Source organism: Lucilia sericata, unplaced genomic scaffold (assembly GCF_015586225.1).
Source record: "Lucilia sericata isolate MDLA Ls3-8-SP2 unplaced genomic scaffold, ASM1558622v1 Contig001442F_arrow, whole genome shotgun sequence".
Classification (NCBI taxonomy): Eukaryota; Metazoa; Arthropoda; class Insecta; order Diptera; family Calliphoridae; genus Lucilia; species Lucilia sericata.
The window spans coordinates 1-102,500 of record NW_023995374.1 but is presented as its reverse complement, the minus strand read 5'-3'; the positions used below and the strand labels follow the sequence as shown (position 1 = coordinate 102,500).

General features: G+C 31.2%; 10 protein-coding genes and 2 pseudogenes across 12 annotated transcripts; 9 read left to right on the top strand and 3 right to left on the bottom strand.

The window, feature by feature from the left end:
* Nucleotides 1-39,556: 39,556 nt before the first annotated feature.
* On the bottom strand, nt 39,557-40,383 carry LOC119611398 (succinate dehydrogenase cytochrome b560 subunit, mitochondrial). Its single transcript, XM_037966963.1, has 2 exons — nt 40,249-40,383; nt 39,557-40,186 (listed from the first exon to the last, which is right to left on the bottom strand). Coding segments are annotated over exons 1-2 (516 nt in total). The 5' UTR covers nt 40,251-40,383; the 3' UTR covers nt 39,557-39,672.
* A 3,487-nt stretch (nt 40,384-43,870) lies between these two features.
* LOC119611391 (translationally-controlled tumor protein homolog) lies at nt 43,871-45,031 on the top strand. Its single transcript, XM_037966956.1, has one exon. It carries the CDS (start codon nt 44,033-44,035, stop codon nt 44,549-44,551), a length of 519 nt encoding a protein of 172 aa, XP_037822884.1. The 5' UTR covers nt 43,871-44,032; the 3' UTR covers nt 44,552-45,031.
* A 1,830-nt stretch (nt 45,032-46,861) lies between these two features.
* On the bottom strand, nt 46,862-50,080 carry LOC119611390 (zinc transporter 7). Of its 2 annotated transcripts, none has more exons than XM_037966954.1 (4): nt 49,779-50,080; nt 49,515-49,708; nt 48,937-49,386; nt 46,862-47,949 (listed from the first exon to the last, which is right to left on the bottom strand). In XM_037966954.1, the coding sequence occupies exons 2-4, from the start codon at nt 49,693-49,695 to the stop codon at nt 47,459-47,461; spliced, it is 1,122 nt and encodes a 373-aa protein (XP_037822882.1). In that variant the 5' UTR covers nt 49,696-49,708; nt 49,779-50,080; the 3' UTR covers nt 46,862-47,458. The 2 variants fall into 2 exon arrangements, with proteins under 2 accessions (XP_037822882.1, XP_037822883.1); XM_037966955.1 differs by having other exon boundaries at nt 49,783-50,055.
* A 717-nt stretch (nt 50,081-50,797) lies between these two features.
* LOC119611392 (protein unc-45 homolog B) lies at nt 50,798-56,783 on the top strand. Of its 2 annotated transcripts, none has more exons than XM_037966957.1 (3): nt 50,798-51,061; nt 51,187-52,481; nt 54,952-56,783. In XM_037966957.1, exons 2-3 carry the CDS (start codon nt 51,194-51,196, stop codon nt 56,502-56,504), a joined length of 2,841 nt encoding a protein of 946 aa, XP_037822885.1. In that variant the 5' UTR covers nt 50,798-51,061; nt 51,187-51,193; the 3' UTR covers nt 56,505-56,783. The 2 variants fall into 2 exon arrangements, with proteins under 2 accessions (XP_037822885.1, XP_037822887.1); XM_037966959.1 differs by having other exon boundaries at nt 51,167-52,481.
* A 3,725-nt stretch (nt 56,784-60,508) lies between these two features.
* Nucleotides 60,509-62,157, bottom strand: LOC119611396. Its single transcript, XM_037966962.1, has 4 exons — nt 62,056-62,157; nt 61,723-61,997; nt 60,862-61,553; nt 60,509-60,801 (listed from the first exon to the last, which is right to left on the bottom strand). Exons 1-4 carry the CDS (start codon nt 62,155-62,157, stop codon nt 60,605-60,607), a joined length of 1,266 nt encoding a protein of 421 aa, XP_037822890.1. The 3' UTR covers nt 60,509-60,604.
* Nucleotides 62,158-62,838: 681 nt separating this feature from the next.
* On the top strand, nt 62,839-65,365 carry LOC119611395. Its single transcript, XM_037966961.1, has 4 exons — nt 62,839-62,940; nt 62,998-63,272; nt 64,356-65,071; nt 65,138-65,365. The coding sequence occupies exons 1-4, from the start codon at nt 62,839-62,841 to the stop codon at nt 65,332-65,334; spliced, it is 1,290 nt and encodes a 429-aa protein (XP_037822889.1). The 3' UTR covers nt 65,335-65,365.
* A 1,355-nt stretch (nt 65,366-66,720) lies between these two features.
* LOC119611400 lies at nt 66,721-68,253 on the top strand. Its single transcript, XM_037966964.1, has 4 exons — nt 66,721-66,877; nt 66,933-67,204; nt 67,262-67,953; nt 68,015-68,253. Exons 1-4 carry the CDS (start codon nt 66,776-66,778, stop codon nt 68,209-68,211), a joined length of 1,263 nt encoding a protein of 420 aa, XP_037822892.1. The 5' UTR covers nt 66,721-66,775; the 3' UTR covers nt 68,212-68,253.
* Nucleotides 68,254-69,082: 829 nt separating this feature from the next.
* On the top strand, nt 69,083-70,943 carry LOC119611393. Its single transcript, XM_037966960.1, is given in 5 exon segments — nt 69,083-69,338; nt 69,397-69,624; nt 69,627-69,688; nt 69,748-70,439; nt 70,513-70,943. Coding segments are annotated over 5 exon segments (1,281 nt in total). The 5' UTR covers nt 69,083-69,236; the 3' UTR covers nt 70,710-70,943.
* Nucleotides 70,944-73,044: 2,101 nt separating this feature from the next.
* LOC119611401 lies at nt 73,045-74,928 on the top strand. The gene is made up of 4 exons (XM_037966965.1): nt 73,045-73,228; nt 73,287-73,564; nt 73,623-74,314; nt 74,379-74,928. Exons 1-4 carry the CDS (start codon nt 73,127-73,129, stop codon nt 74,573-74,575), a joined length of 1,269 nt encoding a protein of 422 aa, XP_037822893.1. The 5' UTR covers nt 73,045-73,126; the 3' UTR covers nt 74,576-74,928.
* A 1,678-nt stretch (nt 74,929-76,606) lies between these two features.
* LOC119611397 lies at nt 76,607-78,291 on the top strand (annotated as a pseudogene).
* Nucleotides 78,292-79,926: 1,635 nt separating this feature from the next.
* Nucleotides 79,927-83,319, top strand: LOC119611402. Its single transcript, XM_037966966.1, has 4 exons — nt 79,927-80,331; nt 80,451-80,719; nt 82,306-83,000; nt 83,060-83,319. Exons 1-4 carry the CDS (start codon nt 80,230-80,232, stop codon nt 83,254-83,256), a joined length of 1,263 nt encoding a protein of 420 aa, XP_037822894.1. The 5' UTR covers nt 79,927-80,229; the 3' UTR covers nt 83,257-83,319.
* Nucleotides 83,320-88,440: 5,121 nt separating this feature from the next.
* LOC119611394 lies at nt 88,441-93,274 on the top strand (annotated as a pseudogene).
* The last annotated feature ends 9,226 nt before the right edge of the window (nt 93,275-102,500 follow it).

The following is a 102,500-nucleotide window of genomic DNA, read 5'->3' as shown; positions in this document are numbered from 1 at the left end:
TTCGGCTTCCTTTAATATTGTATTACACTGGCTTACAGTATAAAGCTTAACATTTTAAGTGTTATTAACGTATTTAATATATGGATTTTTTATTAGTTTTAATAAAAGCAAATTAAAGACTTAGGAAATATTTTAAAATAGCTTTTAGCTGAAATAAATTTTTTGTTTATTAGGGCTTTTAACTGACCTGCAGATTTTATAGTAAATAACTTAATAAAGTACAAAAAGAAATTTATTAAAATATTAATAATGGAGCAGAAAAAGTAATTGAAAAATTTAAATGTTAATTTATTAAAAACTGTTTAAGGAGTAGAGTTTTTATTAAAATAAATTTATTTTATTTTAAAATTAAACTAATTTAAGTGACATTTATAAAACTCTTCAAATATAAAGATTATACTAAATTGTTGCTAGTAAATCTTCTCTTTTAAATCTAATTTTACTATTTTATTTTGTTTCTTTAGTTTTTAATTGTTGAGACTTTTTTTCATTTCTCTTACAATCCATTTTTCTGACACTTTATAAAATATTGAAATTTCAAGTGCTTCATTTTGCCCTGTAGAAGCAGATTTGACGTAGTAGAAGAGGAATGTTGAAAAAAAGCGAAGCTTTTACAATCTATAATAACTCAAAGTGAAAATTAAATCACACAGAAATGCTTTATTATGAAACGAATACCAAGAACAAGATAAATTTCAAAAATACAAAGAAATGAAGTAGAAAAACAAAAAAATTATCACAAAAAAAGGAAACGGAAATAAAAGAGGCAACATATAAATTAAATTTTCATTTACGTTTTGGATAACGAACGAATGAAAGGGCAAATGAACGAATGAATGAATGGATGGATGGACGGAACAGAACAGAAAAAGACTGTGAAATCATACAGATGTCACAGTGACTCTGATGAGTGGTGCAAAGTAAGACTCCTTGTTATCCTAATGCAATCACTGAAAAACAGCAACAAGAAACAAACAGACGAATGACGAGTGAGTGAAGCAAGAAATAAAGCGACATAACGCAATCCAACTGAACTAAAACTCACATTTAGTAGCAGCATCAATATACTATATATATGTATGTATGGAAAAAAACAAGGACTCAATACATAACAACTCCCTGCCCTTTTACAATCTCACCACTTCCTGTGCCAGTTTTCCAACTACTACCACTACTAAATATGAAGACATACTCATTGAAGTGTATACATTTGATTAAGACACCAACAAACAACAGCTAGTATAACTGCAGGGATAATATTAAAAGGGATGCTAGCAAAAGGAACAAAAAAAAAACGACTCACACACAAAAACAACAACTACACCAGTTACCATATTTGTTTACTCCTTGAAAGCAGCTGTAACAGATCTACTACAACTGCATAAATATGGATTGAAATTTTTTTTCTTCTTTGGTTCATTGGTCTGCACAGATATTTAAAAGGTATCCCATGGTCGTCATTTTAATAAAATAAAAATAAGTGAAACATACTAATGAACTAAAAACAAAGTAAAATTTAAAAAAACAATTGCAAAAACCCAAACAACAACAAAAATATAAATATAATTCGCGAGGGTAGTCAAAACGTAAATTTCTGTAATGATAAAGAAATTTGTGGGTAATAGAGCACCGTGGGTATTTATTAGAATCTGAGTAAGTTTCAGCAGGGAAAATTATTCAGAAACTGAGAAATTTTCTATAGAAAAACTATCCCAGAATCTGAGAAATTTTCTACAGAAAATTTGTCCCAGAATCTGAGTAATTTTCTATAGAAAACTTGTCCCAGAATCTGAGAAATTTTCTATAGAAAGCTTGTCCCAGAATCTGAGAAACTCTCTACAGAAAATTTGTCCCAGAATCTGAGTAATTTTCTATAGAAAACTTGTCCCAGAATCTGAGAAATTTTCTATAGAAAGCTTGTCCCAGAATCTGAGAAACTCTCTACAGAAAATTTGTCCCAGAATCTGAGAAAATTTTCTATAGAAAAATTGTCCCAGAATCTGAGCAATTTTCTTTAGAAAAATTATCCCAGAATTTGAGAAATTTTCTATAGAAAAATTGTCCCAGAATCTGAGAAATTTTCTATAGAAAAATTGTCCCAGAATCTGAGAAATATTCTATAGAAAAATTGTCCCAGAATCTGAGAAATTTTCTATAGAAAAATTGTCCCAGAATCTGAGAAATTTTCTATAGAAAAATTGTCCCAGAATCTGAGAAATTTTCTATAGAAAAATTGTCCCAGAATCTGAGAAATTTTCTATAGAAAAATTGTCCTTGAATCTGAGAAATTTTCTATAGAAAAATTGTCCCAGAATCTGAGAAATTTTTTATGGAAAAAATTTTCTAGAATTTGAGAATTTTCTATAGAAAAATTACTCCAGAATTTAAGAAATTTTCTATAGAATAATTCTGCCAAAATCTGAGCAATTTTCGTAGAAAAATATTGACAAAATCTGAGAAATTTTTTGTAGAAAAATTGTTTGAAAATCTGAGAAATTTTCTATATAAAAATTGTGCCAAAATCTGATAAATTTTCTGTAGAAAATTTGTTCCAAAATTAAACTACTTAATAAATATCTGATTATCTTAATTTTCGTACAAATTTGTATCATCATTCACTACTGTCTACCCTTACAAGCAACAAACAATCAAATGATGATATTAAAATTGCTGACAACACGTGCCAATGTCAGTCACTCACTCGCTCACTTACTCACTCATTTTAGCATTTTCATTTTAGGTTTATTTTTTTCTTTTGTTGCTCCTCCCTACCATTTGTTCGAGCTTTATATCTCAAACGAAAAAAGTATAAAATCTGCATAGTTTGGTGCATAAAAATGAACCAAGACCAGGAGCATCATCAACCCATATACATAGATACAAACATAAATACATACGAGTACAAACTCAATGGCATCATCGTTAACATCACTTTCAACATGATGCGAAACTTTTACAGTAAAATTGTTATTATTTCACTTTTTTTTCCAGTTCAGTACAGTTTTTTGCTGTTTGACAAGGAAAACAACAAAAGAATCGCGACAAGTTCATAATTTTAAGTTGTACGAGTACAACAACAACAACAGCTGGAGCATGGTGTAGCATCAGCAGCAAAAGTATCGAGAAAATTTCCATTACAGCTCGAAAAAAAGAAAACAAACGAGAAAAAATTGTGTCTCGTCGTCGAAAACATTTTAAGCCATAATTTTATATGTTTCATGCTTTTTATAGATTTTAACAAAACTTAGGAGGTATTTTCAATTTGATATAGCGTTTGTATCTCAAAATGTTATGGTTCAGAAATATCTATAGAATTTGAGAAATTTCATTACAATCGGCAATTCTCCAAAGTAATTTCTTTAAAATGTGATCAACTATCCTCAAAATGTGACAAATTTGCTTTAGAGAAATTTCTTCAAAATCTAAGAAATTTTCTATAGAAGAACTATCTCAGACTTTCAGAAACTTTCTATAGAGAAATTGTTCCAGAATCTAAGAAAATTTCTATAGGAAATTTGTCCCAGAATCTGAGAAATTTTTTATAGGAAATTTGTCCCAGAATCTGAGAAATTTTCTATAGAAAAATTGTCCCAGAATCTGAGAAATTGTCTATAGAAAAATTGTCCCAGAATCTGAGAAATTTTCTATAGAAAAATTGTTCCAGAATCTGAGAAATTTTCTATAGAAAAATTGTCCCAGGATCTGAGAAATTTTCTATAGAAAAATTGTCCCAAAATCTGAGAAATTTTCTACAGAAAAATTGTCTTAGATTCTGAGAAATTTTCTATGGAAAAATTGTCTTATATTCTGAGAAATTTTCTGTAGAAAAATTATCCCAGAATCTGAGAAATTTTCTATAGAAAAATTATCCGAGAATCTGAAAAATTTTCTATAGAAAAATTATCCGACAATCTGAGAAATTTTCTATAGAAAAATTATCCGACAATCTGAGAAATTTTCTATAGAAAAATTGTCCCAGAATCTGAGAAATTTTCTATAGAAAAATTGTCCCAGAATATGAGAAATTTTCTATAGAAAAATTGTCCCAGAATATGAGAAATTTTCTATAGAAAATTTATCCCAGAATCTGAGAAATTTTTTATAGGAAATTTGTCCCAGAATCTGAGAAATTTTCTATAGAAAAATTGTCCCAGAATCTGAGAAATTGTCTATAGAAAAATTGTCCCAGAATCTGAGAAATTTTCTATAGAAAAATTGTTCCAGAATCTGAGAAACTTTCTATAGAAAAATTGTCCCAGGATCTGAGAAATTTTCTATAGAAAAATTGTCCCAAAATCTGAGAAACTTTCTATAGAAAAATTGTCCCAGAATCTGAGAAATTTTCTATAGGAAGATTGTCCCAGAATCTGAGAAATTTTCTATAGAAAAATTGTCCCAGAATCTGAGAAATTTTCTATAGGAAGATTGTCCCAGAATCTGAGAAATTTTCTATAGAAAAATTGTCCCAGAATCTGAGAAATTTTCTATAGAAAAATTGTCCCAGAATCTGATAAATTTTCTATAGAAAAATTGTCCCAGAATCTGATAAATTTTCTATAAAAAATTGTTCTAATTTTCTATAGAAATTTTGTCCTAGAATCTGAGAAATTTTCTATAGAACAATTGTCCCAAAATCTGAGAAATTTTCTATAGAAAAATTGACCCAGAATCTGAGAAATTTTCTATAGAAAAATTGTCCCAGAATCTGAGAAATTTTCTATAGGAAAATTGTCCCAGAATCTGAGAAATTTTCTATAGAAAAATTGTCCCAGAATCTGATAAATTTTCTATAGAAAAATTGTCCCAGAATCTGATAAATTTTCTATAAAAAATTGTTCTAATTTTCTATAGAAATTTTGTCCTAGAATCTGAGAAATTTTCTATAGAAAAATTGTCCCAGAATCTGATAAAATTTCTATAAAAAATTGTTCCAGAATCTGAGAAATTTTCTATAGAAAAATTGTCCCAGAATCTGAGAAATTTTCTATAGAAAAATTGTCCCAGAATCTGAAAAATTTTCTATAGAAAAATTGTCCCAGAATCTAAGAAATTTTCTATAGAAAAATTGTCCCAGAATCTAAGAAATTTTCTATAGAAAAATTGTCCCAGAATCTAAGAAATTTTCTATAGAAAAATTGTCCCAGAATCTGATCAATTTTCTATAAAAAAATTGTCACAGAATCTAAGAAATTTTCTATAGAAAAATTGTCCCAGAATCTAAGAAATTTTCTATAGAAAAATTGTCCCAGAATCTGATAAATTTTCTATAAAAAAATTGTCCCAGAATCTAAGAAATTTTCTATGGAGAAATAGTCTCAGAATCTGAGAAATTTTCTATAGAATAATTGTCCCGGAATTCGAAAAAATTTCTATGGAGAAATAGTCCCAGAATCTGAGAAATTTTCTATAGAAAAATTGTTTCAGAATCTGAGAAATTTTCTATAGAATAATTGTCCCAGAATTTGAAAAATTTTCTATAGAGAATTTTCTATAAAGAATAATTTCAAAAAATAAATTTTCTCGATTCTGAGACAATTTCTGAGAATTTTTTCTATAAGAAGAAAAACTAAAAAGTGTCTTTACAGAACTTTCTAGACTTTCATAAATTTATAGGTTAAAACTATTCGTTTTAAACCTTTTATTTGACACTTTTGAAAACTTTTTGCATAATTTTTTCTCTTCGATTTCTTTTTCAGCCATTCCCCTTTGTTCTTTATAAAAGTTATGATTTATGAATTCGATTTTCAATCATGGTAACGAGTATGACAACGACACCAGATCACATAAATACACATTTACATACAACTCATACACATGCACACAACATACACTTACATATAGCAAAAATAAACATTCATGTACCCGAAATACAAACACTTTTTATCACTTTGCAGCCTCATAAGTTTAAATGTTTCATGCCATGCAGCAGCATGTACCCATTCCAACAGCAGCAGTCAGCCATTGAAGCAACACAGTATGAGGTGATGAAAGCGACAATGTTGACATGTACTTCGCTTTTATGAAGGAAAAAAAATAGTAAGAAAAAACACAAAAAAAAACATTACTGAAAAAGTCGTCGTAACATCATAGACATTTGCCGTGTCAGCAGCATAAGAATTATGCGCGTATACATATACACATATATAATTTTATATTTGCTACTATATAAAGTGCAAAAGAATAGATCATATTGGATGATATGAGGTATGTGAGGTGATAGATGGTGCTGCAATAATGTTACCTTTCCGTAAAACTGTGTTTACACTTAAAAAACTTTTTACAAAAATATCGATTTTGTGATTTTCATGATATGAATTTATTTTTCATTTATTTATTGGAACGCAAGTTCAAAATAAATATTTCCTAAAAAAATTGGTTAAGAATTTTGTTAGTGTGAACACACTTTAATTAAGTACATTCCTATTTAAACAAGTATATTCATACTTATAGGCAAAATAATCATAACACTTTATAGGATTCCCGTAGTACATAATGATATATCCTACAACACAAGATTATGCTGATGTTTGCAAATTGCAGACAACCAGTCATTATACCCTACACCACTTTAGTGGGGTGGGTATATTGGGTTTGTGATGATGTTTGTAAAGCACAATAATATTGGTCCGATACATTTAAGTATACCAATGGGCTTAGAATCATGTTCTGAGTCGATTTAGCGATATCGATCCGTCTGTCCAACCTTCCGTCTGTCTGTATGTCTGTCTGTCTGTCTGTCTGTCCGTCTGTCCGTCCGTCTGTCCGTCTGTCCGTCCGTCTGTCCATCTGTCCGTCTGTCCGTCTGTCTGTCTGTCTGTCTGTCTGTCTGTCTGTCTGTCTGTCTGTCTGTCTGTCTGTCCGTCCATGTAAACCTTGTAATCAAACTACAGGTTGCAATTTTGGAGATGATTTAATGAAATCATGATCTTCTATTGCGCCAGGGACGAATCCTATTCAAAATGGTTAACATCAGACCTTTATTTCACCTATCCCCCATACAACTTAACCCGCCGAATAGGGCTTTTGAATATTTAATATACTCGTATCTCGTTCTATACTATTTTTTTCAAAATCAGAGAAAATTTCTATAGAAAATTTTACTCAGAAAAAATTGAAAAAAAATCTTCTCAAAAAGCTTAATTTATTATTTTTTCCAACACATTTATTTTTCCCAAAAAAACAGGTTTGGTTTCTCTACCACACAATTCTGTGAAAAAAACTAAATATATGTAATTTTAGAAATTATATTAACAATAAATATTAACATGGAAAATTTATTCTAGGAAATTTAATTAAATGTCTGTTGGAGACCAATATACATTCACATTTGAATTGAATATTTTCGCTTTGTAAATTATTGCCAAAAAAAGAAGAAGGGAATAAAAAAATGCACATGTTTTACCAAATAAATATTAATTCCAACTAAATTTAATATTATTGAATAAAGTTTTTTTTCACCTACAGACCATAAAATAATATAATGGTTTTTTCATTACGATAATAACATATGAGAGTTTAAGCTGTAAAGCCACAAGAGGTTAATTAACTAAGCACTTCCATCTATAGATCTGATTTAGATTTTATACATCTAAGGAAGAGACACTCAAAATTTTAAATTTTCCTCAAATACCCTGTGTGAATTTGAAAAATTTTAAAATTAAATTGGATTCAACCAGAAAAAAAAGTATAATGTTTTTAAATAGAAATCATGACAATTCTTTATATAAGGATTTATGCTCCACAACTGTCAACTGGTAAAAACGTATACAGAACTGTATAAATTTCAGTTTTATTTTAAAATTGCATTTTTTTTTTTTGTAACAAATTATCTATGGTAATTGTAAAATACAACAAAGAGAAATTAAAAAAAAAGAAACTAATTTAACTTTAACTGTTGTTTTGCATGTTAAACTGTTGGTTAAATTAATGACGGTTGTGCAGCTCCTTCCTCCCACTTATACAGCTCCTGCCTGGATTCTTGTTGTTTTTTTATGTTAAAGCTGTTGATAATGACAACAAGGATACCGTCAATGATGCTGATGATGTTGCAAGTGAATGTGAAACTGTGAATGTGAGTGAATGACGATGACGTTGTGTTACTTTCACTATTACGACTGTGTTGCAACATGCTAATTAAAATCATAATAAAATCACAATTATAGTTAAAGTATAAACGCCTCAAGTTACGAGTATAAAAAGAAAATAGTAAAATATTACCATGGCATAAAACAAGTAGAAAGAGCGCACATGAACATGCACACAAATACGCTGAAGGAAGAAAAAATAAGTTGAATGTTTATAAAGGAAACTGTTTTGTAAACTTGTATACTTAAAATATATTTTGGTGGAAAATTGCATAAAAATGTATGTGTGTGGGAAAAATAAATAAACAACAGAATAATGTATAATAGGGCAGTTTTGCTGGAGTTGAGAAATTTTTGGAGGACAATTGGACCAACCAAAAACCAACCACGAGGCCAATCAAGTAACTAACGAACTAACTAACGACTAACTAACTAACTAACTAACAACTAAAACGAACTAACTAACAACGAACGAATACGAACAAAACTAACGAACTAACGAACAACGAACGAAAACTAAAACGAACGAACGAATAGAACGAATACCGAACGAACAGAACTAACGAACTAACGAACGAACGAACTAACAACTAAGAACGAAATAACGAAAACTAAACTAAGAAACGAACTAACGAACAAACTAATAACGAACTAACTAACTAATAACACGAACAACTGACAACGAACTAACGAACTACTAACAAACTAACAACGAAAGAACGAACACAGAACGAATAACGAACGAACGAACGAACGAACCGAAAAAACGACGAACGTAACGAAAACGAACGAAACGAACGAACGAACGAACGAACGAACGAACGAACGAACGAACGAACGAACGAACGAACGAACGAACGAACGAACGAACGAAAACGAACGAAACTAACGAACGAACGAACGAACGAACGAACGAACGAACGAACGAACGAACGAACGAACGAACGAACGAAGAACGAACGAAAAACGAACGAACGAACGAACGAACGAACGAACGAACGAACGAACGAACGAACGAACGAACAACGAACGAACGAAAACGAACGAACGAAGAACGAACGAACGAACGAACGAACGAACGAACGAACGAACGAACGAACGAACGAACGAAAAACGAACGAACGAACGAACGACGAACAACGAACGAAACGAACGAACGAACGAACGAACGACGAACGAACGAACGAACGAACGAAACGAACGAACGAACGAACGAACGAACGAACGAACGAACGAAGAACGAACGAAAACGAACAACGAACGAACGAACGAAAAAACGAACGAACGAACTAACGAACTAACTAACGAACGAACTAACTAACTAACTAACTACTAACTAACTAACTACTAACTAACTAACTAACGAACTAACTAACTAACTAACTAACGAACTAACTAACTAACTAACTAAACTAACTAACTAACTAACTAACTAACTAACTAACTAACTAACTAACTAACTAACTAACTAACTAACTAACTAACTAACTACCTAACTATGGTACGTGGTCAACATTAAAATACACCCTAATACATACATACACACGCATATGCATGTCTTAAGTCTAAAGTGTAGAACAAAACTTAAAGCTATTTAAAAACCTTTAACATTAGTACCATTATAATACACTGTTTTTAAAAAATTTTATAAAATCGCTTTTTAAAAATATCACAAAAAACAACAATTTTTATATCAGGATTCACGACGACAGCAGCCTGCCGTTTCTATACTGTTAACACTTTTGCTTCCATTGTTTTCTGCACATGTTCACTGGTACGTATACGAATTTTTAATTTAGCAACATAATTTGCTATAAATGAGTGTACATACATACATACAAACATTTACACACACACACACACATTTATGCATAGAAGGAGGTATAAAAACCATAAAAAAAACTCCATACTCACTCATACGAATATTTCTATTTATACTGAAAACACATCAACTACCAAGAAACAGTAGTGCAGCATAAATGAAATAAGTAAAAAGAAAACAACAGCAGAAATTTAATGAAATCACAACAACACCAACAGTAAGAACAAAAAAATATTATAAAAGAAGCGAGCAATATAATGTTGTTGGTTGGTAAGTTATTGTTGTTGAAATTGTTGTGGTTGTTTTTGTCATTGTAACAGTAGTTTAATGATGTTGGTATTTTTACTATTTTGTATTTTATTTCTTTAATTAATACATTTTTTTGTAGTTTGTGTAGTGTTGTTACATACATACACATACTCCACTATACCTACTTGACAGTGCCTAAAGATATGCTTCAAAATATGTTCACACATACAGGCATTGCTATAAAGAAACATTTTGCATGTTGTTATTTGTATTCTGTCAATTGGCACTAAAACACAAAATACATATTACAAAACGAAATTGTAAAGAAAATTATTGTCTTGTCTATGTTCGTCAACATATTATAACATATGTATGTATGTACAAGAACACAGTGATAGCAAGAGGCAATAAATGAAAATGAACTTATCTCATTTATATAATAGAAAATGTGACCAAATGTTAAACAAATTTTTTTTATCTGATTCACCCATAAAAACGTGTCCCATAAATATCTCGGAAATTTGGATTAAAAACAGAGTATTATTGTCTAAGAGAAAAAGTGATCCAGTAAAAAAAAAAGAACTGAACTAGAACTGAACTAGAACTGAACTAGAACTGAACTAGAACTGAACTAGAACTGAACTAGAACTGAACTAGAAACTGAAACTAGAAACTGAACTAGAACTGAACTAGAACTGAACTAGAACTGAACTAGAACTGAACTAGAACTGAACTAGAACTGAACTAGAACTGAACTAGAACTGAACTAGAACTGAACTAGAACTGAACTAGAACTGAACTAGAACTGAACTAGAACTGAACTAGAACTGAACTAGAACTGAACTAGAACTGAACTAGAACTGAACTAGAACTGAACTAGAACTGAACTAGAACTGAACTAGAACTGAACTAGAACTGAACTAGAACTGAACTAGAACTGAACTAGAACTGAACTAGAACTGAACTAGAACTGAACTAGAACTGAACTAGAACTGAACTAGAACTGAACTAGAACTGAACTAGAACTGAACTAGAACTGAACTAGAACTGAACTAGAACTGAACTAGAACTGAACTAGAACTGAACTAGAACTGAACTAGAACTGAACTAGAACTGAACTAGAACTGAACTAGAACTGAACTAGAACTGAACTAGAACTGAACTAGAACTGAACTAGAACTGAACTAGAACTGAACTAGAACTGAACTAGAACTGAACTAGAACTGAACTAAACTAGAACTAGAACTGAACTAGAACTGAACTAGAACTGAACTAGAACTGAACTAGAACTGAACTAGAACTGAACTAGAACTGAACTGAACTGAACTAGAACTGAACTAGAACTGAACTAGAACTGAACTAGAACTGAACTAGAACGGAACTAGAACTGAACTAGAACTGAACTAGAACTGAACTAGAACTGAACTTGAACTGAACTAGAACTGAACTAGAACTGAACTAGAACTGAACTAGAACTGAACTAGAACTGAACTAGAACTGAACTAGAACTGAACTAGAACTGAACTAGAACTGAACTAGAACTGAACTAGAACTGAACTAGAACTGAACTAGAACTGAACTAGAACTACTGAACTAGAACGGAACTAGAACTGAACTAGAACTGAACTGAACTAGAACTGAACTAGAACTGAACTAGAACTGAACTTGAACTGAACTAGAACTGAACTAGAACTGAACTAGAACTGAACTAGAACTGAACTAGAACTGAACTAGAACTGAACTAGAACTGAACTAGAACTGAACTAGAACTGAACTAGAACTGAACTAGAACTGAACTAGAACTGAACTAGAACTGAACTAGAACTGAACTAGAACTGAACTAGAACTGAACTAGAACTGAACTAGAACTGAACTAGAACTGAACTAGAACTGAACTAGAACTGAACTAGAACTGAACTAGAACTGAACTAGAACTGAACTAGAACTGAACTAGAACTGAACTAGAACTGAACTAGAACTGAACTGAACGAACTGAACTAGAACTGAACTAGAACTGAACTAGAACTGAACTAGAACTGAACTAGAACTGAACTAGAACTGAACTAGAACTGAACTAGAACTGAACTAGAACTGAACTAGAACTAGAACTGAACTAGAACTGAACTAGAATGAACTAGAACTGAACTAGAACTGAACTAGAACTGAACTAGAACTGAACTAGAACTGAACTAGAACTGAACTAGAACTGAACTAGAACTGAACTAGAACTGAACTAGAACTGAACTAGAACTGAACTAGAACTGAACTAGAACTGAACTAGAACTGAACTAGAACTGAACTAGAACTGAACTAGAACTGAACTAGAACTGAACTAGAACTGAACTAGAACTGAACTAGAACTGAACTAGAACTGAACTAGAACTGAACTAGAACTGAACTAGAACTGAACTAGAACTGAACTAGAACTGAACTAGAACTGAACTAGAACTGAACTAGAACTGAACTAGAACTGAACTAGACTGAACTAGAACTGAACTAGAACTGAACTGGAACTGAACTAGAACTGAACTAGAACTGAACTAGAACTGAACTAGAACTGAACTAGAACTGAACTAGAACTGAACTAGAACTGAACTAGAACTGAACTAGAACTGAACTAGAACTGAACTAGAACTGAACTAGAACTGAACTTGAACTGAACTTGAACTGAACTTGAACTGAACTAGAACTGAACTAGAACTGAACTAGAACTGAACTAGAGCTGAACTAGAACTGAACTAGAACTGAACTAGAACTGAACTAGAACTGAACTAGAACTGAACTAGAACTGAACTAGAACTGAACTAGAACTGAACTAGAACTGAACTAGAACTGAACTAGAACTGAACTAGAACTGAACTAGAACTGAACTAGAACTGAAGGAGCAGAGCTAGAATAGAACTGAACTAGAACTGAACTAGAACTGAAGTACAACTGAACTACAACTGAACTAGAACTGAACTAGAACTGAACTAGAACTGAACTAGAACTGAACTAGAACTGAACTAGAACTGAACTAGAACTGAACTAGAACTGAACTAGAACTGAACTAGAACTGAACTAGAACTGAACTAGAACTGAACTAGAACTGAACTAGAACTGAACTAGAACTGAACTAGAACTGAACTAGAACTGAACTAGAACTGAACTAGAACTGAACTAGAACTGAACTAGAACTGAACTAGAACTGAACTAGAACTGAACTAGAACTGAACTAGAACTGAACTAGAACTGAACTAGAACTGAACTAGAACTGAACTAGAACTGAACTAGAACTGAACTAGAACTGAACTAGAACTGAACTAGAACTGAACTAGAACTGAACTAGAACTGAACTAGAACTGAACTAGAACTGAACTAGAACTGAACTAGAACTGAACTAGAACTGAACTAGAACTGAACTAGAACTGAACTAGAACTGAATTAAAACTAATCTACCACTTAAGTGAAACTGAACTAAAACTAAGCTAGCTAGAACTTACCTTGAAAAAATTTGTTGGTTGAATTGGCGACATTTCCACAACTTTAACGCCAAACATTACTTACTGTGTCTCTACTTCAATTCTTTTAATGAAACTAGTTAAAGAAATGAAATGAGAAAAAACCAAACTAGTAATTCTCTTTCTCATTGCCTTAAACTATATTCTTCCTGCCATAATTTCCTTAACTGCAGTGTTTCGTAAAAATAAAATATGAAAAAAGCAAACAACAAAAGAGTAGAAATAGTCATACTGAAAAACATATACTGTAGTAAATTGTAGTAAACATTCAGGATGATGTTATTTGTAGTGTTAGAGTTGCATACTTTCACGATGATGTGTGTTTTTACCAAGTTTTAACTGCTTCAATTAGCTCTATGTAAAATAACATAAAAAACAGCATTTGTAATAACTTTGTTTAAATTGTTTAATTTCATATTTTGTTTTCTTATTTCAAATGTCTAAAATATATTTTCATTTCATCAAAAAGAAAAAATACTAAAGTTAATACTCATGTACATTTCGGGTTTTTATAAAATGCACTTACATAGTGTACATACATACATATGTATATACCCGACATTTCATGGTTGTTGATATTGTAATTTTAACATTTAGGGTTGGTCTCCTAATGATAAGTAAAATACTACCTTCCCATGTACATATACCAACGAAAAAGTTTTAAAATATATTTTTTGTAGATTACATAAGATACAAAAAAACGTACCTTGGATCCCTTAATGACTTCTTGTTAGATTACTTAGATGCACTATAATAACAATTACTTTCCTCTCCTTATTATTACAAAAAGTACCTATTTGTCAAATGATCCCAAAATATATACAAATCCAAGTTAATGAAACAAACCGATATTTCTAAGTATGTCTGACTAAATTTACATGTTTATTACATCTAAAACTGCAAGGTTTTTGTATAAATGTGATGAGTAAATTCAGTACATCCTTTTGTTCATCATAATTTTTTGATTGTATGTGCTTGTCTGTCTGGAAATTTTAGTTGTTGTAATTACCCGAAACTGGTAAAGCAAAAAAAAAATAAAACAAAATGGAAAAAATTTTTACTCTTGCACACATTGGAAGCACCGCAAGCGTTAATATTAATTTCGTTTTTATTTAAGTTGCATTTTTTTTGGGAATTTTCCTACTTGTTTACAAGTTATAGCGCTTTATAATATTATAAGTTAAATAAAGGGTGTAATTTTCCTAGTTGCAGTTCTAGTTTCTCATTTCTCTTTCAGTTCTAGCTCAATTCTAGTTCCAGTTCTTTTTCAGTTCTAGTTCAGTTCTAGTTCAGTTCTAGTTCAGTTCTAGTTCAGTTCTAGTTCAGTTCTAGTTCAGTTCTAGTTCAGTTCTAGTTCAGTTCTAGTTCAGTTCTAGTTCAGTTCTAGTTCAGTTCTAGTTCAGTTCTAGTTCAGTTCTAGTTCAGTTCTAGTTCAGTTCTAGTTCAGTTCTAGTTCATTCTAGTTCAGTTCTAGTTCAGTTCTAGTTCAGTTCTAGTCAGTTCTAGTTCAGTTCTAGTTCAGTTCTAGTTCAGTTCTAGTTCAGTTCTAGTTCAGTTCTAGTTCAGTTCTAGTTCAGTTCTAGTTCAGTTCTAGTTCAGTTCTAGTTCAGTTCTAGTTCAGTTCTAGTTCAGTTCTAGTTCAGTTCTAGTTCAGTTCTAGTTCAGTTCTAGTTCAGTTCTAGTTCAGTTCTAGTTCAGTTCTAGTTCAGTTCTAGTTCAGTTCTAGTTCAGTTCTAGTTCAGTTCTAGTTCAGTTCTAGTTCAGTTCTAGTTCAGTTCTAGTTCAGTTCTAGTTCAGTTCTAGTTCAGTTCTAGTTCAGTTCTAGTTCAGTTCTAGTTCAGTTCTAGTTCAGTTCTAGTTCAGTTCTAGTTCAGTTCTAGTTCAGTTCTAGTTCAGTTCTAGTTCAGTTCTAGTTCAGTTCTAGTTCAGTTCTAGTTCAGTTCTAGTTCAGTTCTAGTTCAGTTCTAGTTCAGTTCTAGTTCAGTTCTAGTTCAGTTCTAGTTCAGTTCTAGTTCAGTTCTAGTTCAGTTCTAGTTCAGTTCTAGTTCAGTTCTAGTTCAGTTCTAGTTCAGTTCTAGTTCAGTTCTAGTTCAGTTCTAGTTCAGTTCTAGTTCAGTTCTAGTTCAGTTCTAGTTCAGTTCTAGTTCAGTTCTAGTTCAGTTCTAGTTCAGTTCTAGTTCAGTTCTAGTTCAGTTCTAGTTCAGTTCTAGTTCAGTTCTAGTTCAGTTCTAGTTCAGTTCTAGTTCATTTCTAGTTCAGTTCTAGTTCAGTTCTAGTTCAGTTCTAGTTCAGTTCTAGTTCAGTTCTAGTTCAGTTCTAGTTCAGTTCTTGTTCAGTTCTAGTTCAGTTCTAGTTCAGTTCTAGTTCAGTTCTAGTTCAGTTCTAGTTCAGTAGTTCAGTTCTAGTTCAGTTCTAGTTCAGTTCTAGTTCAGTTCTAGTTCAGTTCTAGTTCAGTTCTAGTTCAGTTCTAGTTCAGTTCTAGTTCAGTTCTAGTTCAGTTCTAGTTCAGTTCTAGTTCAGTTCTAGTTCAGTTCTAGTTCAGTTCTAGTTCAGTTCTAGTTCAGTTCTAGTTCAGTTCTAGTTCAGTTCTAGTTCAGTTCTAGTTCAGTTCTAGTTCAGTTCTAGTTCAGTTCTAGTTCAGTTCTAGTTCAGTTCTAGTTCAGTTCTAGTTCAGTTCTAGTTCAGTTCTAGTTCAGTTCTAGTTCAGTTCTAGTTCAGTTCTAGTTCAGTTCTAGTTCAGTTTTAGTTCAGTTCTAGTTCAGTTCTAGTTCAGTTCTATTCTAGCTCTGCTCCTTCAGTTCTAGTTCAGTTCTAGTCCAAATCCCTTTTTTTCCTCACCCTTTAACCACTAGTTAGTGTAGGAAAGAATAAATAAGCACTTAAGTTTCATCTCTTCTTTAATCTAACTTTTTTGCTGCAAATGTGTACGTATGCGTAAAATATGCTTTTGTTTAAATAAATTTTCAAATTTAACATGTTCCTTTTTTGGCTACTTAATTTTTGGGTTCTGCATTTTTCACTAAACTAATTTAATTATTAATCAGTAAAGGAATAAAAGTCAATCAAGCCTAACTTTACAATAACCAGCAGACAGGTCTAGATTTTCCTTTTTAAATGTTAAATGAGGCATTTTTTAAGAGGATAAGATTTAACAAATTAATTCTTTTTATGAAACAAACTTTAAGAGTTATAAAAGGGGCACAGTTTGTATAAAAAAGAAATTTTCTGTTTAAAACTAAATTATTAAAAGTAATTAATTTTGATTCAAAATTAAAAAAAATAAGTAAATTTGTTTCTTAATTTTAATTATGTTGCCAAAAGTTTAGCTTTATAAAATGCGAAACTAAATCCAAGCGATAAAAAGAGAAACAAATGTAGTCGGCTATCTACGACGAAGCATTGGACTATAAATCAATCCATTACGATTAGGATTACAGTATATATTAATGTAGCTAAATAAACACAAATACCATTTTGAATAGAAATTTGTAACCGATTATGGGCAACAGGCTAAGTTTATTTTGGAAATAAAAAAATGTTTAAAAAATAAACGCGTAGGCTTCCCGTCCTTGAAGCCTCCATTCTATTTAGGTTTTTTAAATGTAAACAATTTTATATTTATTATCACTTATTTCACATTTCATTTATTTTAAATCAAACAACATAACATCATGTCATGTATCAGAAAAATTACTTCAAAAATATAACAATATAATTTTTAATTTTTCCCCTTTTGATAAATCAGACATTTTAGACATTTTCACTTTAAATTTAACAAATTATTTTCACCCTTTTGATTGAGCCACTTTTTTAGTGAGACTAAATTTAGTTTGTAAGTACAAGTATGTATGTGTATAATATGCTCTGTAAAACAAGTTAAGTTTATAACCTTTAAACATTAATATATACAAGCATAAGTTAGTATATAAAAATATGTATGTATGTATATTCTGATGTGTATATCTACATATGTATTATGCAAGCATCTGTGTATATTAAAAAGGCAACATTTACTAATATACAAAGTATTAAGAAGTTTAATATGTACTTTCATCAGTTATGAAGTCAAAATAATAACAACAACTCCAACAAGAACAACTATTATAACTACACAGCTAGTAAAATAACAACAAATAACCTTTTGTTGTATGGTCTTACATACAAACTTACTTTAGTTCTTTCTATATTAGGGTGCCTTACTTCTAGTTTAATTCAATTCTAGTTCGTTCTAGTTCTGTTATAGTTCTGTTCTAGTTTGTTCTAGTTCTGTTCTAGTTCTGTTCTAGTTCAGTTCTAGTTCTTTTCTAGTTCTGTTCTAGTTCTGTTCTAGTTCTGTTCTAGTTCTTGTTCTAGTTCTGTTCTAGTTCTGTTCTAGTTCTGTTCTAGTTTCTGTTCTAGTTCTGTTCTAGTTCTGTTCTAGTTCTGGTTCTAGTTCTGTTCTAGTTCTGTTCTAGTTGGTTCTAGTTCTGTTCTAGTTCTGTTCTAGTTCTGTTCTAGTTCTGTTCTAGTTCTGTTCTAGTTCTGTTCTAGTTCTGTTCTAGTTCTGTTCTAGTTCTGTTCTAGTTCTGTTTCTAGTTCTGTTCTAGTTCTGTTCTAGTTCCTGTTCTGTTCTAGTCTGTTCTAGTTCTGTTAGGTGGCTGTAGTTCCATAACAGAAATAACCACCCTAATGTACATTCCTATATGCATACATTTATTTCTGTTTATATATTATGAAGTTTGGTTTTTGTTTGTGAAAATGCCTGACCCACATATAAACACTTACATTATATAATGAACATAAAATATATTTATGTATGTATGTAGTACAACAATAACCACCAACTGACTGACACACTCACTTAGACAGTGAGAGTTATGAGAATGTAAGAAAGAAAAACATCAGAAAAAGAAAATGTTGCATATTTAAACTCAATTCCAGGGAGGAGAATTAATTTTACAAATAGGGGCAACAAAGCAAAATACTATAAACTAACGAAAAAGAAAAATTGCTGCATACTTATTTGTTTTACAGAACAGAAGACCCATGTGATTCCTACTGTACGTATAATTATTTTTGGCTAATAGATATTACTCATACCCACTGTGGTTCTATTATTAGATTTTAATTTTTTGATTGAAAAATAATTTTAGCTAGATAAGTTAGTGAATTTCTCTTAAGATCTAATATTACAACTAGATTTTGTGAAATATTAGTGATAATATATAAAACTTGAGTTGTAGAATCTTGCTGATAAAAGATACTTTTCAATATGTATAAAAAAAAAAATACAAGCTTTTCTCTTCTCTGATGAACATATGATTGTATGTATAATGAAGTCAAATCGTAAATGTCAAATAAGATGTATGTATATGGGTGATTATTTGTATAAATGTTGTATGTCTTTTTTACACGTTATGTGGCATACTTTACTCTTTCTGGACGCAAACGTTCCTCTTATACTTTCTGTCTCTGTGCAAACATTATGCATAAAACGAAGAAAACACCAAACTTTCATGTGAAGAAAGTATTTAATTTATAAGCAAAACGCATAATTGACAGTAAATAGGCAAAAACAAAAGCAAAAAAAGAAAGAAGAATAACAGAAAAAGTAACAAGACTAACACTAGCAAAAAACACTAAGGGAATAAACGAGTATTAAGTCAAAGAAGAGAAATATGTAAAGTAATTGTTAGTGGTGGTAGAAGTAGTAGTTGTGGCTGTGGTAGCAGTTGTTGCTGCTGTTGTCTTGTTTGGGAAATGTGAAAAATAGCTTAGAAAGATTGCGAATATGTAAAGGAGAGTGTGAGATAAAAATAGAAAACAAAAACAATACCTAAAGAAAAATCAAGTATTCTTAGCACGTTCACATCTTTAACGCCATATGTTGGATTTTTAATACATTTTCTACACACTCTAAGAATTCGTTTATGTTTTCTATTTTTTGTGGCAAGTGTCTCTGGTTGATGAGACCATCTGAATGCAAATTTAAAGGAGGATTAAAACTCAAGAAACAACTTTTAAAATTTAAACAGAATTTAGGAAAATTTATATAGTGAAGCCAGCTTGGAATACGAGAGATTTTTTTTTATAGAGAAACTTACCTAAAATCTGAGAAATTTTCTGTTGAGAAGCTTGCTTAAAGAATAGATTTTTTTTTAGAGAAATTTACTTAAAATCTTAAATTACTCTATAGGGAAATTTACTCGGAATCTCAGTAAAGTGGTTACATTTATGAATGCATTATAATGGAACAAGTGGCTTGAGTATTTGCCCATAAGATATTCAGCATTAGAATAAATTTATATATATTTTTATAAAGATGTGCATGTAAAAATGAATGTGTTTAAATATATACATGTGTGAGTTTGTATTTTATGCCTTAAAACTTAATATATGCCGTTTATCCTTTTACCATGGCGTATGTGTCTGTTAAAACAAGTAGTGCACCCATAAACTGGTAAAATGTTTTACTAAAATTTTTTATATTTTTTCGTTTATTGTATTTTGCAGAAAAAAAAACATAATATTTTACTTTATATTCTATGCCTTCCAAATTATATTTGGCATTAGAAAATATTGATGTGTGTGTGTTTTTTTCAAGAATTTTTATTGAGTATCAGTAAGTAACAACAACAACAACAGCAATAACGCCTACAAATAAAAATATGTAGGCTGCACATGTTGTTAAATGTTTAGTAACGAAAAAAAGAGAAAACTGAATGAAAAAGAATTATTATGAAAATGAAAACAGCAAAAATCATGTTTTATTTTTTCTCCTGCATTTATTGGGAGCAGGGATGTGTGTCTTGGCACATGACTACAAGAAATTCATCATCATGATTTCATTACAAAAATTTCAAATAAAGTGTTAAATGTTATTCACATATTAAAATATATGAATGTTATTTATTTATATGATGATAGTATTATTAAATAGAAAACGTTATTTATGAAATGTTAATTTTGAAAACTTTTTTAAATATAAAATAAATTCTGAGCCTGAGAGTGATTGTCTATAGTATGGTGTTTAGTCTAGTCTATAGTCAAGTCTAGTCTATAGTCTAGTCTATAGTTTAGTCTATAGTCTAGTCTATAGTCTAGTCTATAGTCTAGTCTATAGTCTAGTCTATAGTCTAGTCTATAGTCTAGTCTATAGTCTAGTCTATAGTCTAGTCTATAGTCTAGTCTATAGTCTAGTCTATAGTCTAGTCTATAGTCTAAGTCTATAGTCTAGACTATAGTCTAGTCTATAGTCTAGACTATAGTCTAGTGTCTAGTATAGTCTAGTCTATAGTCTAGTCTATAGTCTAGTCTATAGTCTAGTCTAGTCTAGTCTATAGTCTAGTCTATAGTCTAGTCTATAGTCTAGTCTATAGTCTAGTCTATAGTCTAGTCTATAGTCTAGTCTATAGTCTAGTCTATAGTCTAGTCTATAGTCTAGTCTATAGTCTAGTCTATAGTCTAGTCTATAGTCTAGTCTATAGTCTAGTCTATAGTCTAGTCTATAGTCTAGTCTATAGTCTAGTCTATAGTCTAGTCTATAGTCTAGTCTATAGTCTAGTCTATAGTCTAGTCTATAGTCTAGTCTATAGTCTAGTCTATAGTCTAGTCTATAGTCTAGTCTATAGTCTAGTCTATAGTCTAGTCTATAGTCTAGTCTATAGTCTAGTCTATAGTCTAGTCTATAGTCTAGTCTATAGTCTAGTCTATAGTCTAGTCTATAGTCTAGTCTATAGTCTAGTCTATAGTCTAGTCTATAGTCTAGTCTAGTCTATAGTCTAGTCTAGTCTATAGTCTAGTCTAGTCTATAGTCTAGTCTATAGTCTAGTCTATAGTCTAGTCTATAGTCTAGTCTATAGTCTAGTCTATAGTCTAGTCTATAGTCTAGTCTATAGTCTAGTCTATAGTCTAGTCTATAGTCTAGTCTATAGTCTAGTCTATAGTCTAGTCTATAGTCTAGTCTATAGTCTAGTCTATAGTCTAGTCTATAGTCTAGTCTATAGTCTAGTCTATAGTCTAGTCTATAGTCTAGTCTATAGTCTAGTCTATAGTCTAGTCTATAGTCTAGTCTATAGTCTAGTCTATAGTCTAGTCTATAGTCTAGTCTATAGTCTAGTCTATAGTCTAGTCTATAGTCTAGTCTATAGTCTAGTCTATAGTCTAGTCTATAGTCTAGTCTATAGTCTAGTCTATAGTCTAGTCTATAGTCTAGTCTATAGTCTAGTCTATAGTCTAGTCTATAGTCTAGTCTATAGTCTAGTCTATAGTCTAGTCTATAGTCTAGTCTATAGTCTAGTCTATAGTCTAGTCTATAGTCTAGTCTATAGTCTAGTCTATAGTCTAGTCTATAGTCTAGTCTATAGTCTAGTCTATAGTCTAGTCTATAGTCTAGTCTATAGTCTAGTCTATAGTCTAGTCTATAGTCTAGTCTATAGTCTAGTCTATAGTCTAGTCTATAGTCTAGTCTATAGTCTAGTCTATAGTCTAGTCTATAGTCTAGTCTATAGTCTTGTCTATAGTCTAGTCTATAGTCTAGACTATAGTCTAGTCTATAGTTCTAGACTATAGTCTAGTCTATAGTCTAGTCTATAGTCTAGTCTATAGTCTAGTCTATAGTCTAGTCTATAGTCTAGTCTATAGTCTAGTCTATAGTCTAGTCTATAGTCTAGTCTATAGTCTAGTCTATAGTCTAGTCTATAGTCTAGTCTATAGTCTAGTCTATAGTCTAGTCTATAGTCTAGTCTATAGTCTAGTCTATAGTCTAGCCTATAATCTAGTCTATAGTCTAGTCTATAGTTTAGTCTATAGTCTAGTATATAGTCTAGTCTATAGTCTAGTCTATAGTCTAGTCTATAGTCTAGTCTATAGTCTAGTCTATAGTCTAGTCTATAGTCTAGTCTATAGTCTAATCTATAGTCTAGTCTATAGTCTAGTCTTTAGTCTAGTCTATAGTCTAGTCTATAGTCTAGTCTATAGTCTAGTCTATAGTCTAGTCTATAGTCTAGTCTATAGTCTAGTCTATAGTCTAGTCTATAGTCTAGTCTATAGTCTAGTCTATAGTCTAGTCTATAGTCTAGTCTATAGTCTAGTCTATAGTCTAGTCTATAGTCTAGTCTATAGTCTAGTCTATAGTCTTCTCTACAGTCTAGTCTACAGCCTAGTCTATTATCTAGTCTATAGTCTAGTCCATAGACTAGACTATGTCTATGGTCTAGTGTATAGTCTAGTCTATAGTCTGGTCTGAGTAAATTTCTCTATAGAAAATATTCATAAATCTAAGCAAATTTCTGTCGCAACTTATACAGAGTTTGAGAAAATTTCTTTACAGAAAATTTATCAGATTCCGACAATATTTCTCTGCAAAAATTTCTCAGATTTTAAGTAAATCCCTCTATAGAAAATTGCTCAGATTCTGCGTAAATTTCCTATGAGTAAGTTTAAAAATAAATTTCTGTCTGGAGATTTTCTCCAATTAAGTTTTGACTGTCGAACCATGTAATTTTAATTTGTAAATTTCTTATATCATCTATGTATGTATGTGTATTACTCTTAATAAATAAACATTTACTTAATTTGTAGCTAAATGTAAAGTAAATTTTACCACTTCCCATTCTATTAGAGCTTTTAATTATCTATTGTTTAGTAAAACTTCTTAAAACCGAAAATTTGCGATTGGGTATGTATAAGTGTTTGTATTTGCAATTGTTTAATCAACAAAACTTTCAAAATTTTCCCTCTTTCAGACTGACCCTTCTGCTTTACTTCACCAAAAACAACAAAATATTTACACAATATGCTGTTCGTTAAAGGGCAAGAAATTGAGTAAAAGTTAAAAGTATGGGTAGAGAATAAATTTAAGTAACATAAACATGGTAACAACAATAGCAACAACTTAACAACGTTTAAGTTGATTTTAAGAGCACTTGTTAAAATTTCTGAGACAATAGAGAAAATGTATGAAATGAACTCAATGAACACAAGTAATCGTCACAATGTATATGAAAGCAATCCTTTTTAAAATCATATTTCAATTTTGAGTGAATGTATAGCAGGAAAAGGATAGTGAATAATAATAAAAATAAAATACAACTCTTAAAGTTCGACAGGCTTTTATTGTTGTTTTTATTTCATTAAGTTGTTGTTGTAGTTGTAGCTGCCGCTAGAGCTGCTCTGCTAAATTCTATTTGGTTCTACTCTGCTGCAACAATAGTTTTGTTCTAATTTAGTTATATTGTTCTTATCCTCTCTTGTTGTTGTTGCTTTATGTTATTGTCCACAAGACTTTAAGAGTCAGATTCTTCTTGTTTACCTACAATAAGTTTTGTATTTAGAAAAAATGGTTTATTGGTCTTTTATTTATTTTAAAGAAGTAGTAGAGAAGCAAATAATAATCTGGGAAAAAAATTAAAAAATAATCCTTTAAAAAATGTAGAGATTAAAATACAAGTACGAAGGGACCCAAGATATGAGCATATTATCTGACGATCCTCAAGTCTATAGTCAATCTATAGACAAATCTGTAGTCAAGACCAGAGGATTTCTATAGTCTTGTCTATAGTCTTGACTATAGAATGGTATATAGTTTTGACTATAAACTTGTATATAGTCTTGACTATAGACTTGTCTATAGTCTTATCTTGTCAATAGACTTGACTGTAGAGATGTCTTAAGTATTGACAATAGACTAGACTATTGTCTTAACTATAGACTTGTCTATAGTGTTGACTATAGACCTTTCTATAGTAAAGAATATAGACCTATCAATAGTCTTGTCTAAAGACTTATCTATGGTCTTGCCTATAGACCTGTCAATAGTCTTGTCTAAAGACTTGCCTATAGACTTGTCAATAGTCTTGACTATAGACTTGTCAATTGTCTTGGCAATAGACTTGACAATAGTCTTGACTATAGACTTCAATTGTCTTGTCAATTGTCAATTGTCTTGACTATAGACTTGTAAATAGTCTTGACTATAGAATTGTCAATAGCCTTGACTATAGAATTGTCAATAGTCTGGACAATAGACTTGTATATAGTCTTGACTATATAATTGTCTATAGTTTTCACTTTACTATATCCTTGTCTATAGTCTTGACTATAGACTTGTCTATAATCTTGACTATAGACTTATCTATAGACTTAACTATATTAGACTGATCTATAGTCAAGACTATAGCCTAGTCTATAGTCAAGACTATAGATCAATCTATAGTCAAGACTATAGATCAATCTATAGTCAAGACTATAGATCAATCTATAGTCAAGACTATAGATCAATCTATAGTCAAGACTATAGATCAATCTATAGTCAAGACTATAGATCAATCTATAGTCAAGACTATAGATCAATCTATAGTCAAAACTATAGATCAATCTATAGTCAAGACTATAGATCAATCTATAGCCAAGACTATAGACCAGTCTATAGTCCTTGACAATAGTCCAGTCTATAGTCAAGACTATAGATCAATAGACTGGTCTATAGTCAACACTATAGCCCAGTCTATAGTCAACACTATAGCCCAGTCTATAGTCAACACTATAGCCCAGTCTTTACTATAGACCAGTCTATAGTCAAGTCTATAGACCTGTATATAGTCATAACTTAAGACCTTTCTATAATTTAGACTATAGTCTTGAATATAGAACCGTCTATTTGATCTTTTATGGAAATTTACAACAAACATTTCGTTTAAACTTAACCACTTGTAATATGATATTACAAATGTGTATGTCAAGTTTTTTTTTACCACACTAAACTAAAAATATCAAAAAATAAAATTAAATAGTTTAAACTTTATTTCAAACAACAAAAATTGAAAACAAGAAAAGGTAGTAGTTACACCAAAAAAATACTTTCTTATTAGAAACTTTTAATTTTCAAACAGAAAAGTCGAAATAACGAAAACAACAACAACAAGAAATTGTGGCTAAAAACTTTGAAAAGAAAACGAAGATGAAAGGTAAAAACAACTTTTATAAAAGTAGTTAGAAATCCTTAAGGATTTTTGATTGATTTTGGGAAAATATTTTTTAAAGTATACACACATAGAAGGTGACATATTAAAGCAGACATACTCGTTGAATGAGAACCCAGAAGTTTTAATAAGTATCCCTTTTATATAGAATTTTTTCAAATGGATCTTAAATGTAATTAGTCTCTTCAAACCCTTTTTTATACATAATACAAATACTTAAGTCATCCCCTTCAAAGATTCAATTAGTATTCGAAGTTAAACAAGATAACTTTATGATGGGAACAACCACTTACAACTGCAGGGTTATATACTGCAAAAGGTGTGGTATTATTTTTCTATACTTTTAGGTTGCACAAGGAGTTGTTATTTTTTTCTTGGCTTTTCTCTGCAGTATACATAATAAATAAAAGAAACTTGTCGGTTAACCAAATTTGAAAAGTTAGTAAAAATTTGATGAAAATTTATTTGAAAACATGTTAAACGAAAGTAAAATGTAAAGAAAATATTATCGAGAAATCATTTTTAATGAGCAATGCACATACGTTTACTACAGGTTTAATAATATCTTTGGGGTTTTTAACCTAAAACTAAAGCCAACATTTAACAGCTTGAGGTTTTATCTTGTATTAAACTTTTTAAACTTTATGGAATTTATTTTAGGAGTATAGGGGTTAAATGGCTATTAAGGGATAGAAACAAGTTTTAAATAGTGTATAAATAAATGATTTTAATACAATCTTAGATTTAAGAATACAAAGTTGGTTATATTTTTTTTCAAAATTTCTTTTTTTTAAACGATATATTCTTAATACCACGTTCTTAAAGGGAATTTCTTTAGAATTTCGTTTTCGTAAGAAATTTTTTCAAAATCTCGTTTTTGTAGAAAATTTTTTGTAAATTTCCTATTTACAGTAAATGTTCTCTTTATGGGAAATTTTCTAATATTTTTTTTTTTTTGTAAATTTTTAAAAAGTGTTCTTTTTTCTAGAGAAACTTTGTAAAAGGTTTCTAGTTAGTTAGTTAGTTAGTTAGTTAGTTAGTTAGTCAGTTAGTTAGTTAGTTAGTTAGTTAGTTAGTTAGTTAGTTAGTTAGTTAGTCAGTTAGTTAGTTAGTTAGTTAGTTAGTTAGTTAGTTAGTTAGTTAGTTAGTTAGTTAGTTAGTTAGTTAGTTAGTTAGTTAGTTAGTTAGTTAGTTAGTTAGTAGTAGTTAGTTAGTTAGTTAGTTAGTTAGTTAGTTAGTTAGTTAGTTAGTTAGTTAGTTAGTTAGTTAGTTAGTTAGTTAGTTAGTTAGTTAGTTAGTTAGTTAGTTAGTTAGTTAGTTAGTTAGTTAGTTAGTTAGTTAGTTAGTTAGTTAGTTAGTTAGTTAGTAGTTAGTTAGTTAGTTAGTTAGTTAGTTAGTAGTTAGTTAGTTAGTTAGTTAGTTAGTTAGTTAGTTAGTTAGTTAGTTAGTAGTTAGTTAGTTAGTTAGTTAGTTAGTAGTTAGTTAGTTAGTTAGTTAGTTAGTTAGTTAGTTAGTTAGTTAGTTAGTTAGTTAGTTAGTTAGTTAGTTAGTTAGTTAGTTAGTTAGTTAGTAGTTAGTTAGTTAGTAGTTAGTTAGTTAGTTAGTAGTTAGTTAGTTAGTTAGTTAGTTAGTAGTTAGTTAGTTAGTTAGTTAGTTAGTTAGTTAGTTAGTTAGTTAGTTAGTTAGTTAGTTAGTTAGTTAGTAGTTAGTTAGTTAGTAGTAGTTAGTTAGTTAGTAGTTAGTTAGTTAGTAGTTAGTTAGTTAGTTAGTTAGTTAGTTAGTTAGTTAGTTAGTTAGTAGTTAGTTAGTTAGTTAGTTAGTTAGTTAGTTAGTTAGTTAGTTAGTTAGTTAGTAGTTAGTTAGTTAGTTAGTTAGTTAGTTAGTTAGTTAGTTAGTTAGTTAGTTAGTTAGTTAGTTAGTTAGTTAGTTAGTTAGTTAGTTAGTTAGTTAGTTAGTTAGTTAGTTAGTTAGTTAGTTAGTTAGTTAGTTAGTTAGTTAGTTAGTTAGTTAGTTAGTTAGTTAGTTAGTTAGTAGTTAGTTAGTTAGTTAGTTAGTAGTTCTTACTTTCTTTACGTAACTAAAACACAGAATCAGTTCAATTCACTTTCTTCAATCACAGCTCCTTTTTCAAATCTTTTTGAAATATTCTACTAATTCTCTTTAAAGGGTCAAACAATTTTTCATCTATTGTGTTGTAATTGTACTTAGCTCATTGGAATTTTTACTTGTAACTTACTTACAATACAACACATATAAATTACAAGACAAACTGTTGCATTGTTTCTTCATATCCTTTTATGTTTCTTATTACCCTTACTACGTACTTTGTATATTAAATATATAGAACAGCTACCACACAAGTTTTGTATTTTTTTATATTTTAATTTTCATTACATTTTCTTCGTTTTTTTCTCGCCCATTCATTTGTTCTTTCTTCCTAGAGACCATTTTGTTTGGTATTTTATAGTCGCACTCAGTTCAAGAGCAAAAACCCATCATATCTTTAAGTACATTAAGAACAAAACAAAAGGCTTAATATCAGCAAGCAATAACACAACAACAGCAATAGCAACAACATCATCATCATCGACAACAGCATTTCCTAGTAGCAGCAACAGTGAAAACAACATAACAATAACAACAGTAGCAACAACAGCAACAATAATAATGTGCCACATCCGCCCTCTACTCATTTAGACTACTAATTAAAATTGTTCTTATTGTCTGATAGTACAACAACATTATGGACAGTAGGAAAAATGGAAAACAAAACAAAAATTAAAAAAAAAATGAAATGAAGGAAGAAATAAAGGAAAAAATGAATATAATGTAGTAAGGACAGAATACGTAGCACACAATTTAGGGTGATTTTTCCAGTACTCGAAATTTTAACAAATCTAAATTTGCGATAGATTTTCTAAATGTATGAATGTAATTTTTTTCATTTAAGAGTCAAATGTTATAAAAAATTTGCTTTGTAATGAAAAATAATTATTAATCATACGTCCTGTGGTTTTATTAAATTTTTCATATTCATCATACGTTGTGTTGTACCAATGGAATTTTTTATATTCCACTTAATTTAAGAATAATTCTTATAAAAACTAGCAAAAAAACTGTGTGCTACTTAGGTGATCAATGCTGTATAAACATATTCTATAAACGGAAGTCGAATATAGCATATTCTTTGTTTCTTTTTTCACTAACCGACAGTATAAGAAAATGAAATATATAAATTTTACTTCCTCGCTTGTAACACATTGCGTATAAATTACTGAAAAAATGCTTAGAAATCAATTAAAATAATTAACGCCTTTTTTCAATTAGCTTTGGAAGATGTTTGTAATTTGTTGATTGTTTCAATTATTTAATGTATCACAACTACAACCTGTCGTTGGAATAGTCCTATGTCAATTTCTTTTTCAACAGAGAATGTTCTTTTCAGTTATGTTTTAGACAGCACACATTCATTTCAACATAAATAATTTCTATTTGTAAAGATGCAGTTAAATAGAATTTCAATCGATAATTGAACCTACAACCTGAAAACTTTCTAGAAAACTACTGTGTAATTCTTAGCTTTATTGTCCTACTATACATATAATTAAAGTCGTCTAAGCCTGTAGTGTAATTTAACAATTTTTTATTTATCTTCCGGTATTTTTACTGTTTATTACATTATTTTTTTAAAAATTTCAAAAAAAATGTGTATATTTTTAATACGTATCACTCGTTTGCTTTAAAATGTTATAACTTAAAATGTAAGATTTTCAAACGGTGTTAAATATTTATCTGAAAAAACTTAATAGAAATTTTAAACATTTTGATAAAATTTATTTAATTTTAATGCAGTTTTTCGCTAAAACCAAGTTATAACGTTTTGATTATCAATCACATGTTATGTATTTTTGTGTGTTGAGTTAAGTTGAGCTCAGTTTACCTAACTAAAGTTTCCTTTATCTTAGAAGAAATAGATACAACAATTCTAAAAGAAAGAGTTGATATTTATGTACAACAATGGCAATGTTGACAATGACAATAACAAAAGAACTCAAGCTCTTCATATTGAAGAGAGTACGAAACAAAAGAATTAGTAAAGTTAAAATGTATTGAATATCAAGGGTTAAAAATTTAAAGTGCAACCGACAATATTAATATCCTGCAGAAAAGTGTTATTTACGAACCAAAGTATAACTACCGTTTCTTGTAATTAATAAACATAAGAGCTACTGCATATAATCGGACTAAAAATTTAAACACATATCGGAGGGTGAACTAGAACTGAACTAGAATTGAACTAGAACTGAACTAGAACTAGAACTGAACTAGAACTGAACTAGAACTGAACTAGAACTGAACTAGAACTGAACTAGAACTGAACTAGAACTGAACTAGAACTGAACTAGAACTGAACTAGAACTGAACTAGAACTGAACTAGAACTGAACTAGAACTGAACTAGAACTGAACTAGAACTGAACTAGAACTGAACTAGAACTGAACTAGAACTGAACTAGAACTGACCTAGAACTGACCTAGAACTGAACTAGAACTGAACTAGAACTGAACTAGAACTGAACTAGAACTGAACTAGAACGAACTAGAACTGAACTAGAACTGAACTAGAACTGAACTAGAACTGAACCTAGAACTGAACTAGAACTGAACTAGAACTGAACTAGAACTGAACTAGAACTGAACTAGAACTGAACTAGAACTGAACTGAACTAGAACTGAACTAGAACTGAACTAGAACTGAACTAGAACTGAACTAGAACTGAACTAGAACTGAACTAGAACTGAACTAGAACTGAACTAGAACTGAACTAGAACTGAACTAGAACTGAACTAGAACTGAACTAGAACTGAACTAGAACTGAACTAGAACTGAACTAGAACTGAACTAGAACTGAACTAGAACTGAACTAGAACTGAACTAGAACTGAACTAGAACTGAACTAGAACTGAACTAGAACTGAACTAGAACTGAACTAGAACTGAACTAGAACTGAACTAGAACTGAACTAGAACTGAACTAGAACTGAACTAGAACTGAACTAGAACTACTGAACTAGAACTGAACTAGAACTGAACTAGAACTGAACTAGAACTGAACTAGAACTGAACTAGAACTGAACTAGAACTGAACTAGAACTGAACTAGAACTGAACTAGACTGAACTAGAACTGAACTAGAACTGAACTAGAACTGAACTAGAACTGAACTAGAACTGAACTGAACTAGAACTGAACTAGAACTGAACTAGAACTGAACTAGAACTGAACTAGAACTGAACTAGAACTGAACTAGAACTGAACTAGAACTGAACTAGAACTGAACTAGAACTGAACTAGAACTGAACTAGAACTGAACTAGAACTGAACTAGAACTGAACTAGAACTGAACTAGAACTGAACTAGAACTGAACTAGAACTGAACTAGAACTGAACTAGAACTGAACTAGAACTGAACTAGAACTGAACTAGAACTGAACTACTAGAACTGAACTAGAACTGAACTAGAACTGAACTAGAACTGAACTAGAACTGAACTAGAACTGAACTAGAACTGAACTAGAACTGAACTAGAACTGAACTAGAACTGAACTAGAACTGAACTAGAACTGAACTAGAACTGAACTAGAACTGAACTAGAACTGAACTAGAACTGAACTAGAACAGAACTGAACTAGAACTGAACTAGAACTGAACTAGAACTGAACTAGAACTGAACTAGAACTGAACTAGAACTGAACTAGAACTGAACTAGAACTGAACTAGAACTGAACTAGAACTGAACTAGAACTGAACTAGAACTGAACTAGAACTGAACTAGAACTGAACTAGAACTGAACTAGAACTGAACTAGAACTGAACTAGAACTGAACTAGAACTGAACTAGAACTGAACTAGAACTGAACTAGAACTGAACTAAACTGAACTAGAACTGAACTAGAACTGAACTAGAACTGAACTAGAACTGAACTAGAACTGAACTAGAACTGAACTAGAACTGAACTAGAACTGAACTAGAAACTGAACTAGAACTGAACTAGAAACTGAACTAGAACTGAACTAGAACTGAACTAGAACTGAACTAGAACTGAACTAGAACTGAACTAGAACTGAACTAGAACTGAACTAGAACTGAACTAGAACTGAACTAGAACTGAACTAGAACTGAACTAGAACTGAACTAGAACTGAACTGACTGAACTAGAACTGAACTAGAACTGAACTAGAAACTGAACTAGAACTGAACTAGAACTGAACTAGAACTGAACTAGAACTGAACTAGAACTGAACTCTAATTATACTAGAACGTTAATCGGGTGATTACTTTTGATAATAAAATGTTTATTTTATCAAATGATAAATTAAATTTAATTAACAACTTTTTGTTCAACTTAGTCTGGAATTTTGGCCTTATTGAGATCAAATTTTATGCGTGTTGCACACATCAGCACATACACATATTACCCATTATATAGAAGTAGTGCAAGGTATAATAACAAAGCGTAAGCAGGAAGTTAAAATGTTGCAAAAAACATTACAATAAAGTGGTATTCGACTATACCGAATCTATAACACCTCTTAGCTAAAGAAATATATGATATTTTCACAAAATTTATCCTATTTTAATATTTCAAGAGATATTTGAAAACAAATAAATAATAATAAATATATATACATATGTATATTTTTTTGTAAAAAAAAACGTTGCCGTTTAAAATCCTCGAAAGTTCAAAGATCAATATTACTCACTGTTTTTGTTATAGCTATAGATTTATAGCATGATATAGTTCCATTTTGTTCAATTTATTATGTCAGTCAGGTGCAATGGTTTCATTCTTTTCATCATACTTTATGGTCAGACTTCAGCTCAAACAATATACTACATACATACACAACATGCAAACAAAAAAAACAAAGTTTATTTTTTAAAACCAATCAATATTGTGGTTTATTTAAAGTTTCACTTTAAAGAACTTTAATTGAAATAATAACATCTCAAAGTAATTTTGTTCGGAACCAGTGTAACTAGTTGTAAATGCAAGTTTATGACAACTATTCAATTTACAAGATTTTTTCCTGTATTATTACTACAAAAATTTGTTTTACTATATTTGCCAATAAACATTCTATTAAAATAAAAATTCAATAAACAATTGAATAAAAATCCATAAAATTATAAATGCAAATCTATATAGTCTTTGACATCAAACCAAAGTCTGTATATGTATGTATGAATATATGTACATATTAAGATACGATTTACATGAAAACAAATATGAACAAATATAAATTGCACTTCATACTCAATTATGAACAAAATGTTTATGTATAAAAGGAATATCTTTGAATCAATGGTAGGCATAGAGAGTGCTAGTATAAGATGATTGAATCATGCATCCCTACTAACAAATTGGTCCAGATATTAAAATAGTATAGTCCATAGAACAGTCAAAAGACCTATCCTTGAACTAGTACATAGACATGTCAATAAATAAGTCCATAGACTAACCAATATACTTCTTCAAAAGACTAGTCAACACTCCATAGACTTGTCAACAGTTTAGTCTATAGACAAGTTTATTGACTAGTCTTAGAGCCAGTCAATAAATTAGTCAATAGACTAGTACATAATGTAGTTTATAAACTAGTCAATAGACCAGTCCATAAATTCACCAACATACTAGTCTATGAACTAATAACAGACTAGTCCAGTAAATAGTTAGTAGACTAGTCCATAAGTAAGTCAATAGACTAGTCCAAAAGCTAATCAATAGGCTAGCCTATAAGCCAGTTAATAGACTAGCTTATGGGCCAAACTATTCGATAGACTAGTCCATAAGCTAGTCAATAGACTAGTCTATAAGCTAGTCAAGAAACTAGTTCATAAGCTAGTCAAGAGACTGGCCCATAATCTAGTCAATAGACTAGATCATAAGCTAGTCAGCAAACTAGTCAATAAGTTAGTCAATAAGCTCGTCAATAGACTAGTCCACTAAGTAGTCAATGGAGTAGTGAACAGACTAATCTATCGAGTAATCCATAGACTAGTCTATAAAGAAGTTCATTTCAGTTTGTTGTATATGTATGTATGTGTAAGTAAATTGCTTTCGTTACCTGGCGACGATAAAGGCCGTTCAATAATCTAAGTTTTAAATTGTATAGTATGTCTATTTGAAAACCTATACATACATATACATACATACATATATTGTTAGTTTTTCTACAAAACAAATCTGTATTTTTTCTATGTTCTTTTAAATACACATGATATTGACAATTACCTACCACAATTGAATTGACAGTTGTATCTACAGACAAATATTTTGGAAAAAAATTTAAATTTTTACAAAATTTATACGATTTCTTTTCATTATATACGAAACTGTAAACCAATCATCCATTCATTCAATATTTCGTTTATTCATATTAAAATTACATCAAAATCTTTTATTAGTTAGACAAAACAAAAAAGTAATAAACATTTAAAAGAAATATTAAAATTCTTAAGGATATTTTAAGGTTTTTATGCATAACTATACAAATGTATGAAATATATTAGGGTGGTTGAAAATAAATGGTTCTGGTCAAATGAGAAATAAAAGTTTATTTGTTTGTTGTTATAAAATAACAACAAAAACAATAAATAATTCAATAATTTCTAAAAATTTAAAAAAAGCATATTTTATATATATGCTATATACATATTTTATATACATACATATGTATGTATACCTAAAGTTTTGAGTGTAAAATACAATTAATTTTTTTTTTTGTTCCCTTAAAAATTGCAGCATCCTAGTACATCCTATTTAGAAGCTACTAACATCTGCACATAGGCACGTTTACATATACATATTTAAGTTTTACAATATTTTATTAATATGGTATGGAAATTCTTTTACTATTTATTTGTATTCTTTGCCATGATTTATATACAAATTTGGTATTTAAAGTGAAAGAACAAAAGACCAGACTATAGACAATAATTTGCAATCAACTACAACATATTTACTTTTATATACGTACATACATATGTACATATGTATGTATACATAAATATTGTAATAAATTTAAATTGTTTTTCTGAAATGTAAATAAACAAATGACCAAAGTTGAATTAATGAAAATTGAATAAATGAAAATTACAAAACAAAAATGTAATAGAATAGCTTTTCTGCTTTAACTTCTTTATAAATGTTATGTTAAAAAATGCCATTTTAATATCGAGACTTATAATATAGCCTAGTCTATAGTCTTGCATAAAGTCTAGTCTAGTGTACTGTCTAGTCTATAGTCTAGTCTAGTGTACTGTCTAGTCTATAGTCTAGTCTAAAATCTAGTCTAAAGTCTAGTCTAAACTCTATTCTAAAGTCTAGTCTATAGTCTAGTTTGCAGTTTATAGTCTAGTCTATAGTCTAGTCTATAGTCTAGTCTATAGTCCAGTCTATAGTCAAGTCTATAGTCTAGTCTATATTCTAGTCTATAGTCTAGTCTATAGTCAAGTCTATAGTCTAGTCTATAATCTAGTCTATAGTCTAGTCTAGTCTATAGTCTAGTCTAGTCTATAGTCTAGTCTATAGTCTAGTCTATAGTCTAGTCTATAGTCTAGTCTATAGTCTAGTCTATAGTCTAGTCTATAGTCTAGTCTATAGTCTAGTCTATAGTCTAGTCTATAGTCTAGTCTATAGTCTAGTCTATAGTCTAGTCTATAGTCTAGTCTATAGTCTAGTCTATAGTCTCTCTATAGTCTACTCTATAGTCTAGTCTATAGTCTAGTCTATAGTCTAGTCTATAGTCTAGTCTATAGTCTAGTCTATAGTCTAGTCTATAGTCTAGTTATAGTCTAGTCTATAGTCTAGTCTATAGTCTAGTCTATAGTCTAGTCTATAGTCTAGTCTATAGTCTAGTCTAGTCTATAGTCTAGTCTATAGTCTAGTCTATAGTCTAGTTCTATAGTCTAGTCTATAGTCTAGTCTATAGTCTAGTCTATAGTTAGTCTATAGTCTAGTCTATAGTCTAGTCTATAGTCTAGTCTATAGTCTAGTCTATAGTCTAGTCTATAGTCTAGTCTATAGTCTATTTATAGTCTAGTCTATAGTCCTAGTCTATAGTCTAGTCTATAGTCTAGTCTATAGTCTAGTCTATAGTCTAGTCTATAGTCTAGTCTATAGTCTAGTCTATAGTCTAGTCTATTAGTCTAGTCGTATAGTCTAGTCTATAGTCTAGTCTATAGTCTCAGTCTAGTTAGTCTAGTCTATATCGTTTAGGTCTATAGTCTAGCTATAGTCTAGTCTATAGTCTAAGTCTATAGTCTAGTCTATAGTCTAGTCTATAGTCCTAGTCTATAGTCTAGTCTATAGTCTCGTTATAGTCTCAGTCTAATGTCTAGTCCTATAGTCTAGTCTATAGTCTCAGTCTATAGTCTAGTCTATAGTCTAGTCTATAGTCTAGTCTATAGTCTAGTCTATAGTCTAGTCTATAGTCTAGTCTATAGTCTAGTCTATAGTCTAGTCTATAGTCTAGTCTATAGTCTAGTCTATAGTCTAGTCTATAGTCTAGTCTATAGTCTAGTCTATAGTCTAGTCTATAGTCTAGTCTATAGTCTAGTCTATAGTCTAGTCTATAGTCTAGTCTATAGTCTAGTCTATAGTCTAGTCTATAGTCTAGTCTATAGTCTAGTCTATAGTCTAGTCTATAGTCTAGTCTATAGTCTAGTCTATAGTCTAGTCTATAGTCTAGTCTATAGTCTAGTCTATAGTCTATAGTCTAGTCTATAGTCTAGTCTATAGTCTAGTCTATAGTCTAGTCTATAGTCTATAGTCTAGTCTATAGTCTAGTCTATAGTCTAGTCTATAGTCTAGTCTATAGTCTAGTCTATAGTCTAGTCTATAGTCTAGTCTAGTCTAGTCTATAGTCTAGTCTATAGTCTAGTCTATAGTCTAGTCTATAGTCTAGTCTATAGTCTAGTCTATAGTCTAGTCTATAGTCTAGTCTATAGTCTAGTCTATAGTCTAGTCTATAGTCTAGTCTATAGTCTAGTCTATAGTCTAGTCTATAGTCTACTCTATAGTCTAGTCTATAGTCTAGTCTATAGTCTAGTCTATAGTCTAGTCTATAGTCTAGTCTATAGTCTAGTCTATAGTCTAGTCTATAGTCTAGTCTATAGTCTAGTCTATAGTCTAGTCTATAGTCTAGTCTATAGTCTAGTCTATAGTCTAGTCTATAGACTAGTCTATAGTCTAGTACATAAAAATTCTAGTCTATGGACTAGTCTATAGTCTAGTCAATAGTCTAGTCTATAGTCTAGTCTATAGTCTAGTCTATAGTCTAGTCTATACTCTAGTCTATAGTCTAGTCTATAGTCCAGTCTATAGTCTAGTCTATAGTCTAGTCTATAGTCCAGTCTATAGTCTAGTCTATAGTCTAGGCTATAGTCTAGTCTATAGTCTAGTCTATAGTCTAGGCTATAGTCTAGTCTATAGTCTAGTCTATAGTCTAGTCTATAGTCTAGTCTATAGTCTAGTCTATAGTCTAGTCTATAGTCTAGTCTATAGTCTAGTCTACAGTCTAGTCTATAGTCTAGTCTATAGTCTAGTCTATAGTCTAGTCTATAGTCTAGTATATATTCTAGTCTATAGTCTAGTCTATAGTCTAGTATATAGTCTAGTCTATAGTCTAGTCTATAGTCTAGTCTATAGTCTAGTCTACAGTCTAGTCTATAGTCTAGTCTATAGTCTAGTCTATAGTCTAGTCTATAGTCTAGTCTATAGTCTAGTCTATAGTCTAGTCTATAGTCTAGTCTATAGTCTAGTCTATAGTCTAGTCTATAGTCTAGTCTATAGTCTAGTCTATAGTCTAGTCTATAGTCTAGTCTATAGTCTAGTCTATAGTCTAGTCTATAGTCTAGTCTATAGTCTAGTCTATAGTTATAGTGTAGTCTATATTCTAGTCTATAGTCCAGTCTATAGTCAAGTCTATAGTCTAGTCTATATTCTAGTCTATAGTCTAGTCTATAGTCAAGTCTATAGTCTAGTCTATAATCTAGTCTATAGTCTAGTCTATAGTCTAGTCTATAGTCTAGTCTATAGTCTACTCTATAGTCTAGTCTATAGTCTAGTCTATAGTCTAGTCTATAGTCTAGTCTATAGTCTAGTCTATAGTCTAGTCTATAGTCTAGTCTATAGTCTACTCAATAGTCTAGTCTATAGTCTACTCTATAGTCTACTCTATAGTCTAGTCTATAGTCTAGTCTATAGTCTAGTCTATAGTCTAGTCTATAGTCTACTCTATAGTCTAGTCTAGTCTAGTCTACGTGCAGCGCATAAAAAAACGAATTTTGTGTGCACAACAGAAAGAATTTAATTTTTAACAATATTATGTTATATTGCGCTATCTATATGTCGTTAAAAACATCACCATTGAATATTGCTGAGACATGACATGTCATGTCAGTGAAAAATAAAACCAATAAAAGTGTTATTGCTTTGTTAGATAGAATTTACTTACCCACGAATTAATTATTCATAATTTCCAAACGGATTGCAATAAATACAATTCTTTTAATTTAAAATATACAAATCCTACAATATGTAATAAAATGTTTGTCTTGGCTAATCTTATTTATGTAATTTTGAGATGTTGGGCAATTTTTAGTAATTTGAATTTCACACACAGATGGCAGACTTTTGTTAAATACGGTGGATATATCCTAGATGGCACTTTATGCATTAAATTTTGATTGGTGTGTGTCTTGACTAACATAAAAAATATAGATGTCACTGCAGTGGTAGTAAACTAGTTAACTCTATATTTTATTGCACAAAAAATTTAGTTAAGGATATTAGAGACAAACCCGGTTATAACGAACTCCGAGGTTTTATTTTTATATGTTCGTTATTACCGAAGTTCGTAATAAAATGGGTGAAGTTTTTTAGATCAAAAAATAAATTGTAATTTTACGCAACTGAACGAAAAAGAATTAAAATTTTTTTTAATATTCGTAACAAAAAGCCACCATTGATTTTATTATTTGTTCATATATTTTGTTAACAAATTTATGTTTTTCAAACAAAACTGAATATTTTCTTATGATTTCAACACATGGATTTTGAAGTTCGTTATAAGAAAGGAAAATTGTATAAAATTGTAGTGGACTTATTTAATTTTTTCGACTTTCCGAGCTTTTCGATTTTTATCTACGACATTCGTATGGACAAAATAGTCTACTTCAACTTTTCAAGTTTTTCCGATAAAAAATCAATTGTGTGAAAGTCGATTGTTTCTTTTCGTTCGTATTATTTCCCAATTTTTTTAATTTCCTTTAAAAATACGGTATATTCGGTTCAAAATTATAAAATTTCATAAGAAAACAGTGTAAAGACTTAAATATGGTGCAGTATGATAAGGTACAACAAAGTCGATCGCAAAAATAACTCATTTATCAATATTTCTTATTGCAAGCAAGTAATGATTCTAGAAAACTTCCTATGATTCTCTGCAAAATTCTATAGAAAACTAAAACTGAATCTCAGCAACTTATCTATAGGCAGCTAGTGCTAATTCTAAACTTTATATAGAAAACTTACACTTAGAAATATTCTATAGAAAATATATACTGATTTTCAGCAAATTTTCCATTGAAAATATTTATTGATTGTCGACAAGTTTTGAACCATTTTCCTTAAAAGGAATTATTTAAGAAGTATGAAAAGGAAATGGTGTAGTTTAGTAAAAAAAAAAAAATAAATAAATGTTGCAATCTAAAAACATGTAAAAAAAGTGGTATACTTGTATTATACGAAACATAAACCTTAAATTACCCACTTTATCTAGAACTCACAGAAACGCAGTTTTATTATCCCCCCAAATGATTGCATAATCACGCAACGCATTGTTAAAAAGAAAACATAAACAATAAACACAAATCATAGGATGGAAAAAAGAAAACTTTACAACTTATTTATTTCGTAAATGAGAGCCCAATGAATACATACACAGCACTTGGACACGGTAATTTTCTAAAATTTAACACAGATTTTTAGTTTTACAAAGCAGCCAAAATGCCAGCCAAAACAAATGAAACGCCAAGCATTGCATAACCAGTTGAATAAACTTCCTTGATTTTCAAGAAACGACCAGTATCCCACAACAAATGACGAATACCGTTGGCGGTGTGATAAGCCAAGGGATAAGCAATCAAAAATTTCATTACAGACAATGTGCCTGCGCTCAAGTGCAAACCCTCAATTACGGCAGCGTAGTTGGCAATATCTTGGGGAGAGCTGAGAGCAGCTAAACCAAGACCCCAAACGGCAGTACCCAAAACAATGCCAGTTGCACGGTGAGTCAACGACAACAAAGAGGTCAATTGGGGCTTGTAAATGGTCAAGTGAGGGGACATTTCGCGACCCAAGCGGATATTTTTGTCCGAGAATGATTCCTCTTTGACGGTGCTGGCAGCAGGTACAACTTTCATTGTTACTTGCCTTTGGGCTTGGGCCATTTGCAAGCCTTGGCGCAAAGCAGGTGAACGGATAAGGGAACGTGTTACGGCATACCTGTTGAAATTAATTATAGCAATTAAATTATTAATTTCTTTAAAAATTATATAAAAACTTACATTTTTAAACCAGGAAAAAACTTAAGTTGGTCGAAGAAAATACCACTGACAATGCTTGTTCTTTTTTACTTACAGATGTCAAAAGTATTTATAGAACTTGGCAGCACTATTTTGATGGGAAAATAAATGTTGTTGTCAATGTGTAGTACTGTTAATCTATTACCATATTAATGTTTTATTTTGAACAAAAATAAGTTAGTGTGCTATATTCGGCTGAGTCGAATCTTAAATACCCTCCACCAGCTACTTTTATATTAATACTTTTTTGATTGATCTAATATTTGTAGAAATAAGTTTTCTCATGTCTTAAATAGAAAAATCCCAAGATTTAAACAACTTAAATATATTACAATTCCAAGATTTATTTAACATTACACACGCCATTTTCTTTTATATTTTTATAGCGCTTAGCAATATTTAGTAATTTGCATGTATGCACGTGTGTGAAAGATTTGAGGATTTTCAAAATACATACATATATATAATTTTGTTCTACACAAAATGATAATGCAACTAGTTAAATACGGTTATGCTTTTGAGGCCCTATGTTCCTAATAGGAATAACAGGAATTTATATATATATATATATATATATATATATATATATATATATATATATATATATATATATATATGCTTTTAGGGGCAGGACCTAGTATGGGAGATATGACCAAATATAGACCGATCGTAAAAAAATCTTTAAGCAAAATTTCTGTACATAAAAGCTATATTTCAGTCAAATTTTGTATCTATATCGTAATTTAGTAATAAGTAATGTGTGTTTTAGTGATTTTCTGAAGGGACCCTTGTATGGGACCGACCGCACCCATGTTATGAACCGATCGTGAAAAAATCATGAAATAGAATTTTTGTATACAAAACTAATATTTGTGCCAAATTTTGTATCAATAGCTTTATTTGGTAATGAGTAATGTGCGTTTAAGAGATTTTCATAAAAGGACCTTGTATGGGAGCTATGACTAATTATGTATATAAAGACAAAATTTCAAAATTCTGTATCTATATCATTATTTGGTAATAAATATTGTGCATTTAAGTGATTTTCTGAAGGGGACCTAGTATGAGAGCTATGACCAAATATGGACCGATCGTAAAATGAGTTTTGTGCCTTTAAGTGTTTTTCTGAAAGGGACCTTGTAAAGCAGCTATGACCAATTATGGACCGATAGGAAAACAATTTCACAGTAATATTTCTCTGTATATGAGCAATACTCCTGCCAAAATTTATATGGATATCTTAATTTAGTAATAAGTTATATGCGTTTAAGTGATTTTCGGAAGGAGACCTTGTATGGGAGCTATGACCAGTTATGGAACGATCGGAATTTCTCAGTAATATTTCTGTGCATATAAGCAATACTAGTACCAAATTTTATATGGATATCTTAATTTAGTAATGAGTTATGTGCGTTTAAGTGATTTTCGGGAGGGGACCTTGTATGGGAGCTATGACCAATTATCGACCGATCGGAAAAAACTTTCACAGTAATATTTCTCTGCATATGAGTACCAAATTTTATATGGATATCTTAATTTAGTAATGAGTTATGTGCGTTTAAGTGATTTTCGGGAGGGGACCTTGTATGGGAGCTATGACCAAATATGGACCGATCGTAAAATGAGTTTTGTGCCTTTAAGTGTTTTTCTGAAAGGGACCTTGTAAAGCAGCTATGACCAATTATGGACCGATAGGAAAACAATTTCACAGTAATATTTCTCTGTATATGAGCAATACTTCTGCCAAAATTTATATGGATATCTTAATTTAGTAATAAGTTATATGCGTTTAAGTGATTTTCGGAAGGAGACCTTGTATGGGAGCTATGACCAGTTATGGAACGATCGGAATTTCTCAGTAATATTTCTGTGCATATAAGCAATACTTGTACCAAATTGTATATGGATATCTTAATTTAGTAATGAGTTATGCACGTTTAAGTGATTTTCGGGAGGGGACCTTGTATGGGAGCTATGACCAATTATGGATCGGTCGGAAAAAACTTTCACAGTAATATTTCAATGCATATGGGCAATACTTGTACCAACTTTTATATAGATATCTTAATTTAGTAATGAGTTATGCGGGTTTATGTGATTTTCGGGAAGGGACCTTGTATGGGAGCTATGTCCAATTATGGACCGATCCAGAAAATTTTTTCTCTGAATGAATTCTATTGACATAAGATTTTAATTTGTTTAATTTTGTGAAGATATCGACATTGTGACAGAAGTTATTAACAAAAAACTCATTTTCCCGCAACTTCTGTATGGGAGGTATATGAAATTGTGGACCGATTCTGGCAATTTTCAGCAGGGGTTAAGCCCTTATGTGGAAACGAATGTGTGGTGATTTTCATGGAATTATCTTGCATAGTTTTCGAGAAAATTACATCAGAATGTGTAAAAAATGCTTATTTTTTTCGAGGTTGTTTTAAATTTTGATTCATAACTTTTCCCGGTGTTAACCGATTTTGCCCATTTTCAATACCAAACAACTTAGGAAAATGAAGAACGTTTTGGGTGAAATTGGTTGAACTCTATTGCTTCGTTTTAACGTGAGCGTGTTTTACACAGACAGACGGACATAGCTAAATCGACTCAGAATTTGATAAGGACCCAGAATATATATGTATATACTTTGTTGGGTCTCAGATGAATATTTCTTGGTGTTACACACATAAATACATAAACAATTTTATCATAGAAAACTAATGCTAAGTATCAGCAAGTTTTCTATAGAAATCTTATGCTAACTCTCAACAAATGTTCTATAGAAAACTATTGTAGATTCTCAACAATATAAAAAACTAATACTAATTGTCAGCATATTAGAAAATTATGATTCTCAGCTAATTTTTTTGTGTCCTCTGTGAAATTTGTATCGAAAACTAATGCTGATGCTCAACAAATTCTCTAAAGAAAACTTTTTTCTAAGCAAATTTTCTATGCAAAACTAAAAATTTTCTGTAGTAAACTTTTGACTGTGACAGCAAGTTTTCTATGGAAAACTAATTCTGATTTTTTAGCAAATTTTCTATAAAATACTAATATCGATTTTCTGTGATGCTGATTCTCTGCATATTTTCAATAGAAAACTAATGATAATTCTCAGCAAGATTCTTTTCAGAATTGTTATTTTCTGTAGAAATAGTGTACTAATTCTCAAAAATTTTCTTCACAAAGCTATATCTTAACAAATTGTGGGGATAACCTTAAAAAAAATAAATAAAAAATAATATATCCCAATTTATACAAACCTTTCTCCACGACTATATGGATTTTTAAATATGCAACACTGTGTATTTACTTCAAAATGCAACGGTGTAAATCTATTACAAAAAATGCCGTTTGACAGCCGCCAACGAATAGCATCACTCACAGTTGCAAATAACTAGTACTGATGCAAATATTTTTGCAAATAACAACAAAAAATCATATAATAATTAATGAAAAATCTCTAAAACTTGAAGCTAATATTATTTTATATATTAAACTTTCAAATTCCACAATGTTAATGTTTATTTGTCATCATATAGATTACATATTATCTACTACTTTTTCAAAAAACTTAGACGGCAACACTGTTTAGACGTCGCCATTAAATTTTCTTTGACGTTGTCGAATTCTTTCTTTTCGCTGTTGAATTGAGCGCGTGGCAAACGTCGTGTGTCCGGATTCCCGCAATTTGTATCCTCTCGGTGTGTGACTGTGTGAATTTATTTTTTAATTTTTTTACCAACAAATAAAAACCAACCTCGACATCATGAAAATCTACAAGGATATCATTACTGGTGATGAAATGTTCGCCGATACCTACAAAATAAAATTGGTCGATGATGTAATTTACGAGGTTTATGGCAAAGTAGTCAGCCGCAGCGAAGGCGATATCAAAATTGAAGGTTTCAATCCCTCAGCCGAAGAAGCCGATGAAGGTACCGAATCCACTGTCGAGACCGGTGTCGATGTTGTCCTCAATCACCGTTTGCAAGAATGCTTCGCTTTCGGTGACAAGAAGGGCTTCACCTTGTACTTGAAGGATTACATGAAGAAGGTGTTGGCTGAATTGGAAAAGAGAGCCCCCGATCAAATCGATGTTTTCAAGAACAACATGAACAAGGTAATGAAGGAAATCTTGGGTCGTTTCAAGGATTTGCAATTCTTCACTGGTGAATCCATGGACTGCGACGGTATGGTTGCTATGTGTGAGTACCGTGATATCGATGGTCAAAGTGTGCCCGTCCTTATGTTCTTCAAACACGGCTTGGAAGAAGAAAAGTGCTAATTCAACCTGAACAACAACTGAAAGCTCTTTTTATACACTTACTCACAAACGCATTAAATATTTAGTTTCAATTTTTAATTTTTATAATAATTTAAGTTAATACATAAACACGGACTATGTTTTGGACGAAATTCTTAGAGATGTTTCTGTTTCTTAACGTAAAAATTTAACATTAATTTATAATTGGTTCCAAGATTTTATATTGTCGTAATGAAAAAAAAAACATAGAATACAACTTCATAATTAAAAAATATGTAAAACTTATATTAAATAAAAAACAATAGAAATTATGTATTTAAGAAAGTAACAGTCTTGTAAATGCCTTAATGAAATTGTAACTACAGAAAGAGAATTTAAGTCTGCCGAGAAAACTGGTAACAGAACATTTAAAAACTCCTTCCAACAGCAGCTTGCAAAACAAAGAATTTATTAAATTAATAAAAAAAAATACGATTCTCTTTCTATTGCTAAAAACATAAAGCAAAGCATTTTTTCTTCTATTTCCATATGTTGTGTTTAGGCAGTCTAAAAATTATTGTTTTAAAATATTACCAACTTAAAAATACATATTTAAAAAGAAAACGTGGAAAAATTATATATCATACAAAAATATTGCGAACAAAAAATAAATAAAACAAAACTATAAAAATGTCTTGAATTTCTGGGGAAATGGCGAAAGAAATCACAGCAATATTGATGAGTCATTTGCATTTTTCGCTAAACCACAGCAATATGGTGGTGGTGCAATTATTTATCATCTTGTAATACAGTTACAGTTCTTTGAACTGTAATTTTCCCACATTCTCATACCCCAGTTTCTGTTTTTTCTTTTACTATGCACTTTTTCATACTTGTCTTTCTGTCTTGCTTAAAATAGGTTAAGGCTGGGTAGTCTTTAACCTATTTTCTTCTTTTTTACCTTTTCATGCATTTTCTTTGTTGTATGTATTTGCAAATTCTAGAAACAAAAACCTAACCTCAATATAGAATAGTCTGGCTAAAATATACTTAAGAAAAGCCAAATGTTTACAGTTATCAATTTGACTGTAGTTAATTGTTTATATTTATTGTTTACATTATGTAAACAGTTTGTTGTTAAATTAAATAGTGTTGTTTTTTTAAATAATTTCACATCCATATTCATACAAACTTGTTGCAAATTTTCATATTTTGCAAAAAAAAAAAACAACAACCGCATGGAAGGCAGAGTCCTGCGCTGACAACATTAACGGCGACGGCGAATAAAAATCGGCTGCAAGCCGCATAAGTTTTCCGCCTTGTTTTTAAATTTTTCAACGATTTTAAATAAAAATGGATTTCGAGTGATTAAAAGTATTAAATTATCATTTATAAAATCGGTACTTAATGCAAATTAATATAAAAATGGAAACAAATCTAGTTTACCTAAGTTTAAGAAAATACCAACAAATGTGTTTAAGTGGTAGAAGATAAAAAAATTGACGGCGAACTATATTTTATGATTTACGGGTTCATAAATATTTTTATATGGAATTTATATGAGAGCTTTCCTTTGAACGGTCGCAAGGATTTCATTGTTTGAGGTATATTCAACACCGTCTTCGCAAAAAATATATTTTGGCATTCCCTAATTATTTGGGTTACCATTATGTATTAGATAAAAAGTTGTTTTCGTAAAATCGGCCTTTGGCCTTGCGCAAGGATTATATCTTCTGGTGTATTCCCAACATTTTTATAGCATATTTTATTTTTTGAGCTTTATTTCCGTTTCACAATTTCTTCTTTGGAATTTGTTAGGAACCAAATGTGGCGATTATTCATGTTATTTATTGGTTATCTGAACGCTAAATGGAATCTTACTAAACTTTAAAAAATCAATTTCTAAAATTAACATTTAGACTCAATATTTATTTAAAAATTACCTTCTTCAAACGATGAGACATTATATTGTTTATTTCAGATCATAATTTGCAGTCCTTTTGAACTTTTCAATGTTAATAAATCTTTAAAACGTTTATATTTAGAGTATATTTTATACATTTTAAGAGCATATTTTTCGTTTTTTACTGCATATTTTATTCGCTTAAAACACTTTTTAGAACATATTTTTGGTTTCCCTGATCATAACTTTTAAAGCCATTAAAATTAACATGATATTTGAAATTTCTAAAATATATTAATAAAACAACAATATCAATTTAAATAAAAAACTTATTTATTTACAATTCAAATTAGTTTTTCGTTTCATTTTTTTCAACTATTTTCTTAGTAAATACATATTTATACAACTGAATGCTGCACTTGGGGTATTTGTTTAAATTCTATACTATCTTTTGTTTGTTAATTTTTCTTTATTAGTAAAATGACAGTCCTTTTGTAGTGATATTTCTATTTAGATCGTTTAATTTTGTTCTTAATAAATATATAGAATTTAAATTTTCTAAACATCTTTTTGTTTATAATTTGGTGTTGATGGAATGATTTAATAATTTTACAAATAATAAAAGAACAATTAATAAATGGACTTAAAATGTTAACTGTTCGTTTATTTTACTGTTTTGTTTTTCTTGTTAAATACTACTTTGTGTATGTGTAATAAGAATGAACAGTTTTATAATAATTAATATAATTTTAAAATCAACACTAAAAGAATATAATAAAGAACTTAGTTCTCAATTGTACAGTTTGTTTTCTAAATAATAAAATTAAAAACTTGGGCAAAGAAATTATCCTTAAAATTTATAAGTAGTAGATTTAAACAAATTGCTAATGTTTTTAAAGTAGTAGTAGCGGTATGGGTACAAAAAAATTCCAGTCAAAACTGTTATTATTAATGTTGAGAGAAATCATTTGCAAAACAGGCTTTCTTGTTTTAAATATTCTATTTTAAATATTGTACATACATATAAATAAAAATAAAAAAGTTTATCACACATAATCCAATTGTATATAGATTTGTTTAACGCCTATCGATTCGAAAATCATACGTGTATGTGAAACAACATATTTAGGGTCAATATTACGTGATACTTCTAGTTTAATAGCACCCACAAAGACATCCGAACACAGAGTCCAAAAGTGAGGCTCTTGTACTGCATACACACCGGCCAAACCGGTGACTTTTTGATAGCACTGAGGTAGTAAACGATCTAAACTGACCGGTTGTCTTTGCATTAATACATAAATTGATTCTTTGATGAGACTCAAGACGGACAGAACAATTAGGACAGAGATGAAAATGGAACAGATTGGATCGGCTATCATCCAGCCGAATAAATGCATGAGAACAGCAGAAATAATAACGCCAACAGAGCCGAGTGTATCGGCTAAAATGTGCAGGAAGACTCCGCGCATAATTTGTGAATTGCTACCGCCAACGTCATCATTGTGCGAGTGACCGCCGTGTGAGTGACCGTGTCCTGTAATGAATAAGGGGGATAGGGAAATTGATAAAGTTTATTTATAATAAATAAAATGAAATAAAATTTAGTTTTTAGAGCCGTTTATTTATAACTGAACAAGAAATGATTTAGAACTGAATTAAGAATTAATTAGAACTGAACTAGAACTGAACTAGAACTGTACTAGAACTGAACTAGAACTGAAATAGAACTGAACTAGAACTGAACTAGAACTGAGCTAGAACTGAACTAGAACTGAACTAGAACTGAACTAGAACTGAACTAGAACTGAACTAGAACTGAACTAGAACTGAACTAGAACTGAACTAGAACTGAACTAGAACTGAACTAGAACTGAACTAGAACTGAACTAGAACTGAACTAGAACTGAACTAGAACTGAACTAGAACTGAACTAGAACTGAACTAGAACTGAGCTAGAACTGAACTAGAACTGAACTAGAACTGAACTAAAACTGAACTAGAACTGAACTAGAACTGAACTAGAACTGAACTAGAACTGAACTAGAACTGAACTAGAACTGAACTAGAACTGAACTAGAACTGAGCTAGAACTGAACTAGAACTGAACTAGAACTGAACTTGAACTGAATTAGGACTGAACTAGAATTGAACTAGAACTAAACTAAACCTGAACTAGAACTGAACTAGTACTGAAATAGAACTGAACTAAAACTGAACTAGAACTCAAATAGAACTGAAATAGAACAGAACTAAAAATGAACTAGAACTGAACTAGAATTGAACTAGAACTGAACTAGAACTGAACTAGAACTGAACTAGAACTGAACTAGAACTGAACTAGAACTGAACTAGAACTGAACTAGAACGGAACTAGAACTGATCTAGAAACAAGAAAAAATATATATTTCATTATTGATAATAAATAGAAGATTTTCAATTTTGTATATTAAATACAGAGAATTATCGGTTGTGGGGAACTACCACTAATCAAATTTTACACAATAAAAGTGAGTTTACTTACCATCATCCAATAAGATAGCTTGATGACTATTCGAGTCTAAATGATTGTTGGAATGTGAATGTCCACTGGCACCACCATGTGAATGACCATGTCCACCGCCTCCACCATGCGAATGACCATGACCACCACCGCCATGTGAGTGACCATGTCCACCATGATTAAAGGCATAAATTCCCACAAGATTTACCAGCAAACCCAATACTGAGACCACAAATAGTCTTTCATGCTTCACCTCCGGAGGTTCTATAAGACGTTCAACACCCTCCGACAATATAAAGAAAGCCACAAATATTAAGAAAAGACTATTAACAAAACCGGCCAATACCTCAGCTCTCACATAACCATATGAGAATCGTTCATTAGCTTTCCATTTTGTAATAACTGATGCTGCCAAACCAGCCAAGAGACCGGTACAATCAAAGAACATATGAAATGAGTCTGATATAAGACCTAAAAAAGGGGGGGAGAAATAAAATATAAAATTACTGCAAAATTCTTTAACAAGCATTTTTATGTCTATTGTAATCTAATTTAAGTTTATCTTATCTATCACAGCATTTTCACACATTTGTACATACCCAAACTGTTGGTCCATATACCATAGAATAGTTCCACAAAGGCAAAACTTAAATTTAAAATTAGAAAAAGAAATAAGTTTCTCGAATTCTTATCCGAGAAAATTAATCTTTTCCAACTATTTAAAGTATCCTTGATACGGTACATACAATTGCTTCGATCACGATGCGTAAGCGGCAACATTTTATTTTAATAGCTAAAATTAAAGAAAAGGTAAAAATATAAATTTCCAATTGCCTACGTGGTGTTTATTATGATTTACTTACATACGTTTTGTTACTTTTATTTGGTTTAAGATTTTGCTAAGAACCTTATGTTTTTAATGGAATTATGTTGATTTTTGGCTATTTTTGTGGTAAATTTTAGTTTTCAAGGTTTTAATAGCCTTGCTGTACTTGTTTTCTTTTAAAAATTCAACATTTTTGTTTAAATTATTATCGAAAATTTAATATTTTTCGTAAAAAAAATAAATTTTCATGCGGGAATTTATTTTTTTGTGGTTGTTTCTGACGTTTGTTGTTGATGTGACAATACAAAGAAGAGAATGAAGAGATTAATTAAAGGCAAAGTGGCCAGATTAGCTTAATGCTGGGATTAATGATGCCAGATTAAGTTTAAATTTAAGGCAATAACTGAAAGCACAAATCAGTGATGGAAAAGTGTAATTAAACAATTTTTTAAAGTTTTCGAGCAAAAAATTAAAAAAAGTTATACATACTTAATTTTTAAATAATTTTTTTTATTATACTATTAATTTACTACTATTGGCCTATGAAGGCTTTTATATTACTTTTTCTGAATAAATAAATAAAAGTTGAAAAACTAAATATATACCGATAGTTTTTATTTTTTTGATTTTGCTTACTATGAAATTCGCTTTTTTAATATAAAAATCGAATAATTTTTTTAGTGAAACTCTTATATATTAATATTTTTTGAGATAATTTCTATAAATTTGAATAAAAATATTAAAGTATATAATGTGTTCCTCCATTTTTTTCATTTTAGTTCATTTATATATTCAATCATTTCGAAAAACCAAAGATGGAAATTTATTTTTTAATTATTTTTATCGGGTTTTAATTGAGCTGTTTTTATCAAAAACTAGTTAAATGAATTTTTAAATTAAAAAGTAATTAACATACATTTTAATTGAAATTTTATTAAAAACTAACTATTTCCATCTCGGTGATTACAAATTCGTAACATTTTGCTTGATTTTATTTGTTGTAGCACACCCTGTTCAATCTATCAGCAATAAGGAGAACTGTCAAATCATTATAAAAACAAAGAATGAATGGATCAAAACAAAAACCTCAACACATTAGTTTACTCAGATTGAATTATTTAAAAATAGAATTTTTGTGAGAGTTTTCACCGCTCAACTTATTAAAAAAACATTTTATTTTCAACACACATTGCAAGAACAACGAGATTTTTTAGTGCAAGAAAATTACCAAAAAATTCATTTTCATTTCATAATACACAAAAGTTCTATACTGATCGTGGGGGATCGAGAAAATTCGTCGCAGACAAATACACAAAAAAGGTATAAATACAATTTGTTTAAGAAAAATTTTGTTAATTTAAACATAAACGTGACTCATAGAAGATAATTTGTAAAATTGGTCAAAAAATTTAATTAAATTCGCAGTTTTATTTAATAATTTTTAGTAAATAAATGAAAATGACAACAACAAATGCAACAGATGAGTCGGGGGCAGAGGCCCTAACCTATAAAGATAAAGGTAATGAAGCTTTTAAGCAGGGCAAATGGCAAGAGGCCATTGAATCATACACAATGGCTATCAAAAAAGGCGATAAACACAAGGAGTTGCCCGTATTCTATAAAAATCGTGCTGCTGCTTATTTAAAATTGGAAGATTTCACTGCTGCCTTAAAGGATTGCAATGAATCTTTAAAATTGACACCTAAAGATCCCAAGGCCTTGTTCCGCCGCGCTCAGGCCTATGAAGGTCTAAAGAAATACGAAGAATCCTATAAAGATGCCACCGATTTGTTTAAGGAAGATCCAAATAATCAGGCGGTACAGCCCATGCTAAAGCGTTTGCATTTAATTGTACAAGAAAGAGCCGCCAAAAATGCCCAAACTTCTACAAAAGTAAAACAAATGATGGACTTATGTTTTGATATAGCCACCCCCTCGGAAAAGAGGCGTTCGGCTTCCAATAATCTATTGGTTTTGGCTAAAGATGAAGTAGGAGCTGATCTATTGTTCAAAGCAGGCTGCATTAGCAAAATTGCTTCCATTACTAAAATTGAAAAGGATGCTGATATTTATGTAAACCTGGTTAGAGTGGTAGCTGAACTTTGCAATCATTCAGTGCCACGTACTAAGGCTGTGCTCACCGAATTGGGTGTACCATGGTTTATGCATGTTTTGGATCACAGACACGAGGAACGTGTCTCTGCTGCCCAATACTGTTTGCAGACAATAATCAATGCTCTGTCGGGCATGGAAATTAAACCCGATAGCAAACCCAATAAGGATATGTGCAAAGAAAATTATAAAGAAATCGATACTTTACTCTCCTGTTTACTGTACAGTATTACTGATCGCACTATCTCGGGTCCGGCACGTGATGCTGTTATGGAATTGTTGACAAGAAATGTTCATTACACTGCCCTGGAATGGGCTGAACGTTTGGTAGAACTTAGAGGTCTTTATCGTTTACTGGATGTGTGTTCTGAACTAGAGGAATATAAATATGAAAGTGCTATGGAGATTACTCCATCTTCACGTACCATTGCTTCAGTTTGCTTGGCCCGTGTTTATGAGAATATGTACTATGATCAGGCTAAGGAACGTTTTCAGGAGCAAATTGATGAGTATATTAAGGATAAATTGTTGTCACCTGATTTGGAGTCGAAAGTGAGAGTGACTGTGACCATAACCTCGTTGTTGCTGGGACCTTTGGATGTGGGCAATCAAATTATCGCTAGAGAGGGTAAGTGAAAGTAAATAAGTTCAAGAACATATTTACAAATTTGTTTTTCTGTTCTACTGCTGTTAGTTAAAGTTCTGGTTCAGTTTTAGTTCTGTTCTAGTTCAGTTCTAGTTCAGTTCTAGTTCAGTTCTTCTAGTTCAGTTCTAGTTCAGTTCTAGTTCAGTTCTAGTTCAGTTCTAGTTCAGTTCTTGTTCAGTTCTAGTTCAGTTCTTGTTCAGTTCTAGTTCTAGTTCAGATCTAGTTCAGTTCTAGTTCAGTTCTAGTTCAGTTCTAGTTCAGTTCTAGTTCAGTTCTAGTTCAGTTCTAGTTCAGTTCTAGTTCATTTCTAGTTCAGTTCTAGTTCAGTTCTAGTTCAGTTCTAGTTCAGTTCTAGTTCAGTTCTAGTTCAGTTCTAGTTCAGTTCTAGTTCAGTTCTAGTTCAGTTCTAGTTCAGTTCTAGTTCAGTTCTAGTTCAGTTCTAGTTCAGTTCTAGTTCAGTTCTAGTTAAGTTCTAGTTCAGTTCTAGTTCAGTTCTAGTTCAGTTCTAGTTCAGTTCTAGTTCAGTTCTAGTTCAGTTCTAGTCTAGTTCTAGTTCTGTTCTGTTCTAGTTCTGTTCTAGTTCAGTTCTAGTTCTGTTCTAGTTCTGTTCTAGTTCTGTTCTAGTTCAGTTCTAGTTCAGTTCTAGTACAGTTCTAGTTCAGTTCTAGTTCAGTTCTAGTTCAGTTCTAGTTCAGTTCTAGTTCAGTTCTAGTTCTAGTTCAGTTCTAGTTCAGTTCTAGTTCAGTTCTAGTTCAGTTCTAGTTTAGTTCTAGTTTAGTTTTAGTTCAGTTCTAGTTCAGTTCTAGTTCAGTTCTAGTTCAGTTCTAGTTCAGTTCTAGTTCAGTTCTAGTTTAGTTCTAGTTCAGTTCTAGTTCAGTTCTAGTTCTAGTTCAGTTCTGGTTCAGTTCTAGTTTAGTTCTAGTTCAGTTGTAATTCAGTTCTAGTTCAGTTCTAGTTCAGTTCTAGTTCAGTTCTAGTTCAGTTCTAGTTCAGTTCTAGTTCAGTTCTAGTTCAGTTCTAGTTCAGTTCTAGTTCAGTTATAGTTCAGTTCTAGTTCAGTTCTAGTTCAGTTCTAGTTCAGTTCTAGTTCAGTTCTAGTTCAGTTCTAGTTTAGTTCTAGTTCAGTTCTAGTTCAGTTCTTGTTCAGTTCTAGTTCAGTTCTAGTTCAGTTTTAGTTCAGTTCTAGTTCAGTTCTAGTTCAGTTCTAGTTCAGTTCTAGTTCAGTTATAGGTCAGTTCTAGTCCAGTTATAGTTTAGTTCTAGTTCAGTTTTAGTTCAGTTCTAGTTTAGTTCTAGTTCAGTTTTAGTTCAGTTCTAGTTTAGTTCTAGTTCAGTTCTAGTTCAGTTCTAGTTCAGTTCTAGTTCAGTTCTAGTTCAGTTCTAGTTCAGTTCTAGTTCAGTTCTAATTCAGTTCTAATTCAGTTCTAATTCAGTTCTAATTCAGTTCTAGTTCAGTTCTAGTTCAGTTCAGTTCAGTTCAGTTCAGTTCAGTTCTAGTTCAGTTCTAGTTCAGTTCAGTTCTAGTTCAGTTCTAGTTCAGTTCTAGTTCAGTTCTAGTTCAGTTCTAGTTCAGTTCTAGTTCAGTTCTAGTTCAGTTCTAGTTCAGTTCTAGTTCAGTTCTAGTTCAGTTCTAGTTCAGTTCTAGTTCAGTTCTAGTTCTAGTTCAGTTCTAGTTCAGTTCTAGTTCAGTTCTAGTTCAGTTCTAGTTCAGTTCTAGTTCAGTTCTAGTTCAGTTCTAGTTCAGTTCTAGTTCAGTTCTAGTTCAGTTCTAGTTCAGTTCTAGTTCAGTTCTAGTTCAGTTCTAGTTCAGTTCTAGTTCAGTTCTAGTTCAGTTCTAGTTCAGTTCTAGTTCAGTTCTAGTTCAGTTCTAGTTCAGTTCTAGTTCAGTTCTAGTTCAGTTCTAGTTCAGTTCTAGTTCAGTTCTAGTTCAGTTCTAGTTCAGTTCTAGTTCAGTTCTAGTTCAGTTCTAGTTCAGTTCTAGTTCAGTTCTAGTTCAGTTCTAGTTCAGTTCTAGTTCAGTTCTAGTTCAGTTCTAGTTCAGTTCTAGTTCAGTTCTAGTTCAGTTCTAGTTCAGTTCTAGTTCAGTTCTAGTTCAGTTCTAGTTCAGTTCTAGTTCAGTTCTAGTTCAGTTCTAGTTCAGTTCTAGTTCTAGTTCAGTTCTAGTTCAGTTCTAGTTCAGTTCTAGTTCAGTTCTAGTTCAGTTCTAGTTCAGTTCAGTTACATTTGCCATTTTTCCACATTATTCATTAATATTTTCTGATTCCAAATATGCAATAATCGATTAATATTAATTTGATATCTGAAAAATATTATCTACATTTCAATTTGTAAATCCTTTTAATTTTTCTTTAACTAAGATAATAATTTACAAATTCATATTCATAATTATGTGTGCTTGCAAATTGATTAATTTTCTTTTTCGTTTATTCGTTCATATTATAAATGATTGCAGGTATTCTACAAATGATTTTGGCCATGGCTACAACTGATGATGTGCTGCAGCAAAAAGTAGCTTGTGAATGTATTTATGCTGCCTCCTCGAAGAAAGATAAAGCTAAAGCTTTATGTGCTGGTGGCGTTGATATTCTCAAGAAACTCTATCATTCAAAGGATGATGGTATACGTGTGCGTGCTCTGGTAGGTCTTTGCAAATTAGGCAGTTATGGTGGTCAAGATGCAGCGATTAGACCATTTGCTGATGGTGCCACTTTAAAATTAGCCGAAGCCTGTCGCCGTTTCTTAATTAAGCCAGGCAAGGATAAAGACATACGCAAATGGGCAGCCGATGGTTTGGCATATCTAACATTGGATGCTGAGGTGAAAGAGAAATTAATTGATGATAAAGCAGCTATACATGCGCTCATTGATTTGGCGCGCACTGGTGATCAATCATGTTTGTATGGTGTAGTAACCACTTTTGTTAATTTATGCAATGCTTATGAGAAACAAGAAATAGTACCCGAAATGGTGGAACTGGCCAAATTTGCCAAGGTTCATATACCCGAAGAACATGAATTGGATGATCCAGATTTTGTGCAGAAACGTATAGTGGTGTTGGTTAATGAGGGCATTACAACTGCTTTGGTGGCATTGTCGAAAACGGAAAGTGACAACTCTAAGGAACTAATAGCCAGAGTTTTAAATGCCGTCTGCAGTTTGCAGGAGTTGAGAGGCAAGGTGGTGCAAGATGGTGGTGTTAAGTGTCTTTTGAAATTGGCTTTGGAGTGCACTGATAAGGGTAAACGACATGCTTGTCAGGCTTTGGCCCGTATTGGTATTACCATCAATCCCGAAGTGGCCTTTGCAGGACAACGAAGTCTTGATGTTATCAGACCTTTACTAAATTTATTGGCCCAAGAATGCACCGCTTTGGAAAACTTTGAATCCCTTATGGCCCTAACCAATCTGGCAGCCATGAATGAAAATGTACGTCAGCGCATTATCAAAGAACAGGGTATTTCCAAAATCGAATTCTATCTAATGGAAGATCATTTACTTTTAACACGTGCCTCTGCCCAATGTTTGTGCAATATGATCATGTCCGAGGATGTGGTTAAAATGTTTGAGGGCGAAAATGATCGTGTCAAATTCATGGCTCTACTCTGCGAAGAAGAAGATGAGGATACGGCTAAAGCCTGTGCTGGTGCCTTGGCTATGTTGACTTCAGTGTCGAAAAAGTGTTGTGGCAAAATCTTTGATGTTCAATCTTGGCTAGAAATTTTACATGTTTTAATAGCCAATCCCAGTCCCGAAGTACAACATCGTGGTGTTGTTGTTATATTGAATTTAATTAACTCTTGTGAAGAATATGCCAAACGTTTGTTTGAAACGGATATTATGGAATTGTTAAGTGGTCTATCGCAATTACCCGATGATACACGCGCTAAGGCTCGTGAGGTGGCATTGCAGTGTCTTAAAGCAGCTGAAAATTATAAACTTATAGCTAAATCGGAAGATGCTGTAGCTGCTGCCGAATCTGCTACCATTGAGGAAATAAAAGAATAATGGCTATTATTAAAAATTTATTTTTTTATTCATTTTAACGAATTTTATAAATTTATGAAAAGTTTTTTATGCAATTCATTTTTAAAATATTTATTTTAACTAACATGTTTTCATTAAAAAGTTTATTTTTGTTTGCTCTTAAAAGGCAAGAATTTTTCGTTTTACGAAAAATCTTCACCTAATTTTTTTTTCAAATATTCATTTAATTTATGACTTACTTAATAATGAAAAGTATTTTTTATGTGTTTTTTATAAATAAATTATTAAAAAAATTATGTATATTTGTACAGTTTTTATTAATCTTAAAATTTGATAGAAATGACCTTCTTCTTATAGACCAGTACGCAGACTAATAGACAGACTTGTTATAGATTAGTCGATAGACCAGCCCATAGACACAAGTCCATTGAATGGACATTAGGCTAGTTCATAGAATAGATAATAGTCTAGTCCATAGACTAGTCAATAGAGTTGTCAATAAAATAGTCCATAGATTATTTAATAGTCTAGTCCATAGACTTGTCCAGAGATAAGTCAATAGACTAGCCCATAGACAAGTCAATAGCCTACTCCATAGAGTAGTCAATAGACTAGAGGATATACTAGCCTATATAGTATTCAATAGACTAGTCCATAGACTAGTCAATAAAATAATTCTTAGATTAATTAATAGACTAGTCTTCAGACTTAGACTAGTCCATATATTAGATAATAGACTAGTCTATAGACTAGTCAATAAATTTGTGCCTAGACTAGTCCATAGACAAGTTAATAGTCTAGTCAATAGTGTAGTCCATAGACTAGAGAATATACTAGTATATAGTTATATAGACTAGTCCATAGAGTAGTCAGATGCCTAGTCCATGGAGTATTCATAGACTAGTTAATAGATTAGTCTATAGACAAGTCAACAGACTACTCCATAGAGTAGTCAATAGACTACTCATTATAGTAGTCAGTAGACTGATCCATAGATTATTCAATGGACTAGTACATACACTAGTAAATAGACTAGTCTATAAACAAGTCAATAGACTGAATACTCTATGGAGTAGAGTATTCAATAAATTGACTAAAAGTAGTCAATAGTCTAGTCCATAGCGTAGTCAATAGACTATTCCATAGAGTATTCAAGAGACTAGTCCATGGAGTAGTCAACAGACTAGTCTATAGACTACAGTATTCAATAGACTAGTCCATAGATTAGTCAATAAAATAATCGATAGATTAATTAATAGACTAGTCCATAGACTAGTTAATAGACTAATTCATAGATTAGTCAATAAACTAGACTAGTCTATAGACTAGTCCATAAACTAGTCAATAGACTAGTCCATAGACTAGTCAATAGGCTAGTGCGTAGACTAGTCAATAGACTAGAGCGTAGACTAGTCAATAGACTAGTGCGTAGAGTAGTCCATAGACTAGTGCGTAGAGTAGTCCATAGACAAGTCAATAGTCTAGTCAATAGGCTAGTCCATAGAGTAGTCAATAGACTAGTCCATAGAGTAGTCAATAGACTAGTCTATAGAGTAGTCAATAGACTAGTCATCAGACTAGTCTATAGGCTACAGTATTCAATAGACTAGTCCATAGATTAGTCAATAAAATAATCGATAGATTAATTAATAGACTAGTCCATAGATTAATTAATAGACTAGTCCATAGACTAGTTCATAGATTAGTCAATAAAATAATCCCTAGATTATATAGTAAATTAGTCTATAGATTAGTCCATAGACTAGTCAATAGACTAGTGCGTAGACTAGTCCATATACACCATATAGACTTGTCCATAGATAAGTTAATGTACTAGTCCATAGTCTAGTTAATAGACTAGTCCATATATTAGTCAATGATATAGTCCACAGATTAGTTAGACTAGACTTGTCCATAGATAAGTAAATAGACTAGTCCATAAAGTGGTCAATAAACTATTTCATAGAATAGTCAATAGACTAGCCCATAGACAAGTCAATAGCCTACTCCATAGAGTAGTCAATAGACTAGAGGATATACTAGCCTATATAGTATTCAATAGACTAGTCCATAGACTAGTCAATAAAATAATTCTTAGATTAATTAATAGACTAGTCTTCAGACTTAGACTAGTCCATATATTAGATAATAGACTAGTCTATAGACTAGTCAATAAATTTGTGCCTAGACTAGTCCATAGACAAGTTAATAGTCTAGTCAATAGTGTAGTCCATAGACTAGAGAATATACTAGTATATAGTTATATAGACTAGTCCATAGAGTAGTCAGATGCCTAGTCCATGGAGTATTCATAGACTAGTTAATAGATTAGTCTATAGACAAGTCAACAGACTACTCCATAGAGTAGTCAATAGACTACTCATTATAGTAGTCAGTAGACTGATCCATAGATTATTCAATGGACTAGTACATACACTAGTAAATAGACTAGTCTATAAACAAGTCAATAGACTGAATACTCTATGGAGTAGAGTATTCAATAAATTGACTAAAAGTAGTCAATAGTCTAGTCCATAGCGTAGTCAATAGACTATTCCATAGAGTATTCAAGAGACTAGTCCATGGAGTAGTCAACAGACTAGTCTATAGACTACAGTATTCAATAGACTAGTCCATAGATTAGTCAATAAAATAATCGATAGATTAATTAATAGACTAGTCCATAGACTAGTTAATAGACTAATTCATAGATTAGTCAATAAACTAGACTAGTCTATAGACTAGTCCATAAACTAGTCAATAGACTAGTCCATAGACTAGTCAATAGGCTAGTGCGTAGACTAGTCAATAGACTAGAGCGTAGACTAGTCAATAGACTAGTGCGTAGAGTAGTCCATAGACAAGTCAATAGTCTAGTCAATAGGCTAGTCCATAGAGTAGTCAATAGACTAGTCCATAGAGTAGTCAATAGACTAGTCTATAGAGTAGTCAATAGACTAGTCATCAGACTAGTCTATAGGCTACAGTATTCAATAGACTAGTCCATAGATTAGTCAATAAAATAATCGATAGATTAATTAATAGACTAGTCCATAGATTAATTAATAGACTAGTCCATAGACTAGTTCATAGATTAGTCAATAAAATAATCCCTAGATTATATAGTAAATTAGTCTATAGATTAGTCCATAGACTAGTCAATAGACTAGTGCGTAGACTAGTCCATATACACCATATAGACTTGTCCATAGATAAGTTAATGTACTAGTCCATAGTCTAGTTAATAGACTAGTCCATATATTAGTCAATGATATAGTCCACAGATTAGTTAGACTAGACTTGTCCATAGATAAGTAAATAGACTAGTCCATAAAGTGGTCAATAAACTATTTCATAGAATAGTCAATAGACTAGTCCATAGACTAGCCCATAGACTAGTCAATAGACTAGAGTCTATAGAGTATTCTATAGACTAGAGTCTATAGAGTATTCTATAGACTAGAGTCTATAGAGTATTCTATAGACTAGAGTCTATAGAGTATTCTATAGACTAGAGTCTATAGAGTATTCTATAGACTAGAATCTATAGAGTATTCTATAGACTAGAGTCTATAGAGTATTCTATAGACTAGAGTCTATAGACTAGAGTCTATAGAGTATTCTATAGACTAGAGTCTATAGAGTATTCTATAGACTAGAGTCTATAGAGTATTCTATAGACTAGAGTCTATAGAGTATTCTATAGACTAGAGTCTATAGAGTATTCTGTAGACTAGAGTCTATAGAGTATTCTATAGACTAGAGTCTATAGAGTATTCTATAGACTAGAGTCTATAGAGTATTCTATAGACTAGAGTCTATAGAGTATTCTATAGACTAGAGTCTATAGACTAGTCCATAGATCAGTCAATAGTCTATAGACAAATTAATAGACTATTCCATAGAGTAGTCAATAGACTGTTCGTCGATTGCTTAGTCAATAAATTCGTTCATAGACTAGTCAATAGAATAGTCCATAGACTTGTCAATACAATTGTCGAATGTTTTAAACTGATTAGTTTAATACTTGGAGAATTATTATTTTTTAAATATTTTAATTAATAAAAAAAAACTTAAAAGAAATAATAACAAATTAAATTTATAAATTACTTAAACACAATTTAATCTAAATATCCCTCTCTTAACAAAATTGGCAACAAATTGCGAATATCTTCAATGAATTTCGGTTCACGATACATCATGGTTATTAAATCGGGGTTTGTGAACAATTTAGCAGCATCAGTGTCTTTCAAATCCTCCATGGGTTTAGCCAAAAATCCAACAACCATGGGTAATATAGTGGACATTATGAAGAGAGCTACAATAAAAAATTGAATATTTATATTTTTTTTAATTTAATTTTTTTAAAAGAACTTACTAAAATGCCTATATTTAATGCTGGACATTTGGAATTCCGAAAACAAGGGCATTTCACCTTGATAGTTAATTTTTTCCAAAGTTTTCGTAAATCCCATAAAATAATAGTACATTAACTCATTGCGTTTCAGACGCAAATCCGAGTCCAAAATCATGAATTGTGAATATAACATATCAATATTGGCCGGGGCAAAGCAGCTAAATTGAAAATCCACCATTATTAAATCTTCCAAGTGGGTTTTCTTATTGAATTTAAACATTAGATTTTTCATATGAAAATCGCCATGATTTAAAACGAATATGTCACCGCGTCCATTATTTAGTTTATAAGCATCATATAGTTCTTTACAGGCTTCTTTTATTTTGGGTTTCATTAATTTAACCTTTTCGAAGTAGGGTTCAAATTCTTCATGACATGAGAGTAAATCAATGAAATTATTAATACCACCTATTAAGAGGTCATTGATCATTTGACTGCCCATAGTAAAAGCACCATTTCGATGTTGTGTGACAATTTTGTGATCTTCACTTTTACCCAACATATAGCTGACGGCATGTAATTTGGCAATCTTACGATAAACCGCCTTAACTTCATCCTCGGTAAGATAACGACCGCGTACTATACTGTAACCCGATTCACAAAGATCTTCTAGGATAATAACCTTATAGGGTTCCAAAGAATGATATATAATTCTGGAATGTAATTAAAAAAGAAAATAGTAATATTTTAAATGAAAATTTTTATTATAATCAGTTTAATTTTTTTTTAATTTCAATTAGTTTTAGATCTAGATAAGCTTTTTCTCGTTTATCATTAGTTAAGAGAAAAAGCTCTCTCTCTCCCGTTTTCAAAATAACTTACTCTGCTGATAATTTCGTTGGTTCTCCACAATCAGCTAAAATTTTCTCAATTTTTGGCAAAGTTTTTGTATACATGGCAATTTCAGTCTCAAATGCCTTTGAGTCCATTATCAGATCACGTTTGTGTCCCTCTTCCAAGGGCAATGTTTTAATAATTAAGGATTTTTCCAAAGTACTGCCGGACTTATCAAATCTATAGGACACTTTGCATCTGAACATAATGCTAGCATAATGATCACCCTTCATACTTGCGGGACTCATGTCATATTTAATGACCTAAAAAAAATTAAATTTTAAATTTCAAGACCTTTTAGTATAAATCACACTTGATTACCTCCACAAATTCATTGTTTTCATATTGAACTAAAACTTTTTCTAGAAAATCTTGATTAATCCAGGAAGGAGGTGACAGTTCATCGTCATTATAAAGACTCATTTTGTAGAAATTTGGCAAATTTCCCAACCGTTTAGTTTAAGTTCAAAATAATAACAAACTTCCGTATAGAACTTATAAGACCTTTTTATAATATTTTGAATTATCGTGTTAATCAAGAAACTTTTTTTAATAGATTTGCCAATTTTAAAGATAAGATAAATTCGATTTTGAATAAAAATAGTGTTTGTTAAAAAGGGACAGAGGGAAAAAGCTATTCTTGCTATAGTATAAATAACATTTTTAGCTTTAGTTATCACAAATTAGGGCTCTGAGATATCTAAACAACAATCCAGATTTAACAGTTTATAATTTTATAATCGATATGATCAAAACCCCCTCTGATATATAGTGATTTAAAAAAGCTTTTTTGCTTTTTACTACCTGATGAAATATTTGTAAAAAGTTTGTATATATGTAGAATGACTCGTGCCAAATGATCTATGTTATATTCATAACAATCATTCTGACAATCTTATCGACAACTTTGACGAAGTACCTTAATCTAAACAAGTTTATTTTTGTTATACAAACAATTAGTGGTTCTCTTTACGAATGCTAATTTGTATAGACATTACGCTCACCGATATAAATTGAACTATACAATTTTCATATAATCGCATTAACGATTTATATTTCAAACTTAACGTTAGACACAAAAAAATATCACGTAACTCCGGAACTATGAGTATATATAATGACGATGAATTGGTAGCTCCTTCATGGATCAATAAAGAGTTTTTACACAAAGTTTTATCGGAATACGAACATGATGATGATATTGAGGTAAAGAAAATAAAACATAATAAGTTTTACTAAATTAATTTTATATTTAATTTATAGATCGTGGAATTTGATATGAGTCCTGCTAGTTTAAAGGGGGATCATTATGCTAGTATTATGTTTCGTTGTAAAGTAACGTATAAATTTTGCAAGACATCGAGTGTAATGAAGAGATCAATGATTATTAAAACTTTGCCCGTTGAGGAGAATATGAAGCGGGAAATATTAATGCAATCTAGATTATTTGAAACCGAAATTGATATGTATAGCAGAACACTGCCGAAAATAGAGAAAATTTTAGCCGATTGTGGAGAGCCAACCAGATTATCAGCAGAGTAAGTTAGAGGGAAAAAATGAACATGTTCTATAAAAGAAAATTTTTTTATAGCAAATTTTTGGAAAGTTTTCCACAAATTTCCTATAGAAGAAAATTTCCACAAATTTTCTATAGAAGAAAATTTCCAAAAATTTTCTATAGAAGAAAATTTCCAAAAATTTTCTATAGAAGAAAATTTCCAAAAATTTTCTATAGAAGAAAATTTCCAAAAATTTTCTATAGAAGAAAATTTCCAAAAATTTTCTATAGAAGAAAATTTCCAAAAATTTTCTATAGAAGAAAATTTCCACAAATTTTCTATAGAAGAAAATTTCCACAAATTTTCTATAGAAGAAAATTTCCACAAATTTTCTATAGAAGAAAATTTCCACAAATTTTCTATAGAAGAAAATTTCCAAAAATTTTCTATAGAAGAAAATTTCCAAAAATTTTCTATAGAAGAAAATTTCCACAAATTTTCTATAGAAGAAAATTTCCACAAATTTTCTATAGAAGAAAATTTCCAAAATATTTCTATACAAGAAAATTTCCAAAAATTTTCTATAGAAGAAAATTTCCAAAAATTTTCTATAGAAGAAAATTTCCAAAAATTTTCTATAGAAGAAAATTTCCAAAAATTTTCTATAGAAGAAAATTTCCAAAAATTTTCTATAGAAGAAAATTTCCAAAAATTTTCTATAGAAGAAAATTTCCAAAAATTTTCTATAGAAGAAAATTTCCAAAAATTTTCTATAGAAGAAAATTTCCAAAAATTTTCTATAGAAGAAAATTTCCAAAAATTTTCTATAGAAGAAAATTTCCAAAAATTTTCTATAGAAGAAAATTTCCAAAAATTTTCTATAGAAGAAAATTTCCAAAAATTTTCTATAGAAGAAAATTTCCAAAAATTTTCTATAGAAGAAAATTTCCAAAAATTTTCTATAGAAGAAAATTTCCACAAATTTTCTATAGAAGAAAATTTCCAAAAATTTTCTATAGAAGAAAATTTCCAAAAATTTTCTATAGAAGAAAATTTCCAAAAATTTTCTATAGAAAAAAAATTGTATTTTTCTTTTAAATACAATTTTCACAATCATTTCAGAATCATTTATCACTCTCTCGAACCACACAAAGTCATCATACTCGAAGATCTGTGTGAAGCTGGTTACGATACTGTGCGCGGTCGTTTCCTAAGTGAGGATGAAATCAAAGCTGTTTATCGTAAGATAGCCAAATTCCATGCCGTCAGCTATATGTTGGGTCACAGTGAAAACGAACACGATCGCGAAGAGGTCACAAAATATCAAGATGGTATATTTAGCACATCAATGGCTATGCAAAATGATTTAATGGCTAATGGTATAAAGTTCTTCCTTGATATGTTATCGCAACATGAGGAATTCAAAGTTTACTATGACAAAGTTAAAGCTATGCAGCCGAAATTGGCTAAAACTTGTAAAGAATTATATACGGCCTATAAAAATAATAGCACTAATCTGAACTGTGATAAGGGCGATATATACGTTTTGAATCATGGTGATTTTCACATGAAAAATCTAATGTTTAAGTTTAGCAAGAAAAATCATATGGAAGATTTAATAATGGTGGACTATCAGATCAGCTGTTATGCCCCCTCAAATATCGATATAATTTATTCGCAATATATGATGTTAAGTTCGGAACTGCGTTTGAAACGTCACGAACTAAGTCAGTATTATTTTGAAGAATTCTTAAAAATGTTAAAGAAAATCGGTTATCGCGGAGAAATGCCATTATTTTCGAATTTCCAAATATCGGGTATTAAATATAGGCATTTTGGTAAGTTTGGCGCATTTTCGATATGTTTTTTGTATTAATTTTATAATATTTTTTTTAATATTTTAGCCATTTTCCTTTTATCAACCTTTTTGCCAATGGTGGTGGGTCTTTTGGGTAAATCCATGGATGAGTTGAAGGACACTGATACAAAACAAATTTTCGAGAATCCCAATGCAATATCCATGGTTTATCATACACCGGCTTTTATAAATGAAATACGTCAATTTATGCCAATTTTATTAAATGAAGGTTATTTAGATTAAGTTTTGTTTTAATAAAGTTGTTTAATATCGATTTTTTTTTTGGAAAAATTATTAAAAATTTCTGCGAAAATGAAAGGTTTTCGAAATACATATCTTTTGATATACAGTGCTGAGATATCTGAATATGTCCGAAGAGATTTTAAGTATTTTCTATACCAAAATACCATGCTCAAGCAGTGCAGAGAGACATAGCTAGATCGCCTTAGAATCTTATAAGGGCTCAGAATATACACATTGGGTCTAGGACCAATATTTCTATGTTTAACCAACGGAATGGCAAGCTCAATATACCGCCATCTTTTACAAAAAATCTAATTATTAGATATTTATACCCTATACCACATTAGTGCGGAGGGTATATTGGATTTGTGCTGATGTTTGTAACATGCAAAAATATTCGTCCTAGACCTTAAAGTATGCCAATCGGCTTAGAATCGTTTTCTGAGTCGATTAAGCTATGTCCGTCCGTCTGGCTGGCTGGCTGTCCATGTAAACCTTGTGCGCAAGGTACAGGTCGCAATTTTCAAGATAATTGGATGAAATTTGGCACGCACATTTTATTTGACCCAAGGAAGCCTATTGAAAATGGTTAAAATCGGTCCATTATTTCATCTAGCCCCCATAGAACAGAACCCCCCGAAAAGGGCTTCTGAGCTCATAATTATGTTAAATACACAGATGTATCGATAAAATACGGCACAACTAAGTTTTATAGAAGTCTTGATGACCCTGCCAAATTTCATAAAGATCGGGTCCCATTTGACCCTAGCTCCCATACAAAGTCCCCTTCAGAAAATTACTTGAATGTCCCAAATTAACTTATAAACACAAATATCGCGATGAAATTCAGCACAATAAAATATTATGTAAATATAAATATATTCACAAAATTTTATCGGGCTTGGTCCATATTTGCCCCTCTTTCAGAAAATTAGTTTTTCATCCATAAATTGCTTAAATGTATCGGAACAAGGGAATATTGAAGATAAATGCTTTATTATGAAAAATAAATCACATTTAATATTCATAACTGGTGTAGGGTATCATATGGTCGGCCACGCCCGACTATACTTTCTTACTTGTTTTATAATACTTTCGATAAAAGCCCATTTCCGATATAAGGCTCACAAATTAGTTAATATCGCAGTAAGGGTCTCATCTAGTCGATCTTGACCGCCTATGTTTACGTGCTTCGTTTTCTCTTTCTACTTGATTCTCTCAAATATAAATAATTTACAAAAGTACCTACTTAGGAATTCTATTACGTAATAAATTAAAAAAACAACAAACAAATGCATTATTGAGTAAAAATTATCTTAAACTTTTCACGATCAGAATCTAAAGTATAAAAGCAGTTGTACGACTATAAGATTCTGCTATAAGTAACCTTCTACTCAAACTGAAAGGGCTACGGAAACTATTAGAAAACTAAATCGTAATTATGAGCATTTATAATGAAGATGAACTAGTACCACCCACTTGGATAAATCAAGAATTTTTACAGAAAGTTTTGATTCAAAGCGAAAAGAGTAAAAATGTTAAGGTGGGTTAGATTTTTCAAAGAATAACGGAATTTATTACTTATTTTTCAATTTTAGTTAATTAATTTTGACATAAGTCCAGCTACTCTAAAGGGTGATCATTATGGCAGCATTATGTTTAGATGTAAGGTGATGTATGATCTTGCAACCGAGGGCCTAAAGAAACGATCATTTGTTATTAAAACTATACCGGAAGAGGATTGTATGAAACGTGATTTGTTGGGAAAATGTGGAATATTTGAAACTGAAATCTCTATGTATAGTGAAACTTTGCCGAAAATAGAGAAAATTTTACAGGAAATCGGAGAACCCACTAAAATGTCGGCTCAGTAAGTATTTGTGGAAAACTGATTTGAAACCATAAATTGTTATTTGTTTTCTCTCAGACTCATATATCAGTCCTTAGAACCCCATCAGGTTATTGTCATGGAAGATCTTTGTGAGGCCGGCTATGAAACAGTACGTGGCCGTAATTTAACTGAGAATGAAATTAAAATGGTTTATTTGAAAATTGCCAAATTTCATGCCGTCACCTATGTGCTGGGTCAAGGTGAAAAACATGAAATTGTTACCAAATACAATAAAGGTATCTTCAACAATTCCGCCGTTATGTCTATGGATTTTACACGTAATGGTATATGGAATTTTATACAAATGCTAACAGAACATGAGGAATTTTCAGTTTATTTGGAAAAAGTGAAACTAATGCAACCCCATATGATGGAAGTTTGCATGGAACTATATAATGCTTACAGATTGCATAAAAGCCATGATGAAATATTCGTTTTAAATCATGGTGATTTACATATAAAAAATTTAATGTTTAAATTCGACCAGAACGGTGAATTGTTAGATGTCATATTTGTGGACTATCAAATGAATTGTTTCGCTCCCTCGACACTTGATCCCATATATTCACAGTACACTATGTTAAGTGCTGAATTACGTTTGAGAAAAAACGAATTTATGCATTATTATTTTTCAGAATTCATAAGAGTTTTAAAGGGCTTAAACTATCAGGGTGAATTGCCCAGATATTCAGATTTTCAAATTGCTGGTTATAGATATAGACATTTTGGTAAGTTTGGACTTTTTATTAAAATATTTATTTAGATTTAATTTTTTTTCTGTGATTCTAGCTTTATTTTTAATGTCAACATTTCTTCCGATGTTTGCTGGTATAATAACTTCAAAAGCTGAGGATTTGAAGGACATGGACAGCTCTAAATTTTTAGAAAATAGCAACTCTTTAAATGTGGTCTATAAGAATCCGAGTTTTATAGATGATATGCGAAACTATTTACCTCAAATGTTGAGGGATGGTTATTTAGATTAAGTTTTGTTGTTAATAAAGAATCGGAAGTTATAGAAAAACTAATTTTTGTATGAAGCGAAATCGGTCGGATATAAACAAGTTTTGTATGAACCAAAATCGCTTTAAAAAATTTTATTTATCGGTCAATAATTGACCATACATACCCCTTATATAAGGTTCTCTTCGGAAAATTACTTTAAATGGACATTACTAACTTAAAAATAAGAATTTAGCGATTAAATTTAACTCATTCGTATTTTCAATTCAGTCATAAGCGTAAAAGTAATGAAGAGTGGTGGTAAATAGTAGATATACATAAACAGTATATGGTCTAGTTTAGGGAATAATCCATAGACTAGACTATTGATTAGCCCTTCGACTATTGTACTGACTAGTATATGGTCAACTCAATAGGTTGGTCAATAGACTAGTCTATTGACTAGTCTATCAACTGGTCTATTGTCTAGTTTTTCGACTATGTCAAGTCTTTTGACTTGTCTAAAGACTTAACTAGAGTAGTCAATAGACTTGGTATGTACTAGTCATTGGACTAGCCTGTGTAATAATCTATTGATTAGTCTATGGACTGGTCTATTCACTAATCCATGGACTAGTCTATTGATTAGGCTATAGAGTAGTATATTCACTAGTTTACTGACTATGGCCTAGTCACTAGGCAATACACTAGACCCTAGTCTATGAATTTATCTACTAATCTATGCGTTAATATGTATATAGACTATTATATTGACTAGTCTATTGGTGGTAGTGTAAACAACAAATAAAAATAGTCAGAAAGCTTATTTGCCACTCACTGTCTATCGTAGTTTTAGTGGCTTTTTTAAAAAAGCTTTAAAAACGTTTACTTCTTTAAGGGTTCTTGATAAATCTGTTGCTTATTATTGTGAAAACCTTGTACTACTGCTCTCTTCTTTAACGAAACGCCAAAAATATAAAAATCATATGAACAATTTCCACTCACATTTAGAAGTTCTGTTATACTGCAACTAAACAGTTATAAAATTACTAAAATCCAAAACAAAATAATGAGTATCTATAATGAAGATGAACTAGTGCCTCCGTCTTGGATAAATCAAGAATTTCTGCAAAAAGTTTTAAAACAATACGAAAATAATGAACATTTAAAGGTGAGTTCTGATTCCATATAACAGATTATTTTTATTTTTTACTAATTTAAAAGTTCAGATAAACAATTTTGTTTTAAGTCCTGCCACATTAAAGGGTGATCATTATGGCAGTATTATGTTTAGATGTAAGCTAACCTATGATCTTGATATGGAGGGTATAAAGCAGCAATCTTTTGTGATTAAAACCATACCGGAGGAGAAATGTTCAAAGCGTGATATGTTGGGAGAATCTGGTGTATTTGAAACTGAAATATCAATGTCACTATACATTGATATTTCACTCTATACACTCTACCAAAAATAGAGAAAATTTTACAGGAAATCGGAGAACCCACTAAAATGGCAGCACAGTAAGTTATAAGAGATAATACAAAATTAATATGAGTTCATAAATTTTCTCCTATTTCAGACTAATTTATCATTCTCTGGAACCTCACCAAGTTATTATCATAGAGGATCTTTGTGAGGCCGGTTATAATACCATACGCGGTCGTCATTTAACCGAGGACGAGATAAAAATGGTCTATACCAAAATAGCTAAATTTCATGCTGTCTCTCATCTATTAAGCTTAGGTGAAGATCATGAAATTGTAACAAAATATGAAAAAGGCTTCTTTAGTAATTCTGCCATTATGTCTATGGATTTCATACGTAATGGTATATGGAATTTTATACAAATGCTATCAGAACATCAGGAATTTTCAGTTTATTTGGAAAAGGTAAAACTAATGCAACCCCATATGATGAAAAGTTGTATGGATCTATATAATGCCTATAAATTGAATAAAGGCCAAGGAGATATATTCGTTTTAAATCATGGTGATTTTCATAATAAAAATTTAATGTTTAAATTCAATAAACAAAATCAATTGGACGATGTCATATTTGTGGATTATCAACTGAATTGTTTTGCTCCCTCCGCAGTTGATACTATATATTCGCAGTATACTATGTTAAGTCCGGAATTACGTTTGAGAAGAAATGAATTTATGCTGCATTATTTTACGGAATTTATAAGAGTTTTGAAAAGTTTTAAATATCAAGGGGAATTGCCTAGGTATTCGGATTTTCAAATTGCTGGTTATAAATATAGATATTTTGGTAAGTTTGTATTATTGTTATTAAAAAAGTTAAAGTTAAGTTATTTTCCTTAATTTTTATGTTTTTTTCAAAGCTTTACTTTTAATGTCCACATTTGTGCCCATGTTTGGTGATGCTATAACCTCCAAGGCGGAGGATTTGAAAGACTTTGATAGCTCTAATTTTTTGGAAAATGCTGCTGCCATAAGTTTGGCCTATAAAAATACCAGATTTTTAACTGATATGCGCAATTATTTACCAGAAATGTTAAGGGATGGCTATTTAGATTAGTTTGTTTGGAAATAAAGTTTCAAATATTAAGCAAAAGTTTGTAAATTTGAAAATTATTGACTGTGGAACAACTTCAGCATATTGGACATAACTTCCTAGCAAAAAATCTTAAAATTTTGGTACATTACCTAGTAATGAATAGTCGTTATCAATAATATTATTTCAAAGTTTTGAATAGGTTTTGTAGACAATTATCTAGAGCATCTGTCCAATAAAAAAAGTTTGTGGTTCCAATCCTAGTTTATCAGGCCTGCCACGTGGAACGTGGAATTATAACTTGTAAATAAATCGATAAAAACTTAAACAAATAATTACTATTAACTATTGTCATTCTGTTTTTTGAAGAATTCTGTGACAGGCCTGTATATCAATTTTTTCTTCCAAAAAGCATTGATTTATACTTTTATGTAAAAAGTAGTATAAAATAACTCGTTAAGGGAGCACTGAGTAATAAAAGCAGGAAATAATTGTAGAGGCTAGTTTAAGTCCCGGAAAGTCGGGTAAGCATATTTGTAACAAATAATTTTTTAAACCTCGTCGAACACAATAATTAGTTATTCCCCCCAAACATAAGTTTAGTTAGTAAGTTAATTAGTTAGTTAGTTAGTTAGATAGTTAGTTAGTTAGTTAGTTAGTTAGTTAGTTAGTTAGTTAGTTAGTTAGTTAGTTAGTTAGTTAGTTAGTTAGTTAGTTAGTTAGTTAGTTAGTTAGTTAGTTAGTTAGTTAGTTAGTTAGTTAGTTAGTTAGTTAGTTAGTTAGTTAGTTAGTTAGTTAGTTAGTTAGTTAGTTAGTTAGTTAGTTAGTTAGTTAGTTAATTAGTTAGTTAGTTAGTTAGTTAGTTAGTTAGTTAGTTAGTTAGTTAGTTAGTTAGTTAGTTAGTTAGTTAGTTAGTTAGTTAGTTAGTTAGTTAGTTAGTTAGTTAGTTAGTTAGTTAGTTAGTTAGTTAGTTAGTTAGGTAGTTAGTTAGTTAGTTAGTTAGTTAGTTAGTTAGTTAGTTAGTTAGTTAGTTAGTTAGTTAGTTAGTTAGTTAGTTAGTTAGTTAGTTAGTTAGTTAGTTAGTTAGTTAGTTAGTTAGTTAGTTAGTTAGTTAGTTAGTTAGTTAGTTAGTTAGTTAGTTAGTTAGTTAGTTAGTTAGTTAGTAGTTAGTTAGTTAGTTAGTTAGTTAGTTAGTTAGTTAGTTAGTTAGTTAGTTAGTAGTTAGTTAGTTAGTTAGTTAGTTAGTTAGTTAGTTAGTTAGTTAGTTAGTTAGTTAGTTAGTTAGTTAGTTAGTTTAGTTAGTTAGTTAGTTAGTTAGTTAGTTAGTTAGTTAGTTAGTTAGTTAGTTAGTTAGTTAGTTAGTTAGTTAGTTAGTTAGTTAGTTAGTTAGTTAGTTAGTAGTTAGTTAGTTAGTTAGTTAGTTAGTTAGTTAGTAGTTAGTTAGTTAGTTAGTTAGTTAGTTAGTTAGTTAGTTAGTTAGTTAGTTAGTTAGTTAGTTAGTTAGTTAGTAGTTAGTTAGTTAGTTAGTTAGTTAGTTAGTTAGTTAGTTAGTTAGTTAGTTAGTTAGTTAGTTAGTTAGTTAGTTAGTTAGTTAGTTAGTAGTTAGTTAGTTAGTTAGTTAGTTAGTTAGTTAGTTAGTTAGTTAGTTAGTTAGTTAGTTAGTTAGTTAGTTAGTTAGTTAGTAGTTAGTTAGTTAGTTAGTTAGTTAGTTAGTAGTTAGTTAGTTAGTTAGTTAGTTAGTTAGTTAGTTAGTTAGTTAGTTAGTTAGTAGTTAGTTAGTTAGTTAGTTAGTTAGTTAGTTAGTTAGTTAGTTAGTTAGTTAGTTAGTTAGTTAGTTAGTTAGTTAGTTAGTTAGTTAGTTAGTTAGTTAGTTAGTTAGTTAGTTAGTTAGTTAGTTAGTTAGTAGTTAGTTAGTTAGTTAGTTAGTTAGTTAGTTAGTTAGTTAGTTAGACAAACAGTACTTCGCCTAGAGATAAACGTATTCTTCCCCTTCTCAAGTTTAGGGTAAAAAACGATTACAATTTACAAATAACTTTACGACCGGGATTAGCGGTTGGTAATTTTTTCCTATATTTTTTACCGAAACCATTAAATTCTGTTCTTCCCTCTCCTCTCCAATACTTATTCTAATTCATTTATAATAACAAATTTTCTATATTTTAAAAAAACACTCGCTCTCTAGATTTCCGTAAACAATTTTATTAAACGAACAAAAAAATATTATCTAACGTAAACACTTATAAATGCGACCATTTATTGGTTTGTCATCCAACCACTACAGAAAGTTTCTGATATTTTTTGGTAGATAAATTTTTAATAACAATTTCTTTAGAAAGCTTTTTTCTTAAAATACAAATATTTCATATTGTTTATGAAAACTAATTAGTTTTAATTAGACAATCGAATACAAACAAATCGTTTCGGCTAAAATAAAACAAACGATGAGTATTTATAATGAAGATGAATTAGTGCCTCCGACATGGATCAATCAAGATTTTTTTGAAAAAGTTTTAAGACAATATGAAAAAAATGATACTATTAAAGTGAGTACAACTAATAAATACTAGAAAATAAACAATTAAAAAAAAAATTATTCTTCAGTTAACCGATCTCCAAATAAGTCCAGCTAGTGTAAAAGGTGATCATTATGCCAGTATTATGTTTAGATGTAAAGTCTCTTATGGCTGCAATAATAATTCGGGAGATATTAAACAAAAATCTTTAATATTAAAAACTTTGCCCATGGAAGATGGTCCAAAACGTGACATGTTAAAAGAATCAAGTTTATTTGAAACTGAAATCGGCATGTATACTAAAGCTTTGCCAAAAATTGAGAAAATTTTGGCAGATGGTGGAGAAGCCACTAAATTAGCGGCCGAGTAAGTATAAGAGAGAGATGTAAGAGATTAATTTTTGACCCTGTTTTATATATTTCAGCATTATTTACCATTCTCTAGAACCTAACAAAGTTCTAATTTTTGAAGATCTCTGTGAAGCTGGTTATACTACCATACGTGGCCGTTATCTTACAGAAGATGAAATTAAATTGGTCTTTTCTAAAATTGCCAGATTACATGCAGCTAGTTTTATTTTAAGCCAAACAGAGGATAAGGAATGTGTAACGAAATTCGAAGATGGCATGTTGTGTAGCTCCAATATAATGGCCATGGATTTTATGACCTCGGGTATAGTTAATTTCATAGCAATGCTTAAAAAACATGAAGAATTCAAAGTGTATTTGGAAAAGATCGAAGCCATGAAATCGGTTATGTTAACTAAGAGTCAAGAACTGTATAAGGCCTATAAATTAAATCGGGGCCAGGGAGATATATTCGTTTTAAATCATGGCGATTTTCATCTGAGAAATATGATGTTTAAATTTAACTCTGATAATCAAATGGAAGATTTAATAATGGTGGATTATCAAATAAGTTGCTATGGTCCTTCCACTATCGATTTGGCTTATTCGCAATATTTGCTTATGAGTCCTGAAATGCGTGCGAGAAGAAATATATTTATGCTGTATTATTTTGAGGAATTTTTAAGGGTGTTAAAGAGGCTTAACTTTAAAGGACAAATGCCACTTTATTCGGATTTCCAAATAGCTTTTTTGAAATATAGGCATTTTAGTAAGTCATTTTCTTATAATTTTGAATTTTTTTTTTTGAATTTTTTAATATTTTCTGTTTTTAGCATTATTTTTGTTGTCCACCATTTTGCCGCATGTTCGTATGATCTTAGTTGCTTCAACGGATGATCTTAAAGATGTCGATGCTACTAAATATGTAGAAAATCCTGAAATGGGTGCTGTGGCCTATGAGCATCCAGAATTTTTAGCTGAAATGCGCCATTTGTTACCGAGATTATTAAGAGAAGGTTTTTTCGATTGATTTGTTAATTTTATGTTAAATAATTATTTGATTTTAAGCGCAAATTTGATAGTCGTTTTAAAGTACACAAAAATTTCGGATGGACTATTTTTGTATTGAAAGTTTTAAAATTGTTTACTCGTCCATGGAAAATAGCCTGTTAACAAGTCGGTTGGCTAGTCGATTGACTGGTCTATTCAATAGTCAGTCTATGGACTAATAAGTATATTGCCTATCCTATGGACTAGTCAACTCGGTTGACAAATCTATTGTCTAGGCTTATAACTGGTCGATTGACGAGTCTATGGACTAGTCAGTTAATTAGTCTATTGACTAGTTTGTTGATTATTCTATGAACTAGTCAGTTGATTAGTCTATAGACTAGTCTATTGAGAAGTCTATGGACTTGTTTAATCGTATAACTAGTTTATGGACTTGTTAACTAGTCGTTTGACTTGTAGTCTAGTCTGCAGACTAAGCGGTTGATTTGTCTATTGACTAGTCCATGAACAAGTCTTTTGACTAGGCTATGGACAAGTCAGTTGATTAGTCTATTGGCAAGTCGGTTGAGAATGTATTGACAAATCGGCTGACTAATCAATTGACTAAGTTTGTCAACTTATTTATCGACTAGTCTAAGGATTACACCATGAACCAGGCTATTGACTAGAGTAAGGACCAGTTTAAGAACAAGTCCAACTGGTCTAAGGATTACTTCAAGGACCAGTCTATTGACTAGACTAAGGACCAGTTTATGAACTGGTCCGTTAACTATTTTATGGAATAGTCTGTTGACTAGTCTATGAATTAGGCAATTGATCAGGCTGTTAACTCGTCTATTGACTAATCTGTTGACTAGCATTTGACTATAGTATAAATACTAGTGTATTTACTAGTCCTTTTACTAATCTACAGACTAGTCTAAGCATAAGTCGGTTGACTATACTGTGGACTAGTCAGTGGACCAGTTTATTTACCAGACTGTCGACTTATTTATTGACTAGTCTGTGAAGTAGTATTTAGCTTGTTTATTGATTTGTCCATTTACTGGACTTATTATCAATCTAAAGACTAGTCTTTTGACTAGGATATTGCTTAGTCTAAGGATTGCACTATTCACTAGTTTATGGATCAAACAATAGACTATTATGTGGACTAGTCTCTGGATTCATTGAATAGTCTAAGGACTAGTATATTAAGTAGTCTAGGGCCAAGTTTATTGAGTATTCTAAGGACTAGTACCTGGACTTATTTATTGATTAGTTTATGGACTTTTCTATAGATTTGTCTTATTTATTGAATATACTGTGGACTTGTCTTTTGACTAGTCCACGGATTAGTCTAAAGTCTGGTCTGTTGACATTTATTTAAAAGCTGCTTTAACAATAAACTGAGTGAAAATTTGGTCGAAATTATCCGACCGATCCTCATAAAATATCGTGAGGTCTTTTCGTTTGGGCCTTATTGTGCTTTCATTACATAGACTGACTGATACACGATTATAGCTTGATTGTCTGTGAATCTTATAAGGATCTAGAGTAGGTGTATCACCAATATTTCAATGTGTTACAATCCTAATGACAAAATCTAAATACGCCCATCTTTTTGTTAGTTCATATAATGAGATACAAATACTTTAAAGGTAGATATATTTTAAAGATTCAATTCATGTAGGTGAATCGTAAATACTGCTCTTATTATGAATATTTATAATATAAAAGCTTTTTTTTCAAATTATGAACATTTTAGAGCTTTTTATTTAATTCTCTATTTAAATGCCAACATTTTAGAGATACAATTTATTTTTATATTCTCTTTCGTTCTCCCACAAAAATGATAAGAATTATCAAAACTAAATATGACATAAAATCTCGTAATATACAAATTATTGCAGCTTAAATGCTTTATTGCAAATTAGCTTAATATTAAGAGAAGGTAGTTAGTTTTTTAGTATAAAAACTTTAGCTAAAACAAAACTATTGTTTATAAGTTATAAACAACTCAAAGTAAACGGTAGTACCTACTAAACTTATACTTAATAAGTCCCTTAAAATGAGTATTTACAATGAAGATGAACTAGTACCGCCCTCCTGGATAGATCAAGAATTTTTAGAAAAAGTTCTAAAACAATATGAAAATAATAATGATATTAATGTAAGTACTATAATTAATATTTAAAAAAAATGCTTAGTAATTGTTAACAATTTAATTAAATTTTTGTAGATAACAAATTTTGCTATAAGCCCGGCTAGTATGAAAGGGGATCATTATGCCAGTATAATGTTTAGATGCAAAGTCTCTTACTGCAGGGATAATTCGGGGAATATTAAGAAAAAATCTTTGATTTTAAAAACTTTGCCCATGGAAGATGGTCGGAAACGTGATATGTTAAAAGAATCAAGTTTATTTGAAACTGAAATCAATATGTATACCGAAGCTTTACCAAAAATTGAGAAAATTTTGGCAGATTGTGGAGAACCCACTAAACTGGCGGCAGAGTAAGTAGTGTGTAAATGATAAGAACTGTTTGATTTCATAAGTTATAGAAATATGTGAGCTTTAAGCTTTATAATTTTAAACTTTAAAATTCCGTTGAGGTAGATCAGTAATGGTGTTTTTATACCTAATATTAAAAGATCTAATACCTTGAAATAATAATGGTAATAAATTCGCAAAATATTATATATTCTAAGTTCTTATTTGAATCTAAAAATGATCTATATATATTTATCTACACTTTGAAAGCGCAATAAAACGATGTTTTATCTTCTTTCCATTTTATACAGAATCATCTACCACTCCCTAGAACCCCATAAAGTATTAATTTTCGAAGATCTCTGTGAACAAGGTTACGATGCATTACGTGATCGTTATCTAACCGAAGATGAAATTAAAATGATTTATCGTAAAATTGCAAAATTGCATGCAGTCAGCTATATGTTGGGTCGTACGTCGGAACATGAATGTGTAACTAAATACGAAGAAGGTATTTTTTGCAATTCCACTATAATGGCCATGGATATAATGTCGAGTGGTATAAAAAATTTTATAAATTTACTAACACAACACAAAGAATTTGAGATATATTTGGAAAAGATCAAAATAATGGAACCGGAAATAACCCAAAACTGTAAAGATCTCTATAATGCCTATAAACTGAAGAAGAATCCAAGCGATATATTGGTTTTAAATCATGGTGATTTTCATATGAAAAATCTTATGTTTAAATTTAATTCCAAAAAGCAAATCGAAGATGTTATCATGGTAGACTATCAGATTAGCTGTTATGCTCCAAACAATATTGATTTGACTTATTCGCAATATATGTTACTGAGTCCGGAATTACGTTTAAGACGTAACGAACTGATGTATCATTACTATTTTGAGGAATTTTTAAGTGTCTTAAAGAAAATTCAATTCCAAGGTGAATTACCACGTTATTCTGATTTTCAAATATCAAATCTTAAATATAGACATTTTGGTGAGTATTGGATAAGGATTTGTTGTAACATAATATTTGAAAGGTAATTTTAATATTTCAGTGGTATTTTTGTTGGTTACATTCTTCCTCTTGTACGTGCCATATTAGTTCAATCTCCGGATCAGCTTAAAGATGTTGAAACCGCCCAGTTTGTTGAAAGTCCCGAAATGGCTGCTACTGTCTATCAGCTTCCGGAGTTTATAGATGACTACGTCGTTTATTGCCGAGTTTGTTAATTGATGGTTATTTGGATTAAACTAAAGTGTTTGTAAAATATGAAAATATTTGTTGGAAATAATTTTTATAAGATTTGGTTTAACTCTTTTAGGGTTATATATATATATGGATGAATGGATGGATATAAAATTAACGAACGAACGAACGAACGAAAACGAAACGAACGAACGAACGAACGAACGAACGAACGAACGAACGAACGAAGGAACGAACGAACGAACGAACGAACGAACGAACGAAACGAACGAACGAACGAACGAACGAACGAACGAACGAAACGAAACGAACGAACGAACGAACGAAACGAACGAACGAACGAACGAACGAACGAACGAACGAACGAACGAACGAAACGAACGAACGAACGAACGAACGAACGAACGACCGAACGAAACGAACGAACGAACGAACAACACGAACGAACGAACTAAAAACGAACGAACTAACGAACGAACGAACGAAAGAACGAACGAACGAACGAAGAACTAACGAAAGACGAACAAAACTAACGAACTAAGAAACGAACGAACTAACGAACGAACGAACTAACTAACAACTAACTAACTAACTAACTAACTAAAAACGAAACGAACTAACTAACTAACTAAAACGAACTAACTAACGAACGAACTAACTAACTAACTAACTAACTAACTACTAACTAACTAACTAACTACTAACTAACTAACTAACTAACTAACTAACTAACTAACTAACTAAACTAACTAACTAACTAACTAACTACTAACTAACTAACTAACTAACTACACTAACTAACTAACTAACTAACTAACTAACTACTACTAACTAACTAACTAACTAACTAACTAACTAACTACGAACTAACTAACTAACTAACTAACTACTAACTAACTAACTAACTAACTAACTAACTAACTAACTAACTACTAACTAACTAACTAACTAACTAACTAACTAACTACTAACTAACTAACTAACTAACTAACCAACTAACTAAATACTCAGATTAGATCCTGGAGAAGTAAATTTTAACTGATAGACTAATCCATTCATTGTTTTTATGTTAGTCTATCCTGAAAATAGTTATATACAGACTGATTTGTCAATAGACTAGCCCATTGACTAGACTAAACACTAGCCAATAGAACAAACTTTATACTAGTCTGTCTATAGTAAATTTAGTACCATTTTAAATGTTTTAGGAGTAAAAGTGTTTCTTCCGGTGATCGTAGGAGTTAAGGGAGTATTGTTTTGTTTTTGAGCAAAAAGTAGTCTACAGACAATAAAAACAGAAAACTTTCGAAAACAAAATGTCAATGATAAGAAGTAAGTACTTACATATATGTCATCTCTACATTCCTTCTAAGAAGGTAGTACTTAGTCATTGAAAACTAAGTTCTTGAGTGAGTACAAGGCATTACCATGTTTTTGCTAGGTATTCAATACTCGATTAATAAAAAATTTTTAAATATACATACTATACGTTTTTTCGTTACACGTTTTTTTCTGTGCTATTCAACTATATAAATGACTTGCGAAAAAAGTATAAGATTTTTGAAATGTAATTTTGAAATTTCTCTATTTCGCTATCTTCTTTTTATGCTCTGTCACTAAACAGTGAAAAGTTGCCAGATATATTAGAGATAAAGTTTCAAAATCTAACAAGTATATGATAGAATTTCCACAACAAACATTCTAAACAAATATTCTAATACACTCTCTCTGTATATTCAAATATGCTGCGTCATAAATAATATATCAAACTACTACGTAGTTGTAGCAAGTATAATTATCGCATTTGCTTGTCACTACACTAGAGATAAACATATTTGATAGACAAAATTTTGAACTGCTGTCGTGAATACATATGTCTGGTATAAAAGCTTTAGCTTTTTGTAAATTATTGTTTATACAAATTAATTCAGTTCTAATTAAACTGCAGCAGTGGAAATAACAATATTTCTATGTTCTTACGATGAGTCTTTATAATGAAGATGAATTAGTGGCTCCATCATGGATTAATCAAGAGTTTTTCGAAACCGTTCTACAGAAATATGAAAATAATGAAGATATTAAAGTGAGTTAAAGTGTTGTTATCAGTACATACTTGAAATTATCTTTGATAATATTTAATTAAATTATTATAAATTGTGAAGTTTATAACAATTAAAAAATTGTAATTTTACTACGTTTCAGATAAACAACCTTGATATAAGCCCTGCTAGCATGAAGGGTGATCATTATGCCAGTATTATGTTTAGATGTAAACTTAACTATAGTATTGCTAATTGCTCTGAGTCTAAACATAAATCCTTTGTTTTAAAAACCTTGCCCGATGAAGGCAATAAAGCCATGTTGCAGCAATCAAAAGTATTTGAAACTGAAATCAGTATGTATACAGAGGCATTGCCGAAAATTGAGAAAATTTTAGCTGAATGTGGAGAACCCACTAAATTGGCGGCAGAGTAAGTAGTCGTAAAAGAAAAAAAATTAATTGTTGGGTTAGTCTATGAACCGGTCAATAGGTCACAGACTGTCCATGGGGTAGTCCATAGACTAGTCTATAGATTAGTCTATAGACAAGTTAATAGACTATTGACTAGTCTATAGACCAGTCCATAAAATAGTCAATAGATTGGTTTATAGACTACTCCATAGACTAGACAATATACTACACCATAGACTAGACAATAGACTAGACAATAGACTAGCCCATAGACTAGACAATAGACTACTCCATAGATTGGACAATATACTAGTTCATAGACTAGACAATGGACTAGTCCATAGACTAGACAATAGACTAGTCCATAGACTAGACAATCGACTAGTCTATATACTACTTCATATACTAGACAATAGACTAGACAATTGACTAGTCCATTGACTATTCAATAGACTAGACAATAGACTAGTCCATTGACTATTCAATAGACTAGTAAATAGACTAGTCAATAGATTAGTCCATAGAGTAGTGCATAGACTAGTTAATAGATTAGTCCATAGACAAGTTAATAGGCTTTTGACTAGTGTATAGACTAGTACATAGACAAGTCCATAAAATAGTCAATAGATTGGTTTATAGACTAGTACATAAACTAGACAATAGACTACTCCATAGATTAGACAATATACTAGTTCATAGACTAGTAAATAGCCTAGTCAATAGACTGGACTAGTCCATAGACTAGACAATAGACTAGTCAATAGACTAGTCCATAGACTAGTAAATAGCCTAGTCAATAGACTGGTCTATGAACTGGTCAATAGACTAGTACATAGACTAGTTCATAGACTAGCCAACAGACTAGTCAACAAGACTAGTCAATAGACTAGTCCATACACTAGTCAATAGACTAGTCCATAGGCTAGTCAATAGACTAGTCCATAGACTAGTCAATAGACTAGTCCATAGACTAGTCAATAGACTAGTCAATAGACTAGCCCATAGGCTATTCAATAGACTAGTCCATAGACTAGTCCATAAACTAGCCAATAGACTAGTCCATACACTAGCCAATAGACTAGTCCATAGACTAGCTAATAGACTAGTCCATAGACTAGCCAATAGACTAGTCCATAGAATAGCCAATAGACAAGTCCATAGACTAGCCAATAGACTAGTCCATAGAATAGCCTATAGACTAGTCCATAGACTAGCCAATACACTAGTCCATAGAATAGCCAATAGACTAGTCCATAGACTAGCCAACAGGCTAGTCCGTAGACTATTCACAGACTAATCTATGACTAGTCAATATACTAGTCAATAGTCTCAATAGTCAATAGCATAGTCAGTAGACTAGTCCATAGATTAGTCAGTTGACTAGTCCGTAGACTAGTCAATATTCTATTCAATAGTCTAGTCAATAGACTAGTCAACATAACTAGTCAATAGACTAGTTCATAGCCTAGTCAATAGACAAGTTCGTAACCTATTCAAGAGACTTGTTCATAGCCTAGTCATTAGACTAGTTCATAGCTATAGGACTTGTCAGAAATTTCATCAAGTCCTATTAAAATTCCCAATTTTATTTACTTTTACTTCCAGAATTATTTATCATTCCCAACAGCCACGTAAAGTAATAATTTTCGAAGATCTCTGTGAGACCGGCTACGATACGTTACGTACACGTTATCTCACCCAAGAAGAACTACACATGATCTATCGTAAAGTAGCCAAATTACATGCAGTCAGTTTTATGTTGGGTCAAAGCGAGGAGGATCATGTCAGTGTTACCAAATACGAAGAGGGTATATTTAGTAGTTCTGCAATCATGGAAATGGATTTTATGTCGGGGGGTATATTTAAATTTATCGAAATGCTATCGCAGCATAAAGAACTCAAGGTGTATTTGGATAAAGTAAAAGCTATGCAACCGGATATGCATGCAAGATGTAAAGCTCTCTATAATGCCTACAAATTGAATAAGACCCAAAAAGAGATATTTGTTTTAAATCATGGAGATTTTCATATGAAAAATCTTATGTTTAAATTTAACAGCGAACAGCAGGCGGAAGATTTGATAATGGTCGATTATCAGATTTGTTGTTTTGCTCCCTTGAGTATTGATTTGATTTATTCGCAATATATGATGATGAGTCCGGAGTTTCGTTTACGCCGAAATGAATTTATGCAGTATTATTTTACAGAATTTATACGAGTGCTAAAGAAAATTAATTACGAGGGTGAATTGCCAAAGTATTCGGATTTTCAAATTGCCAATCTACGTTATAGACATTTTGGTGAGTTTTTCGATTTTCCATTTTTAAAATATTTTTTACTTATTTAAATTATTTTTTAGCTTTATTTTTACTGTCCACATTTTTGCCTTTAAATCATGTCGTACAATCTGCCACCGAGGATGAATTAAAGGATATGAATATTTCGGAATATATTGAAAATACTGATACGATTGCTTCCACCTATGGACATCCGGGTTATATTAAGGAATTACAGCAACTTTTACCTAGTTTACTGATTGAGGGTTATTTAGATTAAAAAAATCTTTTTAGATGTGATAGTTATTTTTTCTTAGTACAATAAATTCCGTAAAAATTTCAATAAATAGTGAGTATTTTAAACTAAAAAAGTTAATTACGAGATTATAATACCTTACGCCAGCTATGAATAGATTTAGAGCTGGTATAAGTAAAAAGCGCTCTTTTGTTTTCACAGAAATCTGTCAGAGAACTTATTTGTCACACTATGAAACATATTGCCACTGATTTAAAGCAGAGATTGTAATTAATTGAAAATCTTTTGGTGCAGGTTACAGAGTTGTTCTGAGTTTCGGATGTTTCTATAGTCTTAACTATATACTAGACTATAGTCCAGTCTAAAGTCCAGTCTATATTCTAGACAATATATATTCAAGACTACAGACAGTGAAGACTATAGACTGGACTATAGTGAAGACTTTAGACCAGACTATAGTGAAGACTATAGACTGGACTATAGCCAAGACTATAGACTGTTCTATAGTCAAGGCTATAGACTGTTTTATAGTCAAGACTATAGATACTTCTATAGTCAAGAATATAGACTGTTCTATAGTCAGGACTATGGACTGTTCTATAGTCAAGACTCTTTAGTCAAGACTATAGACTGTTCTAGTCTATAGTCTAGTCTATAGTCTAGTCTAGTCTAGTCTAGTCTATAGTCTAGTCTATAGTCTAGTCTATAGTCTAGTCTATAGTCTAGTCTATAGTCTAGTCTAGTCTATAGTCTAGTCTATAGTCTAGTCTATAGTCTAGTCTATAGTCTAGTCTATAGTCTAGTCTATAGTCTAGTCTATAGTCTAGTCTATAGTCTAGTCTATAGTCTAGTCTATAGTCTAGTCTATAGTCTAGTCTATAGTCTAGTCTATAGTCTAGTCTATAGTCTAGTCTATAGTCTAGTCTATAGTCTAGTCTATAGTCTAGTCTATAGTCTAGTCTATAGTCTAGTCTATAGTCTAGTCTATAGTCTAGTCTATAGTCTAGTCTATAGTCTAGTCTATAGTCTAGTCTATAGTCTAGTCTATAGTCTAGTCTATAGTCTAGTCTATAGTCTAGTCTATAGTCTAGTCTATAGTCTAGTCTATAGTCTAGTCTATAGTCTAGTCTATAGTCTAGTCTATAGTCTAGTCTATAGTCTAGTCTATAGTCTAGTCTATAGTCTAGTCTATAGTCTAGTCTATAGTCTAGTCTATAGTCTAGTCTATAGTCTAGTCTATAGTCTAGTCTATAGTCTAGTCTATAGTCTATAGTCTAGTCTAAGTATCTAGTCTATAGTCTAGTCTATAGTCTAGTCTATAGTCTAGTCTATAGTCTAGTCTAGAGTCTAGTCTATAGTCTAGTCTATAGTCTTAGTCTATAGTCCTAGTCTATAGTCTAGGTCTATAGTCTAGTGTCTAGAGTCTAGTCTATAGTCTAGTCTATAGTCCTAGTCTATAGTCCTAGTCTATAGTCTAGTCTATAGTCTAGTCTATAGTCTAGTCTATAGTCTAGTCTATAGTTCTTAGTCTATGTATATCTATAGTTAGTCTATAGTCTAGTCTAAGTAAGTCTATAGTCTATAGTCTATAGTCTAGTCTATCGTCTCTATTCTATAGTCTAGTCTATAGTATTTGTCTATAGTCTATAGTCTTAGTCTAGTCTATAGTCTATCTTAGTCAGTCTATAGTCTGTCTATGTCTAGTTATAGTCTAGTCTATATTCTAGTTATAGGCTAGTCTATAGCTAGTCTATAGTCTAGTCTATAGTCTAGTCTATAGTCTAGTCTATAGTCTAGTCTATAGTCTAGTCTATAGTCTAGTCTATAGTCTAGTCTATAGTCTAGTCTATAGTCTAGTCTATAGTCTAGTCTATAGTCTAGTCTATAGTCTAGTCTATAGTCTAGTCTAGTCTATAGTCTAGTCTATAGTCTAGTCTATAGTCTAGTCTATAGTCTAGTCTATAGTCTAGTCTATAGTCTAGTCTATAGTCTAGTCTATAGTCTAGTCTATAGTCTAGTCTATAGTCTAGTCTATAGTCTAGTCTATAGTCTAGTCTATAGTCTAGTCTATAGTCTAGTCTAGTCTATAGTCTAGTCTATAGTCTAGTCTATAGTCTAGTCTATAGTCTAGTCTATAGTCTAGTCTATATAGTCTAGTCTATAGTCTAGTCTATAGTCTAGTCTATAGTCTATAGTCTAGTCTATAGTCTATAGTCTAGTCTATAGTCTATAGTCTAGTCTATAGTCTATAGTCTAGTCTATAGTCTAGTCTATAGTCTAGTCTATAGTCTAGTCTATAGTCTAGTCTATAGTCTAGTCTATAGTCTAGTCTATAGTCTAGTCTATAGTCTAGTCTATAGTCTAGTCTATAGTCTAGTCTATAGTCTAGTCTATAGTCTAGTCTATAGTCTAGTCTATAGTCTAGTCTATAGTCTAGTCTATAGTCTAGTCTATAGTCTAGTCTATAGTCTAGTCTATAGTCTAGTCTATAGTCTAGTCTATAGTCTAGTCTATAGTCTAGTCTATAGTCTAGTCTATAGTCTAGTCTATAGTCTAGTCTATAGTCTAGTCTATAGTCTAGTCTAGAGTCTAGTCTATAGTCTAGTCTATAGTCTAGTCTAGAGTCTAGTCTATAGTCTAGTCTATAGTCTAGTCTAGAGTCTAGTCTATAGTCTAGTCTATAGTCTAGTCTATAGTCTAGTCTATAGTCTAGTCTATAGTCTAGTCTATAGTCTAGTCTATAGTCTAGTCTATAGTCTAGTCTACAGTCTAGTCTATAGTCTAGTCTATAGTCTAGTCTATAGTCTAGTCTATAGTCTAGTCTATAGTCTAGTCTATATAGTCTCGTCTAGAGTCTAGTCTAGAGTCTGGTCTATAGTCTATAGTCAGCGGAAAATTAGTTTATTACTTCAAAACCTGAAAAGAACTATTTTTGTTATAAGCCTGCAGAGAGCTCCTAATCTCGACTAAAGGAATACGAACGATAAACAATATGTTAAACGACAACACAGTCAAGATTATCCGAGAGCTCTTGATATTGTCTGTGAATACGAATGAAAAATATTATAATTTAAAAACACTACAAGGTTAAATTACAAATATAGGAAGAACCCCCGAATGCTTAGCGTCAGTAATCTAAAATCGGTTAACTACTGGGGAAAGTATGGAGTTAAATTCTGTACTTTATAATATATTGTTTGTTTTATGATTATTAATTCAGTTTGTATAACAACATCGTAAAAATTTCGTTTCAATTAATGTTATTATTATAATTGACAGATGTAGGGTATGTTTAAGGGGATATATCTGACTATATTCTCTTCCCAATAAGCACTCAAAACATTAAAATTCAAGTGCTTGTGTTTTAATTGGAATTCAACTTGAATTCCAGCTTATTTTTCAAATATTTTTCAAGTAAAAAAATGTTTGAACTATTTTAAAGTTTTATTCAAACTTAATTTTTATTGTCAAAAAAAAATTGGTAATTTTGTGATTTTCCAAGATTTAAGCCGGGAAATCAAAAAATAATTAATAAAATATAGTAAGAAAATATAGATTAAATTATTATAGTAAGTGTCATGGTAAGAAAAAATAAATTAAATGCAGAAAAAATTGTTGCATTGTTTACTGAACGCTCGCAAGGCAACGACTCGACTCAAAATTTGCAAGTTAATCAAAATGTAAGTAATCTACCTCAAAATGATACGATTTTTCAAGACAACACCGTCAACAATCAAATTGGTCAACGAAGTAATGAATTGAAAATTAATTTAGCTAAATGGGCAATATTCTTTAATATATCGAATATTGCAGTAAATAACCTTTTGTATATTCTAAAAGATCATGTTGATGGCTTACCATCCGACTCACGTTCTTTAAAACATACAGTTTTTTAAAACATACAAAGCCTCAGTGGTCGAAAAAATTGGTACAGGGGAGTTAATGTTTTACGGTGTAAGAGAACTCTGTTAAATTTTCTACTTAAAAACAAGGCAGCTCCCCAAAATCTTGAATTAAACATCAATATTGACGGATTACCCCTTTCAAAAAGCTCCAACAGCCAAATTTGGCCAATTTTGGTAAATATTCATGGCTATAAAGACCTATATGCTGTAGCAGCCTTTTGCGGATATCGAAAACCTCCAACATCTGACATGTTAATGCAAAAATTTTCTAAAGAAATTAAAGAAATTGAGCTAAATGGGGTGAGATTTCAGGGAATTACATACCAAGTAAAATGTAGAGCTTTTATTTGTGATGCTCCTGCCCGTGCATTCCTGATTGGAATAAAAGGACATACGCGATATCACAGCTGCCCAAAATGTACTCAAAAGGGTTCTTATGTAAACCACAAAATGTAATATTTTGTTGTTAACATAATTTTGTGTTACATAAATATATGAAAAAATAAATACATATGTTGAAATAATTTAAATATTAAAAAATCAAGTTAATTTTATTAAGGAATTTAGTAGAATGGCATTAAAAATGCTTGAATAAAACTGTTTTGTTTTACTTGAATTACCTTATACTTCAAAGGTTTGAATTAAGCTGTATTTCAAAGATGGAATTCAAGCATTTTTTCTATTTGAATTATAATTTAATTCAAGCCTTGAATTAAAGTGTAATAATACTGTAATGTTCGACTTGAATTCAAGTTTCCTTTTCACTGGAGAATGCTATTGAATTAAAGTGTAATGCAAGTGTATTTCAACCCTTGAAATTTGAATGTTTGACTGGAATTAAATTTGATTTACACTTGAATTCCAGCAAAAATGCTTATTGGGTTATTTGTAAACAAATAATGACGTCATAACAATAATCATAATAATTACTGTGGGGTAGACATGTATCGTATACAAACACAATTGTTGATACAATAAACAAATCAAAAAAAGCTCCCAAAAATTAAATTAAGCTTTTATTTTTAGTTCTCTTAAAGCACAAAGAGAGCGTTTATTCTGTTAATTACTTAAACAATTAATTATACAGAACATAGAGGAACAGAAACTCTGCTGTCAAAAACTTAAAACTTTTGTCAAAAGCGTTAATACCTGAGCAGGTATTATTAAAAAAACTATTTTAAAACAAAAACAACACATTTATGTGTAATTTTAAAAGCTTTTTATGCTTGAGCTTTTTCTGAGTTTCAGTTCTAAGTTTCTATACAACTAATAACAAAAAATTAGTATTTGTAAAAACATTATTTTATCAGTCTGACAAAGAATTCTCTAAATACCGGTGTACGAAACGCATATAAAGAATAATTTTTAATTAATTGATAGTAATTTTTAATAAAAAAAACCAGTAAACTTTATATTAAAATGAGTATCTATAATGAAGACGAATTGGTGGCTCCAGAATGGATAAATAAAGATTTCTTGAAAGATGTTTTACAACAATACTATAAAAATGATAAAACTATAAAGGTGTGTTAATAAATTCTATTAAAAATTAGAAATTTTAATCTTGTTTCAAAAATTTTATTTAGATTATAGATTTCAACTTAAGTCCCGCCTGTGTTAAAGGTGATCATTATGCCAGTGTTATGTTTAGATGTAAACTTAACTATGTTGAGGATCAGTGTAGTGAAAACAAACAAAAAACTTTTATAATTAAAACTTTACCCATGGAAGAGGGTATGAAACGGGAAATGTTGATGACAGCAAAATTATTTGAGACTGAAATTGAAATGTATAGTAAAACATTGCCGAAAATTGAGAGAATTTTAGCTGAATGTGGTGAGGCGACAAAATTATCGGCAGAGTAAGTAAGAGTGATTAAGAGAAAGAGAGAGAAAGCTTTAAAAGTTTATTATACCCTACACCACTTTAGTGGGGAGGGTATATTGGATTTGTGCTGATGTTTGTAACATACAAAAATATTCGTCCTAGACCCACCTTAAAGTATACCAATCGGCTTAGAATCGTTTTCTGAGTCGATTAAGCTATGTCCGTCCGTCCGTCCGTCCGTCTGGCTGGCTGGCTGGCTGGCTGTCCATGTAAACCTTGTGCGCAAGGTACAGGTCGCAATTTTCAAGATAATTGGATGAAATTTGGCACGCACGTTTTGTTTGACCTAAGGACGAAGCCTATTGAAAATGGTTAAAATCGGTCCATTATTTCACCTAGCCCCCATAGAACAGAACCCCCCGAAAAGGGCTTCTGAGCTCATAATTATGTTAAATATACAGATATATCGGTAAAATACGGCACAACTAAGTTTTATAGAAGTCTTGATGACCCTGCCAAATTTCATAAAGATCGGGCCACATTTGACCCTAGCTCCCATACAAAGTCCCCTTCAGAAAATTACTTGAATGTCCCAAATTAGCTTATAAACACAAATATCGCGATGAAATTCAGCACAATAAAATATTATGTCAATATAAATATATTCAAAAAATTTTATCGGGCTTGGTCCATATTTGCCCCTAGCCCCCATATAAAACCTCTTTCAGAAAATTAGTTTTTCATCCATAAATTGCTTAAATGTATCGGAACAAGGGAATATTGAAGATAAAAGCTTTATTATGAAAAATAAATCACATTTAATATTCATAACTGGTGTAGGGTATCATATGGTCGGCCCCGCCCGACTATAATTTCTTACTTGTTTTTTATAAAGTTTGAGAACAAAATTGAAATGATCACAGATTGAGTTTACATATTGTGGTGATTATATCAGGTATGGTAAATTTAAATTTTGAAATAGCACAAACTTACAACAGAACAATTGAGAGTGTGCCGAATTTCATATACCCACCATCAAACCGTATGCCGTAAAAGGAATGCTCCCCTATAAACATCAGGGTGATATTTGGAATATGGCTTAAGTCAATTATGGACCGAGCTCTTTTGAACTAACAAAATTTTAATTTTTAAACAAGTAAGAGTGTTGTATTCGGCTATGCCGAATCTTATATACCCACCATCAAATCACTGCCATATAAATAAACTTTGATATTTTGAATATTTTATTATTATATATCGATACTAATGTGAACATCAGGGTAATATTTGAAACAGTTCTCTTAATGTGGGTTTAACTATTGACAGTGAAGATTTCGGATTTGACGGTAGGAAGATTTCAGTTCCTTATTTATTTAAAATTTTATAGTTATACTTATATTTTTAAGCCAGTAATGAACATTAAAGTCATTTTCTTAAAGGGACCTTATACAGGGTTAGGGTTAATTAATAAATTGTGGACCGATCCTCATAAAATATGGTAGAGGGATTTTAGCTTAAAATTAGTTTATGTCGAATAGCATTGGGGTATTCGTATTTTCAGCCAGTTAAAGTAATTTCTTAAGGGGACCTTATATGGGGGGTAAGATTAATTATGAACCGATCACCCTTAAATCTCGTAGAACGATTTTTATTTATACAAATCATATTTATATATAATTTCCAATCAGTAATGAGCGTTGTAGTCATTTTCGGTGGGGTAATTATGGACTGATCCTCGTAAAAATTGGTAGAGAGATTTCGGTTCCTATAGAACTTATCAGTTTCGAATTTCATCGCTGTACTCGCATTTTTAAGCCAGTAATGAGCGTTGATGTATTTTTCTGATGGGGACCTTGAATGGGCTCATTATGGGTCAATTATGGGCCGACCCCCTCAATATTTTGTAGAGAGATGTTAGCTCATAGCTGAGATACTTACTTATGTCAAATTTCTTTGTTATACTCGTATTTTTACGCCAATAATGAGCGTTAAAGTCATTTTCTGAAGGGAACCTTATATGGGGGGTAGGGTCAATTATGGACCGATCCACATAAAATTTGGTAGAAAGGTTTTGGCTAGTATAAAACTTACTTCTGTTAAATTTCATCGCTATAGTCGTATTTTTAATTATTTTTAATTATGGACCGATCCATAAAAAAATTGGTGGAAAGGTTTTGACTCCTAAGATACTAACTTATGCCAAATTTCTTCGCTATACTCGTATTTTTACGCCAATAATGAGTGCTAAATTCATTTTTTGAAGGGGACCTTATATGGGGGGTAGGGTCAATTATGGGCCGATCCACATAAAATTTGGTGGAGAGATATTGGCTTGCATGAAACTTATGTGTGTCGAATTTCATTGCTATATTCGTATTTTTAAGCCAGTAATCAGCTTTTTAGTCATTTTCTAAAGGGGACCTTATATGGGGGGTAGGGCCAATTATGGTCCTATGTCCACCATAATTCAGAATTTTATTTCAGAAGTAAAAAAACTGACCTGTGCGAAATTTTGTGGTATTTGCTTCATAAACAACGAATTTGTGAATGTTTGAAGCTCTTTATACAATATTCCGGGGGGTACATTTGTATGGGGGCTATGTGAAATCGTTGACCGATTTTGCCCATTTTCAATACCAAACATTTCTGATCAATGGAAAATATTTTGGGAAAATTTTATCTTCCTATCTCTATTTTTGTGGACGCTATCGTGCCAACAACAGACAGACGGACAGACGGACGGACATAGCTAGATCGTCTTAGATCGTCCCAGAATATATATACTTTATGGGGTCTGTGAACAATATTTCGATGTGTTACACACGGAATGACAAAATCAATATACCCCCCATCTTTTTTGATGGTGAGTAATTTTCTGAAGAGGACCTTTATATGCGTCAATTATGAACCGATACTCATAAAATTGTGTACAAAGATTTCATTTTGTATAGAACTTGTTTATGTCAAATTTCATCGCAATTCTCGTATATAGTATATTATAGACTATATACTATATATATACTATATTATAGACTATAAACCATAGACTATATACTGTAGACTATATACTATAAACTATATACTATAGACTAGACTATAGACTAGACTACTATGTTGACTACTATGTGGACTACTTATCAAGAGTTTATAATTTAGAAAAAGTACTGAACATATCGTGGGGGTACTGTGGTATTTTTCGATATCAAAAAGTACTGAAAAAAGTACTAAAGCACCGAATTTTCCATGCATGGATTGTATAGTTTTTAACAACTCAAACTTATTTGTAATCATAGCAGTCTGATCTCTGCTATGATCATTTGTCTAGATTCAGAATAATTTTCAACCAATTTCAGAATAATTTATCATTCCCTGCATCCACACAAAGTAATTATCGTAGAAGATCTTTGTGAGTCGGATTACGACACCGTACGTGGACGTTTACCTCACTGAATTGGAAGTTAAAGCTGTTTATTGCAAGCTCGCTAAATTACATGCCGTTAGCCATATGTTGGGCCACAGTGAACAGCATGAATGTGTAACCAAATATCAAGACGGATTATTCAGTTCAACAGCAATAATGTCAAATGATATCATAACCAATGGCGTGAATAAATTTATTGATGTATTAACAAAAAAACCAAGAATTTAAAAAATATTTGGAAAAGCTACAAATAATGCAACCAGATATAATGAACAAATGCCAGGAAACTCTATAGGGCCTATGGAAAAAATAAGGCCTAGAAGATATATTCGTTTTAAATCATGGTGATTTTCATATGAAAATCTTATGTTTAAATTTAATGCTGAAAACAAATTGAAAATTTAATAATGGTGGATTATCAGATCAGCTGTTATGCGCCCTCAAATATTGATTTAACTTATTCTCAGTATATGTTACTTAGTCCTGAATTACGCTTAAGGCGCCATGATTTATTATGCAGTATTTTTTGAGGAATTCTTAAGGATATTAAAGAAAATCAATTTTAAAGGGGAATTGCCGCTATTCCGATTTTCAGATAGCAGCTTTGAAATATAGGCATTTTTGTGAGTAGTTTGTTTTTATAACTTGGACATTTTTTTAAATTATAATTTAATTTCTTTAATCTTTTTAGCCATCTTCCTGCTAGCCACCTTTTTACCCATGGTAATTGCTTTTAGATTTCCTCTGCCGATGATTTAAAGGATATTGATGGTGCCAAATTAATGGAAAATCCCGAAATGATGAGTGCTATTGTTTATCAAATCAAGATTTTATTGATGAAATACGCAAATTTATGCCGATACTTTTAAGTGAAGGATATTTGGATTAAATTGTAGTTTTATTAAGATTAAGAAGTTAATAACAGCATAATAATAATTTGGAATTAAAGCTGATTTGTTCCTATATTTATATTGTTTTCATCTGGGATAACTGTCTATTTCATAATAGAGTGTTATCCAATCTGTTTTGTTTTTATCAACTAGTAATGAAATAATCTGAAGTAACACTTGGAAATTCTTAGATTTTAGGTTGTTGAATCATTAATGTCCCAGGCTAAGGTATAAGCAGGTCCATGAGTACTACTAAAATAAAGCATCGGAAGCAGTGTTGGATTATCTCCTCCAATTGGAACGCATGTAGGTAAAACATACTACGTATATACATGGTATGTATATACATAAGTTAGTAGTTAGTTAGTTAGTTAGTAAGTTAGTTTTAGTTAGTTAGTTAGTTAGTCAGTTAGTTAGTTAGTTAGTTCGTTAGTTAGTTATTTAGTTAGTTAGTTAGTTAGTTTAGTTAGTTAGTTAGTTAGTTAGTTAGTTTAGTTAGTTAGTTAGTTAGTTAGTTAGTTGTTCGTTAGTTAGTTAGTTCGTTAGTTAGTTTAGTTAGTTATTAGTCGTTTAGTTAGTTATTAGTTAGTTCGTTTTTTTCGTTCGTTCGTTCGTTCGTTAGTTCGTTATCGTTCGTTCGTTCGTTCGTTCGTTAGTTCGTTCGTTCGTTCGTTCTTTCGTTCGTTCGTTCGTTCGTTCGTTCGTTCGTTCGTTCGTTCGTTCGTTCTTCGTTCGTTCGTTCGTTCGTTCGTTCGTTTCGTTTCGTTCGTTCGTTCGTTCGTTCGTTCGTTCGTTCTTCGTCGTTCGTTCGTTCGTTCGTTCGTTCGTTCGTTCGTTCGTTCGTTCGTTCGTTCGTTCGTTCGTTCGTTCGTTTCGTTCGTTCGTTTCGTTCTTCGTTCGTTCGTTCGTTCGTTCGTTTTTTCGTTTTTCGTTCGTTCGTTCGTTCGTTCTTCGTTCGTTCGTTCGTTCGTTCGTTCGTTCGTTCGTTCGTTCGTTCCTTCGTTCGTTCGTTCGTTCGTTCGTTCGTTCGTTCGTTCGTTCGTTCGTCGTTCGTTCGTTCGTTCGTTCGTTCGTTCGTTCGTTTCGTTCGTTCGTTCGTTCGTTCGTTTCGTTCGTTCTTTTTTTCGTTCGTTCGTTCGTTCGTTCGCGTTCGTTCGTTCGTTCGTTCGTTCGTTCGTTCGTTCGTTCGTTCGTTCGTTCGTTCTTTCTTCGTTCGTTCGTTCGTTCGTTCGTTCGTTCGTTCGTTCGTTCGTTCGTTCGTTCGTTCGTTCGTTTCGTTCTTTCGTTCGTTCGTTTCGTTCGTTCGTTCGTTCGTTCGTTCGTTCGTTCTTCGTTCGTTCGTTCGTTTTCGTTTTCGTTCGTTCGTTTCGTTCGTTCGTTCGTTCGTTCGTTCGTTCTCGTTCGTTCGTTCGTTTTTTCGTTCGTTCGTTTCGTTCGTTGTTCGTTCGTTCGTTCGTTCGTTCGTTCGTTCGTTCGTTTCGTTTCGTTCGTTCGTTCGTTCGTTCGTTCTTCGTTCGTTCGTTCGTTCGTTCGTTCGTTCGTTGTTTCGTTCGTTTCGTTCGTTCGTTCGTTCGTTTCGTTCGTTCGTTCGTTCGTTCGTTCGTTCGTTCGTTCGTTCGTTCGTTCGTTCGTTTCGTTCGTTCGTTCGTTCGTTCGTTCGTTCGTTCGTTCGTTCGTTCGTTCGTTCGTTCGTTCGTTCGTTCGTTCGTTCGTTCGTTCGTTGGTTGTTCGCCCGTTCGTGCTCCTGCCGTCCCGTCCCTCTTTTGCGCCGTTTTCTTCGCCCCCCTCCCTTTTCTTTTCTGTGGGCCCTTCTCCCCCCCCTGCCCCCCCCCGTCCGCGTCCCTCTCCCTCTCTTTCACTTTTTTGAATATATATAATTTTTACACCTAGATATTTTTCTACATATTTAATACATTTTTCAAATTCATGGCCAATAAAATAAAATTAATTTAAGAAAAAAATAAAAAAGCGAAAAACAAAAAATTGTTTTTAAATTTTTTTCTGTTTTAAACAAGGAGACAAAAACGCCACACTGATTAAGTTGATTTGAGTTTTTTCAAGTTGTTTTCTTTTAATTGCAACTGTGTGCAACAAGATGTTGCCAACTTTTATAAACGTGTGTCGCTTGCTTGTTTTTTTAACATTTAATATGTACAATCTTTGTCGCCATCACTTTTCCTCCCATTTACAACAACACCAGCTTGAGTAGTGTCTGCATTAAGATGCATGGATCTGTAAGTCTCACAATGACTGGCCAGTTTGGTTTGGTTTTATGTTGAGCTCCTTAATAATATTGGTAACAACAAACAAACACTTATGGACAATATAAAAAGAAAAAAAATAAGAAAACATAACAACAAAAATCGAAAGCTAATCAATGCGTCGTTTCGTTGTCGTCATCAGGCAACAGGTAACAAGTTGCAATAACGGTGTTGTTCGCATACAACCATCAAGCGTACATTCATACGCTTGTTTTTGGCAACATTTAACAAATGAGAAGCGAAAGCTGTCTGGTACAAGTATGCAAATAATATTTATATTTAGTATATGCAACACAACAACAGCAACAACAATCAAATATTTACTTACTTGTTGCACTATTACCAATACATTTAGTATTATGATTCTATATACTTACATATTGGGTTAAAACACAATAAAATATATATAAAATCAGCACGTTTTCCACTGACAAATTATTCCTGCTGTTGGCTTTTATAGGAGACACCAACATAAATGATGACGATGGTGAAGTTGCAAAACTAGATTGCTACTATTGTGGCAAAAGAAAGATTTCTAAGAAGATAATAATGCTTCGACTTTAATACTAATATTGAAAGTGCAAGTAAAAGTAATAGTTTTGACGACTATGACGATGATGAAATATGTTTTATAGTCTTAAATTTTTTATTGTATAATTTATTATGTACTCCTTTTTTGCATTGTGTTAAATTCCTCAGGTGAAACAGATTAGTTGGGGAATGTAGTGCAAGAAAAGAAAAACTAAAAAAAAGGTGTAAAAAGTTTAATCAACTTTTGTTGAAATTTTTATTTTAATTAATTTTAAATAACGCATTTCATGAATGTTTAATGAAATAAGGTTTTGATATTATTTTGATATAAATATGGCGGAATTATCTCTTATAGCTAAGGAAATATTCGCATTTAAAAAATTTACTCATCCGACTGCAGTTTTTTAATAACAGCTGGTGGAAATAGAACTGAACTAGAACTGAACTAGAACTGAACTAGAACTGAACTAGAACTGGACTAGAACTGAACTAGAACTGAACTAGAACTGAACTAGAACTGAACTAGAACTGAACTAGAACTGAACTAGAACTGAACTAGAACTGAACTAGAACTGAACTAGAACTGAACTAGAACTGAACTAGAACTGAACTAGAACTGAACTAGAACTGAACTAGAACTGAACTAGAACTGAACTAGAACTGAACTAGAACTGAACTAGACTGAACTAGAACTGAACTAGAACTGAACTAGAACTGAACTAGAACTGAACTAGAACTGAACTAGAACTGAACTAGAACTGAACTAGAACTGAACTAGAACTGAACTAGAACTGAACTAGAACTGAACTAGAACTGAACTAGAACTGAACTAGAACTGAACTAGAACTGAACTAGAACTGAACTAGAACTGAACTAGAACTGAACTAGAACTGAACTAGAACTGAACTAGAACTGAACTAGAACTGAACTAGAAACTGAACTAGAACTGAACTAGAACTGAACTAGAACTGAACTAGAACTGAACTAGAACTGAACTAGAACTGAACTAGAACTGAACTAGAACTGAACTAGAACTGAACTAGAACTGAACTAGAACTGAACTAGAACTGAACTAGAACTGAACTAGAACTGAACTAGAACTGAACTAGAACTGAACTAGAACTGAACTAGAACTGAACTAGAACTGAACTAGAACTGAACTAGAACTGAACTAGAACTGAACTAGAACTGAACTAGAACTGAACTAGAACTGAACTAGAACTGAACTAGAACTGAACTAGAACTGAACTAGAACTGAACTAGAACTGAACTAGAGAACTGAACTAGAACTGAACTAGAACTGAACTAGAACTGAACTAGAACTGAACTAGAACTGAACTAGAACTGAACTAGAACTGAACTAGAACTGAACTAGAACTGAACTAGAACTGAACTAGAACTGAACTAGAACTGAACTAGAACTGAACTAGAACTGAACTAGAACTGAACTAGAACTGAACTAGAACTGAACTAGAACTGAACTAGAACTGAACTAGAACTGAACTAGAACTGAACTAGAACTGAACTAGAACTGAACTAGAACTGAACTAGAACTGAACTAGAACTGAACTAGAACTGAACTAGACTGAACTAAAACTGAACTAGAACTGAACTAGAACTGAACTAGAACTGAACTAGAACTGAACTAGAACTGAACTAGAACTGAACTAGAACTGAACAAGAATAAACTAGAACTAAACTAGAACTGAACTAGAACTGAACTAGAACTGAACTACTGAACTAGAACTGAACTAGAACTGAACTAGAACTGAACTAAACTGAACTAGAACTGAACTAGAACTGAACTAGAACTGAACTAGAACTGAACTAGAACTGAACTAGAACTGAACTAGAACTGACTAGAACTGAACTAGAACTGAACTAGAACTGAACTAGAACTGAACTAGAACTGACTAGAACTGAACTAGAACTGAACTAGAACTGAACTAGAACTGAACTAGAACTGAACTAGAACTGAACTAGAACTGAACTAGAACTGAACTAGAACTGAACTAGAACTGACTAAACTGAACTAGAACTGAACTAGAACTGAACTAGAACTGAACTAGAACTGAACTAGAACTAAACTAGAACTGAACTAGAACTGAACTAGAACTGAACTAGAACTGAACTAGAACTGAACTAGAACTGAACTAGAACTGAACTAGAACTGAACTAGAACTGAACTGAACTAGAACTGAACTTCAAGAGAACTGAAACAGAACAAGAACAACAAAAGACTTAAACAACAAACTCGCCTAATTTCCCTAACATTTACTTTGCTGTAATTTTTTAACTTTTTCTTCAATTTTCTTAACACGATTTCATTTCAAATCAATTGTTTAAGATTTTCTTTAATATCTTTTATAATATCTTCCGAATGGAAAAAAACTAAGAATAATATGGCCCAATATGTCATACAATTACTTTTATCTACCAATTTGCCATTGTTAACTTTTCATTTACTTTCCGCTGTTATCGTTATTATAACTAAATATAATTGCATTGATGTTACTTTTTTACTTTCTTAAGATTTAATATTTGTGTCAACATTCACCTGAACAATCATGTTTTATATGTTCATGATGTGATGTGATCTTGATGTTGATGGGTTGGTTTGTGATTTTACTGTTATTATTTCTTTAAACTTTCATCACTTGTCTGTGAGTTATTGCAATAGTTGGAAAAATATGATTTACTTTAATGCACTAATAGGGTTTAAGGTTTTTTCAAGTAACATTAACCCAATTATTTGGAATTTTGGTGAATTTTGATTACAGGTTTTACACAATAAACTAAATTTTAATTTATTATTAAAATATGTTAACAATTTACTAAACAATTAATTTTTTCGAACATTTTTTATATATGTCATTGGAATTGAAATAGTGTAAACTGGTTGCTATTATTTGCATTTTGTAGATATTATATATTGTTTGAAGTTTAAGGTCATCTTTTAATATGAAAGTTAGTTTAACAAAGAATTTGGATTTTTGTTTAATTTGATGCAATAAAAATGCATAATTTTCATGTGACTTCAATGTTATGATTACAACATATCATTATTAAAAATATAATTTAATTAATTTAAAAAAATCAATACATACATGTACATTAGGGTGGTCCCGTAGCTATGGAAAAAAGTAAGATATCAGTATGAAAATGAAAATCTAGTCTATAGTCTAGTCTATAGTCTTGTCTATAGTCTAGTCTATAGTCTAGTCTATAGTCTAGTCAATAGTCTAGTCTATAGTCTAGTCTATAGTCTAGTCTACAGTCTAGTCTATAGTCTAGTCTATAGTCTAGTCTATAGTCAAGTCTATAGTCTAGTCTATAGTCTAGTCTATAGTCTAGTCTATAGTCTAGTCTAGTCTAGTCTAGTCTAGTCTATAGTCTAGTCTATAGTCTATTCTATAGTCTAGTCTATAGTCTAGTCTATAGTCTAGTCTATAATATAGTCTATAGTCTAGTCTATAGTATAGTCTAGTCTAGTCTAGTCTATAGTATAGTCTATAGTATCTAGTCTAGTCTATAGTATAGTCTAGTCTATAGTATAGACTATAGTCTAGTCTATGGTCTAGTCTATAGTCTAGTCTATGGTCTAGTCTATAGTCTAGTCTATAGTCTAGTCTATAGTCTAGTCTATAGTCTATTCTATAGTCTAGTCTATAGTCTAGTCTATAGTCTAGTCTATAGTCTATCTATAATATAGTCTATAGTCTAGTCTATAGTATAGTCTATCATAGTTAGTATAGTCTATAGTATAGTCTATCTAGACTAGCTATACTATAGACTAGACTATACTATAGACTAGACTATACTATATAGACTATAGACTATATTATAGACTAGACTATAGACTAGACTCTAGACTAGACTATAGACTAGACTATAGACTATAGACTAGACTATAGAAGACTATAGACTAGACTATAGACTAGACCATAGACTAGACTATAGACTAGACCATAGACTAGACTATAGTCTATACTATAGACTAGACTATACTATAGACTAGACTAGACTATACTATAGACTATACTAGACACTAGACTAGACTAGACTATACTATAGACTAGACTATGACTATATTATAGACTAGACTATAGACTAGACTATAGACTAGACTATAGAATAGACTATAGACTAGACTATAGACTAGACTATAGACTAGACTAGACTAGACTATAGACTAGACTATAGACTAGACTATAGACTAGACTATAGACTTGACTATAGACTAGACTATAGACTAGACTATAGACTAGACTGTAGACTAGACTATAGACTAGACTATAGACTAGACTATTGACTAGACTATAGACTAGACTATAGACTAGACTATAGACAAGACTATAGACTAGACTATAGACTAGATTTTCATTTTCATACTGATATCTTACTTTTTTCCATAGCTACGGGACCACCCTAATGTACATGTATGTATTGATTTTTTTAAATTAATTAAATTATATTTTAATAATGATATGTTGTAATCATAACATTGAAGTCACATGAAAATTATGCATTTTTATTGCATCAAATTAAACAAAAATCCAAATTTCTTTGTTAAACTAACTTTCATATTAAAAGATGACCTTAAACTTCAAACAATATATAATCTCTACAAAATGCAAATAATAGCAACCAGTTTACACATTATTTCAATTCCAATGACATATATAAAAATGTTCGAAAAAATTAATTGTTTAGTAAATTGTTAACATATTTTAATAATAAATTAAAATTTAGTTTATTGTGTAAAACCTGTAATCAAAATTCACCAAAATTCCAAATAATTGGGTTAATGTTACTTGAAAAAACCTTAAACCCTATTAGTGCATTAAAGTAATCATATTTTTCCAACTATTGCAATAACTCACAGACAAGTGATGAAAGTTTAAAGAAATAATAACAGTAAAATCACAAACCAACCCATCAACATCAAGATCACATCACATCATGAACATATAAAACATGATTTGTTCAGGTGAATGTTGACACATTTAATATTAAATCTTAAGAAAGTAAAAAGTAACATCAATGCAATTATATTTAGTTATAATAACGATAACAGCGGAAAGTAAATGAAAAGTTAACAATGGCAAATTGGTAGATAAAAGTAATTGTATGACATATTTGGGCCATATTATTCTTAGTTTTTTTCCATTCGGAAGATATTATAAAAGATATTAAAGAAAATCTTAAACAATTGATTTGAAATGAAATCGTGTTAAGAAAATTGAAGAAAAAGTTAAAAAATTACAGCAAAGTAAATGTTAGGGAAATTAGGCGAGTTTGTTGTTTAAGTCTTTTGTTTGTTCTTGTTCTGTTTCAGTTCTCTTGAAGTTCAGTTCTAGTTCAGTTCAGTTCTAGTTCAGTTCTAGTTCAGTTCTAGTTCAGTTCTAGTTCAGTTCTAGTTCAGTTCTAGTTCAGTTCTAGTTCAGTTCTAGTTCAGTTCTAGTTTAGTTCTAGTTCAGTTCTAGTTCAGTTCTAGTTCAGTTCTAGTTCAGTTCTAGTTCAGTTCTAGTTCAGTTCTAGTTCAGTTCTAGTTCAGTTCTAGTTCAGTTCTAGTTCAGTTCTAGTTCAGTTCTAGTTCAGTTCTAGTTCAGTTCTAGTTCAGTTCTAGTTCAGTTCTAGTTCAGTTCTAGTTCAGTTCTAGTTCAGTTCTAGTTCAGTTCTAGTTCAGTTCTAGTTCAGTTCTAGTTCAGTTCTAGTTCAGTTCTAGTTCAGTTCTAGTTCAGTTCTAGTTCAGTTCTAGTTCAGTTCTAGTTCAGTTCTAGTTCAGTTCTAGTTCAGTTCTAGTTCAGTTCTAGTTCAGTTCTAGTTCAGTTCTAGTTCAGTTCTAGTTCAGTTCTAGTTTAGTTCTAGTTAGTTCTTGTTCAGTTCTAGTTCAGTTCTAGTTCAGTTCTAGTTCAGTTCTAGTTCAGTTCTAGTTCAGTTCTAGTTCAGTTCTAGTTCAGTTTTAGTTCAGTTCTAGTTCAGTTCTAGTTCAGTTCTAGTTCAGTTCTAGTTCAGTTCTAGTTCAGTTCTAGTTCAGTTCTAGTTCAGTTCTAGTTCAGTTCTAGTTCAGTTCTAGTTCAGTTCTAGTTCGTTCTAGTTCAGTTCTAGTTCAGTTCTAGTTCAGTTCTTTCAGTTCATTCTAGTTCAGTTCTAGTTCAGTTCTAGTTCAGTTCTAGTTCAGTTCTAGTTCAGTTCTAGTTTCAGTTCTAGTTCAGTTCTAGTTCAGTTCTAGTTCATTCTAGTTCAGTTCTAGTTCAGTTCTAGTTCAGTTCTAGTTCAGTTTCTAGTTCAGTTCTAGTTCAGTTCTAGTTCAGTTCTAGTTCAGTTCTAGTTCAGTTCTAGTTCAGTTCTAGTTCAGTTCTAGTTCAGTTCTAGTTCAGTTCTAGTTCAGTTCTAGTTCAGTTCTAGTTCAGTTCTAGTTCAGTTCTAG

Coding starts and splice junctions, on each gene's coding strand:
- LOC119611402 (XM_037966966.1), top strand. CDS start 80,230: ATGAGTCTTTATAATGAAGATGAATTAGTGGCTCCATCATGGATTAAT. Junction 80,720..82,305: donor CCCACTAAATTGGCGGCAGA/GTAAGTAGTCGT, acceptor TTTTACTTCCAG/AATTATTTATCATTCCCAAC. Junction 83,001..83,059: donor TCTACGTTATAGACATTTTG/GTGAGTTTTTCG, acceptor ATTATTTTTTAG/CTTTATTTTTACTGTCCACA.
- LOC119611396 (XM_037966962.1), bottom strand. CDS start 62,157: ATGAGTCTTTATAATGACGATGAACTGTCACCTCCTTCCTGGATTAAT. Junction 61,554..61,722: donor CCAACGAAATTATCAGCAGA/GTAAGTTATTTT, acceptor ATTACATTCCAG/AATTATATATCATTCTTTGG. Junction 60,802..60,861: donor CATTAAATATAGGCATTTTA/GTAAGTTCTTTT, acceptor TTTTTATTGTAG/CTCTCTTCATAATGTCCACT.
- LOC119611400 (XM_037966964.1), top strand. CDS start 66,776: ATGAGCATTTATAATGAAGATGAACTAGTACCACCCACTTGGATAAAT. Junction 67,205..67,261: donor CCCACTAAAATGTCGGCTCA/GTAAGTATTTGT, acceptor GTTTTCTCTCAG/ACTCATATATCAGTCCTTAG. Junction 67,954..68,014: donor TTATAGATATAGACATTTTG/GTAAGTTTGGAC, acceptor CTGTGATTCTAG/CTTTATTTTTAATGTCAACA.
- LOC119611401 (XM_037966965.1), top strand. CDS start 73,127: ATGAGTATTTATAATGAAGATGAATTAGTGCCTCCGACATGGATCAAT. Junction 73,565..73,622: donor GCCACTAAATTAGCGGCCGA/GTAAGTATAAGA, acceptor TATATATTTCAG/CATTATTTACCATTCTCTAG. Junction 74,315..74,378: donor TTTGAAATATAGGCATTTTA/GTAAGTCATTTT, acceptor TTCTGTTTTTAG/CATTATTTTTGTTGTCCACC.
- LOC119611391 (XM_037966956.1), top strand. CDS start 44,033: ATGAAAATCTACAAGGATATCATTACTGGTGATGAAATGTTCGCCGAT.
- LOC119611392 (XM_037966957.1), top strand. CDS start 51,194: ATGAAAATGACAACAACAAATGCAACAGATGAGTCGGGGGCAGAGGCC. Junction 52,482..54,951: donor TCAAATTATCGCTAGAGAGG/GTAAGTGAAAGT, acceptor AAATGATTGCAG/GTATTCTACAAATGATTTTG.
- LOC119611395 (XM_037966961.1), top strand. CDS start 62,839: ATGAGTATATATAATGACGATGAATTGGTAGCTCCTTCATGGATCAAT. Junction 62,941..62,997: donor AACATGATGATGATATTGAG/GTAAAGAAAATA, acceptor TTTAATTTATAG/ATCGTGGAATTTGATATGAG. Junction 65,072..65,137: donor TATTAAATATAGGCATTTTG/GTAAGTTTGGCG, acceptor TTAATATTTTAG/CCATTTTCCTTTTATCAACC.
- LOC119611390 (XM_037966954.1), bottom strand. CDS start 49,695: ATGTTGCCGCTTACGCATCGTGATCGAAGCAATTGTATGTACCGTATC. Junction 49,387..49,514: donor TATATGGACCAACAGTTTGG/GTATGTACAAAT, acceptor CCCCTTTTTTAG/GTCTTATATCAGACTCATTT. Junction 47,950..48,936: donor AGCTATCTTATTGGATGATG/GTAAGTAAACTC, acceptor TATTCATTACAG/GACACGGTCACTCACACGGC.